This window comes from Emydura macquarii, unplaced genomic scaffold (genome assembly GCF_026122565.2).
Source record: "Emydura macquarii macquarii isolate MOO-44397 ecotype Brisbane River unplaced genomic scaffold, CSIRO-AGI_Emac_v2 contig_2473, whole genome shotgun sequence".
Taxonomy (NCBI): Eukaryota; Metazoa; Chordata; order Testudines; family Chelidae; genus Emydura; species Emydura macquarii.
Genome location: NW_027132610.1, coordinates 16,720,333 through 16,864,511, shown reverse-complemented (window position 1 = coordinate 16,864,511; position 144,179 = coordinate 16,720,333). Strand labels below are relative to the sequence as shown.

At 40.8% G+C, this 144,179-nt stretch overlaps 1 protein-coding gene across 1 annotated transcript; it reads right to left on the bottom strand.

The window, feature by feature from the left end:
* Window positions 1-55,284: 55,284 nt before the first annotated feature.
* Window positions 55,285-142,084, bottom strand: COG6 (component of oligomeric golgi complex 6). The gene is made up of 19 exons (XM_067563048.1): window positions 141,852-142,084; window positions 140,030-140,173; window positions 138,904-138,975; window positions 131,162-131,220; window positions 111,672-111,783; window positions 107,295-107,375; window positions 106,987-107,059; window positions 105,219-105,312; window positions 98,707-98,835; window positions 98,527-98,618; window positions 93,904-93,968; window positions 89,844-89,935; window positions 88,119-88,236; window positions 76,106-76,237; window positions 75,353-75,520; window positions 66,262-66,369; window positions 65,302-65,355; window positions 63,513-63,592; window positions 55,285-59,223 (listed from the first exon to the last, which is right to left on the bottom strand). The coding sequence occupies exons 1-19, from the start codon at window positions 141,996-141,998 to the stop codon at window positions 59,076-59,078; spliced, it is 1,968 nt and encodes a 655-aa protein (XP_067419149.1). The 5' UTR covers window positions 141,999-142,084; the 3' UTR covers window positions 55,285-59,075.
* Window positions 142,085-144,179: the final 2,095 nt, after the last annotated feature.

The window sequence follows — 144,179 nt, the reverse complement described above, 5'->3', positions numbered from 1 at the left end:
GGTGGCACTCACAAGACAAAAACCTTGTAGGGTAAGTGCAGACAAAGGCCTGGTCTACACTGCGAATTTATAATGTATGCATCTCCAGTTCCAGGTCTGTTCCATTGACTTAACTCACTGGAAACACTGACTTAATAAAACCACCTTCATGAGAGGCGTAGTGCTAAAATCGAAGTGGATGGGTTGAATGAGAGGCAGTGTAAGGGGAGCATTGCGTAAATCAACATCATTGGCCCCTGGAAGGTGTCCCACAATGGTGTGCTCAGGGCAATTTTTTCAACTCTGCTGCACCGCAGCAGCGTGCACAGGAAAAAGCCCCTCCCCTGCTCAAGCCCCGGGAAATTTTGAATTCCCATTTCCTGTTTGGTCAGCGTGGAGAGAGTTCACTAGCGCAGCTGATCATGGTGACTGAATGCCCCAAACGCACTCCAGCCTGGAGTAGACCTGAGCTGTTGGATCTCATCGGTCTGTGGGGAAAAGAGGCTGTTCAGGCACAGCTCTGAACCAGAAGAAACCTAGATATCTATGAAAAGATATTGCAGGGCATGTTGGAGAAAGAGCACAACAGGGACACTCTGCAGTGCCATGTTAAAATCAGAGAACTGAGGCAGGCTTATCAAAAGACAAAAGGGTGAACTATCGTTCTGGCTCGTCACCAAAAAAAATGCCGCTTCTACGATGAGCTGCATGCAGTTCTCGGCAGCGACCACACCACTGCCTCCAGACACAGCATTGACACCATGGGGGAATCCAAGTCCAGGACCATTGATGATGAGACTGTGGACAAGGAAGAGGAGGGGGGGGGGCAGGTGAGCAGGGTATCCATTCTCCCTGAGAGCCAGGAGCTGTTTTTAACCCCAGAGCAGCCCAGCCGGATGAAGGACAGCATCTTGGCTGACCGAGATGCTGAGAAAGGCACCGCTGGTGAGTAAGGAATGTCAATCACTGTGTTGGGTTTACATCCCCTAATGTGTTCCATTTAATACAAAAAAATGTTTTTAAGGTATAGTGGGGGATAGGCAGGTGCGCCAACTATGCAGGGGATTGCCCCCAGAAAAGCCTGTTTGTGTGCACAGGCATGGCCTGCGATCCTCCACAGATATCTCCAGGAAACTTTCATGGAGGCACTATGCAATCCTTTGAAGAAGGTTTCCTGGGAGGGCAGACTTATTTCTTCCACCGCGCTATGACATTCTGCCACGCCACTCCATTATTAAATTTTCTGGCATCATCGCGGAGCACAGCATAGGGACCAGGTCTGTACTTAGATGCTTGCAGTAACTGCTCCCTTTCCATCAGTGTCACCCTCAGGAGACTAATAACACATAGGGTCACTAGGGGAGACGGTGCAAGTTTATAATACACGTGCTCATACCAAAAACAACAGCGCATGTGATTTCCCCTTTGGAGCCGGTTTCTGGCTCCCTCAACCACTGGTTCCCTATAATGAAGTTGTTCTGGGTGTCAGGGATCTGGGGTTGTGTGGTAATATGTTTTCTCCTGCCTGATGCCCCCCACACCTGCCTCCTCTAGGGCAACCTCCTTCAAAAACCGAATTTTGGGAGGATAAATGATGTTCCCTGGTCATGTTCCTGAGGGAAGAGGGGAAATGTTCCAAGCACATTCTGTGTCCAGGGATTTCCAAACACTGGATGGACAAGCCTCTTACGCTCCATGGCTGCCACACCACACAGACCCGTGGAAAAGGTAGTGATTGTGATTCTGGGCTACCATTCACTTGAGAATAATAAAGGGAGTGATTTTTACATTGCAACCTTGCATTCCACCCATGGTATGCACTAACAATGGTTGCCTTGTGCTTTGTGTGGCTTGCAGTGGAAAGCCTGGCCTTCAGCGTCTCCTCCACTCCTGCGGAGAGGCTGTCACAGATTAGAAGATGCAAAAAGAGAACTTGGGATGATGTTCAACGAGATAATGAACGCCTCCGGGGCAGCTGACGTGGAACTCAGAGCCTGAAGGATTTCATTGTCCGAAAAACTGGACATGGACATGGAAAGCATCCCAGGAACATGAGCATGCAGCGCAAGATGAGATGCTGCGGATAATGAGGGACCAATCAGATATGTTAAGGCATCTTGTTTAGCTTTGGGAGCAGCAACTGCAGGATAGACTCCCTCTGCATCCCCTGCAGAACTTGCAGCAACAGTCGACCTCTTCCCAAAGCCCCATCCCTAAGTGTTCCAGGAGAAGGTTGGGCAGGGTGCAGTACGTGCTCCACTCGACACCAGAAGGTGGCCCTTCTAAGAACTTTCAATATGCAGGCTTTTGTGCTTGCATAGTCAAGCCATGTTTATTTCCTCCCCCTCCCCCAATTCCAGTAGAAATGGTTGCTAACTGTTACATTATTTTCCTTTTTCTCTGCTGTTATGTGTCTGGAATAGAAGTCAACTTCTTTGTAATTAAGTATTCTTTATTTATTAATTTCATGCGGGTGGTGGGGAAGGGGAGTTGCTGTGACAGTGCAGCAATGGAGGGGATGGTACGGGCAGACAAAGCACAGATAAGTGGTGCTCATTACTGTGGCTCATTACAAAAATGGGTTTTCAAAGCCTCCCGGAGGTGCAGAGATCCTTGCTGGGCTCTCAGTGCTACACTGGTATCTGGCTACTCAAAGTTTGCATCCAGCCAATCTGCCTCCATGACCCAAGCTGGTGGAAACGTCTCTTCCTTTGTCTCGCAGACACTGTGGAGCACACTGCAGGCAGAGATAACTATGGGAATATTACTTTCAGTAAGGTCAAATCTAGCAAGCAAACTGTGCCAGCAAGCCTTTAAACATCCAAATGCACATTCCACCACCATTCTGCACTCGTTCAGCCTATTATCGAATCACTCCTTATCGCTGTCCAGGTGTCCAGTGTACGGCTTCATGAGCCATGGGAGCAAGAGGTAGGCAGGATCTCCCAGGATCACTACTGGCATTTCAACATCATCTATAGTTATTTTTTGGTCTGGGAAAAAAGTCCCCGCCTGCATCTTTCTGAACAGACCTGAGTTCCTAAAGTTGTGCGCATCATGCACCTTTCCAGACTACCCCATGTTGATGTTGGTGAATCCCCCACCCCCATGATCTACCAGTCCTTAGCAACACCATGGAAAAGTATCCCTTCGGTTTATGCACTCTGTGGCAAGGTGGTCTGGTGCTAAGAGAGAGATACTGTGGGATAGCTACCCATGGTGCACTGCTCTGTCCATCAATACAAGTGTGGCTAGTGAGGATGCACTCCCCCGACGCAATGAGCATGATGTGATCACGCCCCACCGACTTTGTTAGTTCGGTGGGTGAATGTCAACTGAAATTAGATCGACTTCACAGTGTAGACATAGCTTAATACTCATTTTACTAATTAGTAAACTGAGGCACAGACAGGCTATACGATTTGCTCAAAATCATGGAGCTAGGAACAGATCCCTGCAGTCCAAGCTCCCAGGTGCCTGCTCTTAACACACTAATTTTAACTTCTACCTCCCCTTAACTCCATCAGTGCTTTAGATACATGAAATGCTCTCTCTCTCTGTAATGGCTGTCTATTTGGACTAAGAGGTTTCCCTGTAACACTTCTACGCTAATAATGAAGGTAGATTCCTGAAGATGCCTATTAACACAGGCCTTCTATACCACGGTGGCAATATTTTCTGTTGTCCATGTACACTACTAAAATGAAGGCTCTGTCTCATCCTATCATTTAAAAATTCATATCACATGTGAAACTAAAGTCTAAATCTCTTCTATTGGAGCAAAGGTTTGCAAACAGTACTAGTTCAAAGAGCAGAGGATTACATATTTACCTACGTCACCTGGCAAATACAGCAGCCAGTTGAGCCAATGGGACAGCTCTTTGAAAGACATCCTGATTATCTGACGTCTTTGAGGGAGAGACACAACAATTTTTGTTTTCTTATAGTTCTTTATAAAAGAGAAACCACTTGTTGAACCATGTCTTTGAAGGCTGCCACTTTGCAGCAATATAGTTTTTCATTCCCTTAACTTTATAAGAATAGGCACAGCATCAACTGTATTGGTAAGAAATTATAAAACAAGGCTACTTAAGATTTTCTGTTGGACAGGTTAGGTGCATTAGAATTAAATGTTGATTTGGAAATATATTGCAAGAGGGAGCTTTGGACCAAACTCATCAATAGAGTTAAACCCACCTACAATGGGTACAGTGAATTTAAACTTCTGTTTATCATGATATAGTTTTTAATGATAAATATGAAGAAGATATGGCCATATTCTCAGTCTGATGTAGATAGGTATAGCTCCAATTACTTCAAACACAGGGACATCTATTTACATCAGTTGAGGATCAAGCCCATGAAAACACTGCTAATACTGGACATGTAGAAAATGCAACCACCAACCTGTCATCTGAGATATTATGGCTGAAAATGAATGTGCTTTTTCTCTTTGATTGGTTGATAGATGTTTGTTCTTTAAATCAATATGCTTCCTATGTTTACTTTCCCTCTTCTTAATGACCAGAATTGGCCACTCTTGAAATTGTAAAAAGCAAGCACCCCTTTCATCATTGTGTCGTCATCGATAGCATTTGCAGTTATGTGTTTATTAAGGCACATCCTCTAATAAAAACATTCAAGGACTCAGCCTTTGTTCCCTGATTATACATTTAGGTATTCCAGATTCATATTGCCCATTTAATTTAATTGAGGCTTATTAGGACTACAATTTTTCTGCTAGAAGGAGAAAAGAAAATAGCAAAAGGTATGTGGGTTTTTTTTCATAAAGAGATCAAAAGTAATTGTGTCACTTGTTTTCAAGGTCAGGTTTGCTATTAAGCTGAAGTCTAAAGTAAGGTACATTGATTTACAGGAAATTGCTCACTTACACACATATTAGGCATTTACAAATACTACTTTAGGAGCCCCTGTATGCTGATAAGCTTTTGTTATTTGAGCCGAATATGTCATCAATAACGTCAGAGTATGTTTATAAACATTTTTTTCCTGATTCTGGTATTCAAAGTTCAGGCAAATATTTGTTTTAGAGTCACTTCAAATGAATGGCCTGAAATTCAGTCACACGCCTCTTTTCAATGGGAAACTCTGTAAGTCTGTTGTACTTCTAGAAGCAAAAGAACCAATTAGAAGGCTAATGTAGTATTCCTGGGAAATAGCACCAGTTCTTTATTTTCTTCTTGAACAGAAAAAGAATCAGTATTTCTTATCATCATCATCCCCTTAATCTTAGGAGTTGCTAAAAAAACCCTTCACAATCTGTACAATTAAGTATAGACTTTTTTTTTGTCAGTTGAGCATTAAAATAAATGAAAGATAGTCATGTGTTTAAGGCATAGAATTAGGATTTTAAAGATCTGAGCTCAATTCTTGACACTCCCACATATCTTCCGGTGTGACCTTGGCTATGTCACTTGGGCCCCAGTTGAGCAAAACACTCAAGCACATGCTTAACTTTAAGCACATGTGCTAAAAATGTACTGCTGAATCATGGACTACATTTCTCTGTATCTCAGTTCCCAATCTGTAACATGGGGATGATAACGTTTTCTCCCATCCTGGCTCTGTCATATCTGTTTCGACTATAAGCTCTTTGGAGCAGGACTGTTTTTTAATATGTTGTTGTACAGAGCTTAGTACAATTGAGTCAGATCTTGGTGCATTTATATGCTCCTGTAATACAAATATTAATCAATAAATAATGGGAGTAGTAGTGTAAATGGGAATACACTGTTGGGTACTATGTGACCAAACTTTCAGCTGGCTTCCCTGGCTGAGGCCTGGTCTACATTAGAGCGTTTTGTGACCACAGTCAGCTTTTGTCGACAAAACATTGCTGGTGTACACACTGCAATCACCCCCCACCCATGCAACTGCCCTATTTTGTCAACAAAATAAAACCACCTCCAGGAGAGATGTAGAGCTTTTATTGACAAACTTTCAATGCCAAAGTGTCTGTGTAGACACCGTGCTTAGTTATGTCACAGGAAATGGACTCCAGGAAGTGTCTCACAATGCCCATCATGACTGCTCTGGCCATCAGTTTGAACTCTGCTGCCCTTCAGCCACCTGGTCCTCCCCCTTTAAGGGCCTGGGATTTTTAATTCCACTTCCTGCTTGGTCAGTGTGGAGAGCTCACATCACATCTTCCTAGCTGACCACGGCAGCTCAATGGACCAAACGCTTTCCAGCTTGGAGCACTCTGGAGCTGCTGGACCTGATCAGCATTTGAGGAGAGTCAGCAGTGCAGTCCCAGCTCCACTCTAGCCATAAGAACCACGATACATACGGCCAGATTTATCGAGCCATGGTGGAGAAGGGCTATGAATGGGACATGCTGCAGTGCCGAGTGAAAATCAAAGAACTGTGGCAGAGTGACCAGAAGGCCAGGGAGGCAAACTATCACTCTGGAGCAGAGCCAAAGAGCTGCTGGAAGGAGCTGGAAGCCATCCTCAGTGATGACCCCATATCCACCCCCCAAGAGCCTGTGGACACCTCCGTGGCCCCGGGGGACACCGGAATCAATCCCGACAAAGAAGTCGTTGACTAGGAGGTGGAGTTGGAAGATGACCCAGAGCCAGGAACCAGTTCGTTTGATGAGGTGGGGAGTCAGGAGCTCTTCTCGACCCCAGAAGGTTGCAGTCAGTACCAGCCCTTCAGCTCTGGCGTGCCGGGTACAGGAGAGGGGTGCTCAGGTAAGTGTTTTTTTGAATCGGATGCTGCTTGTGTACATGAGGTAAAACGGTCCTCTGGTTTTTGGCATTAGGCAGGTGGTTGAAGGGCAAGAAATGCACAACAGTAGATGCATTTGCATGTGCTTCCCATCCCCCTCTTCAGCTCAGCAGTGCAGCGGCAAAGTGTGTTAGTGCACGCTGAGATGTCACGGGAATCGTCCAGAGAGATCTCAAGAAAATGTCCCCGGAGGTCCTCCCAAATCCACTGCCGAAGGTTTCTTGGCAGAATGGCTTTGTTCCTTCCGCCGTTGAAGAAAAATTTGCCATGCCAATTGGCAATCAGTTGTTCAGGGACCAAAGCAGCACACAGGCGAGCAGCATAGAGACCCAGTTTGAAGCGGCTCGCATGGAAGAGATGCACCCCTAGCATCCCGGCTTACTCTGAGGAGTGAGATATCGGCTTCTGTGGCCCTCGGCTGTGAAAAATGGTGGCACAATTTACAATTTTGTCCCTGTCAACCTGCATCGAGACCCCCAAACAACCTTCCACCTGTAACCTCTTCCCCAGGTTTATGGCCTTCTCAAACCTCCCGAGAAAAGCTCCCCACGCCTTGCTTCACCATGGAACTGTGCGCTTGCCAGGGGACAGTGAGAGTCAGGTATATTTAATAATAATGCATCAATGCTGTTATTGCACTCACAATAATGCTACTGTTCATTGATTATTGTGCTTCTACAGATGTGACCTGGGCAGTCAAACATCCAACACCCGCCGAGTGGCTGCAGCTGATAAGAAAAAGACCTTGGAGAAGCAAAGAGAAGATGTTCCAAGAACTCCTCCACTCCTCTGAGGTGCTCCTGTAGGCCTTCATGAACCATGGCAGTAAGGGGCAGTCTGAGTCTCCCAGATCACTATGGGCATTTCAACATCTCCTATGGAATCTTTTGGTCTGGAAAGAAAGTCCCTGCTTGCAGCCTTCTGTACAGGCCAGTGTTCCTGAAAATGCATGTGTCATGCACCTTCCCAGACCAAAGTTGATGTTGGTGAAATGCCCACGGTGATCCACAAATGCCTGCAGTACCATAGAGAAGTACCCCTTTCTATTTATGCACTCCATCACAAGATGGTCTGGGACCAAAATTGGGATATGCGTGCCAGCTATCGCCCCACCATGGTTAGGGAATCCATCGCTGTGAAGCCATCTACTATTTCACGAACATTGCCCTGAGTCACAGTCCTTCACAGCAGAATGTGATTAATAGCCTGGCACACTTGCGATAACACAACTCCAGTGGTGGACTTCCAGACTCCAAACTGATTAGTGACTGACCGGCAGCAGTCTGGCATTGCCAGTTTCCACACGCGATCGCCACCTGCTTCTCCACTGAGAAGGCAGCTCTCATTTTGGTGTCCTTGCACCACAGGGCAGGGGTGAGCTCCGTGAATGCACTGTTCCATGAAGGTGGCTTTGTGCATTTGAAAATTTTGTAGCCACTACTCGTCATCCCAGACCTGCATAACAGTGCGATCCCACCACTCAGGACTTGTCTCACGTGCCCAAAAGCAGCAGTTCACCGTGTGCCATTGCTCCATGAATGCAAATAGTAACGCGGTGCTGTTTGTTTGCATGGCACACCACAGGTCAGGCTCCTCGGATTCTAGTTCCGATTGGGCGATCATGATATACCGCGTGGCCAGCCGCGATGTGTTCAGACCACTGATAGCAACAGTGGAGAGCAGAGCAGGATCCACCTTTCAGATAGAGATGGCGACCGCTCAGGAAATGGGGGCCATTGAAAAATGCTGCGAAATGCAGTTGGAAATCCATGGAGTGATGGGATGGAAATCATTGCATCATGGGATGTAGCGTCCACACCCGTGATGCTCTGCAATCCTTCCTACAACCCCTACAAGCACAAAGTGGCAAGTTGCATAGTGGGATAGCTGCCCACAGTGCACTGCTCTTAATGTTAGTGCTAGAGCACAGAGTGTGGATGTGCTTTGGCACACAGTGAATGCTGTGTGTACAGGCACAAGCGTTGTCATTACAGTGTTTTTGGATCACTGCTGTAAACTGCGTTGACAAATCTTTCTAGTGTAGACAAGGCCTTTGACTGCAGGATTTACAACATGCAACAGGGGCACGTGCAAATCAGACATGCTGACATGTTTTGGAGGCACAAATATGGATGCCAGCTGAAAATTTGACCCTGTTTGTCCAAAAATGCAAATAGAAAAAAATATAAACAGCCACGCTTGTACTCTCACTTAGACCAGTTTTTATATGGCTGTATCTCTACTGACTCCACTGAAGTGACCTCTGCTTAAAGTTACACACATGCTCAAGAGCCTTGATGAACTGAAGCTTCTGGGGAAAAAAAAAAAAGATCAGTGTCAGACCCTGGACCTTTTCTTTATGTACACATGAGGCATCCACCAAAGAAAAGTCAAAGCTTTAAATCTGCCTGTGTTCCAACATAACCATACTAGATGGTATTACATGGGAGAAGCTACAGTTCTCTTTTGCTCTAGACAGGGCACAGAGATAAAAGCACATCTTAAACAAACAAACCATGCTTTAAACCCACAATTACATTTCATTCCCATCCCCTCAGTCCCCCATATCTGTGCAGAATCTGCCTGCCTGCTGTTTTGGTGTTCATTACTATTGGGGTAAAAAAGTAAGAACCCTTGTTCATTTTACCATCAGTGTATGGCAGTGTGATACTGATTGGAGACAGCATGCAGCCCCAAACAAATTGCCTAGTGTCTTTGGCCCCGGCTTTAAATTGATCTCCTATATCCCTGCCAGACCAAATCCTGAAGCAATCCTGAATTCCAGATCTTTTTTGGAATTCTTCTTCTTAGCTCTTTATTTGTATCTCAACCACCCATCCTTCTGGCACTCTGAAGCTAATCACATGTATTCTTATTCACCTCCAGGAACAAAGAAATTGCTGTACTAGATCAGACTAGCAATCCAGCTAATCCAGTACTCTGCCTCTGACAATGTCCATTATCAGATGCCTCAGTGGAACCATGTAATGAATGATTTTGTCATCCATAGAGGAAGTTTCTTGATTATTCTTGGAAGCCTGAGCGCTTATATATCCCTAACTTCCTTTTAGCCTATCTAGTGTAATTGTGGAGGCTCTCATTATCCATATAAATGTCTAATCCCTACAGAGTGACAAGTAATTTCCTTTCCTCTCTGCCCCAGCAGCTGAGCAAGAAGACGACTCTTTGTATATTGGTTCTTAGTTTACTCTTGTGTCAATCAAATAACAACAATCTATTTCAGATTATAACAGAAAATGAATGTATTCAAATATGGCATGGTGGCTGAGATAATGAGCTGCAAGATGAAAATGAAAAAAGGAGAGCAGCTTCCCAAAGGAGAGGAAGAGAAAACTTCAGTGAGGCAATTCCTGCTTCAGTTTCACATGCGTGTCTGGTCACCTAAACTGTGCTCATAGCCTTGTATTCCCCAGCTAAATAATGGAAGGGAGTCACACTGGAGGAAAAGCTTTACAGGAATAATGTATAGATCTCTCTATGTCTCATGAGAGTAAAAGCAATGCTTTTAGCATCATGTACTGCAGGATAAGTCGCGAGGTGTTTGTGATGCTCACAATGATACTGCAGAGCCGAATGGGCTCCATGTCTCTCTGGCAATGGCATGCGCATGGCTGATGCAGGGTCTCGAAAAGTGGTGTGAAAAAATGTTTGCTGCTGACATCAGGAGAAGGAGGAAGGGAGAACATTGCATCATGGGAATCCAAAGACCTTCCCAAAAGCCCCTGCAGCTAGTTGCACTGTGCGATAGCTACCCACAATGCACTGCTCTGTCCATCAATACAAGTGTGGCTTGTGGAGATGCACTCCCCTGACACAATGAGCGTGATATGATCATGCCCCACCGACTTTGTTAGTTCGGTGGGTGAATGTCAACTGAAATTAGATCGACTTCACAGTGTAGACATAGCTTAATACTCATTTAACTAATTAGTAAACTGAGGCACAGACAGGCTATAAGATTTGCTCAAAATCATGGAGCTAGGAACAGATCCCTGCAGTCCGAGCTCCCAGTTGCCTGCTCTAACACATTAGTTTTAACTTCTACCTCCCCATAACTCCGTCAGTGCTTTAGATACGTGAGATGCTCTCTCTCTCTGTAATGACTGTCTATTTGGAAGGGGAATGAGAAAATCTTATCCCCTTATATATTCTCTTCTGCACAGACTAAGAGATTTCCCTGTAATACTTCTACGCTAATAATGATTCCTGAAGTTGACTATTAACACAGGTCTTCTATACCATGGTGGCAATATTTTCTGTTGTCCATGTACACTACTAAAATGAAGGCTCTGTCTCTTCCTGTCATTTAAAAATTCATATCACATGTGAAACTAGAGCCTAGATCTCTTCTATCGGAGCAAAGGTTTGCAAACAGTACTAGTTCAAAGAGCAGAGGATTACATATTTACCTACGTCACCTGGCAAATACAGCAGCCAGTTGAGCCAATGGGACAGCTCTTTGAAAGACATCCTGATTATCTGATGTCTTTGAGGGAGAGACACAACAGTTTTTGTTTTCTTATAGTTCTTTATGAAAGAGAAACCACTTGTTGAACCATGTCTTTGAAGGCTGCCACTTTGCGGCAATACAATTTTTCATTCCCTTAACTTTATAAGAATAGGCACAGCATGAACTGTATTGGTAAGAAATTATAAAACAAGGCTACTTAAGATTTTCTGTTGGATAGGTTAGGTGCATTAGAATTAAATGTTGATTTGGAAATGAATTGCAAGAGGGAGCTTTGGACCAAACTCATCAATAGAGTTAAACCCTGAGGGGTCAGCATTGATTCTGAGGGCTGGGCAGAGTGCTGTGTGGTCAAAGCTCTCAGGAGTGCCAGACAGAAGATCTGCACCCCAAGTGTGTGACCAGATGCCCTAAGACAGCAACAGTGCTGTGTATAGCTGGGGGATGAGGCCAGGTCGAACTCAGATCTTATGTGGCTGTTTGGGGAACAGTAAATGGTGGGACTGTGTGTGCATATTTCACAGAAATCTGTTAGTGCCTGGTTTGTCAACTGATGACAAAAGTTTGGTTATGGGTGTGCGTGTGAAAAAGTGCTTAGCCAAAAGCTGTTTTGCAATACTGTATGTAGAATCATAGAAGATTAGGGTTGGAAGGGACCTGAGGAGGTCATCTAGTCAACCCCCTGCTCAAAGCAGGACCAACCCCAACTAAATCATCCCAGCCAGGGCTTTGTCTGACAGCACACCAGTGCCATGGCACACAGGTTGGGAAACACTGCTCCAAATACTCATTATGTTACATTATTCTTGTAAAACTTTTCCTCCCGTGCATTATTTAGCTGGGAAATGCAAGGCTATGAGCAGTTTAGGTGACCACAAACTCTGTATTTATACAGGAGAAATTAACTTTTTGAGATTACCTTGTTAGACAATATATATATGTGTTAAGCATAGTGTAAACCACATGAACAGGTATTACATGCATGGTATTAATATAATATACATTATATATCCAGGTGTTGGGAAATTAACTGAATGTATTATGCTCTCTACACAATTCTATCCATCCATATCAAGTATCTCACAACACTTTGCAAAGCTGAAGTCAACTTTGGCATCAGAAAATAGAAAGTCTGTCAAAGCCAACATATATGAATGGTGTGTCCTAGTACAGGTTGGGATGTACCTCTATGCCCATAGTTTCGAAGATAGTATCCAAAACAGAGATAAGAAAAGCACAGAACAAAACAACAAGTTAAGGAACTGTTATGAACTGAGGGGATTGGGTTTCAGTGATGTGTAAAGAGTTTTGTAACTTGTGAAATCACCCGATAAATACCGGTAGCTGAAATGCATCTCTTTGAAGCACAAAGCTTCAAAAGCTTTGAAGCTTCTGTGGAAGGTGAAAACACTGTGAGGAAGACGGTAGATATGTCTCCTCCTACCGTTTTGTCTTTAGACAATAAATTTGGCCACATTGGGTTATTTGGTCTCCTGAACGTTTAAGAATGAACCACCAGTATAGTCAAACAATTGGCTACACATTTAAATCAGTAACCTCCACTTTTTAGCAGAGGAGAATAAAATGAGAAGCAAGCTTATTGCTTTCTCAGCCTCACAATAGGGTGATCCAGTTATAAGATTATAGGAGTGAAATAGAGGCTGATGAAATGTGTGTGTAGGTGTTAATGGGGCGAGAACCATTTTTATAACTGCCTTAAAAGCTATTTCATAACATAGCATTGTTGAGAGAGACTTTAAACACGCACGATTAATATCTTAACTGACTGTGCCTCATTTGGTATTATCTTTAAGGACAAATTTATAAGATGATACATACTATTTAGACTTTTCAATATTTATGTCACAGTGCCAGTCAGTGCCCCCGCTTAGCCACTCACCAAATTGCTGTGAGAGGTCCCACTGCTAAATTCCTGGATGTTTTAAGTCCCCAGTGTCTAAATGGAGTCCAAGCTGTTGCTGTCTTAGGGCATCTGAACACACTCTTGGGGTAGAGATCTGCGATCTGGCACACCCCCCCCCCCCGAGAGCTCTCACCACACAGCACCCAGCCTAGTCCTTAGACCCACTGCTGGCCCCTCAGACTCTCCCTGTAGCTTAAACACGCCCTCTCTCAGAACCCTGGTCCTGTGGTGATTTGGGCCCACAGTTTTATTTCTTCAGGGGGCATGTGAGCAGCATAATACTTAAAACAGACAGACCAACTTTGCCCATGGTTCTAAAACATTGCTTTTACTCGCATGAGAAATACAGAGATCTATACAAAAACAATAAAACCTACATGCCTTTCCTTGCCTCAGTTTCCTCACCACTCCAGAACACTTTCTGAGTCAGAGTTATCTGGGGCTAGCCAAGTTCCTTCTGCTGCATGCATGGATGGTGTTATGAAACATGGAGCCTTCTCCCCTAGCCTGCCGCCCCTGATCTTGGCCAGTCTGTTCCTGTCCCCATCACCGCTCCTGCTGAAAAAATTCCTGTGTGTTTCCCTCAATCCCCTCCCTATGAGCCTATCCCCTTTAAGAAAAGCAGGCTCAGTCCTCTTGTGCCTGAGCAGCTGCACTCTTGTCAAACCTGATACGGGGTGCAGAGTACATCTGCAGCTAGTAGATATCCAAGGAGATATAGAGGCTGAGGGACCAGAAGCAGGGAGGCCTGGGTGGTGCTGGCAGAGGCAGGAGGGAGCTGTGAAGGGCAGAGAAGGCAGAGGCAGCAAAGCCTAAGGGCTGGAGGTGGTGACACCCAGAGGCCCATGTATCTGGACTAGAGCTCAGGGACTAGAGGCATGCGTTTGACTAAATTTACACTAATAAAATCAACCCCAAGAAGAGGCACGAAGTTGTTCCTGAGAGATCAAGGGACTTGGCGGACTAAGGCACAACCCCTGTAATTTGGCCAACCCACCTCCAGGATGTGCCTCAGGTGGGACTAGACTATTACAGAGCCCTTTTTAAATGCCTCTTTTGTCACCTCTATGTCTCTTTATCCTGCTCTGGGAATTTTCCACTCTCTCTACTTCCCCCTTCCCTTCAGAGAAGTAGGAGGAAGTATCTTCTCTTAAGCTTCCAGCTAACTTGTCTTTCCACCTGAATAGGTGGCCCCTGAGTTCCAGTGACCCTCCATTGTACCTGGTCTGACAGAGGTATGACACAGCCCTGCAGCCCATGGTGGAGTCCACATTGAAATAGATACATTCAGGCCTTATCCACACTACACATGTTTTGCCATACCATAGCTATGCCAGCAGAACCCCTTAGCTTATATGCAACTTATGTAGGCAGGAGGAGATTTTCTATCAACATGGTAATACCATCTCTCCAAACAACCCAGCTATCTGTTGGAAAAGAAATACGGCAAAACACAAAATTTCTAATAAATTCTTGGAATGTAGTGGGGACAAGTTTTGCTTCAGAAAGTGGAGGAAGTAACCAAGGGGGCAGCCATTTCAGATTTGATTCTGACAAAGAGGGAGGAATTTTTTACAAGTTGGAAGATGGAAGCAATTTAGATGAAAGTGATCACAAAATGATAGATTTCATGATTCTAAAGAAAGGAAAAAGAGCAGCACAATAAGGACAATGGACTTCAAGAAAGCAGACTTCAACAAATTTAGAGAATTTGTCAGTTAGGTCACATGGGAAAAAAATTAAGGGATAAAGGAGTTCAGGAGAGGTGGCAGTTTCTTAAAGAGACAATATTAAATGCATAACTGCCACCTATTCTGATGTAAGGGAAAGATATGAAGAAGAAGAGTAAGAGGCCAATATGTCTCCAACAGGAACTCGCCGATGACCTGAAAATCAAAAAGGAATACTACAAAAAGTGGAATTATGGACAAATTGCTAAGGAGGAGTAACAAAGGAATAACACAAGCATGTAGGGACAAAATCAGAAAGACTAATGCAAAAAATGAGGTACACCTGGCAATGGAGATGAACACTTTAGGAGAAAGACAAAGGAAAGTGTAAGTCCTCTACTTAGTGGGGAAGGACAGCTAATAACTGATGACATCAAGAAGGCTGAGGTGTTTAATGCTTATTTTGCTTCTGTCTTCACTAAAAAAGGTTAATGGTGACCAGATCCTCAATGCAATCAATATTAACAAAAAGGCAGAAGGAACTCAAGCCAAATTAGAGAAAGAATAAATTAATAAATATTTAGATAAATTAGATTATTCAAATTGGCTGTGTCAGATTAAATTAATCCTAGAGTATTTAAGGAACTAGCTGAAGCACTCTCGGAACCATTAGCAATTATCTTCAAGAACTCATGGAGGATGGGTGAGATCCCAGAGATCTGGAGAATGGTAAACATGGTACCTATGTTTAGTCTCATCCCTAGAAAGGGAAACAAAGAGGACCTGGAGAATTATAGAACAGTCAGAACTTAACTTCAATACCTGGAAAGATACTAGAACAAATTATTAAACAATCAATTTCTAAGCATCTGGAGAATAATAGGAACAGACAGAATGGATTTTTCAAGAATAATCATTTTAAACTAACCTAGTTTCCTTCTATCACAGAGTTACTGTTCTAGTGAATGCAGGGGGAAGCTGTAGATGTGATATGTTTTGATTTTAGTAAGGCTTTTGACACAGTTCCACATAACATTCTCATCAGCAATTTAAGGATATGTAGTCAAGACCAGTGGTTCTCAACCAGGGGAACGTGTACCCCTGGGGGTATGCAGAGGTCTTTCAGGGGGTACATCAACTCTGCTAGGTATTTGCCTAGTTTTACAACTGGCTACATAACAAGCACTAGTGAAGTCAGTGCAAACTAAAATTTTGTACAGACAATGACTTTTTATACTGCTTTGTGTACTATACATGGAAATGTAAGTACAATATTTATATTCCAGTCCATTTATTTTATAATTATATGGTAAAAATGAGAAAGTCAGCAATTTTTCAGTACTAGTCTGCTGTGACACTTCTGTATTTTTATGTCTGCTTTTGTAAGCAAGTCATTTTTAAGTGAGATGAAACTTGGGGTACACAAGACAAATCAGACTCCTGAAAGGGGTACAATGGTCTGAATAGGTTGAGAACCACTGGTCTAGACAGAATTACTACACTGAGTGCACAATTAGTTGAAAGACCATACTCAATGAGCTGTCATCAATGATTCACTGTCAAACTGGAAAGGTGAATCTAGTGGAATCCTATAGGGGTCAGTCCTGGTTCTGACTCTATTCAGTACTTTCATTAATGACTTGGATAATGGACGGAGAGTATGCTTATAAAATTCTCAAATTACATCAAGCAGGGAGGGGTTGCAAGCACCTTGGACAGGATGAGAATTCAAAACAACCTTGACAAATTGGAGAATTGGTCAGACATCAACAAAATGAAATTCAATAAAGAAAAGTGCAAAGTACTTCAATTAGGGAGGAAAAATCAAATGCATGACTACAAAATGGGGAATAACTGGCTAGGTAGCAGTACTGCTGGAAGGGATCTGGGGATTTTAGGAGGAGCACAGATTGAATATGTGTCAACAGTGTGATGCAGTTGTGAAAAAGGCTAATATCATTTTGGGCTGTATTAACAAGAGTGTCGTATGTAAAACATGGGAGGTAATTGTTCCTCTCTACTCGGTACTAGTGAAGTCACAGCTGGAGTACTATATCCAATTCTGGGTGCCAGACTTTAGGAAAGATGTGGCCAAATTGGAGTGAGTCCAGAGGAGAGCAACAAAAATGATAAAAGGTTTAGAAAAACTGACCTATGACGAAAGGTTAAAATAACTGGGTATGTTTAGTCTTGAGAAAAAGACAACTGAGGAAGGACCTGATAACGGTCTCCAAATATGTTAAGGGCTGTTATAAAGAGGACTGTGAACAATTGTTCTCCATGTCCACTGAAAGCAGGACAAGAAGTAATGGGCTTAATCTACAGCAAGGCAGATGTTGCATAGATATTAGGAAAACCTATACAAGTAGTTAAGCTCTGGAAGAGGCTTCCAAGACAGATTGTGGAAACTCCATTGTTAGAGGTTTCTAAGAACAGGTTAAACCAATGCTTCCCAAAAGTGGCCCGTGGGGTCTTTCAAAGTGGCCCACCGCTCCCCTCCCACTGGCTGCAGAAGGGATCCGCTGCCTAAGGACCCAGGCGGAGCACGTTGCCATAGGGCTACAAGATCGGTGCAGGCTCCTTGCTACAGCCAAGGGGATGGCAGATCAGCGCTCCCCTCCCCCTGGCTGTAGCAGGGAGCATGGTAAAGCGCTCTGCCTGGGTCCCTAGGCGCTGGGGTCCCTGCTGGAGCCAGAGAGAGGGGAGCACTGATTTCCCATCCCTCTGGCTGCAGAAGGGAGCCACTGCCTAGGGACGCAGGTGGAGCGCACAGGGCTACAGGACGCATGCAGTTTCCCTGCTGCAGCCAGGGGGACGGGAGATCAGGGAGGAGGCAGCCTCCTCGCTGAACTCCTTCTGTCTAGCTGCAGTGCCTTACGGTTTGGCCTGCACTTAGCAGGCCACCCACTGTGACTTAGCTGCCAGGCCATGTGTTTCAGTGTGTAGTGACAGTCACTCGTCTACACTAGTGCTTTGTCTGTGAGTGTGTGACATACTGTGAATAATTTGTAGGCGTAAAGTAGTGAATGTAAAAATGAGCACAGTAGCATCAAAATGTTTACTTTAAACATGTAGTGGTTTGTAGTCCTTAATGGTGTATATATCAATACGTTTTTTATGAGCTGATAGACTGGTGGCCCTTCAGGGTTGTAAAAATGATATTTGTGGCCCTCGAGCCAAAAAGGTTGGGAATCACTGGATTAAACAAACACCGGGCAGGGATGGTCTAGGTTTACTTGGTCCTGTCTCAGCAGTGGGGGCTGGACTTGATGAACTCTTGTGGTCCCTTCCAGGCCTACATTTCTATGATTCTATGACATTAGCTATGCTGATAGAAGTACCCTTGCTGGCATAACTACATTGGCTAGGGGGTGTGGTTATTTCACACCCCTGACCGATATAGCTATGCCCACAAATCTTTGTAGTGTAGACCTGGCCACAGTGATACAGCAAGTTTCATAGGAGCAACTTCATATTAACTTGTAATAGCAATCAGAATTCCAAAGTCATACATACGTTCCCCAAATCATCACAGCATGTATAAAAAATTAGAACATTTTGTACATCTTCAGACACTATGGCAAGTGTGTGTCAACAACTTTAAGTAAGCAAATCAGATTAATAGAAGTGCTGAAGAAGTTGCTATTAAGTTATAAATGCACCGCCAAAATCTATATGATGTATAGTGATATTTTTCAGAAGTTTTAAATATATTTTGAACATCCGTACATGTAATATTAAAATCACAAAACAATACAGCTAAAGGGAACATAGTTAAAACATGGCTCTTTAAATTATCTATATTGTTTTTAATATATATAAATATATCTATATTGACTTCAAATATATTTATATATATATATATATATATTGCTGTTAAATGGAAAATTTACAGATTTTGAAAAAACATGAGATATGGGTTATATAGATTTTTTTTGACATTTTATTTTAAAAAAATCTTAGTAGCCTCACCAGAGAATCTACCAATTTGATTAGTTATCCTCAGACCATCAAAATAAATGTAAATATATGTCTTCTTATATTAAGAACTAAGGCTGACTAAAAGATGTTTCCAATTTTCCAATTTTTTTAAAAATATGCACACTATATAACTGCATATAATCTATGCATATATAGAGAATCTCGTCTTATGCCACTAAATGCAATAAATTCTGAGCTGGAAGGTAGTAGGTATTTAACGTATAAGAAATTTACACAACAGTTTAGAACAGGAAATGAAGAAGAATCATTGAAATTGCAGAGGCAATTTGTATAGGCAGAATGCCATTGCTCACATTGAAATTTGGTGAGTTAACAGCCTTATTCCTGCAGAATGTGTCATTGGATCTTTGATGAGCAAAGGTAGTGAGGAGCTTGGTTTCAGAGCTTTATCTTAAAGATGGCATCTCCAAGAGGACTAGTCTCCCTAACACCATGTCTTGGCATTGGTTCAGTGTTGATTCGGAGTGAAATGTATGACCTACTAACTCACTAACACCACTTCCTGAAGCACCTTACAAGTTCCTGCCCTGTTCCAGTGCTGGCCGGGTCTAAGCCTGCTTACCTTAAGATATCTGACAGGATCACCTCACAGCTTCACGTGGTACAGCTGCAGATAAATTTTAGTCATTTTGTAACCGCGATGGCTGTTGCTAAGTGACTGTACAGCTGAGCTCCAGCAGTAGTATGGAGACTTTTTAAAATGAGAACAGACACAATAAAGGGTGAGTAGAACACTTTGAAGCTATAGTTCAATTCCTGGAAACTGTATATCTGCTTTGTGCAGGATATGAATAGATAGATGTGAACTGTGCTTTCCTCTAACTAAAACAGATAATTTTTCAGTTCCTCACTGGAGATCACTATCAATTATAGCAAGTAATTTATAGTTTTTCAATCTAATATGGGATCAAATAAAGTGTTTCCCATCCTGGACTTTTGTTAATGTGTAATTACAATGACTTCTCACCTAAGGGTCCTCTATACAGTTCAGTGCTGTCTTGTGTGGTTTACCCAGTTTCTCCTTTGAAATTAGAGTGCAGCTGAATATATACATGAATTCTCACATTAAAGATTTTAAACAAAAATCATATAAAATCAAATGTACACTACATTATAAAATCACATTTCTTTGTTTTCACAGGGTACCAGCCCCCCAGAGATAATAAAATAAAACATTTCTGTTAAAGGCAAGCTATCTTCCTCCTCTTACTAATCAATATTGTAATTTAAACTTTATTTTTGTAGTGGCCAATGTGCCAGGCACACAAAAGAAGAGACCATTCCTGGCCAAGGAGCTTAAAAATCTAAACAGAATTTGTATCTGTTTTAGCATCTATCTAACCTTCACAACATATGACAACCCCACTGTCACTAGGCAAGCTCAGTGCTCGAACAAGATCATATGGATGAAGAACAGCTAGTCACAGCAGAGCCTGAGCAAAACAGAGGTTCTGGTGATTAGCACTTCTCTGAGGAGATTGCAGCCACAGTGTGCTCTCCTTTGGCTGAAGATCCTCACGAGCGACAATTGGTAAAGTTAGGCTGCAAGCACATCTGTCATGTCCTCCACTTACCGCGCTGGTTCCTTAGAGAACATCATGTCATAGCCAAGATCTTGATCCTTATCTTCAAAGCACTGAATGGTGGGAGCATAGCCCTCCAAAAAGATCGCCTAGAACTCCAGGATGAGAACCACATTTGACAATTCCTCTCCTCAGGCACGATGGAGTAAAGGTGGGCTATGTAGGAGACAGAATTTTCTCCAGGGTCAGTCCTGGACTGTGGAAGGAATTCCCGCAGGGACTAAGAACCACCACACACACCCAGCCACCTTACACTCCAAGTGCAAGGAGCAATTCTTCGCCCTGGCTTTGCTAATATAAGCATGGAGCACACTGTACATATAATATAGTAAATGTTTTTTAAAATCCCCACATTATTTCTCCCTGGGGAGTGGGAGGAAGAACACACCAATGACACGTGACAGATGTCATTCACATCCCCTAACACACCTCTGGAAGATGCTTGAATACTAGGGTGAGGGCTGTATAAGAACATGAATAGAATAAAAGAAACAGCATATTCGCAAAATATCTCAAGGCACATCTCTTGTTATCTATGCAGTTAACAATTCCTCTGATCCACTCCCTCACTCACTTCTCCCTCAGCTAGCTCCCCCACCACGGCTGTCCTGTGACTTCTGCCTTCTTGGTTGTTTGGCCATTCCACAGAAACAGACTCAGGCACAGGGTGAGGACAGAAATGATAAACACAAACAAAGAATTGCCAGTCTGAGGGGGCCTGTATTACTGAAAATGGCTGCAGGCCTCATGGCAAGTCTATATTCCCCCCCACCCAGTGTTTAATTTGTGCCAGGGCTTGCCAGAGCTGGGCCGTGGCACCTATCGGCTTGGCAGTTCGCACCTCTGGGCTTGCTGCATCAGTTTTTAATGTAAAAATATTGCTTGAGCCCCGGTGTTATGTATTTTGTGTCCTGTCTAGCTTGCCATAGCTAACAGAGCTTGACTATTATGGGATAGCTCAGCCAGTATTGGCTCATCTTAGAATAGGTGAAGAAACCCAGGCAGTGTGTGTTTACATCTCCCTGTGTTCCAGTCTGCTGGTTTCTCTCTGAGTGCAAGTAACTTCCAAGTATCCAAACATAACAAAGCAATGACAAGGACAATGGACCTGTGCCTGTACAGCCACCAGCGACAAGCGAAAGTAAAATGTAGGGAAAACCTTTTGCTGTTCTGGGTGGCTGTGCTGTTCATGCTCATGGCAGAAACTGAAAGTAAAGCAGACAGATTGGGAAGGAGGAGGAAGGAAGCAGTGCTAGTGAAAGGAAATGAGTAGTAATTGTGTGTGAATGACCCCCAACACACATGAATAAAAGACACTCAAAGAAAAGAGAAAATAAAGGCAGCAATGGCTACACTCAGTGGGCCCCTGGAACATTTTGATGAAACTGTGGAGCAATGGAGCTCATATACTGAGCGTTTTGAGTTTTTTGTTGTTGCAAATGGAATTGGAGATAAGAAGGTGGCAACTTTCTTAAGTGTTATGGGAGCTAAAACATTTAGTTTGCTGCGCAGCTTAGTGCAACCTGATAAGCCAGGCACAAAATCTTACAGTGACATTGTGAAAATCCTGGAGGCACATTTTCCCCCAAAGCCACTGGTAATTGCAGAGAGATTTAGCTTCCACAAAGGGAATCAAGAAGAAGGTGAAACAATAGCCCAATTTGTAGCAGTTCTTAAGAAGCTTGATGAGCACTGTGAATTTAAGGATGTGTTAAATGACACCTTGCATGATAGTTTAGTGTGCGTTCTGTGCAGTGAAGCAATACAGAAACACCTATTGACAGAGGCCAAGCTCATCTTGCAGACAGTCATAGAAATTGCGGTTTCCATAGAACTGGTAGCAAAGGAAGCACAACAACTAAGTGCATCAACCAGAGTGCATACGGTGTCAGAAGAACCTACCAAGACAGTGGGGAGCCAGGAATGTTACCGCTGTGAAAGCCAGGTCACCATGCATCAAAATGCTGGTGTAAAGACCTAGTGTGTCGAAAATGTGGCAAAAAGGGACACATTGAGCATGCCTGCAAACATAACAAAGAAGAGTCAAACAGAATAGGCAAACTGAAGAAAAAGAAACCTGCTGTCTGGCGGACCAAAAAGGAAAATCTGCACGAGGTAGAGTAGGCTCAGGATGATCAAAGTGACACCCAGTCTGAAGAAGAAGTGCCACTCCACATCTTGTCCATGGCAGTTCGCTCACATGAATACTGGGTAACCCTGATATTGGAAGGTAAATCTGTATGCATGGAACTGGACACAGGAGCAGCAGTTTTGCTGGTCTCAGACACTGTATAAGGAGAAGCTAAATCATCTTCCGCTTAAGCTGACAAAAACTGTTCTGAAGATGTTCACTGGAGAAGCTGTGCCTATGCTGGATACTACTGATGTTAAAGTGGAGCTCATTGGACGGACTACTCAATTGCCACTGTTTGTGGTGGAAGGCAATTACCCTGTCTTAACTGGAAGGTCATGACTTAAGAAGATCCGGCTGAATTGGGCAGAAGTGCACATGATGGCTAAAGGAGAAACAAGTCTGGCAGCTTTATTAAAGAAACATGCTGCTGTTTTTGAAGAGGACCTGGGAAGTATGAAAGGAATCACAGTGAAATTGAACATTAAGCCAGACAGCCAAACAAAATGTCTGAAAGCCAGCACTGTGCCTTATGTCATCAGGCCAAAAGTTGAAACAGACCTAGAGCACCTGGTCAAAAATGGAGTCCTAGTACCAATTACCCACAGACAATGGGCAACGCCAATCATTCCAGTATTGAAGAACAGTGGCTCTATTCGGATTTGTGGGGATTTTAAGGTTACTGTTAACCCAGCATTGCGTGCAGAGCAATACACTCTTCCAATACACTCGATGACCTTTTTGCTGGCTTGGCTGGTGGACAAAAGTTCAGCAAGATTGATCTGTGTCAGGCATATTTACAGATGCACGTTGATGAGAAGTCCCAAGAGCTGTTGACCATTGTGATGCATAAAGGGCAATTCTGCCGCTTGCCCTTTGGAATAATGTCTGCTCCAGCTTTGTTCCAGAGGGCTATGAACCCTCTTAAGTGGCTTGCGAGCAATCCAGTGCTATCTTGACGACATCCTGGTCACTTGCAAGAACGAGGAGGATCACCTTAAGAACTTGGATGCTGCCCTGCAAAGACTGGAAGAGTATGGCCTATGAGTCTGCAAAGACAAACGTGAATTCTTCCAGTCCTCTGTTGAATATTTGGGATGTGTCATTGATGCTACTGGCCTTTGTAAGGCTCCTGCAAAAGTCAAGTCTATTGTGGATGCTCCATCTCCTTTAAATGTGAGCCAACTTCGCTCTTTTTTAGGGCTATTGAACTATTATGAAAAATTTATTCCATAGTTAACAACACTACTAAAACCACTACGTGAACTCCTCTGCCAAAACAAGGTCTAGAAGTGGACTGAAGCCTGTGATGTTGCATTTAACAAAGCTAAATAGGCATTGCTAAATTAATAGGTTTTGACACATTTTGACCAGTCCTTACTTCTACAGGTGGCCTGCGATGCCTTTCCTTATGGCGTGGGAGTGGTCGTATCACACATTATGCCTTCTGGAGGGGAGAGACCCATTGCTTTTTCATCACGCACCTTAAACAAGGCAGCAACTAACTACGCCCAAATCGACCGTGAAGCACTAGGAATTGTTTCCAGAATTCAGAAATTTCACCAGTATCTGTTTGGATGGAAGTTCACACTTCTCACCAACCATCGACCTCTAACATCAGTTTTTGGTTCTAGTGGCTAGTAGGTTGCAAGAAGAACACAGCATAACATGAACCTTTGTCACATAGACAATGAGGCTCTGATTCTCACCTGCATCTGAGTTCTAATTGTAGTGGGGGGAAATGGGTTTCTATAGGTAAGGTTAAGTTTTTGTCATGGTTATTTTTAGTAAAAGTCACAGATAGGTCACAGGCAATACACATAAATTCATGCAAGCCTGTGACCTGTCCATGACTTTCACTAAAAATAATGGGGAGGGGGCTGACTAGGCTTTATGGAAACCCAAGAGGTGGGGGATGAGAACCCTAGCCCCACTGTGGGAGGGAAAGGGTCCTTTAATCCCACCTGCCCAGCTCCCAGCTCCAAGCCCTCCAAGGCAGCTCAGGGTTCCGGGATCCCTGCACCATGCACAGCGACTGAGGGTTGTGGGGTCCTCCCACTGCTCACAGCAGATCAGGCCTGCGGAGTCCCCCACTGCCTGCAGCAGCTGAGAGCTGTGGGGTCCCCTGCCCCCACGGCAGCTCTGAGCTCTGGTGTCCCCCCACTGCCCATGGTGGCTGGGGGCTCCGGGTTACTGTAGCCGCCTGCCCATGGCAGCTGATGGCTCCAGGGCCCCCACTGCCTGTGAGACAGCTGAGTGGAGAGACCTTCCTCCCCACCACTCCGCCCCACTGACAGCTGCCTACGGGCTGAGGGGAAAAATGTCACGGAGGTCTCTGGAAGTCATGGAATCCATAGGACATAGGAAGCCATAGGACTGCTCTGAATTACATCACTTGTGCAAAGCCCAAACTGGGGAATATCTAGAGGACTATTTTTAGCACCATAGCATGAGCCCTGAAGGCACAATTGTGTGGCCCCGAGCTCTGAGGCTTGCTGCATTTGTTTATTTTTTGCTGTGTAGTTCTATCCTCAGGGACCTTATACCAGTGGAGGATTGGCACAGAAAAATGAGCCCTGTCAGCCTTTTCCCAGTATACCCTGTATGCTGTGGGAGGGTGAGGAGTGGGGGGTAGAGAAGGAGAAGGGATGCAGATGCTGGAGCTGGCTATGTTGGCTTTATGCCATTAGGGAGTTTCTAATCTGTTGGGGAGTTCTCCAATAACTGTTTATAGACAGAATCCATGAGAATCTACTCAGGTGGCACCAAGGGGCCAGAGCACAATGCAAGATCGAGCCCTGTATATTTAGGAGCTTTTTGATTCTTGATTCTTATGCCTCCCCATGATTTTGTTCGCTGCCTAGACACCAAGGTGAGAGACACTTTTAAAATACCAAGTTGGATAAACTAGGTGTATGTTTCAGCTTTTTTGGATCAGAGACCATCTTTTTGATATACGTATGTACAGTGCCTAGCACACCGGAGCCCCAATCCTTACTGGAAGCTCTAGACACTGCCACAATAGCAATAATAGCAACTTACAAAGAATGAGGCTGATCCAGCAAAGTGCTGAACGTCTCCTGGGGTAGGCTGAGCACCTACAGCTCCCACTGAAGTCAATAAGAGTGAAGACACTGTCTGGCCAGGGGGTTTACAGTTCCTCACAAGGTAAGGCCTTCTGCTTTGCAGAATGAGGACGATCACTGCAAAGACAAGAACGGGATCAGATCAATGAAAGTCTGTTAATCACTTGTAGCAGTTTAAAAATAGGGCACAAAATCAAAAGAACCTCCCTCCCCTGGGTTGTAAAATGGAGCCTTTATTTCATCCCATTGCTGCTGGGAATGCAGCTGCTGCCAGTTAGAATAACAAGGTGGGTGAGGAAATATCTTTTATTGGACCAACTTATGTTGGTGAGAGAGACCAAGCACACTTTGTCTTAACTTTGAATCAGAAACATTGCACATCTCCCAAAGGATATTTGCTGTCGTTCAAAGCCATACTGCCATTCAATGCGCACTTTCCCCCTCACAACTGAAACCAAGTGGCCCTATGCTGCCTAATTAATTTGCCCCAGTCTGTACAGCAAAGGGGAGGATCATAAGTCAGTCTCCATCTGACAATTTCCCCCTTCGCTTGCTGAATTTAGAATATTTTTTCTTTTGTTTTGCACTTGCACAGACTGAGCCTAGCCTTGAACTCCATAAGCCTCCTCTTCCTCTACTGACTGTACCACTGTCTCAGTTTGCCCCCTGACTCTGGTCTGAGCCCAGTTGAGATTTCAAACTTATACATAAGAGTCAGGAGTCCTAGCTGATGTTCTCAGCAAGGAAAAAAACCTTTTAAATTAGGTAAGTAGTCAGCAGATTAATGAGCCGGGTGTTTGGGTTAGACACTCTGATAACAAATATCAGACACTGTAGTCTAAAATATTTAATCAGATTTCTTTAAACTGGCACGTAGCCCCTATGAGAGCTGCTTTTAAATGAAAACAATACTCATGACTTTCAAGGATAGCGTATTTGTTGTTTTGCAAGAACTTTCATCTGGAGAACTTCTCTATCTTCTTCATGTTGGTTCCTATTCCCAACCCTTATGATGTTTTTGTTCTTTCCACTGTTTAACGTTTATCTTCCTTTACACAAATAAAAGTTATATGGGAAAGTTTGTTTTGTGGGCATTCCCACAGAGTGTATTTGTATATTTGAACAGTATCTCACTAGCAGAATGTTCTTCAAACAGTCTGGAACCACACAGGCTATGCAGGTAGTAATCAGAAGAATATGCACAACTACAAATTATTATGCCAAGCAAGAATCAACCAAGCACTAACAAAACCCCCTAGCTAAAAGGGCCAAGGTTAGTTGGATAAACCACCACAACAAATATGTTCAGTAATGGCTTATTTACATTTTTGGTTTAAGTGGAATGAAAACCTGTTGGGCATGGTGGTTGTTTCTATCCTTGTTGTCCAATCACAAATTAATTGCAGTTTTATTTTAGAAGATTGTACGGGCCAGCATCTGAGAATGACTTTGTTTGCCAAGGAACCCTTTATCTGAACGTTCTTCAGGAGTTTCAGAAAAGCTTGATCTAATGTGGCAAACTGCAGCACCTCTGGAGGATTCAGTCACCTTGAAACACTTTTTAAAAAACAAAACAAAACACCTGTCATGATGTGAAGAGATGATAGAAATAGTTCCCCATTATCAAATGTAACTGTATCCACTTTCCTCAGTGCTGTGTTCTGACTGTTCACATGAGTGAGGAAACATTTCTTATTATGCCTGTATTGTGAATTGAACTGTATTTAAAAAGAAATGGCCAAATTCAGAGTTGATGGACGTTGGTGCAGCTCCATTAGAAATGTTTGGGACAAATTCAGCTGTGATTTGAAAACCATATGTAAGTAAGCTGGTCAGAAAAAAGGTATAAATGGGAGTCAGTGGTAAAGTAGTGTCACCTGCACCAATCTGGCATTCAGTGGACATGCAAATAAGCATGTGGGAGCAAAGATGTTCATTGGGGGCAGGGGAGCAGATGCTAATATGAGGCTCTGAAGTAAGTACAATTGAGGCTGGCTAATTTGACAGCCTCCTGTTAATTTATTTTTCTCTTTGCCACCTTCTTCTACCTCCACTCAGTTTGTAAGTTACACCAGTATTGCACACTCCCTGATTGTCAAATCAGTCACACTTTATAAACAACTTACACCTGATTTGTGATCTACACCACCATTTAAGTCAGCCCTGAATTTGATCCAAAGTTTTTAACCAGAACTGCCATTTCAGAAATCACTCTTGGTGCCTCTTTCTTACTAAAATCTAGACCTGAGTAAATAATTAAGTAATTAGAGCTAGTTAAAAACAAGAACAAGATTTTGTGAAACATTTGGAAATTTCAAAGTTGTTTTCACTTGGCATGGTACAAAATGGACCCTTTTCTCATTTCTGATAAATTTGACATATTTTTACTGACATTTTAGTTGTTTTTAGAAATCAATTTTTTTAATTACCAAAAATACATTTTCATAGCAAAAAACAGGTTTTGAGTGAACAAAAACATGTTGAAAATATTTCAAAATGATTGATAAAAATATTGGTAAAAGATAGTGTAGGAAAATGTAGAAGTGTAGAAAGCTCATTTTTCAACAAAAAATTTCTCATAAAAAACAAATTGACTAGTTCTATGAGTAATAAATAGAAATACAGGAATGGCCAACCTGGGTCAGACTCAAGATCCATTTAGTCTGGGATCCAGTCTCTGACAGTGGCCAGTATCAGATTTTTCAGAGGAAGATATAATAACCCCGCAATAGGCAGATGTGGGATAATTTGCCCCCTAGTATAGATCTCACCCTGATCTCTAATAGTTAGAGATTGGCTTAAATCCTTAACCATGGGTTTTAATGGCTCTTCCAATTTTTGTTATTAATTATGACAACCCCAGATATTCATCATATCCATATAAACATCCAGTCCCTTATTTAATCTTGTTAAATTGTTGGCCTCAACAACTTCCAGTGGCAGTGAGTTCCACAGTCTAATTACATGATTTGTGAAGTAGTATTTCCTTGCATTGGTTTTGAATTTCCCACCTTTTAATTTCAGTTTATTTATTTATTTATTTTTCACACACCATGAACAGATCACAAACATTTCTCATTTATTTGTTATTTTTGGTAGCATTATAGTAGTATTTAAGATGTTCCAACTGAGATCAGGTTCCTCATTGTGTTAGGTACTGCACAAAAACTGACCCAAAAAGAGTTTACAATCTAAAGAAACAAAACAGAGTGGGAGAAAAGAAGTATTGTTCCCATTTCATAGATGGAGCATTGAGGCAAAAAGAAACTAAATGACTTACCCACAGTCATACAGAAATTCTGCGGCAAACAAAGATCTGCACTTCTCCTGGGTCTAGTCCCTTAACCACATGACCTTCCTTCTTCTCTTGTGGCACGTTTTCTTTCTAATTTATGTATAGTTGATGGTGAATTTTCAAATTTCTCAGTGTTTTCATTAATGATATCATGTGGTATACTTTGTTCTTTTTCTGATACATAATTTACATAATTAACACATCACAAATTACAGCTTGTGAATGTTGAATATTAGCAATCAGATTTACAATTTGAAATTCATTTCTGACAAATATTTCAATATTTGAGTTTAACATTCAGTTTTCACAAGTATACAGAGTATGAAGGATGCTTACCACTTTGTAGGATGAGGCTCCTTGTTTCTCTGTCCAGGGATATTAATTGCTCACTAATTTTTTTGGTCATTTCAAATCTGCATATTTAAATCTTTTGAACCACGGGCTCAGATGATGTCAATCAGATTAGCTTTATTGACTTCATCGAAACTATGCCAATTTACACCAGCTGGGGATCTGGCCTATTATCTTTACACTATTGCTCTAATTTGTCTAATCTGAGTATCATTACCACTCTTTTTTATGATCGCTAGCTGTTAAATTTTCTAGATTTTCACTTGTACTTTCAGGTAACTCACAATGATCTAGCATGGGAAGTACTTCGAACAGACAAAGTAAGGCAGAAGATGGAATTGCTTTGGGTAGGGGAGAGCAGAGGTGGGGAGGAAATATATTCATTTTAACCTTCTAAAATGTCTCTAGGTAAAAGCAAAGAAAAACAAGTAAGAAAAGTGTTGATATTGAATGAAGGAGAAGATTATGATTTAGTGGGTATAACTACAAAGTATAAGTACAAAGTAGTACGATGATTGCCATAACTGGAGAGTTAAATATAGAGAGGTGACTTCTGTACTGAAGAGAAGTGGTGAAGGGATGATGCTATACAACCTATCCTAGCAGATGATCCATCTCTCGCTCAGGCAGTGGGCGGCAGACCCATCCTGGCTTACAGACAGCCCCCCAACCTGAAGCAAATACTCACCAGCAACCATACACACTACAAAAAGTCCAATCCAGGAACCTATCCCTGCAACAAACCCCGTTAACAGCTCTGCCCACACATCGACTCTAGTGACAGCATGACTGGTCCTAACCACATCAATCACACCATAAGGGAATCATTCACCTGCACATCCACTAATGTTACATATGCCATCATGTGCCAGTAATGCCCCTCTACCATGTACATTGGCCAAAGTGGACTATCACTACACAAAAGGATAAATGGACACAAATCACACATAAAATATAACAGCCATAAACCAGTCGGAGAACACTTCGATCTCCCAGGGCACTCTGTCGCTGACCTGAAAGTTGCTGTACTTCTCCAAAAAAAAAACTTCAAAAACAGACTTGAAAGAGAAACTGCTGAGTTAGAAATGATCTGCAAACTTGACACATTCAAACTGGGTTTAAACAGGGATTTGGAATGGCTCTCTCATTACAAGAAGTAATTTGCTCTGATCACCCATTCTCTCCTCCTACTCAATGGTTGTCATTAAGCCTTAAGTACCTGGCTTTACCCACCTATCCCATTGTTATCTATGCCCTTGGATATGCATATGTTACCTCCTATATATGTTTCCTATTTGCTGTATCATTTCTACCAACTGCATCTGAGGAAGTGAGCTGAAGCTCACGAAAGCTTATGCCTGCTGAAATTAAATTTGTTAGTCTTTAAAGTGCTACAGAATTCTCGTTGTTTTTGCTGTATACAACAATAGTGTTTACTATGCTAAGGAGCTGCAAATTGACTACAAAGAATGTGATAAAGAATTTCTTTGGATAGGAATTCAAGGAGTGAAAGCAAAGAAGAAATAGGAATCTGCTGCAGATTAGCAGGATACAGGAGAATTAGAAGGAAAAATTCCAAGACCAACTCTCAAGGAATTGAGAGCCACACAACACTGTGCTTAGGAGGGATTAGAACTGGCAGATAGCAGTTTGTGTAAACAAAATGCAGCCCAACAGTTATTACCAAAAAAGTCCCCGTATTATACATAATACAACTTGATCTACAAAGCAGATACTTCAATGATTGGAAAAGCCATCCTGAATCTACCACGGAATGATAAAGAGAAGCTGATTGAGAATAATAAGGAAGCCTTGAACCAATAACCATAAAGCTACTTGAATTCAGCAGAGTACAGAATGAGATCACAGCATGCAGCACCACAAAGATGTAAGTTTTTGGGAAAGGAAATTTGGGATCTATGAAGAAATCCAGTTAGTAACGAGCAACCGGGAGTAAGAATTAAAATCAGCAAGTGTAGGAGAAGGTTAAAAAGATGCTACTGTAACTATAAGAATCAAGTAAGAACCAAACAATGTGGAATTACAACGTCTCCACAAAGATCTAAGAGTTAAAGAAAAATTATCGGAAATGGAGAATGGGGAATTTACTCCTCAAGAATAATCTGAGAATCAGATAAATCCTACATGCAAGAGACAAGAGCAGCAAGGAGCTAGCCAAAAGGGAATAAGGGCTTTTAAAACATATCAGCATCCATTTTAAAGCTAAACCCTCCAAATTTTTGGTTTAAGTGGAATGATCACTGTCACTACGCAAAAGAATAAATGGACACAAATCAGACATAAAAAATAACATCCATAAACCAATTGGAGAGCACTTCAATCTCTCAGGACACTCTGTAGCTGACATGAAAGTTGCCATACTTCAACAAAAACACTTCAAAAACAGACTTCAAAGAGAAACTGCAGAATTGGAACTCATCTGGAAACTTAACACAATCAAACTGGGACTGAATAGGGACTTGGAATGGTTATCTCATTACAAGAAATAATGGTCACTGTTCACACACTTTCACCTCCTAATCAATGGTTGCGAATAGGTCTCAACTACTCTAACTGAATGGACTTTGCTTATACCCAACTTCCCCATTGTTACTCCTTAACCTTAGATGTATATATATACACCTCCTTTCTGATTTCTATTTCTTACATCTGAAGAAGTGGGTTGCAGCCCACGAAAGCTTATGCCTGCAGAAATTAAATTTGTTAGTCTTTAAAGTGCTACAGGACTCTCGTTGTTTTTGCTGTATACAGACTAAGACGGCTACCCCTCTAAATCAGTACTCCAAATTTACCATTGTACAGTGTTATATGCCAAGTGGGCCAGCAGAGCCTACCATCACAGAGGGCCCACTCTTGATGTAATTTATAAGAGATAACTTTTAAAATATTAGTACAAACTGAGTTTTGCCCTTATAAATAAGCCACCAGGTTCACCTGCCAAGAAAGAAAAAACTAAACATTTTTTAATTAAAAAAAAAAAAATCAACCCCTAAAAGTGGAATAATTTTCCAAGTAGCTTTGTGGGTCCATTTTAGATGGTGTCAATAACTATTTCCCTGCAGGCATCTTTACCATTCTGTGGGATTCATGATCCAAGAATCATGAACATTCCTGGAACACTAATGATTCAGCACTGATCTGGAGTCTATTAAAGCAAGTGACAAGACTCTGAGCCCTAGAACTGAAAACTGAATCAAGCCCTGAATCAAGCTAGGTCCTGAAGCATGGGAGTATTGGTAAATGATATGGTGGGAGAAGTGTAGAAAAGTTCATTTTTCAACAAAAAACGTCTCATGAAAAACCAAATTGCTTAGCTTTATGAGTAATAAATAGAAACACAGGAGTTGCCAGACTGGGTCATACTCAAGGTCCATCTAGTCCGGGATCCTGTCTCTGACAGTGGCCAGCACCAGACGCTTCAGAGGAAAGTATGATAACCCCACAAATGGCAGATGTGGGATCATCTGCCCCCAATATAGGTCTCCTATTCCTATTGACTCCAGTACTTTGCTGTATCAAGTTAAATAGTTTTACAGCTGATGGCAGCAGTTCCATTCAGGCACAGTATCTTCTGGCAGATCTAACATTCACGTAAATAAACTGCAGGAAAGGCAGACTAAAAGAGCAGATAATCTGATTTTGTCTTTTTTTCTGAGTGGGAGTTGTAGGATGTGTGATCAGATGGAGGCAGGGGATTTTCCATGCCTCCCCAGGGCAGGCTGTGGCAAGATAAGGGCACCCAACAGAGCAGAAAGATTCAGACTAGAGATACATCAAGGTATTAAAATACCTACTTATTCAATGCTATAGTGCTGATTGAAAAACATAGTGAATGGGGGCTTTTCCTCACAAACATTAACAATTAGCCTCACAACACCCCTGTGGGGTGGCAGCTATTCTTATCCTTGTTTTACAGCCGAGGAACTGAAATACAGAGATTAAGTGATTTACCCAGAGTCTGTGGCACTCAGGAAGGAACCCAGATTTCCTGCCTCATCGTCCTGTGCCTTAACCACAAAACTATGCTATCCTGGGCTTGCAAAGTGCTCTTTCACCCTTCCCACATCCCTCAAAGAAAATCACCCCTTTATAATCACATCAGTTTGTGAAGTGACAGCACTGAAAGTTTATAGGAAAAGGCTGTGGGAACATCTCGCCAACACTAGGCTCCTCTTGCAGAACTGCAGCCTGGATACTTTTGCTGGGATCTCTGCAGAGTTGCAATATTTAGGCTAGTTTTTTAAAGGATATTTATGCAGATAGGCTTGGAGAGAGGGGGATGGCAGCACCTACAGGGTTGTGTGTACAATTTGGTGGATCTCAGCACTTCTCCGACACCACGAGATAAACATTAACCCCTCCCCCCCTTTGGGGTAAGCAGAAGGTAGAATTATCCCCATTTTTTAAGAGATAAGTATCTTGAGGCTGAAAGGATACATTACTTAACTAAAGCCACAGAAACTGTTATACAGGGATTAAATCTCAGGAGGTCCCTTGTTCTCAGTACTGTGTTTAGTCAAGTAGCCCACTCACCTGCCTCATTCATTACACACTTTACAATTTCTGCAACAAAATGAAACCGGGGTCCTCCAGTCCGCAGCTGTCTTCACTACACAAATCTAATGTATCCACAAAGCAGGTCGATCCTGTGCACTGAGTGAGATGGCTCTACATCCCCACAGCTCCAGAATTCAAATAGGCCCATGAATCGATTGGGGGGGGGGGGAGGGGGGGAGAGGGAGATCCTGTGGAAAACCAGTATGTGGTCATGTAATTAAAGACTGTATCATAATGCATACACACAAGGAGGCTGAATTAAGGTTGCATAGACAGCATTAACTGACATCTTGTAACTGATGAATGCTTGACTTTGTAACTTTAATGTTCTTTTAATGTTGTTTTTTCAAACATACATATATTCAGGCTTCTGCAAAACACTGTATTACCACTACTGGCTCTTGAGTTAGGCAGGCAGGCCAGTCTGAATATCTTTAATTGAAACCTGAAAAGCCTTTATTCTCTCGGGTCATGTTTTATTTTTAAAGTGATGCATGATTCCTCTTTCACAGGTGATCACTATATTCTCTCTTATTTATCCTGTCTGGTTCACTTCCTACAACTACATTCTAAATAAACTGATCTTGTCTGCTGCCCGCACAAGCTGTGTGAACCAAACAGCACTGCACTATCTCCAGAAACACACACCCTCCCTTGCTCATTCCATAACTACCTCTCCTAGTCCATGTCAGGATAATCAAAAGCCTGATGGCTAGTGTTCTAACTGCCTCCTTTATCTGCCTTTAGCATTCCTTCCTCTGTCTTCTTATCCTGCCATCAATGTCTAGAACAGTTTCCTGTAATCTTTTCTGTACTGTTTGTATTTTAACTTTAGTTTCAAATCTCTCTGCTTTTCTAATAAGCACTTTGCACATCATTTCTTTCTTCAGACCATATGTCTTTCCTTGCTCCTGTACCTAAACACTTCCTCCAATCTTGTTGCATGTCTTCTTTGCAGTCTTGTGATTTTAAAATTCCAGTCAGTTTCCTGTTTCCAGGAGTCAAGATATCTTAACTATACTGCTAATGTGTTCACTTTTGACCCATCAGCTGAAATGCTTTGGCCAGATCTCATTGGATTATATTTTTCTTAAAATATACATCACATGCCTCAGTTTTTTCTCTCTCTTTCTTTTGCTCCTTGAATATGAATGGAAGGAAATAGCAATATTCTTCCGTGTATTTATCTTTCCCAAGCTGTTGGCTCCTGAAACTGTTTTGTACCAATTCAGCAAATAAGGACACAAGGACACAATTCCATGCAACAAATATAACCAGCCCAAAGATTAAACAAAAATGTTATTAAGTTTTTCAATATAAAATACATTATACACAAATTATTATACATGATAAACAGAAAACATTTGCTATACACAAAACAAAAATCTGATGCCACCGAATTCGTAGCATCCCAAACAAACATTTTTTGGTATAAAACTGATCATGACATTCAATGAGAATCATACTTACATGTATGAATTGATTGCAGTATTATGTTTAACAGGATAAATTTCCAAAGTTTGTGCCAAAATTGTAACTTTTTTTGTATGTTTACTGCTTCTTTTATTTAGGGATGGACTTCGGCAACCCAAACTCTGTGTTAACACAGATGTTTTATTTTGAAATCTCCCCTTTTGCAATAGGGGTGATATGCAAAAGCAATGAATACATTTTAACTGAGGACAATTTTTTAAAAGTAAATCCTGTCAAACGTGAATGTTTAGGTTGTTTTTCATGAAAGAGATTAAAAATATTTAAATGCCAAATGTATCCATTTCTATCAACCAACTAAGAAAACAATCTGTTCTTGGCCTTCTCGAGGGACAGAACAAAGAAAAGAGATTTTTTTGGAAGAGACCTCTTAACTTTAGTCCACCAGCAGTCCCTATAGAGACAACGGCCTCATAATCATCTTTATTTGCAACTATAAATAACTTAGATAGTACAGTGCAGAAATAGAATGTAATCATAGTCTGCACCTTCAATAAAGTGTTAGAACTGTTGAGAGAGGCAGTTCCAAAGGAAATGCAATATTATATGCTCTTGTTGATGTAACTATTGAACTCCATGAGAGCACATCTGCTCAGGGTATGTCTATGCAGCCATTAAGCACTTGTGGCTGGCCTATGTCCGTTGATTTGGGCTTGCAGGGCTCAGGCTGCAGGGCTGTAAAAAGATAGTTTAGATGTTTTGGCTCAAGCTGAAGCCTGAGCTCTAGGACTCTGTGAGGGGAGAGGGTGCTAGAGACCAGACTTCAGCCTGAGCCTGAACTGCAGTTTTACAGCCCTGCAGCCCAACCCCGAGTCATCTGACATGGGCCTGTTGTGGGTATTTAATTGCTGTGTAGACATGCCCTCAGCGACTCTGCCCTTCAAAGACACATGCTTAATTCTACATAGGTGAGTTCAATGGGGCAACTCATATGGGTAAACTTCAAAAACGTGTAAATCTTTCTTTGCCCAATCAGGGCCTTATTGAAGAAGCTAATTACTGAAAACCCCATCTGATTATACTAGGCAGATTGTACTCACCTCGGACAAAGCTCTGAGTGATCTATTTCTTTGATCTTGACAATATTTTGGCAGCTTTTCTAAACTTACAAAAGTCGTGGCTATAAACTTTGGTAACTTGGGCCAGAGCTAGCCCATTGGAAAACTGAAAAAACTTCCATTTCTAGCCCTGGATACAAGATAAGACTTTAAAGCCATGACATTTTTATGTATAGAAAAGTTATCAGTAGTGCAGGACTGCTCCTCACCCATTCTATGCCTTAGAATGGCAGTTAATTTTGTGGGGGAAATTCTGCATTCGGGGGATGGGGAGGAGGAAAAAGAAAGTATCCATTTGGATACTTTATAAAAGTGGTAGCTATTTGAAGCTGCGGAGAGATTAGGAGCAAGTCCAGAGGGGATGAATTAGAAGGCACAGGTGTGGTAAACTGCACAAGGCCATCATCTCAATGATATATAAGCATGAAGCCTTCGTCCTTGCCTGAGAAAGTGAGTGTCTTAAATGAGAGCTAATTTGAACTCTCTTTTCTATGTCATGCAAGAGATTTAACGAGGGCATTTCAAGCAAACATCACATAGTGCTCCGGTATCTGCACTAGCTGTCCACTGGTCTCTGGTTGCAGTTTAAGGTGCTGGCTATGACTTTAGAAGCCCTAAATATCCTGGGACTGACCTACCTGATGGATCACCTCTCTTTTCATGTCACGCTGCCATAGCTACGATCAGCTATGGTACTCAAACTGGATCCCCCTCATTGTAAAAAGAGGGGGCTGCTGGCAGGGTTCCAAGTTTCTGGAATTTGCTCTCCCCCTACGCCCATAATAGCCCAAATTTGGTGAATTTCAGTGCACATTGCAAAAGACACCTATTTGAGTGGGGTTTGGAGAGGGCTGAGGGTATGCTTCTCACAATGATGCAGGGGCAGGAAGGCATTTTTGCAGATGGCTGAGTTCCTGTTGAATTACTTTACTGCTGCTGAGATTTGATCAGTGCTTAATTTGTAATGAAAGAGGTGCTGGGCTCAAGCAATTAGGTGCCACAGCTCAAGCAATTTTTTTACATTCATAACTGATGCAGAAAACCCAGAGGTGCCAGCCCTGGCACAAATTAATCATTGGATTTGATTGTGGTGTTAATGGTACCTTAAGGCACCTAGAACCTTGGATACATAAATAGGGCCACTCTTGGTTCCAGGTGGAATACGGGCCCAGTTATTTGTTCTTTGAACTGGTTGGGGCTGGCCTAATGAGAGTCATGCGGCTGTCCTGTGTGTCAGTGCTACCAACTCCCAGCTGAAGCAGATCCCAGGGGAGTCAGGACTGCTATGCCTGCGCCACTATTCAAAGAAGAAGAAACAAGTGACGTGGCCTGTGTAGCAGCATGTGTGTTTTGTAAGCTTTGTTAGAATTATGTGTACTGCTTTGTATCATTCCTAGAGCACTCTGCAATGCTCGGAGTACAATTGCAAAGCACTGTTGCTGAAAGAGAGCAAACTCTGTCACCGGGAGAACACTCCCGTACTTTGTGCTTGATACTGCACCATTTAGGGGTACAGCTACACTGCAAAAAAAGACCTGCAGCGCTGAGTCTCAGAGCCTGGGTCAGCGGACTTGGGCTTGCAGTGCAGATGTTGGGGCTGGAGCCCAGGATCTGAGACCCTCCCCCCCCACACTGGGCTTCAGCGTCCAGGCTCCCGCCTGCACCCCAACATCCACACTGCTATTTTTAGCCCAGCAAGCTTGAGTCCGTTGACCTGGCCTCTGAGACTCACCGCCACAGGGTTTTATTTGCTGTGTAGACAAAGCCGACGTCACTAAGAGCTATGACATGGACTTCAATTGGATCTGGCTCAGGGCCCTAGGCCTTGATATATTACAGCCCGTAAGCACATACTTAGGGACATAGGATTGGAAGTGACCCCCTTGGTCACTGAATCCAGCCCCTGCTATCACAGGCAACTCCATTATATAATCCTGCTCATAAAGTTATCAAGCTCCATCTTAAACTAGTTAGGGTGTTTGCCCCTACTATTCCTATTGGGAGGCTGTTCCAGAACCTCACTCCTCTGATTGTCAGAAACCTTCTTCTAATTCCCAGCCTAAATTTAAGTCATTAAAGTCAATGGGACTTCAGCACAAGGTTTTGCGCTTTGCTGAATTAGGGATGGTTTGATGAATGGGCCCTACAGGGTATTCTACACTGCAGCTGGGAATGAGCCTCCCACAGACTGGCGCTAGCTGGGCTTGAGCTGGAGCATTACAAATAGCAGTGTGGACGTAGCAGTTCTCGTGCAGACTTGGGTTAGAGCCACCCAAGCTCGGACCCAGGGGATTGGATGGGCTTAAGAACCTGCGTTGCCACTTGAGCCGCCACGTCCGCACTGCTCGTTTTAGTGCTCTAGCTGGAGCTGAGCTAACGTGAGTCTGTCTACCTAGGCTGAGAGGCACACTGCCATCTGCCGTGTAGACAGAGCCACATAGGCCACATAACAGGGGGCCATGAGCTGGATCAAACTATTGCAAAGAAGCAGATTTGTGGTGGAGGGTCAGAAAGAATCTGTTTAAGTAATAGTCTAGGCAACATCCCCATCTCTAGTCCTTTTTATTCCACAATCTACACCATTGCTTGTAGTTTGAGGCTGGAGGATTTTTTTGAAATTTTCAAACCTTTTGATTTGTGATATTTCTGCTGTTTTGACTCCATAGTGAATCAGAGCCAATATTTAATTTTGTTCCCTTATCCATAGCATATATTGTTGAGGAACCTAATGAACTCTTACTACATGAGAATCAGTTTATTCAATGTTCCAGACTAATTGAGTGTGATTTTCCAAGAAGAAAAAGAAGAACATGTTCCCCATCACAGAAATCCCACCTCTTTACTTTACCCGTGGCATTTCTTGGGTGCAGTTGTGGGTAGGCAAAATACTACATCTCGCTTCTGCTATTTTGCCAATCCAGATTTGTTCCCTTAACTAAGAGCCATGTCATTTGATGTTTAAATACAAATCAGTAAAACCAAATAGCTAATTTTTTCCATAAATTGTACAAGCAAAATTCTGCTCTCCCATTTGCTCTGAAGATTTAATTTCCTACATTTTGATTTCCTAATAAGCAGGTAGTTACACACACAGGAACTGAACCTTTTGCCCTCTGCTTGCACTGATCATAAATGCAGCAGAACATGATTAGCCAGTCTCCACAGTGGAAGAGAGAACCAACGGAAAAGGGCAAAAGGCTGTGAAGGTGAGTAGCCTGCCATCCCAATTTATAATCATGATGGAAACTTCATAAACTATCCTCCCTTAGCAGCCCAGTCTCCACAGAGTCTATAATGAGTAGCACTGGCATTTTGTTTGCGGATTGCCCTGTCCTCAGTGTTTATAGTTGCTATCAACACACTAACTACTGCCTGCCACTCAGCAGGTTCATTGCTGCGAACTCCCCTCTCCCCACTTTATTATTATGCTATTGCCCAGATGCCTTAATTGGGCTCACAGGCCCATTGTGAGGGGCAGTGTATAAAGACAGATAAAATACACAGCTCAGTCTTCAAAGAGTGTAGGAACAAGGACAAGACATAGCAGATGGGTACCTAAAATAAGAAGAGGTTGAGAGTGTGGGACTACCACAGGGGTGATGACAGGAAATAAAGGTCACTCACCTGTACCCAGAGTTCTTTCAGATGGACTCTGCACGTTCACACTCCTGGGATGCATCAGCAGTACAGCTCTGATGGTGGAACATTTTGTAGCAGTGTTCATTGGAGCACTCTCGTGCCCCCTCCTTATCCTTCTTCATCCTCTTCCTGAATGTTCTGAGGATGAGGCTCTAAAGGAAGCGTGGTGCTCTGATTGCCTCCATTCTGAGATTAGAATTAAGATTCAGAATAAACTGATTAAAAAAAAAACCCTTCATGCTTGCGTCCTACACAAAAATCCAGCCTTCAGTGGGGTGACTCTGGACTCTAAAGTTTGCCGAGTCTTCCTTCCACCAGAAAGATTCCTAAAAATTCAGTCAGCTATGCTCAAACTTCAGAAGAACTCCAACCAAACAGTAATGTTCTTCCTCAGACTGATGGACCTCAGCTGCTTGTGTAACCCTCTATAATCGACTCAGACTCAGCAACATTGGATAGCAAAACACCATCTGCAATGTTCAGACAGCATGTTCTTGAAAGTGACTCTCCCAAGAGAAGTGCTTCTATCCCTGCATGGTGGATACACTCTCTAAACATCCTGAAAGAGAGAAGCTTCAACCCCCAAGCTCCGTCAGCACCTCTCGCATCTTAACACTTCCAACTTGGCACAAGGTGCCCGCTTCAGCAACCTCACAATTCATGGTCACTGGAACCACTTGGCAAAGAAGCTACATAAGTAACAGTAGAATTGAGGGCCGCTCTCTGGGATCTCAGATTTTTCCTTCCTCACTTGAAAGGCAAAGTAATCTAAGTAGTTACGGACACTCTACTACCTGAACAAGCCCCTACTATTATAACGGAAGCTGTCAGCACCAAACAATTGGAACTGACATCTGGGACTGGTAGACTTGTTACATTTAGGGGTATGACCTGTGACACTAAAAGCCCCTAGAGGCCAACTGAAAAAGAGTTCATTGTTCTGTCACAGCAACTCCTCACAAACTCACCACACCTAACATTTTGCTCTCATGGTATTTATCTATATAGTATGTTATGGGAGATGTTAAATGAGAGCTAGGATCATGCTGGCCATTAATATCATTATGGAATGAATGCACTGATTATATTTAAAACATTATGTCTCAACTGAAAATATGTCCTTATAGTTTGTATTAAGGTGCAATTCCCCAGCAGAGTTAAAAATGGGTATTGCCAGACAGAAGGATGTATTTTCAGATGCCTGCCTAGATTCATGTGTAGATTAAGCATTGTAAAGCCAACACAATGAAAACCCCATTTATATGTGAAACTCAATAGGAAAAAACAGATTAACAGGGGGATTTGAAAAAAACAGTATGGGAAGACACCTTGGAGCAAGCACCCCAAAAGGGGACCATGCTGGTCATCCTGTCTTTGGGGGAGAAAACAGTGAGTTTGGGGAAATATAAGGAGAAGCAAATAGTCATTTTGTCATCTTTCACTGAGGAAGCAAATTTTTTGCATTAATGAAAGTTGGATCCTGGCCATGTGGGGCAGTGATACTGAGAAGTCACTTTAGGTGAGAAGTTACTTTAGACCAGGATTTAGTCTGCTAAAGTTTAGACTAAGAAGCGTGTTAGATCTTTTGTTTCATATGTAATCTGTTGGTCTTATCTTTGCGCATTATGAAACAGTTACTTACTGGAACTGTGGTTCTTCTAGATGTGATGCAGACCTGTATTCCACTTTGGTGTGCATGCAATCAGAATCAACAGTACAGGCCCCTGAATGTCTTTACACCATACCAGGGAGTGGTTTGAAGGACCTGATCCATCCCGTGGGACAACAGTTGCACAGATTTGATCTGTATTCCTTTTAGCCGAAGAAGAGGAGTCGCCACAAGACCTGTAGTGGTCCTGATTGGTTTTATAAGACCTTTTCCTTGGTGCACTTCAGAAGGGCAAGTGGCTTCTCCATCTCTTGGGAGGGATCAAGCTCCAGAATGCAAAGCAGTGTCACTCACTGAGCCCGAGGGTGACCGCTGATCTGACAAGGGCCTTAGTGCCGAAACAAGCCTCATGGCCTGCTCAAGGAGGTGCTGCTTCAGGTGAAGGTCTCCACCCACCTGAGTCATTGTAGTGAACGATTTACAAATCAAACCCCATTCATTGGCGTGACCCAAACAAAGCTAGCACCTCATGGGGAATCACTGATGGGGACGGACGAGCTAGGCAGCAGTTCTGCAGAAAAGGACCCGGGGGTAACAGTGGATAAAAAGCTGGATATGAGTCAGCAGTGTGCCCTGGTTGCCAAGAAGGCTAATAGCATATTGGGCTGCATTAAGAGGGGCATTGCCAGCAGATCGCGGGAGGTGATTATTCCCCTCTATTCAGCATTGGTGAGGCCACATTTGGAGTATTGTGTCCAGTTTTGGGCCCCCCACTACAAAAAGGATGTGGACAAGTTGGAGAGAGTCCAGCGGAGGGCAACAAAAATGATTAGGGGGCTGGAGCACAAGACTTATGAGGTGAGGCTGAAGGAACTAGGCTTGTTTAGTCTGCAGAAGAGAAGAGTGAGGGGGGATTTGATAGCAGCCTTCAACTACCTGAAAGGGGGTTCCAGGGAGGACGGAGCTAGGCTGTTCTCAATGGTAGTAGATGACAGAACTAGGAGCAATGGTCACCAGTTGCAGTGGGGGAGGTCTAGGTTGGACATTAGGAAAAAGTTTTTCACTAGGAGGGTGGTGAAGCACTGGAATGGGTTACCTAGGGAGGTGGTGGAATCTCCATCTTTAGAGGTTTTTAAGCTGCGGCTTTACAAAACCCTGGCTGGGACGGTTTAGTTGGGGTTGGTCCTGCTTTGAGCAGGGGGGTGACTAGATGACCTCCTGGGGTCCCTTCCAACCCTAATCTTCTATGATTCTATGACTGCTCACTTGCCCTAACCTGCTTGGGGCCTGGGCTAGAGACAGTTGCTTATCTCTGTCCTGCCTATTGGCCCTGAGCCTACAGACTGTGTACTTTGGCCAGGAGCTATAGACTGTGCACTCACCCTGTCCTGACTGACGGCCTGGGCTATAACCTGCATAGCTGCTCTGTCCTGCCCGAAGGCTGGACCTCCCCTAACTGCCTATTGGCTAATTCCCCCCTTGTCAAGAGACGGTGACATAGGGCGGTGGTGTGACCTCCCTCCGAGCCAGATGGGGAGGAATGGCTGACATCTGACTACACTTACTTTTTTTCCCCACTATAAGTAGATTCCAGTTCTGGATTGCTATAATGGATCTGATCCTGAGTTGTACCAGTGAAACTGTGTGTTCATTGTCTCTTTGGGGATAGCTTACCTGGTAATTACGGAGTGTCTAGGGGCTGGATACTACAGGGGGATGCTTCCGAGGAGGTCAGGGACTCAGGGACACTAAGTGTTAACCTGCAATGAAAAGTAGGGACTGGCAGAGCCCTGAGGAGAGTGTTTGAGTGGCTGAAGGGCTGGTGGTGTCAGGGAGCTGACACCCTGCTACCACCGGCAAGACTTCCTCTCACTGGAGGAAGGAGGGTAACACAGTGACGCACAATCCTGGACATCCTGAGAAAGTAGCATGTGACCCTTTAAGGATTTGTCCTGTGCCGTGGACTTTTTTTTAAATCTAGGTTCTAAGTACATTTTCAGAACCAAACGTGAGGGATCCAAGAGGGACCTAGAACACAGCTTGCCCCGGTAACAGAAGCTGTAGCTCATGCCATACTCTTATCCAGAACTGGAGGCATCTGATCCAAAGGGGCACTTTCCACTAGGATTGGCTTTGCTAACAGAGGCATTCACCTGTGGGGTTCCACTGTGTCTGGAAATAGAATCCAATGGCTTAGGATCTCTTGGTACCAAAGGTTTTGTTTTCACTTGCCTTGAGGAGTGGAGGACAATACCTTCTGTAAACCTCCACTTGGAGTTTACCAGCTTCTGGAGTGCCAAACGGAGCCACTAGGACTTCCCACCAAGGGACAACAACTATAATTGGTACCAGCGCCCTCTGACCCCGTTTCCCAACATGGTAGGAGTTAAGGGTGGGGACAGAATTGACTGTTAGAATCTCCTTCAGTGGCCAATAGGAAGGCTTCTGCATGGGATGATATGGACAAACAATTAGCTGGGCCAATGATAAGCTAGGGCTGCTCAGCCCTTCAGTGGGAGGGGACAGCCTGACTCAGAGACAGGAGACTAGTTTTACTCTCAGGATTAAGCTGATAGAGAAGCGGAACACTTTAGGGAGTCGCTGATTAATTCCCCCTCTCCCTCTCAGAGGGAGTCTTAGAAGAAACATGAGAGGAGATCTTAGCCAGAACAGGAACTAAAAATCAAATAAAGACAAAACAGAAGCCATCTTGTGTCCTCTTCTGACTCTCCTGGTCCTACTTCTGACTTCTTTCATCCTCTGATCCCAGCAACTGAGCTCATTTCCTACCTATCCAGCCTGATATGGCCGATTGTAACTCTGCAGAGTCAAGACCCTGTGCAGCTTCATCAGGAGAAGCTGCTCCACTTCCCATTGTGAGCAGGACCCGCTCCGGTTGAGTGCTAAAAATGCTGGCAGCAAAGGACTGCTGTAGGAAGGAAGCACTGAGACTGTGCTGTTTTTCCCCTTTTGCCTTCTCCATGATTTCTGCAATTTGTTTATGTAGGGTGGGAGAAAAAAACCCTCAAATAGCAGCCAGATGCAGTCATGGAAGTCAGCTGTCAGTTTGTTCCTTGCTTAGAGGCAGACTCAACTAGGGAATTGGGGGAGGCCTTATAGAGTGTGAAAATCCTATCACTGAATTGGTTGCCATCCTGCTTTCAGCATAGCTAGGGAGGAGAAACCAGGGACCACCTAGTTGCTGACCAAAACATAGAGAAGATGCAGTTTTAAAACAGTACAGCGAGGAACTAAGGAAATGAAAATAGATTAACTGTCTATATGGTCTAAATTGACACAGGGCTGCATTTAAGTGAGGAAAATGTTTGGAGCTGAATATTGATTTGCAAAGCACAGTGAATATCCTTCACAAACTTTAAACCCCCCATATTTTCCATTCATGAGTACCTTTTATTCTATTCTAAACATCAGAAATAGGCGAATTGGTTTAACAAGTGCAACAAATGGCTTTCTAGCGACAAGAAGAATCCTTTGAAATGCACATTACATTCATAAAGGATTAAATTACACTATTTTACTGAAAATGGATAAAGATTACTTTGATAAATCACGACTCATGTTATCTTTGGCACATAAGAACTTTGTGCATATCTGTGTAGGTTCTATAAATAGCACGTTCAGAATATCTTCTCCCTAAATATAGCCAGTGATCCTGCCTGGCAGGCATTTTCCTCTAATTTGACAATACCACATCTGTGATCTAGCTGCAAGTGAGAACTTTAGTGACTGCACATTAAACACTCAACAGATGAATGCTGTTTTGACTCAACCACTTTACATTAATGACACCTCAGGTCTTCCAACCATATCTTGATCGGTCACTTAAGGTTCCGTTAATACTTGAACGAAGCAGTCAAAAATAAAATCTGAGGGAGTGAGGTTCACCTTTCAAATGCACATCAAATTCCGGTGTGGGGTTTGTATCGTTTTAATGGGTCAGACCCTGAGCTATGGACAAGGAATACTTCCTGCAGCTCCGGGGGGAGGTGTATGCACAAGCATGTGCAAAGGTGCCCTTTGTGTAGCCTACGCTTGGGAGGCTCAGCATCAGTTTGGTCCCATAGTCCTGGAAAACTGCACCACTGCTACTGGCCCCGCACATGCTGTTCTGCTATCTGAGAATCACCAACATATAGGGGAGGCCCTGGCCATACTCATTTCCTCAGCCAAAACTTCTGTGTGAGGGGCCACTAAACTGGCTCTAAGCCACCCAAGGATGGAGTGGCAATCTTCAAGGAGCTGGATAAACCAGCCGAAGGGAAGATTTTCATACTAGAGCTGTACTAAACTGCTGTAGCTAGGCTGAGTATCTGACCCAACATGTTGGTTTAGCACCAGTCTGCTCATGTGTAATAAATGCAGCAGTGAGGTGAAAATGCTAATCATGAAGTGGACATTGAGGCCCAATTCTGTAAAGCATTTAAGCCTGTGTTTCACATTAAAATATATTCTTCAGTTCCATTGACATCAATGGGACTTACTCACATGCTCAAGTGCAATCCTGAACTGGGCCATAAAAGGAGAAATTTGATTGCCACAAAGGATTCAATGCAGCTCTGGTTGGAGAAATTCCAAAACTTCTTTTTCATTGGAATTTGCTTTGATTCATTGAAATCTAAACTTTTTGCAGAGACTGATTTTGATGAAGTACTGATACAACTCAGGCAGGATTTTATTAGGCTAAGTCTACGCTGCAGCTGCTGTCGGCATAACTTACTTGAATAAACCACCCCCCTGAGCTATGTAAGTTACATCGACAGAAGCGCCTGTGTAGATAGATCTATGTCAGCAGGAGACCTTCTCCCACCAACACAGTTACCGCTGCTCACAGAGATGGTTTTATTATGCCAGGGGGAGCACTCTCTCCAGTTGGTAAAGAGTGTTTTCACCAGATGCACTGCAGCTGCACCACTGCAGCACTGTGTGTGTAGACAAGCCCTTAGAAACCTGTCTGGTTTCATCGCAGCTACCTGGTGGACTGCTGGGGAGCCGGAGCATGGATCTGGGGCGGTGTGCCAGGTGAATACTCTGGAGCTGGGGACCCCAGGAATTCCATTCCTTTCCAGGAAGACTATCCACATTTTATTTTCATTCCAAATCTGAATGAAATCAAATTTCAAGATCCTCTGTGAAATAGAATTACTTTTCTCCACACAGCTGTAATCCATCAGGACAAATATCTAGTTCAAATATCCTGATCAAGATTCATTCATTAATTACAAGAAGAAATTTTTTTTAAGTATCTCGAGACAAATGGGTCCCATTGCCAGTTCTGCCACTGACTTACTGCATGATCTGTGTAAGTCATTTTTACCTCTCTGTACTTCACGTTCCCATATACAGAATTGGTATTACCTGCCCTGAAGTTTGTGATATGCTTTCAGGTCACTGGATAACAAGCAATACAGAAGACTAGGAATGTTGTTTTTTGTTTGTTAGTTAACCTATAATAGCAACATTTCAAGACGTACAGTTATACAATACACCTGGACATCCTCATATTAGTTTCTTATACGCTGGACTCTGAAAATCCTTTTGATTAGCTAAACATAATGCATCTGTGATGGTATTCAGCCCATTGTCATCACTAGTTAGAATTACCATACTCCTACAAAACAAATGCTTCTTGGTTAGGTCTTTCCCCCATAATAAGTGGGTGACAGTAACTTTCAAACAGCTCCACACCTATGTCTGCACCATCGATTAGTCATAGAAGTAAGTCTTTTGCCTTCATTTGTTCTAAAAAATGTACACCTTTTTTCTCACTGAAAAATGAATCAGCAAGGAGGTTAAAAAAAGGTGGTAATTTTTAAACTTGAAAAGATGAGTCACCATGAAAGCCTCTTTTCATTTTTTAAAATTAAGTTTCTGAAATAACAATTATGCATTCTTTTGGGAGAAAATGCGGGGATAGAATCACAAATCGCACAAAAGTAGAGCTGGTCAGGAACATTTTAACTAAAGGCTTTTTCATTGGAAAACATCAATTTATCAAAATTGAAGCTTTTCATGGAAAGTATCAGTTTCAACCCAACTCTCTTCAGAAAGAAATTCCAGGATAGAATTTCTGGTCAGAGAGCCTCACTAGCCAGGCCACTCAGCTGCAATGTGGGAGATCCAGGTTCAAGTCCTTGTTCTGCCTGATTCAGACCAGGGGCTTAAAGCTGTGTCTCCTGCAACCCAGCTGAGTGTCCTAACAACTGGGCAACTGTCTGTTCTAGGGTGGATTTCTCTCTCTCTCTGGTTTTGACCCAAAATTCCATCATGGTCCTGAGACAGCTTCTTAACAAAAGTTTAATCAAAACTAATGAAGGGATCATCCACCTGAGTCTGAATCAGGTCGTACTAGGACTTGAACCCAGGGGTCTCAGAGCTCAGGTGAGTTCTCTAGCTACCACAATTAGCTGGTCTGGGGACAAGCTGCGCATGTGCCCACAGACAATATCCACAGCTCTATAGTTTTGGAACTGAAACAAACATCAAAATCTTGAAATTTTTCATGAAATGAAATTTTTGTTTTCTGACCAGCCCTACACAAAACATTTAAAAGAATTAGATACTGCTTGAAAAGTCCACAAAAATGAGCACCATAGATTGGGGAAGTGGGGGGAATAGATTTCTTTTAGTTAGTGATTATAAAAAAAAAGGTGTATTTTACATATTTTTGGCATAATACAAAATAAATCTTAGAAAGATATATTATAGGGAAAAATCCATTACAAGATATAAAAGATGTCAAAGAATCGGAGGCTCAAAGATACATCAGAATGTCAAGCCCTTGAATGTGAAGAACTGATTCAGGTGGTCTACTGCCTGGGACTGCCATAGTAAAACAGGAAAAACACAACTTTAAAAATTGAGGAGGATGGATAGAAGGGGGAGGAGACAACTTCTCTTCTTTCCTTTGAGGGGTGGGGGTTGGGGGGGGGGGGGGGGGGGGAGAGATAGAGGGAGGAATGTGACAACAGCCAGCCAAGGCAGTGCATGATAAAAATTGCCTGAATCTAATCTCTGAAATAAGCACCAAAAGCATGTCTACAGAACTGCCATGGTTTACTCTAGTTTTTTTATCCCTGACTCCAAAGGTGAGGAACGGCTGGTACAGGTGGGTAGAAGGGTGATGGGGGGAGAAATGCTGGGTAGGGATTCTGCAGTTGGGCGTAAATTAAGTTTACATTAAATTTTTGTTGGTGGGGGGGGGTACTGTGATGTGGGAGTAAACAGAGTGAGTCTGCTTATTTGTTGTGTACTTTTAAATTAAATTAAATTAAATAATCTAGGGCTCCCACAGTCTGGGCTGGTTGTGAGTTTGTGGTAGATAAAGAAATAATACTGGAGGGAAATCAGAACGTAAAATCACATTGCTATTTTGCTTTGTTGTCCTGTCTACATAGCACCATATACAGTACCAATCAACATAGTATCTGGGCCAATATATGAAGATAAGATTTTAAGACAAGATTTTCCGTAAATGACTCTACTATTTACCACCTAGTTTAGTACCTCTTCAAGAGGTTCTGGGCCCAATATCACTCATCTTAGACCTTAAAAAAATTACATCCTGATCGTTTTGTTTTCCTTTCCCCCCATAAGCTGTAACATGATTTTAGCAGCAAATCTCAGACTGCTAAAATTCAGGATTAATACTTTATAACATTTGAAAGTTGACATTCCAAGCATGCAGAAAATAAAAAGCAACTGTTTCTACCACACTCACTTAGAGAAAACAACTGCTAAATTCACCTTGCAATTAAAGTGGGGAAAAACTAAGCAAGATGGCAATCCGTAATTATAAAGGTCCAATATCACCTAACTTGCCAGACAAATTCAGATGTGTCACACCACTGAACAGCCGGGATTGTTAGCTTTCTAAGAGCAGAGAGTATTTATTTCTTCCTCAGTTATTTCATGAGTCACTGGCCTGTAAAATTCTTACTAGTCCCCCAATCCAGTGTTATTTTGGCACTGACACAAGACTCAATATAGCATGTCACAAACTTTTTGCCAACATATTTTTCAATCTGCGATTAAGATTAATCTAGAACTAGACAAATAGTAATGCATTATTTTCAAGTATTTGGGATAAGGTTTATATCAGGAAGGCTTGAGCTGGCCTTATCTCAGGTAACAATTTTGCAGTACAGGAGAGCTGGATTCAGAAGCCACTGTGGGCAAAGAGATGGCTAGTTTCTACATTTGCACTTGAGTGGGCCAATTCACAGAGTGATGTATTTGTTTAAGTTCTAAACATGGTGTTTATCCACTCTCTCATAACTGAAGGGGTAAAGGTACAATAGCAGGATTTATTTTCTTGTTGAGAAACTGATGACTCTTCAGTTTAAAGAGATGAAGTATTCTAGACCCCCACGAGGAGGAAGAACAATATCTGGTTTAGTATGGTGCTAATGGCGCCAGGCCCACACTCGGAAGGGGCCCCTAACAGGGAGGGAGACATTGGCTTCAGAGGGACCTGACAGTGTCAGACGCAGTAAGCAGAAAGCAGTTATACGATACTGCAAGTTGTACTTAAAGACCAAATTTCAACATGCACGGATGCCACACTGTGCATGCACAACATCCACAATTATGTATCAGGGTACAGTATATGAAAAACAAGGTTACTCACCAGTAACTCATGTTCTTTGAGATGTGTTGCTCATGTCCATTTCACTGTAAGTGTGCACATGCCTCCATGTACGGTTACCCGGAATTTTTTTCCCCTTAGCAGATCCTGTAGGGCTGGCTCCAGTGCCCCCTGGAGCCCCGCACACATGCCACGATATACAAGTCGCTGCCGGCCCTACACCCCCTCGGTCCCTTCTTTCTGCCAACTCCGGCAGCAGGGACAGGGGTTGGATTGTGGAATGGGCATGAGCAACACATCTCGAAGAACAGCAGTTACTGGTAAGTAACCTTGTTTTCTTCTTCAAGTGCTTGCTCAAGTCCATTCCACTATAGGTGACTAACAAGCAATACCTTTGGAGGTGGGTCGGAGTTACTGGTGAGCTGCCCTCAGCACGGCTCTGCCGAATCCTGCATCCTCTCTCGCCTGCTGGACGATGGCGTAGTGGGACGTCAAGGTATGCACCGACAACCAGGTGGCAGCTTTGTGTAGATGTCCTGCAGGGGCACTCTCTCCAGGAAGGCTGTAGATGAGGCTTGAGCTCTGGTTGAGTGCGCTGTGATGGTTCCCGAAAGCGGCACCATTGCTTGCTTGTAGCAGAACTTGATGCATGATGTAATCCACAAGGAGATGCGCTGGGTGGAGACAGGTGAGCCTTTCATCCGGTCAGCCACTGCGACAAAGAGCTGCGTCGATTTCCGGAACGGCTTTGTATGCTTGATGTAGAAGGCCAGGGCTTGTCTCATGTCCAGGGAATGCCATCTCCTCTCCTCCTCCGAACCGTGAGGTTTGGGAAAAAACATGGGGAGAAAAATGTCTTGATTACAATGAAATTGGGAAACCACTTTGGGTAGGAAGGCCGAATGCGGCCTCAGCTGGACCTTGTCCTTATAGAATACTGTATAAGGGGGCTCCGAGGTCAAGGCCCTAATCTCAGAGACCCTCCCAGCTTAGGTAATGGCCACCAGGAAGGCTCCCTTCCATGAAAGGATGAGCCAATGGCATGAAGCCATGGGTTCAAAGGGGGGCCCTGTAAGTCTCGAGAGGACCAGGTTGAGATCCCAGAAAGGCACCGGGTCATGGACCTGCAGATACAGCCTCTCCACCGCCAAGGAACCTGACCGACATGGGATGGGAGAGCAGCGATCTCCCCTCTAGTGGCTGATGGAAGGCCGAAATGACCACCAGATGAACCTTCAATGAGGCCAGCGCCAGACCCTGAAGCTTCAGCTGCAGCAGGTACTCCAGGATCGTCTGTATAGGCGAGAGGCTGGGCGGAATACCCCGGGACTCTGCCCAACAGGTAAACCGCCTCCACTTAGCCTGATACACAACCTGTGTAGAAGGCTTCCTGCTGCCACGCAGGACTTGCACCGAGCAGGCTCTCTCTCCCTCTTTCAGCCACAGAGCCTCCAGGCCATGAGGTGCAGGGAGTCCAGGTCCGGATCAACAGGCGACCGTGGTCCTGGGATAGAAGGTTGTGTCGCTTCAGGAGCTCCAAGGGTGGGGCAATCGAAAGGTCCAGTAGCATGCTGAACCAGTGCTCTCTTGGCCAGGCCGGAGCGATGAGTATAACATTCATCCTGTCCCTCTTTATTTTCAACAGGACCTTGGGTAGGAGCGGAATAGGTGGAAACGCATACATGAGGGTCCCCGTCCAGTCCACGAGGAACGCGTTGGAAATCAACCCAGTCTCGCAACCCCAGAGTGAGCAGAACCTTGGACACTTTGTGTTCCAGGCTGACGTGAATAGGACCAGTTGGGGAATGCCCCACTACTGGAAGATCATAACCACCACCTCTGGGTGCAATGACCAGTAGTGGCAGGGTAGAAACGACCTGCTGAGGTGATCCGCCTCATCGTTCCTCACTCCTGGGAGATGAGAGGCAGTCAAGTGGAAATCGTGTCTCAAGGCAAAGTCCCACAGACAGATACCTTCCTCGCAGAGGGCTGAGGAGTGTGCTCCCCCCTGCCTGTTTATGTAAAACATGGCTGCGGTGTTGTCCGTCAGCACCTGCACCACTCTGCCTGTTAGAAATAGGAGGAACACTTGCACGCTAGGCGAATGGCTCTCAGCTCCTTAACGCTGATGTGCAGGCACCTCTCCTCTCCTGACCAGAGCCCCTGAGTGCTTAGGTTGGTGCTGATGTGGGCTCCCCATCCTACTCCGAAACGTCGGAAAGCAGGGTGACCGATGGGACCAGTTCCCTGAACGGAACGCCCTTCATCACTGCCCTGGGAGTCTGCCACCAGTTTAGGGAGGCTAAGATGGGTGGGGGAACTATGACCACCCAGTCCAATGGGTGTCTGCTCAGAACATATACCGAAGCCAACCATGCCTGAAGTGCTCTGAGCCTCAGGCGAGCTAATCTCACTATGTACGTGCAGGCCACCATGTGGCCTAACAGCTATAGGCAGTGCCTGGCTGTTGTCGTGGGGGACATCAGTGCAGCTGGGAGATGATAGAGACCATCGCCTCAAAACATTGCTGAGGCAGGAAGGCTCTGGCCTGGGAAGCGTCCAGGGTAGCCCCAATGAACTCTATTTGTTGCACTGGGTTTAGTGTGGACTTCTGCTCGTTTATGAGTAGTCCCAGCCTGCTGCACGTGGAATAAGGGAATAGTAGGTGCCTGTGAAATTGGACCCTTTGCAAGGGCAACACTGCTTCACATTTTCTGATGCCTGTTTGTTACATGATCAACATTGGTACTTCTTTTCCTTAACTTTTACTTTACAAATCTGAAACTGCAAGTAAAAACTCATCTGGGGTCTTTTTTCCTTTCAAAGAATAAGAGGAAAAATCAGGAGTCACCACCAAGGAAGACAATCAGTTATTCTTAAGCTTGTATTGACTAATTTTCTCAACTATGACCTTTTGTTCTTTACCTCTATTGATCAAGCCAAAATTAGTGATTGATTTTTATTTTTAAAGTAACAACTTCATGACTTTTCATTACTAACAAGAAAGGATGAAAGTGTTAGTTGAGGCACATCATGGATAAGTCTCAGCATGGACTCAAGTACAGTAAATAATTTCTCACAAATCTTTTTGCAAGCTACTGACTACTTACTGAAGTTTGTGGTCAGTTTCTGTGATTGGAGAAAATATCTGTCTAGTCTTTCCAAAACTTCAAAGCCAAAAAATTGTTCAGTTTCATGTGATTGGTATCATAAGCCTCTGTTTATTATCTTTTTACTACTTGTTATGCAATCCCCATAATTTAACATGGCAATTAAACAGCAGTATACAGCACATTACACAACTTGAACAAAGTTGTTAACCAATAATGTCACCCTTTTCCATACATATCATAGTAATGTAAAGATCAAACAATTTAAAGTGTCTCACCTGGTACTGAAGAATTGTTTTGCTTGGGAGCTTCTCTACTGAGACACATTTTATGAATTAGGGCTGGGTTCTCCACTTAAAGCTTTTTCCAGGCTTGCTAGATTTCTTGCCTTGCATGATGTTAAGAGTTCAAAATTATACATATTTTTTACTCTTCTTTTAAATTATTTAGTTTAAAGACCCAAAACCTGTAACATTCATGTTTTCAATAGATCAGAATCATTTATTTTAAGAGATCTGAGGATTCTTAAATCTTCTAGTTCTTTTATATTATGCCAATATACCACACACTGGAAAAGGAAGATGATCACTGCCGTGACCTTACCACTGCAGCTGATTCCTAACACAGTTGGATTGGACTATTTTTCTAGAAATTATTAAATTCTGAGGTGCTACTCTTCTCTGCCACTGGTTCTTTTATAGATGTAAATTGGACGGTAGATGTGGGCACTGATTAGCACATAACTTGTATGGAGGTATATTATTTATATAAATCTCTACAGGTGTCTGTCACAGATCTGGTCAGATCTGCCCCATGCAGGCCACCTACTGGACTGCTATGAGAGGAATCCAAGCCTCTGGATGCCTGGATGGGTTAAGCCTCCCTTAGGTCTTAGCAAGCTGTAGCATCGTGTCCTCCCTTGGCCTCTCTGTCTCTCAGTCTACTACTTCTACACAAAGTTTCTCAGCCCACTTGTCCTAGGCCCCCAGGATTAGCACTGACCCCCAAGATACTCTCATTGCTTAAACACACCCTGTCCCAGAATCTCAGGAGAAAACGTGAGTCTTCTGGTTTACAGTTTAATTCTCTCAGGAGGCACATATAATTGTGAAGCATATAACACAAATACTTTGCCCAGAGTCTAACACAAGTACTCTTGTAATTAATCATATCAAGCAGGAGAGAGTATGGATCACTTAGGCTATCTACACACTGATGGCCGCAAATTTGTCACTGTCAGATCGATTTTTCCGGTTCAATTGAGCAGCAGTGAAGACGCACTCAATCGATCCAGAAGTCGAGCTAATAAAACCACCTCCCCAAAAAATGTAGCGCTGCATCGATGGGAACGCATTTCCCGTCGGCGCAGTGCAGTGGAGGGGGTGCGCTAAAGGGAAGTTACAAAGTCGACTGAAGTTACGCAAGCTACTCTGCATAGCTTGTGTAACTCCTGTCAACTGCCGCTGAATTTTGCCAGCAATGTAGACCTACCATTAGAAAACACACATCCTAACTAGCTTACTCTTCGCTTGGGAGGCCATCTGGGCTCAGAAAGGCAGGCAGGGTTTCACTGCCTCGTGTAGGTTGTTGCATGCTGGGTGGCTTCTCCTTCATAGAGGCTTCTTCCTCAGCCTCAGTATCTTCTGTCCACCCCCTTCTGCTCCTGTGTGTTTCCTCATTTAAATCCATCCTGGTCACCTATCTGCTTTCTTTGTTCTGTGTCTGGTAATTTTCCACTGCTCCAAAAACATCCCTCAGAGAAGACTGGTTTTCTTTTAGGATGCAGTCAGTTTTTAGCATAATCTTTGTGTGGTCAAAGCACTATCATTAATTATAAGTATTCCCCATTTTACTCAGTCTGCAGTATGCTTGCAGCACGTCTTGTCAGCAATGGTGGATCCACACACACATACATGTTAATAACACAGTAATGTCATGATACAATTTCATATCATCGAGAATTCGTAATTTCTACAGGGTCCCCAACTTGGTGTCACAATGCACATCCCATACACTAAAATACATAATACAAAATTATATGTGAATGATAGCTCATCCCACCTAAACATGCACCAGCTTATATGAGAACAAAATAAATCCTATAACAACCCTCTGTCCACGTCTCCTACACAAAATCTTGGAAGGAAAAGAAAACATAGAAACTGAGGTCTCCCAAAGGAGGGAGGTTTCCCAACTGTGCCTCCTTCTTCCATGTTATAAAGATCCCTTATAATAACCTCTGATTTTCCAGACAAGATTTCCAGAATGAAGCACTTTCAATTTATTATAATGTTTTCACTGTTTCTTAACAGATCAGCTGGAAATCCAATAAATTTCCTATTAAATATATTTTACTCTCCTTCTGGAAGCATAGACCATCTGCACTACAGTTAACTATATGCAATTAAGCTAGAACCACAACCACAGAAAGAAAAAATTGTTTTTAGGAAAAGTAGGTTACAAATACAAAGATTTTAGATGAAAGTGACATGGCACAAATGTACAGCTTGTGCCTGGCTGCCTCACTGGCATGCAAAGGTTTTGGAAGTCAGAGTTCTAGGGTCACCCCGAGTGTGGGATTGCGTCCCCAACAATCTTGGCTAATAGCTTTTATGGACTTATCCTGCATGAACTTATCCAGTTCTTTTTTGAGTTTTCGTTTTTTTTCAGTTATGCTTTTCCCCAATCACAACACCCACTGGCAGTTTCACCTTTACTAGTTTCTTTATATCCTTTTTGAGATGGATATGCCAAAACTGGACATACCAAAACTGGACACAGTATTGGAGGTGTGAGTGCACCATGGGCTTATACAGTGGCATTAAGACATTTTCTATTCCTTTCCTAATAATTCCTAACATACTGTTAGCCTTTTTGATCGCTGCTGCACATTGAGTGGAAGTTTTCAGAGAACTATCCACTTTGACCCCCAGATCTCTTTCTTACATGGTAATAGCTAATTTAGAACTCATTGTATATGTATAGTTAGGATTTTTTTTTCTAATGTGCATTACTTTGCATTTATCAGTGTTGAATTTCATCTGCAATTTTGTTACCCAGTCACCCAGGTTAGTGAGATCCCTTTGTAATTCCTCACAGTCTGCTATAGACTTAACTATCTTGAATACTTTAATGATGGGGTGGAGAGAGAAGCAAGAACTTTCCCTTGCTCACTCCACTCATTGGCCAGGCACAGCTACAAACCCACCCGGAGAAGCAGTTTGAACTGCTGGCAGTGCGCTGCAGTGTATAACTGTCACAATTGATCCCAATTGTATTTTTAAGAGAACCATTGCAGACATTTTAACCACTAACATCTCTTAGTACATTATTAATTTAACAAATGTGTTATTACTAGAGCAGATGGACTTTTTCTACAATTTAAAAAACGTCTGCAAAGAGCTGATTCACTAATTCCATATGGTTACTGTAGATCACTCCGAACACAACTGTGATTTTCAGTTAATATGCGGATTCATACAGAATAAAGAATTATTTCAAACAAAATTCCTCTTCAGTAAAGCAGAGTTGAGGAAAGAAAAAAATATTAAATTTTGGATTACAAAGTAAAAATCCTACATTGGTCACCAGTAACATATTTACAAATGCAAGTAGTTAATAGCAATTTGTTCAGCAAGAACTCAACTAAATATCAGAAATACCCACAGTGATACCATCTGCTTGCAAAGACAGAATGTATTGGCGTCCACCATACAAAGCAATTCTTCATTCTCCAATGATACCCAAAGCCATTGCTGATGCTCAAGCCGTAAGAGTACAGTTTTCAAGCAAAGATTAAAATTGACTTTTTTTTTCTTTAATTACTTCTATTAAAGAAAAATCATTTAATCTAACACAAATGGCTCATCACCTCCGTTTCCAGAACAAGAGAAAAATGCAGTATGGCCAACTAAATCTATATCCCCAGTAGGCTTTGTGGAATCATGCAAGATGAGATGTGCAGATGTGTGTGTAGACTCTGTGTACCGTGTGGGTGTACAGGAAAAGTGTGTGTAATTGAAACACAGTAGATTAAGCTTAATAGCAACCTAGATATTAACAGCTTCTGGTTAATAGCAACATTTTGCCAGGAGCCAATCACATCTCATTGACTTTAATGTTAATAGGATTTGGATATTGGCAAGGATGTTTTTCAGAAGAAAAGCTCCACCTGCAGGCATGTTTGCAAGGCTGTAGCCAGAGAAGAAAGCGCTGAGACTGGCCTTCCCTGGCTGAAGTCCCAGAAATATGCCTGGAGCCAGTGTCAGACCATCCCAGCACTTCCTTCTGGGGCTGCAGCCCTGGAACCTGCCTGTGCCCAGGGACTGTAGCAGGAGGTAAGGGGCTGCAGTCTGGCAATGGAGGCTGAGAGCAGGGCAATAGCAGGGAAGAGGATTACAGCCCAGATGCTGCAGCAGTTGCATGGTACCTCTTCCTGTGCTCCCTGGGCTGCATCCTGTCGGGGGACTGCATGCGGGGAAGGAAGTGCAGGGATGTGCTGACTCCCCACCTCTAGAGAGTGCAGAGAGAGGTATGGTGCAGCCCCACAGCGCCCTGTAGAAAACCATGGCATCCAGGCTGCAGTCCTCTTCCCCGCTGCTGCCTTGCTTGCAGGCAGGTTTGCAGGGCTGCAGGCAGGGAAGACACATCCCGGCACTTCTTGTCCTGGCTGTTGCCTAGCAAACCTGCCTTATGCTTATTAGCAACTGCCAGATAATAGCAACTATTTGCTGGCACCTGGGTTGCTAATAAGTGGAATCTACTATATTTCCTGTTCTTACTGGAAATAAGTTACAAAATGTTAACTGTCTAATGGTCTGAATTATTTTCCCTGTTAACAATGGAATATAATTCAGTTAAGTTACTAGCTTCTAAATTCTCCTTTACATTTTGCAAGGCAATGATTTGTTCACTGAATTTAGATTTTTTTGGTATGGGCATCACAACCAATAACAAACAAAACTGATTTTTTTTACCTTGTTCCAGAGACTTGAAATCAGTGGGATTTAAAGGATCTTAAAATGCCACAGTGTCATTTTGAAATGACATACAGAATGTAAAAATGATTTACTTCTAGATATTCAGAAGTATATCAGCTGTATCAAAACCATGTAATATTAGTAGGGGAAGTCTTTTGTTCTGTGTTTATAAAGCACTTAGCGCAATGGGATCTTGGTCAATGAGTAGGGCTCTTAGATGCTATGATAATACAAACATCAAGAACAACAAACAACAACAACATGCTTACTTGCAATAGGTTATTGAATAAAGCACCTAATAATAGAATGGAAAAAGCAGCAGGAAACAGGAATTAAAAGAGTATTGGCTAGCTCACTAATGGTGTCAGAAAGTAAGAGTGTTTCAACATCTTATTCAAAGATTAAGTGTAGTAAGTAGCAGACTATTATTTTTCATTTCTGACCAGAAAAGTTGTCATGATCCTTTTCCCTTCCCAGAATAAGTTAAAAATAATTTTTAATCTATATTCTATTTTCTCGTTCTTGTTTATAGCAAGAACTCAACACAAAGTGTATAGAAATGGCCATACTTCTGTTCAACATATTAAACAAAACCCCATCACTGCCCCTCAGGTAACTATGGTTATAATCAAACTTCAAAAATATAAAAACAGACTGCAAATATTGAGGCCTTTAATATTGATGGAATGTAATGTTAAATAACATTACGCTACGTGTTCTGCAAAATTAATTGGAAAATAAGTTTATAAGAGAAGTGTCTGAACTTGATGAGGAGTTCTGTGTAGTATGGTTTCTGGATCCTTATATTCATTGGCTGGATTCATCACAGCTGCATATAAATCACTGTAGGCTCTGCAGACCAGTTCTGTGGACTGTTTTATTATCTGCTCTCTAAAAAACAAAAAAGTTATGTGAACAGAGTGTACAGTAAAGATACGATCAAGATATTAAATCTATAACAGAGAATGTGTGGAAGATTTTCCACTACCCAAGATTATTGGATGCATCACAAGCTCTTTGATTCAATAATGAAAATAACTGGCTTAGCGTTTACAAAAAAAACTTTTTTTGTGTCTGTGTACTGTATACACATAAGACCATGTGATCTTGATAAGCATGGAATAAGCTTCTTTATTTCTGCAACATGAAAAATTGCAAAAATAGAATAAATTGCATTTAATTTGCATACATGATCATCTCACTGGCAATTTGCTGGGACTAATAATAAAATGGTAATTCTACAGCAATCAGTTTTTCCTCAACTGCTATTTTTTTTAAAATAAAAAGAATCTAGTACCACAATGTTTTCCTCCTCTTGTGATATCTGACCTCACAACACAGCTCAAATATGAGCCAGTAAAAAAGTTTCCCAGTTCTGTCCAGTGTCTTGTTATATTTTATTTTGGACCAATAACAGTATTAAGATTGGGTCATCTTATTAATTGTCATGGCTAGAAATGAATGTTAATGGAAGTAGGAGAGACTGGACACTAAAATCATAACATTCTGATTTTCAGAAAATAAGTTAGCATTTTAAATGATGAATTCGTATTTTTTTTCATTCTACCTGTATAGTCTGTTTGCTTTAGTTACCATAACAATTTATCTATAGTTATACATATCTACAGTACATAACCAGATGTAAGTCAATTGCACGGTAATTGTAACTTCCACTATGTAAGTTCACAAACATCAGGTGTTCACTATGATATCAGAATGACCATGGGACATATTCATATCTTGTGTAAAAGGCAGTAACTCTGGAAAAGACACTAGAGCTACACCCACTTAAGACCATAACTCAATTTGGCACCAGATGAGCTGGAGTAGTGGGATTTGAGATGTTAATAGAATCTCAAGAGGTATGTTTGAAAGTTTTCAATTATTTTTCAGCAAAATTTCCTGCTTTTTAAATATTTGAACATTAAGCAACAGAATTTATAGCAAATAGGATTAGCAGTTATAAATTAAACTTTTTTTTTTATACACTGTTAAGAATCAGGCCTTCGGATTTCCTAAATTGCTTGACTATTACAATAAATGAAAATGGATCAGACACACAATAGCAAATCTAGAAGTACTGAAAGTATAGGAATACATTCACATTTTCTAGGTAAATAGTTACTAACTTTCTTCTCAGTACAATCTAAAAATGTTAAACTGCTGGAATGTGAAAATCATTAAGCAAATATTTTATGCAGCAACTCTTCGGGAGCTGGCAAACTGATTTACATAAGATAATATTCAGTTAAAATAAACTGATGGAAAACCAGTTTATTCAAAATATTTTTTTTTATAAAGTACTGAACTGCATCAACAACTGAGCATTTTCAACAACTGCTGTCAGTGGTGTACCTGTCATTAATCAGTGCATTAGAATTTCAGATTTCATAACAACATGATACATTTTTTTATCAATACAAACTAGTGCATTTTCTAAAAATAGAATCTTATTTCAATGCTCTGTTTCTGTTTCTCTACTCAAACTAAAATGGAGTTTTATTATAGCTGTAACTAAAATATTGATATATAGCTTTTAAACAATTAAAAGAATTTCTTAATTTGGAAGCAAGTACAACAGGATACACTAACAAATACGAGAAAAAACTTTGTAAATATTTTTTCTGGTTATAGAGCTTAAATGTTACAAATGAATTATCAGAACAAATCAATGATATAGCTAATATCTTGCTACAAGTTCATGGACTGCTTTATAGAGACATACAATTATCACTCTGCTCCGAACAGTATAGAGCAATTTAAATCAAGCGTGCAGCACACTGGCATGGGGTAGATTTATACTCCAGCTTGCTGTGAGCTTAGTGTTTGCAAAGACACATCCAGAGTCTGGTATACTACCCTGTATTTTGTTGTATTAACATTTTAAAAAAAATATGGGTACCCAATTTTGACATTAGCTTTTCTCTGGACAATCTTCCTGATGTCCTGACATCATCAGGCCTGTCCAGCTATGCTAGCTGTGCTCTACATTCCTTTTTTTTCTCTCTGAGGAGTGCCACATATACTTTTAGGCCTGGTCTATACTTACCTGGAAATTTGGCGACAGCTGACAGGAGTTACACAAGCCATGCACAATAGCTGGTGTAATTCCCGTTGACTTTGTAACTCCCCTTTAGTGGGCTGCCTCCACTGCACTGACGAGAAATGTGTACCTGTTGATGCATCGCTACGCTTTTTGGGGAGGTGATTTTTTAAAATCGACTTCCGGATCTACTGAGCATGTCTTCACTGTTGCTCAATTGATCCGGATAGATCGATCTGACGGCAGCGAATTTGCTGCTGTCAGTGTGTACATACCGTTACTAACTGATGGCTGTTTGGCAACCTACGTGATATCTGTTGGCACCATGTTGACTCCATTATTAATGTTACAGACCCCACAGCTGCTCCAAGCAGCAGGATCCATAAGGCTCCAGATTCCTACTGGGGGAGGTTTTGCTGGTTTCTCTCTGGAAGGCAGCTGCATTCTTGTCTGCCTAGCTCTGCATGAATTGGGATCCCCGAGGCTCTCCCCTAACCCCCTCCGCCATTGCTGCTTGCGCTGCTCCTCTGACTCCTGTCACAGTTCCCATCATGAAATTCCTGCTGTACAAAGGGGCTGTAAGGCACTCTACCCAACATATACAATTTTCCTCCAGGAAGTGAGGTTGAGTGCTCTGGCAGGAGCAACCTTGCTGACACCATAGAGACTAGGAATTCTGTGGATAGAACATCTCACTGCACTTCCTCCAAATCTTGTTTCCTCAGAAGACTTAGCCTTTAATAAAAAGGCCATAGAGACTGAAATACTTTATCACCCTCAAAGGCAATAACTCTGGAAAAAGGAGGCACCTTAACATGGAGAAGGCTTGCAGTGTCACAGCCCAGGTCTCCAAAAAAAAAAAAAAAATCAGGCAGGCAGAACTTCTGCGATACCAAACAAGGAAGAGTCAGCACTAATCAGCAGGCTTCATAAACATTCCTGATAGCAAGAAAGCAGGGGAGGGAAATGCTAATGATTCTTAAACTTTATGGTAGCAAAAATATTTTTTTAGTCATACATACAACCACTTTAGGGATAAGACTCCTGTGTAATGCATACGTACAAATGGACAGTTAATGTTCCTGATATTGCTGACTTCTGTAGTATTAATACAACATTAAATTTATCATTTTAACAATTTTTCATATGATATTATATAATGTTATTTTCACAAAGTGCCAAAAATAGTGGCAAGAGACCTTTTGATCACTGTAGCATATCTAATTTTTTGAATGCAAGTGTTATACAATGTTTTCATGTGCTTCACATTTAATTGGAAAGAAATTCTTGGCATATTCTCTAGCCTTAGGGTTGAGTATGCCCATATTTGTCATATTTTAAAATATATTCATGAAAACAAGAGAGATACATAAGAAAACCCTCACTTTAATACTTCAAAGTAGCAGTCACAAAATTCTGCGAAAAATAATTGTATCGCTATATTAAATGAGACAAGAATATCCATATTCTACAGTACAATGCAACAAAGTTGTAGAATTCTACAAAGTTGATATAGAAATAGGGAAAAAGAATAAACTTCTATAGGGAATTACATATTTCATATAGCTTTGGAAGGCTTATAAAATAGTTCTAAAACAATTTCCAATAGAGATTAAAAACTGAAAATGATACAGGGAACATATTCTTAATAGATTAGTGTGATTCATAGGTTTGCCAAGGCCAGAAGGGACTATTGTGATTATCTAGTCTGCCCTCCAGTATAACAGAGGCCACAGAACTTGCCCAAAATAATTCCTAAAGCATATCTTTTGGAACATCATCCAATCTTGATTTAAATATGGTCAGTGATGGACAATCCATCACAACCCTTGGTAAACTGTCCCAATGGTTAATTACTCACATCGTTAAAAATGTATGCCTTATTTCTAGTCTGAACTTGTCATGTCAGTGTGCCCATGGACTCAGGAATGGTTACTTTGGAAAATTATGAAATTACACCTTACTATTTGCTCAAGAAAGTGTAACCAAAACATATTAAAGTAGAATCTAAAAGCATATCTGAATAGCTTTTACAGTTGAATAATTCCACTTCCAACATAGTCCACTATATTCCACTTAAGTCTGTACTTCTATTAAAAAGGTACAGAACATAGAAATTCAAAGTCAAAACACTTACTTCACTGTAGCACTTAGAAGGAAATTCAGTTGTGGCATTAACAGATTATCAGGAGCAGACAGGTAACGATCAAACTGAACCTAGAAGACATAATGAAAAGTAAGAGTTGGCAACAGATACCACCCCAAAGCACCAAAAACATACTACAGATCTCTATGCACAAATTTCCTCTAACACACAGTTCTCCTCTGAAAAGTGACTAAATTAAAATGGAACCCTGTTGCTCAGCCAATTAGCTGGAAGCTATGAGAACATGAACTGATTTTTTCCCCTCTCTAATTAACCAACATTATTAACTACGGTGCATTTGCGGAAACACTTTTGCAATCCCACTGAACACAACTGGGTTGCAATGGTGTAATTTACAGCATAATCAGAGGAAAAAAGAGCTAATCCAGACATGACTGAGTGCAGTTTGTAGTCTGCAGAATCTTTATTAATAGTGACAATGCATGAGTCAAAAAACACAAGGGGACCTACACAACCGAGTCTGAGTTTTTTAAGGCTAGAACTCAAGAAAAAATTCTTTTTTCATTTATGAACTCAGCAAGATTTATATGGAAATAACTGAATTCAAGAAGCTGTGGAACTCTGAAATGCCATTTGCATATATAGTCTCCGTTTCTGAGAACTGCACTTTAAAGGTTAATCGAGAAGATTGACAGTTAATTTATAGATAGCTGTTGAACTGTGAGATTGCACCTGTGCCACTGAACGTGTATGCATATTGTTTAAGACAAAAAGCATTAACTGATAATTTGTTTTTAAATCTACAGTGTAATGAAACTTAACCTCCACCCCCAAAACAAACAAAAAAATCAACTGTGACATACGCCTAATATCTAACTTTTAAGCTTCACTGAACTACTTGCATAAAATGAAAGCTTTACTTTTCCCTATCATTTATAACTATAATTCCTGTATTTGAAAGCACTGAGGCAAAAGAAATCTCAGCGATTAGAACTAATTAGAGTTAATATTTGCTTTCAGCAAGTCAAAAGGTTTCACGGTGTAACATCCTTGTAAGTAAAATTTTGTAATAAAGGCTTAGAAACTTGATAGTCTTACTACCAGTTCACAAATACGTTTATATTTGTACTATTTCAGCAAGGCAAATTAAATCTAGGTCAAATGCCCACTATTAGAAACAATGAAAATATTCCAAAACACACACTTGAATGGGTTTTTAAATTTCAATATGAGTGTTTCAGAACAGTATGATGGTGTCTATTACATGGTGCAAGGTACCTCAGTGACCTACACTAATGACCTGACCCAACAAAAATTCTTTGAGACATGATTGCTATGGGAAACAGTTGAAAAATGTGAATTCTTAAAGTCTATGAATCAGTTTTGTAATATCAAACGTTACCATCTGTATCAAAGCGCCCCATTTTATTCTTTAATCATTTCTGAATAAGATAAATGCTCATTTTTCTTTTCCAAACAGTATAATTGACTTGTTAAGATCTATAGCTAAATGAAAATATAGCTAAAGGGTCACACGATCATAACCAAATGCACAATTCGGCTTAATTCTATTAGAAGTTCCTTCTGTCATAGTACATACCTACAATTTTAATTCAGTATATTATGCATGGTTTTTGAAATGTGTTTTACCTCAGAAGCTTATGAATGAATTTGAAAAATGTTTATAGAAGAAATTAAGACATTAAGCTCCAAAAACAAAAAGATTTTTAGATAAATTATTTTGGCTTATAACTTTATCAGTACTCCTTTAAAAGTCATAGCAACAACACAGCTTAAAATGAAATTGCAAAAAGCTCACCATTGCAGCCTTCAGTGACACTGAATCCAAGCTAGGCAAGTTTGCCAAGGGACCCTAAAAATAGGTAACCAAATAAGCAGCATTTTAAAAAAGTGGATAAAACGTGAAAATAATCCTATATTAAGATTTTACTGTAATCCACTGCTAGAGTAAACTTTTTGGGGCAGGAACTATGTCTGACTACTTGTTATGACTGTTAACAACTACACCTATAGGTCCAGGAAAACAGGAAAAAATGTTAAGTAATGCATTCACTAAAACAGGCCATTTATCATTTCCCATCACTTCTTCAAATAAAAAATAGCTAAAACTCCCAAACCACCTTGTCCTCCCTTTCCGTTGTCTCAGATAACATCACCATAGTCCCCACCAGTCTTGCTGTCTTATAAATTGTTTAATGGAATCGGTATTATCTAGAACAAAAGTTTGAAAACAGGTTTATAATAGGGGTGGGCCTATGATGACCAGGAAACCAAATTTAGCATCTTAATGGGGATTGCCATGTTTAAAAAAATGTGTGTTTAAAATTATTTCCCCATTAAGTTGGGGCATTCACTCTCATTCTCACTCTCTCGAAACAAGAACCCTAAATCTAGGTATCCACTTCCACAACACAATAAACTACCCTCTCTCCAAACATATGCTTATTTAATCACTTTTAATCATAGGAACCTATTAGGAGAATTTTGTGTTCACTGACGTTAAAAGACAAAGGACAAAATATGGCTGAAGGCAAAAGGAATGTAATAATACCTTTAGTAAAACAAATAAGCTACATAAAAAGATGCGTGAACAGGAGCTATAATTACAGTTTTCAACAGATAGTAAAATCTTTTTTTTTTTTTCGGTCATGCTAGTTCTGTCCTAAAGTTAGAATAACCACAGCAGAGAGCAGATACCATCACACTTTCAACAATTTAAGATAAAACTAAGTACTACATTAAAAAAGTAAATGCTTACCTGCTCTGGTTTGTGCTGCTGCACAGATTTGTATATGCAACTTAGACCAGTTCTAGTTAACACACAGGAAGCTTGTTCATTTATTAGCGTATCCAAGTGTGCTTCAATCTGAAATTTGGAGGGTAAGAAATAGTTAAAGAAATGTTAAATACAAGTTCTTCTTAAGTTATAAAGTGGGAGTTTAGTAACCACCCATAAAATCAACTCGGCATAAAAGGAGAATGAGCACTTAAGAAGTGAAAAATATATTCAGCATATTTGTTTTAAATTTCAAATCACACAGAAAACCAAGAATAAAAAATGACTGTGATTTATATCTTTAAAAGGTTTATTATGCAAAACTGATTTGGATCTGGATTATTTTGCATTATCAGGGAGATCAGTGAAACAAGATGTTTTGCCAAAAGCTGAGGTCCCAATCCTGCAGTGAGCTCCACACAGGCAGACCCTGTGCCCAGATAAAACCCCACTAACTTCAGTGGAGCTTGACTTGGACACATGGGTCTGCCCACAGTGTAATACTATGGCCTAAATTTTCAAATCTGAAAAATCCACAGCCATGAAAGACAGAAATACTAATGCTTTAATGATAACTTCAAAAAGTTATAGTAAAATATCAAAACTAGAATGATATAATTCATTGCAACTACATGACAGAAATAATCAAATTCTTGTTGAAAATACTGAAGAGTGCAAGACATATTTGTGATCAAACCAAAAAAAAAAAAAAACTATTATGATTTCATGAAGAAAATAAAACTGAAACCTAAGCCAGGTTAGGTAATCAGTACTGGATTCAAAAGGCATAATTTAATGTATTTAAAAGAGAGTTAACCACAAGCGCCTATTCAAAAATTAAACAATGAAAAGCTGTATAAGTGTCAGCTCTGCTTTTATCATCTTCAGAAAAAGCTTCCTTATTACCTATAAGACATCAAAAATGCCTTATATTCACAGATTCATTTTACAGTTTTGTACAACTGAAACTTTGCTGGAGATCAAAACAAAGAACCAAAACCAGTCAATTCAACCAAAAGGAGCAGCAAATTTCTTTTTTAGGTTTAAGTGGCCTTAGAAAGATGTGAGAAAACTTTTTTTTTTTTAAATATATAATCCTGAATTTGCTTTATTTCTCTCTTGGTCTACGTAAGAGACAAAAACTTCTATTACAGTACAAAGAGTCAAATTTACATACAGAACCTTTATTAAGTATCCTACAAACCTTTGATATCTCAAGAGAAGGATCATTATTTTCTAAAGAATACATAGAAACTAGAATATAATAAAAATATATCTTTCCCTCCTGATCTCTCAGGAAAGTTTAATATTTGAATATTGAAATCACCAATCACTTTCAAAGGCCTCCATTTTCCTATTCAGAAAATTATTCTTGATGAACACCTCCAATAAATGTTTCTGTTCTACACTAGTCTATCTGAAAATCAGTAAAAAACGGTTACCTATGTTTCATAACGTTTCATATCTTCGAGATATGTTGCTCATGTTGATTCCAAGTAGATGTCTGCATGCTGTGTGCATAGTTGTTGGAAGATTTTTCCCTTAGAAGTACCTGTTGGGTTGATGCAGGCGGCCTGGAGTGGGACCTCCATGGCGCTGTATATAAGGCCCTGCCGACCTACCACCTCTTTGGTTCCTTCTTGCCAGCTGGCTCCGACAGAAGGGAAGGCGGGTGGGTCTTGGAATGGACATGAGCAACACATCTAGAAGAACAACAGTTATGAAAGGTAGATAACCATTTTTTCTTCTTTGAGTGCTTTCTCATGTCGATTTCAAGTAGGTGACTCCCAAGCTGACCCAAGGTGAAGAGGTCGGAGTTCACAATCACTGACTGAAGCACTGATCTGCCGAATGCTGCATTGTCTCCGGCCTGCTGAATAATGGCATAATGCGAGATAAACATGTGGATCAATGACCAGGTTGCGGCCCTGCAGATTTCCTACATAGGGACCTGAGCCATGAAAGCTGCCAAGGAAGCTTGGGGGGAGTGGTAGATACCCTGGAGGGTAGGGATAGGATACAGAGTGACCTAAACAAACTGGAGGATTGGGCCAAAAGAAATCTAATGAGGTTCAACAAGGACAAGTGCAGAGTCCTCCACTTAGGAAGGAAGAATCCCATGCACAGCTATAGACTGGGGACCGACGAGCTGGGCAGCAGCTCTGCAGAAAAGGACCTGGGGGTAACGGTGGATAAAAAGCTGGATATGAGTCAGCAGTGTGCCCTGGTTGTCAAGAAGGCTAATGGCATATTGGGCTGCATTAGGAGGGGCATTGCCAGCAGGTCACGGGAAGTGATTATTCCCCTCTATTCGGCATTGGTGAGGCCGCATTTAGAATACTGTGTCCAGTTTTGGGCCCCCCACTACAAAAAAGATGTGGACAATTTGGAGAGAGTGCAGCGGAGGGCAACCAAAATGATTAGGGGGCTGGAGCACAGGACTTATGAGGAGAGGCTGAGGGAACTGGGCTTGTTTAGTCTGCAAAAGAGAAGAGTGAGGGGGGATTTGATAGCGGCTTTTAACTACCTGAAAGGGGGTTCCAGGGAGGATGGGGCTAGGCTGTTCTCGGTGGTGGCAGATGACAGAACAAGGAACAACGGTCTCAAGTTGCAGGGCGGGAGGTCTAGGTTGGACATTAGGAAAAAGTTTTTTACTAGGAGGGTGGTGAAGCATTGGAATGGGTTACCTAGGGAGGTGGTGGAATCTCCATCCTTAGAGGTTTTTAAGCTGAGGCTTGACAAAGCCCTGGTTGGGATGATATAGCTGAGGTTAGTCCTGCTTTGAGCAGGGGGTTGGACTAGATGACCTCCTGAGGTCCCTTCCAACTCTAATATTCTATGATTCTATAACCTATCTATTTATATAAAACATTGCTGCCATATTGTCCATCACGACTGACATGCATCTTCCTTCTAGATGAGCTAGGAAAGTTTGGCATGCTAAGCGAACCGCTCTCAGTTCCTTGTCGTTGATGTGAAGCAACATCTCTGCCGGAGACCAAAGGCCTCGAGTCCTGCAAGTCCCGAGGTGCACTCTCCATCCCAGCTCGGATGCGTCTGTGATCAGGGACAGAGATCTGCAGTCTGTAAAAGGAGACTCCTGCACTCACCAGTTAAGCGTTGAGCCACCACTGAAAGGAATATATGAATTGAGCAGGAGTGAAACTACTCTGTCCAATTTGTTTCTGCTTGGCTGATAAGCTGAGGCCAGGCAAGCCTGGAGAGATCTAAGGTACAGCCTCATATGCTGAACTATGTATGGGCAGGAGGCCATGTGACCTAGGAGTTTTAAGCAATTTTGCACTGTTGTAGGGGGAAAGAGACTCAAGTCCTTTATGACGGAGCACATAGTCCGGAAGCAGGACTCTGGTAGAGCATCTTAGCCTGAATCAAGTCTAGGACTGCACCTATAAACTCTATTCTCTGGGTAGGAGACAGAGTCGACTTAGGCATGTTTAACTGCAACCCTAGTTTGTTGAAGGTTGTTCTGATCAGGTTGACATGAGCTTCTACTTGCTCCTTGGAGTGACCCTTGACCAGCCAGTCATCTAGGTATGGAAACACCTGTATGTGCTGTCTCCTTAGGAAAGCGGCGACAACAGCCATACTCTTGATAAAAACCTGAGAAGCCGCCAACAGTCCGAAGGACCGTAAACTGGTAATGAGTATGGTTTACCACAAATCTTAGGAACCTCCTGTGAGAAGGGATTCTCTCGATATGGAAATAAACGTCCTTCAAATTGAGGGCGGCATACCAGTCCCCTGGATCCAGTGGGGGAATGATGGCGGCCAAGACGACCATGCAGAATTTCTGTTTCTTCATGAACTTGTTGAGGATTTGCAGGTCAAGGACGGGTCTGAGACACCCCCCTTTGCTTTTGGGATTAGGAAGTAGTGGGAGTAAAATCCCTTCCCCTTGAGCTCCTGAGGTACCTCCTCTATTGCTCCTGCTTGTAGGAGCTCTTGCACCTCCTGTAAAAGGAGTTGCTTGTGAGAGGGGTCCCTGGAGAGGGATGGAGAAGGGGGATGGGAGGTGGGAAGGAGGAAAATTGGAGAGAATATCCTAGTTCTACCGTGCGGGCAGGACCTAAGCGTCCATGCTCGGTAAAGATGGGATGGTCAGTTCAGAAAATGGGGAAAGATCCAGCACTCAGTCTGGTGTGTCGCCCCCTGACCACACCATTAACACACTTGTTTGGAGCTGGAGGGCTGCCTGGCCGAACTACAACCCTGATTAGACAGCGGTTGGGGCGTCCTGCACCTGCTGTTCCTGCCCTTCTTTCTGGAATAATCCTGTTTCTGTTGCACAGGATAGAACCATGAGGCTGGCTGAGGTTTAAAGTGCTTTCTCTTAGTGCTTGGTGTGTGCAGCCCCAAGGATTTCAGGGTAGCCCTGGAAAACTTAAGGCTGTGTAGCTTGGATTCCGTTTGCTCTGAAAACAGCCCCAAACCTTCAAACAGCAAATCTTGGATGGTTTGTTGGACCTTTGGGGGGAGGCCTGACACCAACAGACATGAGCTCCTTCTCATGGCAATTGTTAATGACATTGTCCATATGGCTGAGTCCACCACGTCCAACACAGCCTGTAGTGAAGCCCTTGCGATAGCCATGCCATCCCATACACAGCTACAGACTGGGGACCAATGGGCTAGGCAGCAGTTCTTCAGTAAAGGACCTGGGGGTTACAGTGGATAAGAAGCTGGATATGAGTCAGCAGTGTGGCCTGGTTGCCAAGAAGGCTAATAGCATATTGGGCTGCATTAGTAGGAGCATTGCCAGCAGACTGCGGGAAGTGATTATTCCCCTCTATTCGGCATTGGTGAGGCCACATTTGGAGTACTGTGTCCAGTTTTGGGCACCGCACTACAAAAAGGATGTAGACAAGTTGGAGAGAGTCCAACGGTGGGCAACAAAAATGATTAGGGGGCTGAAGCACAGGACTTATGAGGAGAGGCTGAGGGAACAAGGCTTGTTTAGTCTGCAGAAGAGAAGAATGAGGGGAGATTTGATAGCAGCCTTTAACTACCTGAAAGGGGGTTCCAGGGAGGATGGAGCTAGGCTGTTCTCAATGGTCGCAGATGACGTAACAAGGAGCAATGGTCTCAAATTGCAGTGGGGGAGATCTAGGTTGGACATTAGGAAAAAGTTTTTCACTAGGAAGGCGGTGAAGCACTGGAATGGGTTACCTAGAGAGGTGGTGGAATCTCCATCTTTAGAGGTTTTTAAGCTGCGGCTTGACAAAACCCTCACTGGGATTATTTAGCTGAGGTTAGTCCTGCTTTGAGCAGGGGGTTGGATTAGATGACCTCCTGAGGTCCCTTTCAACTCTATGATTCCTCAACAACTGCCACAAACTCCTGTTTGAGTCAGCCAGGAGCAACTCCTTGAATTCTGACATATGAAGCTGAAGCCCTCCGGTGGAGTAGACCTTCCTACCGAAGAGATCCAGCTTCTTTCAGTTCTTTGACCTAGGTGTCAATCTCTGTTGCCCTTGCCTTTCCTTGTTGTTTGCTGTTGCCACCAACAACCGCGGCTGTGGGTGAGTAAAAAGGCACTCCTGCCCTATAGAGTGGGCAAAGTATTTCCTTTCTAGTCCCTTAGCCGTAGGGGAATAGAGGCTAGTGTTTGCCACAGTGTCTTGGATTGTCTTTTTCAGAGGCTGAACTACTCTGGAAGGGCCCTCGGGAGCCAAGATACCTACCATAGGGTCCTCCGACTCCCACACCTCCTCCACTTGGAGTCCCAGCTTTTTGACCACCCTTCTCAGCAGTTTTTGGTGAGCCATATTGTCCACTGGAGGTGGTCCTGTGGACATCCTCACCACCACTTTGTCCTCCCCTGACAATGACAACATCCTAGGAAGCCCGGGTCTTCTTGACCAACTAGTATGCAGGGTTCTTCCTATACTGGGTCACCAGCCTCAGTGCTGAAGTCCGCCGTGGTGCTGATGTCCACCCCGTTAAGCCCTTGTGCGGCTTGGCGCTGAAATCATCACCCACCTCGGTGCTGCAAGATAAGCAGACTCCTGGTGACCGAGGAGCCCTTGCTTGAGAGGTGACTGAATTGCACTTGGACGAGGACCCTTGGATCTGGTGGTATGCCCACGGAGTCCAAAAGGGCCACTGCGTAGGCATTTGCCACTGCGCTGGTCAAGGTCCCATGAAGGGGACTTGTCCCACCTCCTGCCTATAGCAGCATCCCTGGAACTGGTGCTGGCTCTGCCTGGAAATGTAGGACTCTGCCTCTGAGCTGGAAGAATGAGAGTCAGAGCATGGGCATCACAGTGGTGCCAAGTGGGACGGTGCCAGGGAGCAGTGCTGGGGGGATAGTGACTGATGCTGCATCATGGGAGGCTTCCCTTTAGACTTCTTGGGTCCTGCTCCTCCATTCTGGCTGGGGACTGCTGTGCTGTCATGGCTATCAGGACCCTAGCCATCTCAAAGGTGTCCACGGTGGAAGGAGAGTGTAGTTCTTCCACACTGCTCTCCCTTATGGGTGAGCCCATTGGTACTGGACTTAACGGTGTTCTCTGCAGGACCGAAGTTGACAGAGACAATCCTGGCGGGGAAGGTGCCTGGTGCCCCATTGTAGGACGCACATGTTTATCACCATTCCCTGCAGCCTTTATCATAGGTGAGTGCCCTTTGTCTGTTTTCTTCTTCCTCTTATTAGGCACCGGAGAGTGCAACTGGTGCCAGGTCTTTGGTGCCAGGGAATGCCAGCACCATGGTTCCTTCAGTGCTGAGTCCTTCTTCGACACCGTAGCCTCTCTAAGAGAGGCCGGCGCACGCCGCACCGAGGTACAGGGTGCCAACTTGGATTAGCCCGACTGAGGGCAGAGGGCTGCCTCCATGAGGAGGTGCTTCAGTCTAATGCACCTATCGTTTTTGGTCGGAGGACAAAAGCTTCTACAGATCTTGCACCAGTGTGATTGATGGGTCACCCCCAGGCACTTGAGGCAGGATTTGTGGGGATCGCCTCTGTGCATAGGTTTATGGCAGGGCATAGGTTTATGCGGGCGTGGCTTAAATCCTTGGCCCTGAGGCATGCCCTGGTTTCTGGGATCTAACACTGGTTGGGGGGAGGGGCCCCAAAACAGAAATTTATCTATCTACTAATATTGAATTAACTAACTCTAATCTAATCTACTATTTACAGAATCAACTGCTGTTGCCACTAGAGGAAAGCTTGCCGACATGACAGAAGGCAAGAGCTTCAATGACTGTCACAGGTGGTAAGAAGGAACTGAAGAGGCAGTAGGTCTGCAGGCCCTTTATACAGCACCACAGAGGTGCCAATCCAGGAGGCCCCTGCATCGACCCAATGGGTACCAAAAGGGGAAAAACCTTCTGACAACTGTACATGCGGCGCACACGCACCTACTTGGAATTGACATGAGCAAGCACTCGAAGAACCTTCTTTTGAATGACCTCAAAATATCTCTTCTAATTTAGTTCTAACTGTGAAAAGTTACAGAAAACGAATCTGAGTTAGCATCAAGTGTTTCCCACCTAGTGTCTAGATCTTGAATTGCAGAATAAATGGATTCCAGACTTATGTTAAGAACATATTACTAGTTTGGTTTTAGACAAACTAGATTTTTAAAATTTAGTTAAATGGCCAACTTCAAGCTCCACAGTTTCTAATGCTAATGGCATAGTGCTGATAATGGAGAGAGGTAAGGAATAACCTCCACAACCCTCAGAAATATTACAGGAGAGTCACTCATTAAAAACTTGTCGAAAGAAACCTTTTGTAATTTTGCTTCCTGTTGGAAGACATTTTAAAACACAAATGATGGGAATATAGCCTCTTCAGGACCTGGGATGCAGTACAAAATTGCAAGTATAGGGAACCTATATATCGGAAGATGGGTTGTGCCAAATGTCTCCCAAATTAATAATGTAAAAAGCATATATTTTAATGTCTTAGCAAACTGTGGATAGTGTTAACATTACTTATTAACTTCAAAATATTATAATATGTAAAATATTATTTTGGCATGTTAAGTAAAAACAAGCATTAGGGGAAAAAAGCTAACACCTAATCCTACCATAGATATATCCCCATGTTCAGGGAAACATAATTTGATTACTCTCAGTCATAGTTTAAGGCCAGAAAGGACCACCAGATGGTCTAGTCTGACCTCCTGTATACCACAGGCCACCGGCACCACCCAGCACCCGCAAACTAAACCCAACAATCAAATTTAGACCAAAGTATTACAACCCACAGGAGACCAGACTGTTATGTACCACAGACAGAGAACAGGAGGGACTGATGTGCACCAGTGCCTGAGGCCCCTTCAGTGGGAGAGAAATGGTTAAGTGAGCTATACCCACATAATCCTGGCAAGTGATCCATATCCACATGCTGCAGATGAAGATGAAAAACCCTTAAGTCACTACCAATCTGACCTAAGGGAAAATTCCTTCCTGACCCCACATATGGCAATCAGTTAAATTTTGAGCATGTGAACAAGAACCAGCCAGCTAAGCACCTGAAAGAAAGAATGCCTGGTGACAGATCAGAGCCCTGGCTGTCCCCGTCCAAAGTCCCATCTCCAGCAATGGCCATCCCTCATGCTTCAGAGACAGGAGATAAAAAAAATTCACTGACTGATGACCATACTTTGATCATTAGAGATGTTGTATATTGGTGTTTACACTTCCATTTTCTTTAAGTATCTGAAATCGTTTATTTTAAGAGATTAGAGTGACTGGAATAATAAATACTTTCACTTATATTGGTTTACATTCAGATAAAAACCATAGGACAAAATTTTTAAATCTGGATGCTTGAAATTTGGCTCCTAAAATCAATATTTAGGTGCCTAAATAAAAGAGGTGTAATTTTCAGAGATGCTATGTACTTTCAGCTATCACTGATCTCAGTGAGAGTAGGGTTGCCCAGCACCTATGAAAATAATGCCTCATTTAGGTGCCTACATATGGATTTAAAAACCTAAACTTTAGACACTCACGTTTGAAAATGTTGGTTATGTCTGCTGTTCATAGCTTACCAGATACAGAACAATAGGAGATTAGCTTTCTACTTATTGACAACCCTTACCTGAAATTGTAACATTTCCAGACGTTTGTCAGTGAATTCAAAGAGAGCCAGGGTAGTCTTCATCATATAAAGTGAATTTACCATGTAGGTTGCCATGTCAGCTGTGCCTAAATTACTAGCAGACACAGTACACATCTGTAATAATGGGTCTAGCACACAAGACAGAACCTAAAGAGAAATATGAACAAGAGGGAAAAATGTTTCATGAGACTTAAGACTTGTTGGGTAATGACCATTTTGCCTCTAACATCTATTTATTTCCCAAAGCAGAATAAAAAGAAATGAGTGGTCCCCTATTGAGATCTAGTGGAAAATTGCTCTTGGCCAGTAGGTAATCAGCTACCAGAATGGTGGGTATAAGAACCTGAAAAGAACAGATTTTACCCTAGCTGGAGGAGGAATTGGTGGTTCATAGAATCAAGGGGTCATCTAATCCATCCCACCGCACGGAGGCAGGACCAAGCATACGTGCACAGTATATATGTGCTATTTTGAAAAAAATATATATTTAATACTTAATAAATACTAAACACATTTAATAGGATAATATAATTTGAATACTGCGATATGACATTCCATGCTGTACTATAACTATCCATTTTTGTAAGCCACAATCTTATCAGTGTTAAAATCTGGAGGGCAAGAGGAAGCCCAAAAAAACAGCTGAGGACAAGAAACATTCATGCCTCTTCTGTATTTTGTACATTGAGACTAAATATTTTTCTGTGCTCAAATGAACTGTACAAACTATACCTGTACGAAGTCAGCTTGACGAGCATCCATGGGCACAACAGATGAGTCATGGGAAGCCAGAACCTCACGTAACAATGTGAGTGTTTGATTCAGTGCAGAGCTTGGACCAAGATCAGGTGGTGGGAGTTCAACCTAGACAACAGATTGTTTATTCCTTACTTGTGTTATATTCACAGGAAATAATAAGCAGTATGTATCCATGTTAGTAGATACCAATCAGCTACTGGTAAAGTCATGCACAGTCAAGCAGAGATGGAGTTCAATATTTTGACACTAGACAGATCTATAACTTGTTCCAAAATATACTTGCCTGTGACTCGCAGCATTACAATCCTACTTCTTTCTTACTGACAATAAACAAAATCTTAGCATCTTCCCTCAGCATCTCAAATTATATCTAGCATTAAAGTTAGTATTCAGCAACATGCGTCATGGCTGCTTCAGAAATTGGCAAAATTAAGATCTCTACTGTCTTGTAAGCTAAAACTGAGAGGAAAGGTGATATAAATTTCTTAAGTCATTTTATTGAAGTTTGAAGTGCTGGAAGTGAGTCAATAGCCCATCATGCTATTTATACAGCTCTTGATAATGGACAAATAATTTAGAGATCTTGTACAGTCTCTAGGGGAATAGAAATAGTCAAAGGAATAGAGGCTATCAAGTGGACAAAATCCAGCAATGGGACTGCAACAAATACCTCACCGAGGCTGGGATAACAGAACTTTCTTGAATAAAACCAGTACCAAAAAGGGGTAGTATTCTGGTTAAGAAAGAACAATTTTTCTTTCTTACTGATCTTGCACACAAACTTTCAGAATTTTTACATTTAGGAAATATTTAAGGCACTGTGAATACCCACCAGCTATTGGTAACTGACTGAACAAATAGAAAATTTAAATCCTATTCCTCTTGATAGAGTATAGCCCAAGTGTTCTTCTACTTTAGCATTCCACCTGAAATTATAATGAAATGTATAGGGACTCTAGAAACTTATCAATGGCAACCTAAACAACATTCAGGGGAAACAACCATATTCCAACTTAAACAATCTTGATTTCCTGAGAGCTTTAAATAGAATACTTTTCTTGTGATTAGTGAACAAATCCAGTAATGGTATTCACGTAGATCAGTTCAGACCACATCACAACATTTTTCCACTTAAAAATGCAAGATTTTCTGGTAGATGCTTTGGAAAGACCAGGAGAGGACATGAGCCACCTACTCTGAGATCTCATGCCTAAGGAGCGAAAGCCTGACACTGGGATGGAACAAGTTGCAATGTGTGATCATCCAATGCCAGATTCTAAACTTATCCAAGACAGCTGGGCTCCTCAGAGGTAATGCAGATCACAAAGGCCAGGACTAAATGCAGGAAAGCTGAGGACAAAATGTTTGGGCAAGGTGATACACTTATGGAACAAGCTTTTAGAGCAGCGGTTCTCAACCTGTGTTCCGCAGACCCCTGGTGGTCCACGAGGCTAATACTGGGGATCCGCAGGAAAAAAAACCCAACATCCTCACCAAGGAAATGTACAATTTCAAATAAAACTAGTAGCATGTGGTGGTCTGTGAAATGTTTGGACACTCGAAAAGGTTGGGAACCGCTGTTCTAGAGGAGATTAGGCAAATCTATAGTCTGATTATTTTAGGACACACTGCAATAAAACCTTCCTCTTTGGAAACCTTTCCACCATAGCTAAAATGACAACTTTGACTACATCTACCCAAACATTCCCAACTAAGTAACCAATTAAATACATACATTTTTTTAAAAGCCTGTAACAAACAAGTCAGCCAAACAAAAACTCAACCCCACCTGCCAAAGAATACCCCTGAAAGAGATTTTACTTCCAAAAGGGAGGAGAGCCAGAGGCTCCAGGAAGGTGCTCAGATACTATGATGATAGGTGGCAGTATAAATCCTTAATAGAGATTTGCTTCGGTCATCTGCAGTAGATCTGAGAGTCACACTGATCTGGTGCTAGTAGGAAGTTATTCAATTCACTGAACTTTTGGGTCTTCTTACCTGCTGATGTGGCATATGATGGTCTGGTGGTTGGTTTGAGATCAGGATCATATTTTTGGATACCAGATCTCTGAATGTCCTTAATACATTCAAGACTATTTTTATGCCCACTATCCTAATGTACAGCTGCTGTTTCCTGGGCTTGAAATGCTCAGTGAGGGCTCCCTTTCCCATCTCATGTAAAATACAAATTGAATGGGCAGAGAAAGAAAACCCATCCCAAACTGGGGCTTTGGCTTGATGACTGTACAAGAATGAGGCCCTGAGGTTGTTCGTCAGCCAGCTGCAATAAGCTTCCTGTGATGCAAGGTTTCACTGGGAATCCATAGTTCAGTTAGGATGACAAATGGATGTGTGCCATGGGAACTACAAGACCAGTTGAGATAATGAGATTCAGTATTCACAATTCCATCTCAATGTTGGCAGCTAGCTCTGGAGCTTCCCTCTGTTTGAGTGGAGAGATTTCAATCTCTAATCTGGAAGATAAATTTGGAGATGAGCCATACATACAGAGCTCATATTCCAAATGTTTCTTCTGTAATGTTGGAACGTTAGAGTCATTTATTTGAACTCAGTAATTCCAGGATCCTGATGGCGATGCAATAGAGAGAAGATATACTTTCAGACTATTCATAAACAGATTCTGCAACCTGAAAGCAAAAAGTATAATAATGTTATCTGAAATGTAAGGGGCAATGTATCCTAACAGGAATTCAAGCACGTTTTCACCAATAGGTCGTGGACAGGAGTTCCCAAATATTTGAGTTTCATTACAGTACAAGGCTGAACTGGTCTCCCACATGGCTTGTAGATATGGGAGCAATGAAGAGCCAGAGCACCTTTCATATGCCAACTAGGCCAGAAATATTGATGCTGTCTTGAGACATCAAGAAACATTCCAACTACCTGCAAATGAAATGGTGCTTGACTGGCTTGATGCACCAATTACTGCCCTACAGTGCTGGAGAAGAAAATCTTGGAGCCCAGGTCATACCAAACCAGAACAAAGTCTAACACACACCGATGAAGAAACCTTAGGAAGTGGCAGAACGTTTACTGAAGGCATCAGTATGTCATGCACTACACACCAGAAGACCCCAGTACTAACAAATCCCTGCTGAGATACACCAGGAGGCAAGGATGCTAACTGCACTGAGAGAAGCAGCCTGTGCCTGGACCTAGTAATCTCAGCTCTGTTGAGGGCATGTGAAAGTTATTCACTGAATAAGTTGGTTGATGTAAGTGTCAGAATCTTTGATGGGAATGCCTGTATGAACCAGTGCCACAGAATCTTCGCATTACAGTGGGTCAAGGGAACACACACAGGCAGGTGCAGAGTAGGGGGGAAAGTGTCTAAGTTTATACAGTGCAAAAGCATCACAGTTCTAAGACATCAGGCATTTAAAACCAAACACTGAATGTGCAGGGAGACCATACAAAACCAGCTCAAACTACTAAAGGTGCCCAATTTTTAATGACACCAGTACAAAAAGCCAATAAGGCAATGATATGCCAATACTCCCAAGGAGCTAGTTTACCTCTTTTCAACAGTGCAAATACCACTAGCCACATGATGTTCTATTTGCTGATACCCAGAGGACTCTGAGATGTCCTGTTATTCTGTACGAAACCACAGGAATAGCAGAGGAAGAGTCCAAAATTCCTACACTTTTGATCTGCCAGCACAGAGCCAACAGAGCCATAAGGAGGATACCTAGGGATTGAATAACTCTGACTACGGCTCTAAACTGCTCCACCGGCATTGATACACTGAGTCCAAGAAGGCATGGAGAAGACAGATGCTGGAGGTGCATCATCCTTCAGGAAGTTCCTTCCTATGGAAGTGTAAGAAATGATACCCCAGCAACACACTGTTCTTACAGTGCTAATGCACTGAACCCAGGAGTGCTGGGAAAGTCCTTATTGCTTAGCCAATCTGTTAATTCCAACATACAAAAAGCCAAGGAGGCTTGGGGAAGACTCCCTGGGACTGAGCTCCTGTATAGGCTTTTGTCCTTAGCTGGCACTCTTTGGTATTGAGTGGGGAGGGAGAAACCCACACAACTGATGTGCTGTGAAGAAGACCACTTGCTACCAACCTTTGCCATAAGTGTCAATGCTTCAAGCCAGGTCTGGGGGAACCAAGGCGACTCTGCAGTGTCTGTAATTTCCAAAGGCCAGGATTTACTTATCTTTAGTCACCAAGCTGAGGCTCTACATGTGTTATGGATGTACAGTATTACAGCTCCTGGGGAGCTAAACCAGAAGCCTGAACAGAAGCAGGAAAGAAACAGAAAAAGAATTCCAGCAAGGTCTGGAACTGCGTTGGTTGAATCTGCTGGGAACCTTTATTGGCTGATCACAGCTAGAAAGAACTGGCTGGAATATTCTGGGTGTAACGTAGCTTGCACATCTCTCCCATAAACTTACTTATGTTGCCGTACCGCGGCATCTTCACTGCGCTGAGTTGACAGGAGATGCCTGCCAGTCGACGCAGCCTTACTTCTTTCGGGGAGGTGGATTAAGGGCATCGACCAGATAGCACTTCCTGGATCAATCCCCAAGTCCCCGGCAGTGTAAACATACCCCAGCTGGGAGTTTTCTGGCATAACTTGTACTGAATGCACAAGAACCAAAGAGCGAGATTCCTGAACTGATGATATTTTGAGAAACACACACTTGGGTAGCTCTAGGTACTAGTGACACTTTTTATTTAACAGTACAATGTGGGACACTTCAGTATTCAAGACCAAGCATTGCTCAAATGTGATTCTGTTCTCTCCACAGCCAACTAGACATAGAACGTATATCTGTCAAAGTAGGCAGACACTGCATCTATATTGTGAGACTTGACGTCTGACTTTAATCTAGACAGTCATTCTGCATTATTTCCCACACTACAGCAAAAGTACATTTCTAATTCAGCATTAGAGCTCTACATCAAATTTATAGAGCATAGTCAAATTTATACAGCACTGGTCTAATCATCTGGAATTTGGCATGTGAACAGTAACTAACAAAAACTGAGAGGTCCTTTAAAAAGAAAACAGCTTCAGGAATCAAAACTGTAATTTATTTAAAGTCTCCAGATAAACTGTTTAAAACTTTCAAATTATCCCAAACAAATTAAGTTTTCAAGGGAAATTATCAAAATTATATTATTTAACCAGACCAGATTTATTTCTAGTTCTCATACAAAAACAGTCTAAATAAAAAAAAAAAGGTTAATTTAAATTACAAAAAATAAGTTTAGTAATTGCTTACTGGTAATTCCTAAACAGTTTTTAAAGTGAGTTTAATAATTGCTTTATAAATTAATTTTATTTCATTTATATACAGAATGAATAGTCAATATCCTCTGAAACAGGCTTAACAATCAAGAGACTTAAGATCTTACAGTAGTTCCATTTAACTACATAATTCAAGCAATAATGGAGAAATAAGGGGAATTGTTAAACAATCTAGAAACAATAAGCACATATTACTTTTACAAACAAGTATTCTCAAGTGTGCATGCCAGGTGACGTGCACTGAATCCTTAGCAAAGGCATACTGTAAGCTCAACAGTCTGCTTTCTAGTGCTATAATCTTCCCTGGAAACCATATCTTTTCTAGAAACAGTTTCAGTGTGTTGATACATGCACATAAGCACAATGTAATGAACTGGTGAAAACGTAGGGCTATGACTAGAATAGAAGCCCCCTCCCTTCCACATACACACTGGTTTTGAAGCACATTAATGAAAAACTGGATGATTAAAAACAACCTTGTGATCCCTCCTAATAAAAAAAATGACATTCACCACTAACTTAAAACCAACAAAGGGCTCCAGTATAAATGTTTAGCTGATTGTCTCGTTTTTAAACTTTTACAGAGGTTATGAAAATTAGTTACAACTAAATAAAGCACTTTATTATTTTATGGAAATTAATCAGAGTAGATAGTTATGGCATCAATTTTGCATGTTTTTAATTGATGTACAATTGATTTGAACCACGGGAAATGCTATACCGGATCAGACCAGCGGTCCATTTATGAGATGAGTGTTATATTAATTTAAATGGAATATATGGGCCAAATGTGTTAACATGACCCAGTCATTGCCCAACATTAAACTGTGTTAAACAAGGTCCACGGTTTGGTATAGAGACCTCACTCTCTTAGTACTATGGCAAACACACCATTAAATATCCTTTTAGCCTCGTATTAAAAAATAAAGAAAAGGAAGAAAACAAATTAAACCATTTGAAATGTAAAGCATTATATAAGGCTTCCATTTAACAATATCTCTTATTCTCTTTAGCTAGAGTTTTTAGACAGTCTCAGATTCCCTTGTTTGACAGTCTCAGATGGTAACAAAGATGATAATATCTGTCCTTTTGCGGAAAAAGAGAAGAAGCTAGCTGAGATGGGCTAAAGCCGCTGCTGTTGCTGTGGTTTTTTAAAGACTGATTCCATTTCATTCCAGATGGTGTTTGCCACCTCTACTGGCTCCAGCTGAATTCCAATGTCATTTGGTCGCTCTTTCTGGCCCAGTCTGGTCAGGACATTTCTCAAGATCAGGACGACAAAAGCCCATGGTCCCAGGAGATGGCAGGGGTGACAGCCATGATGGTGAAGCTCTCTCCAGTAGCCAATTTCTCTCCCAAAGTCTCTTTCTTTCAGGACCCATAAAGGGAATAGTGAGAAATATAGCCATCCCCTTATTATTTTGTCCACTAATTAGGCCTAGTTTCTGACACCAATTTTGGTTCACTGATTTCTGGTCCACACTTTCCTTGTTTACCAAACATGGTCTTAACACAGTTCTTGAGTTATTTCAGTAGGTTTTGTTTGGACTACTACAGTGTCTCCCCTTCTCATATCTTTTCCCATAAACATTTGTTATTATAGATTATTGTGACATCTTATGAACTTTAACATACACTTGAGCTCACAATTAGGGTGATAATTGGGCACAGTAATTTACAACAGGAAACAGAACCAGATGCCTCAGAGGGATGTGAAAAACACCCCGTAGAGATAATTATGGAATAACCTGCTAATAAAGGGAATTTTCCTCCTAACCCTGAGCAGTTAGTGGTTGGTTTAATCCGCATTAACCATTTAATCCTTTTAACCCCTTTAACCATTTTAATTGTAATTGATTGTTTTGATATGGAACTCTGAAGAGCCTTTGAGAATGGGGGACATAGAATCACTTTGACCCAGTAGAATATGGTATCCGGTGGATCAACCATCAGTGCTCCCAATTCTCCTACCCTTGTGGTGGAAGTGACGGCGCCAAGAAAGGTGGTCTTCAAAGAGCATCTCCCCATGGGCTCAAAAGGAGGTTTCCTCAAGATACTGAGAACTAAATTAAGATCCCAGGATAGAGCGTGCTCCTCAATGGGAGGAAAAAGGTTAGATAAGCCCTTGAGGAACCTTGCAGTGATGGGATGCACAAAGACAAAATCCTTCAGCTGACAGGTCAACGACTAATGACCACGCAGGTGGGATCTTCAATATAGCTCAAAGACAAACCCAGAGTTTTTAAACTGAACAAATAGTCAGGAGCTTCAGGAAAGTGTAACTCAGATGAGGACAACGACCTCTGGGCTGGACTGGAAATGCTTCTACTTCTGTAAGTCAGTATATTTCTGCTATTAAACCCATTGTACCTCAATAGGACAATCCCAAGAGCCATCGAGGAGCCAGGCCTTGAAGTGTAATGGTGAGAGATTGGGAGGGGGTTATGGTGCCATACTCCTGGGTTAATAGGTCTGTCAACACGGAAAAGTGGAGAGGTGGCTTCAGGAACAGGCAAATCAGGTCTAGAAACCATACCTGCCTCAAAAATGATGGAGCAATGAGGGCAAGTTAATGCTCTTTTCTGTTTCAATTTCAGGACCTCACGGTTGGTGTTGGAGGGCAGGCAAAGGAGTGAAAGGCAACTTCCAGAGAGTTACCACCAAGAACTCCCCTTGAGAAGAATAGTCAGCATTCCATGTTGGACAGTGTTGCAAAAAGATCTCTCTCTGAGATGGCCAGGGAAGACACAGAAGTTTCTAAATAAAGGATCATTCAGCTCCCATGTATGATCTTGACAGAAAAGTCTGCTGAGGGTATCTGCTATACGTTCTCCATACCTGCAAGGTAAGCTGCTGAGATATCTCTTTGGCACAGCATGCACCAATTCCAAAGTTGTACTGACTCTGCACATAAGGACTGGGATTTTACTCCTCTCTGGTGGTTTCTGTAGTACACTGTTGTCCTGTTTTCCATCATAACTTTTATTGTGAGACCCCCCATTCCTGGGTAGGAAATGAAGGCATGTGTACCCAATCACCTGAGTTTTAATAGGTTGATACGAAGGAATGACTTCTCTGAAGTCCATTTGCCTTGTGCCATGAAGATGAGTTCCCTAACCTAACAATGAGGCTTCCGTGGTAATGACTTTTGTGGGGAAAGAGAATGTGTCTCCCGCACAAACTGAGGAATCCCTCAAGGTGTGGAAGGACTTGAGGAGACTCTGAGGGACCAACATTCGCTTGGACAGGCAGTGCTTGTTGGGAGTACAATGGTTCTAAGTCAGCTCTGGAGACATCAAGAATGGAGCCTGGCATTAGATATTATGAATGTGCAGGTGGCCACATAGCTTAGAAATTGAAGGCAAGACTATGGTCTGAGGGCTCTGCTGCACTGAGGAAATGAGGTTGCACAACATGACAAACCTGGTATACCAGGCTGGTTGTCTAATCCAGGGTGGTTCCGATCAAGCTGATATTCTAGCCAGGTGTCACTGTGGATTTTTCTGCATTGAAATGAAGGCTCAGTGCTTGGAAGTGGATTAGGGCCTTGTTAATTGAATCTCTGAAAGGAGCAAATTTTGAGGAGTCAATTGTCCAAGTAGGGGAATATGACTATTCCCCGCTATCAAAGATGGGCTACAACTACTGAGAGGACCTTTTCAAAGACCTTTGGAGTTGTCAAAAGGCTGAAAGGAAGAACTCTGTACTGGTAGTGGTCTTTGCCCACAATGAACTGCAGGAAGTATCTGTGGGACAGATGCACAGCCACATGGAAGCATGCATTCTGGAGGTCAAGGATGATGAACCAGTCCCCCAAACCTAAAGTTGAAATTATTGCTTCGGGGTTTTCCATTCTGAATCACTATACATGAAAAAAATGTGTTCTAAGTCCTGAGATCCAGGATCAGTCTCCATTCTTCTTTTTTCTTGGACCCTAGGAAGCATCTGGAATAGAAACATTTTTGATGAAGTATGGGGGAATACAAGAGATTGTACCCTCCTGTTTTAAGAGACCCTTGAGAGATGAGTTGCTGAAAAGGGACTGGGAGTGTGAGACGGGTGGAATTGAATTGGATAGAATAGTCTGTGGAAACGACTTCTGTAAACCACCTGTCCAAAGTAATGACCTCTCAGAACAGTAGGAATTGGGAGAGGCAGTCCCCATTGTGTAGATGGAAGGTAAGATGGTGCAGTATAAGATCCAAAACAGAGTGATTTATGACTTTACCAATGGGTCAAAATGGCCACTTGGGAGTGGTCATTAGCTGGGAGGCAACAGAGGAAGATGGCCCCTTCTTGTGGATCCTAGCCTCTTTCTGGGAGGTTCAGTCAATCTCTGGGAGGTGAAATACTATACTGGGAGAGACTATTGGGCTTTCTGTGATCTACATTTACTTTTGTAGTAGTAGTAGTGATGTAGATGCCTAGGGATCTCAATGTTGCCCTAGAGAGAGTAGAGAGTTGTCCATGTTGTCACTAAAGAGCATGAGCCCTTCAAAGGAAAGATCCTCCATTATGTTTTGTACTTCCCTAGGGAAACCAGAGGACTACAGCCTTAAAGGCTGATGCATAATTATGCCCACTGCCATACAGCGGGATGCTGTATCAGCTGCCTCAAGAGAGGCTTACAGAGAAGCCTTGGTGGTCACCTGGCACTTCGAGGTGAGGGCTTGTGGTAGATGGTCAATATGATGAAAAAGTTTACTATAGTTCATGTATTTTGACAAGGCATGTCTGAACTGTAGTGCAGCCAAAGATTAATTTATGGCCATGAAGATCCAGGCATTTGAGTCCTTTGTCATGAAGAGCTGATCTGGATCAGCGCAGTCTTTTCCTTTTGTTAACCCCATTAACCATCAGAGAGTTTGGGGTAGGGTGGGAGAAAAGGTACACACAATACTTCTTGTCAGCCCTCTTGTGTGGAGGCATGCGGGTAGCTGGGGTTTGCAAGATTGTACGGGCAGGTAACAAGAGGGCATCATTAATAGGCAGGCCTATCTTGCCTTGAGGAGAAGTATGCAAGATATCTACCAATGACTGTTGGGGTTCCTGTATCTCCTCTAGGGGGATCTGCCAAGTTTCAGCCACTCTCTTGATCTGTTCCTCAAAGACCCTGAAATCATCAATGTAGGATGCAGGAGGAGGCATAACAACCTCATCTGCGGAGGAATAGGATTTCATAGAATCATGGAAGGTCATCTAGTCCAACCTCCTGCTCAAAGCAGGACCAACTTCCACTAAACCATCCCAGCCAGGGATTTATCAAGGGATTTGTTTGAAGGATGTGCCTTTTCCTCTGCCTTTAGCACTTGTTCTTCCAAATGGACTCCTTGAGGAAAAGGGTCCTAAGAACCGGTGCTTGCTCATCTTGATGGTTCCTCTTACATCGCAGCATCCTATAGAACTGGTCACTGTAGGGAGCCCCAGGTTCCAAAAAGCATACTGTGGAGGAGCATACAAAGGGGAAGGCATCCCAAGGTGCTCCTGCAAGGGAGGATGGGTTGGATGATGACCAGTCCTTGGAATCTAATCATCAGGGTACACCACCGAAGGAGGCTGGAATGGGAAGGATTCCATCACCTTGACAGAAATTTCCAAGTCCGAGGAAGCATCATGCCTTTTATCCAAGAGAAGAGCTAGGGATGTAGGAACTAGCAGCTATGTCAGAACTGGAGGACAAGTGGGTACCAGCATCTGCATCAGTACCGGTGGCTGAATTTTTGTGTGAAGGTGCGGAGTTACCGGAGGGTATGTCAGTGCATGAATATCAGTTGGTACTGGCAGAAAATCCCGCTCTGATACTCATAGTAGGCTCTTCCAACATCTGGAGAGACTCATGGAAGAGAAATGTGGTCAGTACTGGGGATCCTGTGCACTACTTCTCAGGATGGGGTGAGTCAAGCGATACCAGAGACTACATGGATGGGTGGCCCATACATTCCTCAGGTCTCAAGGAGTGCTTCGTAACGAGTAGCTTCACTCTGTCCTCCCTCAGCTTTCTGGATCTGCTTTTGAAGACAGAGCAGACCTTACATTTAACAGGATGTGAGCCTCTGCAAGTAAGCTGGAAAATCCCTTGCTGATGGGAAAGGACCTGGGCATAACCTATGAAAAACAGCCAGCAAACAAGAGTGGGGCCAGAGGAGGGGAGGGGTCCTGACCACATATGCAGGGGGAGGGACCCTCATGAAAGCACAAACCTGTGCTGTAAAATAGAGAAGAAAACTACAAACTAAACAAAAAAGGATAAAATACTAAAACGTAAAAAAGAACATAGTCAAGCTAAGGACCTAGCTAGCAGATACTGCAACACTCTATCTCAAGCTATGCAGGTGGCTGAGAAGGAACTGGAGTGGTGGTGGGTTCATCCCTACCTATATACCCTTGATCCGAAGCACGAGGGTGTGTAGTGTGCAGGCACAGACCTGCAGACATTGCTGTGGAAAAATCTCCGATCAGAAGTGCATAGGAGTGCGCACACGTCTACAGTTGGGCAATCCATAAGGACAATAATATGAAGAAGAATTCATTCCTCCCACCATCATTTACTGGGTGTTATGGAGCACATAGCAACATGAAATATCAATTTTAAAATAATTAAACAAAATGTAAACAACCATTTTTATCTATTAGTCTCCTTACATTAAGGAAAAACTGGAGGATTTGTTTTAAAAAATGAAAAGCTTTCTGAAACAAACCTTTTCCATTAGTTTACTTGCATGTAGGCTCAGACTATTGAAGAAAATCTTTTTGCTTAACAAATGCATTTCTTCAATTGTGGTTAACAGGGTGGCTGCGCTGTTTCCTACAATACCACTGAAACCAAAAAGAAAATATTTCGTTAAATCCAAGAAAGAAATATAAGACAGATCCAAATATTTTAGTCAATAGAAAATCAGACCAAGTCTAAAAGTTGAAAATGAACAGGGAACTGACACAGGAAACAGCTTTCCCTATTAATTAATTCTAATGATAATTTGTAAGATAGGATGATTAGTGAGAACAAAAACTACCAGCCAAAATAATAAACAATTGGATATTATCTCAGCTATAACATACACGTAACTTAAATTAAGTAACACATTCAGTAAAAAAAATAATATTGGAATTACAGCTTTGTTAAAAAGGGAACTCCCTAAGCATCCAATTCAGGTTTTGTCTTGGTGATTTTTTATTTGTTTTAAAGTTAAAGCCAACAAAGAGGAGAAAATGCTAAATTTTCAATGATATAGCAAAAAACATAGTACAGAATGAAACTGACATTTCATTTTATCTTTTTCAAGATGGGCTGTCTCTAAATACTCTTAACTTTGGTTTTGCTATACAGAGCAAAATGTAAATGAAAAAGATGTGTTGATAGCATCATTCCACCCCCACTACTTTCCAGGTAAATGTGTATCTTCCTGTACAAAACTGTACATTTTTAAAGTGTTAAAGAACACATGCTTGGCTACTGAAAGTGTAAAAATGGTTTATTAGATTTACCACAACTGTTTGATACCCATTATGCCATAAAACTTTTCTACACACTTCTTGCATATGAGTTTTTCATTTAAACTAAAAGTGATTCCAAGTTACAGACTAGCTTGGCTAAATAACGATCATATCTGAGTGGGGCTAACGTGACATATTTAAAAAAACCAGCAGCTTGGTTTTCAAAGTACCAGTCACCCTAGCAAAGTCACCACCTCTCAAATTAGACAGTTAAGGCTGCCAAACAGTTCTCATTATAAGACTGTTTTCAGTTGCTTGTAACTACTAAACTTTAACTGTTTGGGCTAAAAAAATATTCTGGTTGTCTTCCACATCCACTTTTGCAGAGTTTTAGCAAAAATGGTTCAGCCATTTTGAGAATAAGATTAGGCAAAATTCTGTTTAATGTAGGTTAAAAAAATTCTTACAACTGTTTTACTGAGAAACTGTAGTGCCAGGCTTTAGAGTAAGGACTTGATATTTATGTCAGAGATGTGCCTTTTACCATTCCCATGAAAAGCAACCCACATTTGTCCAAGATATAAACCACTGAAAAAAATCTCACAGAGTACATATTCATAGATTTCTAAAGTGCTTGGCAGCTGAAGCTAAGGTTTGGCACAGGCAGCCTTGAGTCTGGCATTTCCTAACTTCTGAATGTTTGACTCTGCAACCTTAATGTTCTTTTAGTGTATTTGTGTGCAAGTTAATATCTACAGTGCTCCAGAGTGACAAAGTATATCTATCTGTAAATGGGAAAATTTGTCAACAGAGAGACAGATTTCTATTAAAATCACTGATTACTACTTCAGGTCAGGGATGTGTTTTGCTCTTTGTTCCATACACTGCTGAGCACAGTCGGAACTTAAAAGAACAAACAGAGGGAGTGTTTTTAACTCTATTAGAATTGGTGCATGTTCAAACTTAATATGTTTAGTAATTTTATATACCTTATTGTATGGTGATAGAACTTGAGAAGATTAGATATTTTGTATAATAAAACTGCTCCTGGTTCAGCAACAATCACCTGTTCAATTCTGACCTGTGGAACAAAAAAAATAATCAGTTTTAGTTATATGCACATTCTGAAAACCAGTTTCTATGCTTTTACATGCATTAGAGATATTAACAGACAAATAAACTTTGCAAGAAGCATAAAAACATTGTACTGTCCAGTTATATTGCAGGATTCCCCTTAAATGGGGCATTTCTTTGCTGGAAGCTGTAGGGCAGAAAACAAGCAGGTATATGCCACTCCTTAAGAATGGTCCTGTTTCCCATAGAGTTTTGTATGAAATTTGTTGTTGGAAATTGCAATATAATGAGATCATTTTGTGTATTAGCACCAGTACACATTGGAATTCTACCCAGCCCTGAATAGCAAGAACAGCTGCAAAATCCCTAAACTACAACAGATCATTAATGGCAGCACTCAACAGAGACTCAGAATAATCAGAATTGATAGATCAGGGGGTTTATTTATGCTATGTTACCTGATTTAATCTCACCTCCTAGTCATGACCAGTAGCAAGTACTTTCTCTTGAAAAGAGATGCTAATGGTAGGTAAGCAGATAAATTTGAAGTGAATACAATGCATTTATTAACATGCTGACTGGGCCAAGAGATGCTGGATTACAGAGCAAAACAGGCCTGACTTGTTTTGTCTCCATGGCACATGCTGCACACAATCCTAAGAGGTCTGCCCCAGGATCAGTTTTTAGGCATTCATGAAGCAATCATGGTCAGTGACTATTATAGTACTATTCCCCAAGTGCTTACATGTGGCAGGTCTATTTACATGTTGCTATCCAGGCACCATCCTTCCAAATTATTTCACTGCTGCTCAGTGTATCATCCCAGCCAGATTCACAAAGAAAATTAGGCGTGGTGACACTGAACATTGCCACGTCTAAATTTTAGGCTCCTAGAAAGTCACTGGGGTTCACAAAGTGTGAGTTTGGCATGTAGGCTCCCTATACAATGAATGGGTAAAGATTTGTGAATCCCATTCTGATGCACCTAAGCCAGCATGCTAGGCAATGGGAGGTGCAAGCCAAAGGGCATGTGCTAAACTTCACCCTTCTTGGTGATAGGTGGCTCGGATTGGGCTGCAGGCAGACATCTCTCTCTGCTTGGGATTCTCAGCAGCAAAGCTTCTCTTGGCATTAGGCAGCTACACCATTTTGGCAAGAAGCTGAGGGGAGGTCCTCCCTTGTAACTTTAAGTCCAGGGGTTAGGATACTCACCTGGGATGTCAGAGAACTCTGCCAGTTCAAATCACTAGACCAGGGGGACTGGATCATAGGTGTTCCACCTCCCAGGTGAGTGCTCTAGCCACCAGGCTACAGAATCATTCTCATGCTCTCTCCTCTCTGGACCAATGATTCATTCATTGTTTATCCAAAATAGACCAACTTCAACAGGGAAGATTGAGAAAGCCCACATCAGAGTACCCCAGAGGTCTCACCTGACAGGTGGCTGATCCCAGTTCAAATTCCTTCTCTCCCTCAGGTGGAGGGGGACTTAAACTGGGGGGGTCTCCCACATCCAAGATAAGTACACTATCTATCTAAAAGTTAGGCTAAAACTAACTTTGGGTTAAAAGTTACGAGAAAGCCCCTTCTCCTCCCCCTATAGGGAAGTTTGCCAGGCTGACATCTATCACCATCACACTTTCTGATTTTCTTTTTTGTGGTGACGTGTTTAGGGGAGATGGATAGGATGCTATGTACTCTATATTTATTGGTCTTTAGTAGAATATCTAAACCTTTTAATTCAGAAGTAAAAAATATTTTGCTATTTTTAACCAGTCTCCTCTATGATGAAATGGGAGAGTTATTCACTCACTTGGATCAAATTTTTCAACCTTAATACATATCCAAGTGCCCACTAATTTTAGACACCCATGCTTGAAAATGGTGACCTTTAAGATCTACAAGCACAAGTACAGTATCATTAAGAAATGGGGATAAATTCTATTACATATAACCAAACTATTTCTCCAAATGTTAGAAAATTACAAGGAAAGAGACATCCTGATAGGTAAGCCTACAGCATCAAAAAAGCTGTATACTATCCTGTATATGTTCAGATGTAATCAGGGAAGAAAAGTAAGTATCTTAAAATAACTGTTACATTAAGATCTAAGGCCTTGTATACATCCTATAGGTCAACTTACAGCCACCGTAGTAATTACGGCTGTGGCTGATTTCCACACTATCCTCCTTGGGTCAGTGGAGTGCTTCCTCACCAGGAGAACTTCCACCTGTCTAAGAGGGGCAGTATATAGTTCCCTGCTGGGAGGGAGCCCCACAGGCTCCTGGTGGGCTGCCCCTCGCCCAGCCTCAGGCTTCTCCCCTCCCCGTTCCCTCCCAAGAGCCGGGGGACTTCCCACTCCATTCCCAGGAGGAAGCCACCCAGGCCTTCTCACCTCTGGGGAGTGGGGTCTAGCTGTGCCGGCTTCTCCCGCCCCCCACCCCACCCGGGAAGCCAGACAGCCATGTCTATTTCACTGGTGAGCTGTGAAATTGGGGGAGCAGGCGGAGCAGCAGCCCAGGACTTCTCCCCTCCCCACTCCCTGCCAGGAGTCGGGGGAAGCTACCCAGGACTTCTCTGTTCCTACTCTCTACTGGGAACTGGGCAGCCATGTCACGGCTGCGGAGAGTGGGCGGAGAAGCGCCTGGGCTTCTCACCCTACTCCGAGATGCCCAGGCTTCTTGCCCTGCTCCCAGCTGGAAGCAAAGACCAGTCACTCAGGATTCTTGTCTCAGTCCCAGCTGCTCAGCTCTCCAGGTGGCTTTCTTGTCAATTTCACAGTTGAGGTAAGGGACGCAGTGCCAACAATGACATGGTGTCACCCTAACTAAGATGACATAAGCCCTACACCTCTCGTTGAGGTGGTTTTATGGTGTCCCCATAGCAGGTAAGTTACATCGGTGGGAGGAGCATTTTAGTCTGTATGCTCTACTGTTGTATCGACAAAAAAAGCTGACTTTTGTTGACAAATCTCTCTAGTGTAGACCAGCCTAACACTCAAATGATTAGGGAAAGGAGGGTGCTGTGGTGTATCAGGAAAAGAAAGTTTTGAAGTTGTGAAATATAATCATGGTTGCATAATTAATGGTGCTTTCCCCTTTGTCTTTTCTTTTACCCCTCTTGTGATCTCTCTCTCAATTTTTCATTTCTCCAGTCAAGGCCACAGCCTCCCTTTTAATATTTAGATTACCAGACATTTTAAAATACTAAGTCAACTAGTCAGACAGAATAACATTCCTTAAAATATCCTAATTTTTCTCTTTAAAAACACTTTGGTTTCTAGATTACATGAAGTATGCCTTATTAGTACATTTACTAATTTTAAGTTCATTATCCTGAAATTTTTTTGTATTTGTGCTGAGTCTAAATTATAATAAGTATGGCAATGTCATGGATCTGATTTGTAGTTTTTTCATTACACTTAATGAACAGAGTTCATTTCTGTTATATGCAATGAGGTAAAATGATTATTTGAAACGTTATAGAGTACACTAATCTCTCATTTGTTGCACAATTACATGTTTATTAGGAATCTCAATTAAATGTGTTCTTAATCCAGCATTTCACACATAAGTATTCTGCACTAAAAACTACAAGATGCAGTATTGTAAATCAATTTAACTTCAAGTTCAGAAATTTCCTTTCTCTGCCTTTCTAGAAAGAGAAAAGAGTCTTATTACTAGCCCCAAATTCAAATACTGGATCTGAGAACCCTTGAATTTTGGAAGATGTTAGATATAGATCAGAATTTAATGCCTTAGAACCATATATAAATTGGGAAGACGTATTCTTATACCCATGTGTTATAAAAACTTAAATTTAATAAAATCCCTCATATTCAAGTTATGTATAGATCTACTCTTGGTAACACATTGTTACTGTCTTCAGTTAAGATGTATGACAACATGCATTTTGCAATGAAAACACAATACAACTTTAATAAGTGGCATGAACACACAAACAAAATATTCCACCTTCAGAGGTCTGCAGACACCTTCTGTGATGTGCCCAACTACTTCTTGAATATTTTCTTCCACACCTACAATTAACACATACAGAAAGCATTATGCAAATTTACTTCAGTTTCTTTTCTTCCTCACATTTGATAATTTTGTTTTTATTATAGGACAAACCTCTCCACCGAAAGCAATTTATGTGCACTCTACTATTCTATGCTGACTTCAAGACTCACCATTCAAGCAATTCAGAAAGCCAAATATCCTACTTAACAATACACCATTGTGGATGAATACTGTCGTACTCTATACTGAAACAGAATTTTGGAAATGTATTTAGTGCTTGGGAAAACACACTATAGAGCAATTAAAACGAACTAGCAAGAAGTTGTCGTAATGTCACTCCAAATTTCAGAACTTAGTGAGGATAACAGAGAAAAATCAATTCTCTCTCAAAAAGCTCAAAAAATAGTATAATTTACCTTTGTGACAAAGTCAGAATTGGAAAAACTGGAGTTGACACCAACATTAGATACATATGCACTTTGTCTTAGCCACACACTTACTTCCCTGCAATAGCATACCATAATACATACTTGTTCGCTGGGACCTTAATTAGTTCAAGTGAATAATGCAAACACATTCATCACAAAACATACAAAAAATCCTATTGTCCTATCTTTCTGTCATGAAACAGAAATGCACTGCAGCATAGTAAGCAGTACTGGCATAAGTTAATACAACTCGAAATACCTAACCTACAGGTCTCAATTTAATACTGACAAAACATATTATCAGAATCAGTAAATCTCTAATTGTAATTTAAAACCTATCAGCATGAGTTCAACCTCAGACGAGGCCAACTGATAAACTGTAACCAAGCGTGGTTAAGGCATGTGATAAAATCAAGTGACACCAGGCCACGTTACTGATCTATTTCACACCAAAACAGATTATCTTTGAGCCACAAAATGCAGCTAATGAACTGTGAATACAGTAATCCTTGGGAAGCAAGATCAGAAACAAGCCACATTTCACTTTATATTGACATGTAAGAAAGGTTGTTTATGCAGAAGCAACTAAAACAAGGCAGCTACACTGAATTAAGACTTTTAATGTCCTAAATTGGTAAATCAATATTCACTCAGAAAATTAACATGTATAAACATTGACAATAAGGAATATCAACTAACATAATACAGCATGAAGCACCTATTTTGTAATTACTAATATCTAAAAGCAATTCTGCATTATCCCTTTTAATATAGTTTACCTGTAAGGCTATCAGGAGCCCTTGCATTTTAGTGCTTGCCAGTAAATCCTTACCCAAATACGCAACAGTAGATTAAAAAAGGTTAAAAATGAAAAACCTCTATATTAATGCATTAGGATTAAATTTTAAGTTGCAGAAAATCAAAATTCAGGTAGTAATGCTTTACACACTGCAACAATGATTTGTTCATACTGCATGCACATACACGCATTAATATAGATTGTATTTGCATTTAATTTGGTAAATTTTCATTTAATAAAAAGAAACCTGCCAGTTCTGTTAATTGCACAATTACTACAACTATTAGTTTGCCATGCTGACCAAAAAGGTTACAGGATACTTTTTTTTTTTTTTTTGGACAGTCACAGAGCATCAGAAAGCACCGGCACTGTGGCAGAAAACAGATGTGAGGAACAGGCAGGAACAGGCTGAGTATCTTGCTCCCACTCAATTTTGGCTGCTGCTTTCTAGTGGAGTTCCTTTAACTTCACAGGATGGGGAGTCTCTGTTGCGTCTCTAACAGAATTCTTGAGATTCTCCCATCCTGTGGAGCTCAGGAACTATGCAAGTAAGGAAAGTCTCCGCTATTTCTTTCTGCTGAAGCTACTAAGGTCCATAGAAAGAGAGAGAGTCTGCCTCTTTTCTGGCTCTACAATGTGAGGGGTTAAATTTCTTTGCACTTGCTATTAGCCATCTAAAATTTAAAACAGCACAGTTGTTGGGTTAAATTTAAAAAGTTTGAAATTCAAAGCATTTAAATGGTTTTAAAATATTTTTAACCATGTTCTGTGTTTAACTATTTTTATTAAAAAACAAAGGACTTTTTTAAAAAAATGTGAGCTTGAATTTTTCATATTTTTCTTCATATGAATCACTTGAGTATTGAACAGTTTTTCCTCCATCAGCACCAGACCTCCACCCTCTTCACTCCACATCTCCATTTTGTAGGGAGAGCTGGATCTGTGGCCTTGTGTTTGCAGAGTAAAGGAAGTTTTCAGGTGATTCGTACATTTTCCTTTTCTTCATCACTGATGGGTTCATAGTCCCTACAGGGGGCTTAACTCAGAAGTATGAATTTTGGGAGAGAGACATTTAAGTTAACAGCTATTGAACCACAAAAATTATTTATGATAGAATTAAGTTGTGGCATCTTACTGAGTTAATTCAGTATGCAACACCAGTCATCTGAAGGCTACATCAATACAATGATCTTGTATTACCTTAGCTGACATACTCAATTGTGACCAAACAGCAGCTCTCCATATTTATTTCTATGAAGCATACAGCCTACTAGCTCAGAATGTAGCTACTGCTTGTGGCCTGATTCAATTCCCACTGAAACCTTCCTGTTGATTTCAATAGGAGCTGGAATAAGGCCTAAGTGAGTAGTCTCACCTAGCAGGCTTCTGAAATACATCATCTTAAATCATCTGTTCCTAGATGGATGATTTGGAGTCCTTTCCCCAAAAACTGCAGAATCATACAGAGCTAACAGAAAGGAGAATTTTCAAACAGAATATCAGTCTTTAGCATCTCTGTGCACCATGTTCGTGCCAGAATGCTTGGAATTTGGAGAGAATGACAAATGACCTATTTTTGTGGAAAACGAAATCTTACTTTGAGCTTGAATGCTGGGTTTGTCCTTAAGACTTCACTGTTGGAGTGCAGCTTTCCCCAAGATAGTTTTCCCAGTCTCTCCTGGGTTCTCAGTTAGGTGCCTGATTCTCCCAGGAAACTGAACAGGAATTGTGGTCAGACACTCTTCCCATGCACACTCCTAGTCTTCATATTCTCAGATTGTAGCTATAGACTAGGAGCAACCTGACATTAGGAATGTGTGTGGCTACAGTATCTCACCCCCACTTCCTGTCATATGACCTCAGAAGGTAGCATTTGAGCAGAATGTCTTACACTCCCAGTGTAAGGAGGGAGATGATTCAGAGTGGGAAGCGAGGCTGTGGGGAGAGAAGCAGCAGTAAAGCACAGCCTGCAGCAAAAGCAGAGCATGGAAATGGGCTTTATGTGATCCCAACTTTCAGAGTCCTCTTTCTAAGACAGCATTTCCCCCCAAAAGAAGCAGAAGCATAGGGCTCCTGTGGCACATATAAAATTAATGGAACTGACATGTTTTTCCCTCTTACACACTCAGCAGTCTCGGGGCTTCTTGTTCCCCTTTTTTTAGTGGCTGCTGGAGTTTGTAATGGGATAGTCCATCAGATAATGTCAGTAAATAAATATATTAAATCCAGTACAAAAAAATATTCAACTGATTTTTATAGTGTGCCTATAACTGTAGCAGAACAACTGATAATGTGGTGAGAGTTGGACATAGGAGTAGAAAATGTTTAAACATTTTCAAAGAACAAAATATACATAACCACAAAATAGGACAAAATTTCCGCACTTCTCAATCTTTGGCCTTATTGTGGTTTGACTGAAACTGGGAGTCAACACCTTCTTTCTGATGTAATATCTATTAGGCATGCCACTTTCTATTTCCAAAAGTACAGGAAAACAAGGGTGCTTTAAACAAGTCAGGTTAAATTTAAATCCCAGGGCAGAACCCTGTGAACCAGTTAAGGTCCAAGCACCTCTTTATATCCAGTATGACAAGAACTTGGCTTGACTGCTAACTCTCAATACTTGTTATAGGTAAGGCATGTATGCTCAGCTATAACAAGCTCCTGGTTGCAGCTACAGAGGTAGATGATACTGGCATCTTCTACAGGGATTACACCACTGTACTAGTGACAACAGGTCCAAATCTGCCTCCAAAGCTGCAGGCAGGCTGAAGACTCAGTGCAGACTCTGTAGACCAGCTGATGCAGAAGAATTTGAAGATTATGGAGTTGCATAAGGTGTAAACAGGGGCTAATTGAGCATTTGGACCATTTTAATGGCAATATGGTACAAGATGGAAGGAAGCCAGACCCATAGGCTCAGGAGGAACATGCAGTAAAAACTGTTAGAAAAATATTTGTTAACTAGAAAACTAAGTAAATCTGATACCAAAATCCCTAAAATACAAGCAGGATACTCTACAACAGCATTTTTACAAGGTTCCTTTTCAGACCTGCTCTTGAGTTCTGAAGTCTAGTATGAAAAGTTCCTTTCTAAATCTAAAGCTACTGGGAGGGCAGATAAATGCACACATTAGGGAACTTTGAAATATTCTCTTTGCTGAATGGTTTTCTTCATAGCAAACTGAACTATTACATTTTCTGAAGTCATTTACAATACCATGTAACCTCAGTGGAGCAATTGAAGCCCACTCTAGGAGTTTTGTTGTCGTTTTCTAGCACATTGGTCACCACAAACTTCAGTTTCTACAGAGTTGCAAAATATACAATAAAATGTAATAATAATACCTTGAGTAGTTACAAGCTTTAACATAGCTTCCAGATGTTCTTTTTCAGAAGCAGTAGCTTGATGCAGCCATGCCAACATGTCTCCTACATACCTAAATAAAAACAAGAATTGTTACATAAAGGATCTATTGTATGAATGACAAAAAGATTATGTAATGCACAGTTTCACTATTATCGTACCTCAAAGGATCATGGGAGTGCATCTCTATAGGTCGTGGAGTACCACCTGGACCTCCTCTGGTAAGAGCATCTATAAAGCCACGGACTACTGCACTTCTTCTAGCTGTTCCAAACTCATCCAGGGTGTACCTATAATTGGAACATGAAGATCATGAGAAAAAACAGTTTATTTCTCATAATTTACATTAGCCTAATTTAAGAGCATTGTACTAGTACCCATTCATTTTGCTATATTTAAGGTTATGACACTGTTTCCACAATTCAAAGTCCAAATTTTGAGGTTTATGATTTATCTGTAAAAATGTGACTCATGACAACACAACCTCTTCTCTGTATTTTTTTGTTCTTTTTAAAACAACCAAAACCCTCTTCGAGGCTTGGCTCTCCAGCCAGATCACAATGGTTTTCTCCCTTCCAAGACATTAAAATTTCACTGGATTGGCTGACTGGGTATTGTTTCTGGCAGACCTCCAATTCAAGTCTACACCACTTCCCCAGTAGCTAGTAAGGGAACCCTGGCCCACCCACTACTCTGGATTCCAGCCCAGGGATCCTTGAATCAGCAGCCCAGGTCTGCACCATCCCAAACCATACTGCTGTTTTCCTGGGTTTTTCCCTATTCCACCTCTAACAGGCTTCCTTGTCCACCGTCCTGTGTATATCTTTTCTTCAGGGCCAGGATCTCAGGACTTCTATTCTGCCCTCTGTTTCCTTCTTTCCCTCTCTAAACTCAGAGAGTTTCTATAGGCCTTCACATTGCAGTCCTCTTTCTGCTGCATACTTCCGGACTTTATACTATCCCTGCCTGCTCCTGCTCAGCTGGGCTCCATCCACAACCAGTGATTGCTAATCAAGCCTGACTCTTCCTCAGGTATGGCCTATCAGGTCACTTATTTCTTTTGGGGTCACTCTTTTCAGGCTAATGTGGGGGAACACCCCATGACACCCTCCCTTTAAGTTCTTTATTAATAGAGTCCCATATCAATCATTCCATTATTTTGCCCAGGATTGATGTCAGGCTAACTGGTCTATAATTACACATATTATCCCATTTACTCTTTTAAAATATTGGCTCATAATCTTTCGTCCAGTCTTCTGGAACTTCCCCAGTGTTCCAATACTTATTGAAAACTAACATTCATGGTAGAGAGGGCTCCTTGGATGCTAATTATCCAGACCTGATGATTTACAAATGTTTTACTCTAATTTAATAGCTGCTGTTTAACATCCTCCTGAGTTACTGTTGGAAAGTGTTGCATTATCATCATATGGTATCTACATTATCTAGGTTTTCCCCAAATACAGAACACTTCTGCCTTTTCTGCATTATTGACAATTCTACCGTTTCCAACTAGTAACAGACCAATACTACTGTTATAATTCTTTTTGTTACTAATATCCATAAACTCCTGTTTATTGTCCTTAACTATATTGGATATAGATTTTTCTTTGTATTCTTTTGCTTCTCAAATCAATTTTCTACAATTCCTAGATTCTGATCTATATTAATTACTATCCATTTCCTTTTTCTTCAGTTTTTAAAAAAATGTATTTTGTATATCTGCTTTTACTTCCCCTCTAAGCTTGTGAACAATGAAAGAAAAACAAATGCATCTTGAAACTTCATACAAATTCTGGTGATCCTGTCTCAGCAAAGAGGAAAAAGTGATCACATAGTATCAGAATGTTCTAAGTAGGGACAATGGTTACTGCCCCCAGCTTCCAAAGGGAGAGGAAATCTCTACCACATTTTCAAGAAATTTTATGAATGCCTCAAAGGGATCACTGGACAGAACTGTAACCTGCACGCCGGAAGGTAAAGAAGGATTTGTGGCAGTCATGTACTTTTTAATTTTTTTAAATATATGCTGAGATTGTAAAGGTCTTTGCTTTTTAAATAATTTTCTTTTTCCAGAGTTCATTCACAATGTATTGCTGTTTTGCACAAGTGGTAGGTTTACTGGTACCAAGTGCTGAAGGGATCCATAAGAAAAGTTTTATGTATTTTGACTATATATTAGTTAGGTTTTTGCATACAGTAAGCACATTGATAGGTACTTAAATTTCTGCATAATCCATTATATTTTTAGCCCAAAATTAAGTCCGCTTGCCACCCTATGGTAAAAAAATCGTAAACAAAACACATGCTACAGCTTGATGAATCAAGTGAAAGGTGTATTTTTAAATGCATTTTGGTACTTAGGAAAAGTATCTGATTAAAGCACTAGAGAGCTAACACCTACTGCTTACCCACAGAACAGGGACAGCAGTGCTCCTCCTGAATAAAGTAGCACACGACCATAGGTGTTTTGCACAAACCAAATAGATTCTTTTTACCAAACCAGTAACAATATTATAGAGTATCAAAGATATGACAATTGATTAGATGTTGTAATTTTGTTCTCATAGGTTTTGAGAACTGTAAGATAATACTGACAATTATGTTTGCAAGAGGAAATAGAAAGTTATATTTTTCTTTTTACCCTCAAAGGAATACAATATAATTATGACAATTCTGCATTGTAAAAAAATTCAGCAATAACTAATTATTATCTTCACTAGAAAGAGAATATTTACTACAGCTTTATAATAAGTATTCATTATGGAGAAAGAAAACAGTATTTGGATTCTTTCAACTTCTCTTCCAACAATAGGCCAAATTCCCAGTGGAATTTTAATTGCTGATGATGGGGAAGGGAAGAAGGTGGCTTGAGAAATCGGCAAAGAAATGTCCCTTCTTGCTGTGGCTGCTCATGCATCACATCTACAAAACCTCCAGTTTTCAAATTTGTCTTTATTTTAGTTGGGAAAAGGAAGTAAAGACCCAGATGAAGCATTTATTTCAATTGCTCTAGACTGACTGCAGTTCCTATTAAGTTTTGTTAACTAAGGTTAACAAGACAACACCCAAAATATTAAAAGCAAAATTGCAGATTTTTCTACTGTTGCCCCTTCCCCATTTTCCCAACTTTTGCTTATCTGATGAAGAATCTATATTAAATGCAAGGGCAGCTGACTTTCAGTTTGTACCACAGCACTGTTTAAATCTCTGAAAATCTCATCAAGGAAGACAATACCAGGTTTGAACATTTTTGACGTGCTGGTTCCACTGTTGGGTTGCGTGCAAGAGAAGCTGTGGTTTTTTGGTTTTGTTTTTAAATGGAACAAGAGTAAAAAAATAAAATCTCAATTCAAGTCACCACAACACAGTATCACTTTATGTATATTTCCTCCTTTTTTGACATCACTCTGACCTCACAATTAATCAGAATTATAAAACAAGGGCTAAAATGTTTAAGTATATCTCAAATTTAAAATTTACATAAACATCAATGAAAAATGCAGTCTCTAAAATAATGAGAATATTTCCAAAATACATTGATTTTACAAACTAATTTGAACACATTTTTTCATTGCAACCTTTGTGTCATAAAATATTAAGATTATGACAGACATTATTGCCATTCTTGAAACACTTTTAAATAAAAACTATGATTATTTCCTAAACATTCAAAGCACAGTTAGCACAAGTTAGCACACGAGGTAACTGCACTTGAGTTAGCCTAGCTCCAGTGACCATACTTCAAAACCACACTCAAGTTACAAAGCGATTTGATTAGTAGCACAGATGACAGGCTACAGATAAGTTGTGGTATATTGAGCTGTTGCATCTCTACATTACCAGCTTGAGCTCAATACCTCTCCTTTCCCAAATAGTAGCTCAAGCTTAATGCACCACTTAATTTGTGCTATAAACTCATATTTTTTGCCAATGGATGGAAATGGAGCTGAGGAAAAACTTGAGTTACAACTCAACCTGACTGTGGTGTGAAGACTCGCTCTGACTCTTTAAAAAAAATAAACAATTAAAATGTTATTCTTAGATAGGTAGAAACTTAACGGGCAGTAAGTTATATCACAAACTACCATCTCTGTTCTTTTTATGTAAGTCTACTATTGCCTCTTGAAGAGATTTAGAGACCTTTAATTGAAGCAGGCATTAGCATTTAATCTTTGAGAGTTTATAAAGCACCAACAGGGTGTTTACATTAGTGTTTACCTTTTCATTTCTGGGAAACAATTTTATTCCCCACACTCACAGTTTTGCAGCAAAAACAGGTATCTGACCACACAGAAACTTCAAAAGATATCTGCAATATCTTTCCCACAGAGAAGTAACCCTGACATTACCAAAGATCACAAACTTTCTGTAAATGTTAAAAACACATGACTGCCCTTTCCAAGGTTTCTCAGTATCTACTACAGAAATATTGTATTGTATGACTAATAAAATATAGCGAGCTACACTGTAGCCTACCATAAGTTGGTCTGAAAAAGGCACTGGGGTGAGGATGCAAGGAATCTTCATTTCATCTCCAGCTGCATCTTTGTGCTCTAGCCAGCCATAATATAGTTAAAGAGCACAGGCACTATGTGATGGATTGCTGCCAGCAGTAAAAGTTGGGGAGGCACAGGGCAAGGGCATGCCTCCTTTAAATTAACAGCAAAGCTGTCTGGGCATGTGGAGTTGTACATCCTGCACTCCCTGAAAGTACATTTGAGCTCCCCTTGCAGCCTGCATTCTCTCAGAGCCCCAAGAAGATTGAGGTTCACAATGCACCATGCTTCCAACTCTTCCAAACTCAAGGCTGTACCCTAAAGACACAATCTAGCAGTATACATTTAGCCAGAGTGATGTCAGAAAAATTCTAAAACAGTAGAAAAATACAATACAAAAAGTTACTTAAAATCTAATAAAGGCCAAAATGATAAGTATATGGTTGCATCACCATTGCTCAGCATTCAGCAAATACTGCAAAATTGCTGATAGAAATATAGGGAATTAGCATTGTAAAGCATTTGTTAAGCCTTCAAACCATTTTTTGGGGGGTGGGGGGGGGGGAAGCTAGAGAGAGAGGGAAATAATAAATTTTATTTCTATTTAAAATTACTTTCATTTAAAATTACTTGTATAAATAATTACTGAAAATTAACACTGCATTCATGTCACTACTCAATAACACAATGGCTGGAAAAAAGCTAATGGATTTCTGTTGTTATGTCAAGCCTCTGATGTTCAGCGTGATTATTTTCCTGCAGTTCTGGCACACAATATTGCGCATAAAGGCCCCTATTCAGCAACACACAGAAGCCCGTGCCTAACTTTAAGCACTTAAGTGATCATACTGAAATCAAAGTGATTAATCATGTGCTTGAAATTCAATACACTTAAGTATTTTGCTCTATGGAGGCTAAATGGACAGCATGCTAATACACACATCCCAAGCAAAAACAAAGACAGTTCTGACAGTGCCACCTTGTGGTTAATTTGCCTTTATCATCAACAAACAGGATTTAGGTTTAAAAAGTCCTGTTAGAAAATTCTGAACAAGAATTAAGCATTCATTATATAAGATACCTAGTTACCCTTTAGCTTGTTTATTCCACTTTACTGTAGTGCAAGAAATTAATTAACAAATATAAAGTTTTCTTGTTGACAACAGAACAGTTACACAAGAGAATACTACAGTTGCCAACAGAATGTTCTTTCTTTATAAACAAAGGAATTTACATTTAAAAAGTTAAAGTTACGTTATTAAAGTGGAAAGTAAAAGTATTCAAAAGTTAAAATAAGCAATTAACTTTATTCATGTTGGTGGGAAAGGCTAAATATAGACTACTAGGAGAAAGGTTATGGACGAGGTGGAAAACCAGGGAGAACACACAATTCACAGATCCCCCATTAGCACTAGTGGAGAGATGTATTTGTGCATTCTGGATCAAGCCCTGTAAATCCTGACTGAGGCCTTGACTGGAATCCTCCAACAATGCAGTAAGTGAGGCTACCTGTCAGCTGATCTCTGGTTTAAACCACATTATAGTACTTTGCAATTCAACATTATTTTTTTAAGCTGTGCACTCAACTGGAAGACCTAAGATCTTCATGTGTCTTTTTTATATGAAAAGAAAGCATGTAGGGCATATATATATATATATAATACAGTGCTTTTAACAGACTACTATACTTTACCTAATAGGAGATACTCTCAGTATCAGTAGAATTTGGATAAAAATTAATTAGGCTTTAGCAAATTTTTACTTTCCACAAATAAATGAGGTAATTACATGCCTTGCATTCTGACAAAGGAAACCTAGACTAGCCCCACTTAAAAAACAAAACAAAACAAAAAACTTAGAGAGCACATATTCACATTTTAATGGGATGAAAGTATAGCTGGTATAACTTTTTTTTTAAATAAAACTCAAATATATTTGTGGAAGACCAACAGTGAGACTTCTTGTACAATGATTGCACAAAGAAGATACTGAAAGTTTAGGGACACTGAAACATGCCTTTCTTGAATTTTTATGCGAAACTAATCATTATCATATTCGGTATCATTGTTTGTACATATATGTACCTGTGTTACAGACTGGATGAATGGATATATTTGCTAAGAGAAGAAAAGATACCTTGTATGTGTTAGAAATAATCATGAATGCTTACTTACTTATATAGAACAGGTCTATCTTGCAGGGCTTCCATGGCCTGGGTGAGAACTGGAGAAATGTCACATGATTCTTGTGTCAAAGTCCTGCACTCATCTATAAAACAGCAACAAAGTATCAGGTAAACCTATATTATTTAGACAGTAAAGATGGTGTAACAACTCTTATGTCTTGCTATCATGCAGGAGATGAAAAGAGAGTAAGAGTCCCAGAAAGATATTAGGCTACAAGCAGAGTCTCTTCATTTTATAATATAGCTTCACAATTATGTTATAGGTTGGTCACATCTGTATCACTAGGATTCATTTCCCCATGAGCAGCATTTTTCTATATGAGTGACGTGGGTCTCAATTTTTAAAAACTCAGTGTAAGATTTGCATATGCCATCAAGTTCATAATTTTAAATAGGAGGATTACAATACAAATTTATATAAAGGGCATTACATGGTTTTAAAAGACTGCACATTTTACCTCAATTTTAAATAAAGCAGTGCCTAAAAAGAGAGAACCAGACACTCCTAGACTGCAAGACAAAGGGCTAGTGCAAAGTGGAATAAAGCCACCTACAAGCAAAATTCTCATGCTGTTCATTGATTTTGAGTGCCTTAGTTTGTGTGTATCTAACTTGTGAATCTCTGGCCTGATTTTTACAAGTTCTGGGCACCCACAACTGCAAATAAAAAAATCAATGGAACCAGCAAATGCTTAGCAACTCAAAGTTACTAAGTTAGTTTGGTTCTCAAGGAAGTGAAATACAAATGGCTCTCATCAGTTTGTATGTAGGTAAAAGCTGTGCAAGCTTCCAACAAGCAAAACTCTATCAGTTGATAAACTGCAACATTTCATGACAATTATTGGGAATATGGAAAAGGAAAGCAGATTTAGTTTTGATCATCTTTATACATGAGTGATTTTTTTAAGTGATGGATGTGCCTATGGCTCTCGTCTTGTATATTTCACTGAAAAGGCTGATACAATCATGCCAAATTGTATAGTTTGATATTTTATATGGATAAACTTCCATTAAGGAGCAGGGGTTGCAACTATGAACCTCATTTTCCATGTGACCTAAGATGAATATAAATTTAGGTGTCCAGTGATGAAAAGCTAACCCATAAATTCACTAACTGTACCAGGTGCTCTCAGGAATCTCCCTATTAATCTCTTAGAGAAGAGAGAAAAAGAACATTTGCAATTTTACATTGTCAATATGTTTCGGGGAATCTTGAAACCAAAGTATAAAGCATTTATATTATAAATGTATAAAGTATATATATTACCACTGAGACAAAGGGCATCCCAAAACCAAATACTCTTTCTGTAATATCAAATCACTCCTTCATTTTAAACTACAGTTAGTGATTGCCAATTACCACCAATCAGAACTTTCCAGTAACCATCAAAAAGTCAGAACATGATGTCCTGTGTCCCAGTAGTATGACCTGGAATACCAAATTTTATTCATTTAGGATGCTAGAAGATGCATGGAAGAAAGTCACCTAACAAGCAAGAAGTTAGTTTTAACAATAGAGTTCAGATAAGCCCTGTGCTTTAATGGCAGCTCAAAGAGTAGGAACAGAATCTCTGTGTAACTGGCTCTCAGCAGCTAGCCAAGCACACAGATTTCTCTACAATGTAGTGTCTTGGATTTCCTTCTGATTTAATCAAAGAAAGGGTTCTAGCTGAAATTACCCCCATTTAAAAAAAAGACCACCCTAATATTAATAAATCTAAATCTCCTAACAAAAACAAAAACAATTGTAATCCTACTTTGAGCCCATCTGTAAAGTCGCTCATAAGAAGTCTCTTGGAGCAAAGCCATCTGTTCCATAATTTCTAGGCCACAAAATAAAAATATTTTATTAGGTGTTTATAGAAGCATCTAAAATCTAATTTAAAAGTCAGCATTATAAAGAAATGGGAATTTCAAAATGAGATACGTGAGATATATTGTGTGTTCATTCTTCAGATTTGCAGCATCTTGTGTCATCATTTGAGACCACAAATAAGGCATCTCCATAAATTACTGGTTTAACGATTAAATTACTACTTTGCAGTTATTCAGATTAAACTCACCCTGTTCTTTGTTGGTTTGTACGGAGAAGAATCTTGACATCATTATGAATTTGCTTTACTCTTCCTAATGCCTTGAAAAAATCCTTTAAAAATGAATTTCATTATTTAAAGCATATCCAGTTTTTAAACAAAGGGAAATCAACTTAACAGCTGTATTAAAATGCTATACTGGAGGTTGTACTGACAACTGTTTAAGAGTAGGAGTTGGCATTTTTGGATGAAGTGACATACGCAACTGTGCAGAACGTGTCTTCCACTTATGATCTTACGGCATCCTTCTGGCAATCACAGCAACTGCATACATGGAAATGTAATGCTGGAATTACTTTTCTTACAAGTTCTGTAGCACTTTAAAGACTAACAAATTTAATTTCAGCAGGCATAAGCTTTCGTAGGCTTCAGCCCACTTCCTCAGATGCAGTTGGTAGAAATAATACAGCAAATATTGGCAACATATACAGGAGGCAACATATACATATCCAAAGGCATAGACAACAATGAGGTAGGTGGATGAAAGCTGGGTATTTGAGGCCTAATGACAAGGGTCATAGACAACAATGGGGTAGGTGGATGAAAGCCGGGTATTTGAGGCCTAATGACCCTTGTCAAATACCCTCAAATACCCGGCTTTCATCCAGCTTTCATCCGGCTTTCATCCAGTTTATGCCTGCTGAAATTAAATTTGTTAGTCTTTATAAGTGCTACAGAACTCTCATTGTTTTTGCTGTATACAGACTAACATGGCTACCCCTCTGGATCTTTTCTGCAATGAGCACTTTGTACCTTTTGAGACAGAGTAATCACACACTCTGCTTTTAGTCTTCTGTTCGGATTCTCTCCAGTGGTAAAAATGGCAACAGCCAACAGCACATACTAAGTCTGTTTGGAACACCAGCAAGTTTTCCGTGGATCACAATTAGGAAACCACTGCTCTACACACATTCCACTTTGACACTTCTGCCATATCTAGACGTTTCAGCAGACATTCCTTAATCTGCTCTCTGACCTCTCCCACATTAGGTTCAGTTTCATACCTCCAACAGCTTCACTTGCTTCTCCACTTGGAGAACCTGCTGTCATCACAAATCAAATATGATAAAAACTGAACTTATTCCTCCCTAACCCTCTTTTTTCTCAACTGACTACCACCCTCCTTGTAACTCTTGGCATTAACTCAGTTTCTCTCGCTCTTGACAAATCCTGCCACTTCTTCCTCCACAACATCTACAAAGTTTTTTCTTCTGACTTCTCTCAGAAAAAGGGTTGTCCTTGTCTTGCTTAGGTAAGCTGCAAGCTCTTCTTCTCTCACTTCTCTGCACCTAATCTTGCACCCCTCCTCTCATGCTGCTCTGTCATTTCTTTCTTTTAATCCATTCACGCAGAGAGTTCCTCTTGTCTTTAACATCAAGTTCTAACTGCTCATCCTCACTTATAAAGGTCTGGCAAAATTTTCTATTCTTATTTCCTACTCTATCTTCTGTTCTAAGTGCTCTTTTTAAAAATAAATCATTCTCACACCCATCTTTACTCCTTCAATTCTGCCCTATAAACTTAACACTCTGTTTCCTTGTGGGACAACCTCCCTTTCATTATTCAATCCCCTTCTTACAACACAATTCTTCCACAAAGCTTTTCAGTAACAGTCATCCAGAAAAAAGTGTGGGTGTGTACATCTCAAATATATAAAACTATGCCCACAGTTTGTATGTCTGACCTTCACCATTTACATAATTTAGAAAAATTAAAATCCTTGGGGTAGGGATTGTGTCTTCCTCCACATCTTCTGTACTCTAACAATGCTCAAGAAATATAGAACACAAACTAGCACACCACAACGTATGGGCTGAAAGTAATTCTTGTTCAAATTTGTATGGAATAACAACATACTAAGAAAAGTAAGTATTTGCAATGGACAAAAAAAATCCAGAATTTTTTCATGGTAAATCATTCTGCATTTCAAAATAAAAGCCAAAAAAATGTACAATATGCTATCAGAGCTAAAAAGACTCACCAGATAGTAACTTTGCTGCTGTATTTTAATGTTATCATTAAGGATGCTCTGTATTTTCCATGATTGTCCCTGATTTAGAGATTTTTAACTAACATGGTAGAAAAATATAGTTTTCTTTCATTTAAAAAAATTTAAAGGCAAAGTTAATTCTTTAATTTTGACACACAAGGTCTTCCCAGAGAAAATATTTGAAATTTGAAACTTCAGACACATTTGTTATAATTTAAAAATGTCACTGTCTCTAAATCTGAAAAGTACAGAATTATCTGGCATGTGTGTCAACTTTTTATTTCCTAAGACGTTCATAATACTTTGTAGTGCATGCATGTCAGTCTGCACAGTAAACTTTGAACAAAATGAGTTTAGACAACAGATGGAAAATTACAAGTATTTTCTGATTAAAAAGGCTGGTATTTTGAAGTTTTTAATGCATGAGTGAGGGAGTAGGCTTGGAGGACATCTTTACAAATTCACACACTATATAACAGAAATAGTAAAATTCAGACAGAAAACAATAACAGAAAGAAATCAAGGCTCACACACACCATAAATTTTCTGCTAGCATAGCACAACAGTTATCTGGTAGTTTTTTGAATTAACCCTACTGTGCTTACTTACTGGAGGACACTCAGGAGGTCATCATGGTCCACTAGGCATCCACTATACTTTTATACAGGAAAACTAATTTTAAAAAAATTGTTTTGTTTTCATGAAGTAGTCATTGACTATATGATCAGCTGTATGATATTTTGTTATCACCTGTGTTAAAGGTAACAATCAAATAAAACTATCTTCTGATACAGTTTTACCACCTGTTTTTCAACTCTGAAGAATGTAGTCTCAAGTCTAACAATAATATATTTTTTTAAAACACACTAGAATTATCTACAATCCAGTTCCATATTAAATCTGTTGTAGCTGATTGCACATCAAGTCTGCTGCTTCAGCACCCCAACTGCAATTCTACTCCCACTGCTTCTGCATGGTCTTAGATAGTTTAAAAGGATGTTCCCTGCTCTGGCCTGAGCCAAATGTTGAGTAAATTATTCAGTGATGTGGGTGCTCATGTTCCCTATTCCTCTCCATCTCTACCTCATAAAGAGAAGAGAGAAAACATGAAAGAAGTTTCATGGACTCATAGCCCATACTCTTTTTAGACAGGATAGGGAGAAAAGATCTTCTCACCATTGCTGGATGGCTCACCAGGAGGAAAGATACATATTTCCCAGAAGGGTAAGGAGGAAGACAATAGAGAAGTCCCTTTCAAATATGTGGTATAGTCAGAAGGGCAAGGACTTTGTTTTAGTTTAGTTTCTGAACTTAATTTCATTCGGGAATGAGTGAGAATCTTTAAGGATTTCATCTTGTGAGTTACTGCACTCCCTCAATTGCAATTGGATTAGAGAGCATGCAGTACCTCGCAGGATCGCCTCCTACATGCGAGGAGGAGAAGGAGCATCGAATAAAGGTTAGGGCTTATTCCAAAATCCACTGAAGTCAATAAGAAAAATTCAAGGAGTTTTGGATTAGGCCTTTGAGAAGTACACATTTGAGAAAACTGTTTTATGAAAATTTCTTTGTTTTGAACTTACTGTTTTCTATCACAACTCAAATGTTTCTTTCAATGTAACATTTGCTGTGTTATTAAATAGATGGCAATTACTCAAGTGCACGATCATTTAACGTGCTTTCATTTGTGCTTTTGTTAGTACTGTTTATGGCTATCTACTCTATGTCTTTAATAATGCTCTCACTGCTAACAGGATGTCTGTGGAAATGAGATACTGAGTCTCAGCAGGTATTCTGTATTCCAATGAAAGTTTCCATGTAACTAAAATAATAAAAGCTATTAAATATACTTAATTCTCTGGATATTTTAATTGCTTTTACCATAGAACAATGTGCTTTCTTAAGCAAAAACATATAAATATGTTTAAAAACTTAGTTTGGAAGGTGACTAAAAATAAGTGAGTCAGCACCTAATATTTCAAACAACAACAAATGAAACAATGAGGGAAAGTCCTACTTTAACTCAACTCAAACAATTTATACATTGCTATAGCCAAGAAAAATATACACACACACACACAATAGTGGTGCTACATGATAAAGTATTCTGAACTGTTCAGTTTCTGTACTTGGGCAAGACAGAATACTAAACTAAAAATTCAGAATCTGAGGCTTTAAAAAAATCTTTTAACAGTGGAGGAGGAAAACATTAAAAATCAGTTTTTATTGCCCCTCAAAGTCATTAATTAGAACAAAAATTTTTACCGTGATTTTTACTCATTATTGGTTCTATGTATGATGCTGTAACTGTGTTGTTATGTCTTAATCAGTACAAAACCAATAATGTATTATAAGTTACCTCGGTGATTGTGCCATCTCTTGTGCCTCGAAGGAGGTTCATTTCATCTGGAGTCAGTTGGAATTTTTCTATGAAAGCACTTGCAACTTGTGCTTTCATTTCTAGTCTTTGACTGTAATAGAAGTGGCAAGGACATTAAGTTGGAGATAATACAAAAAAACTAGTTTGCATGTACTGATTTTAAAATATTAATATTATTATTTTAACAACCAACGCTCTCAACTTCTAATAGTGCAATCTTCCCTTTGGTTACTTAAGTTGCATCACCATATACCTGATATAATTATTTCCTAAGATAACATATACCTTCATTGATTTTACTCAACAATATAAGCCCATGTGTTTGAAAATAGGAACAAGTTATTAAAATATTCAGTTAGCATTTATATCACAGATTATCTGGCAAGGTATTCACACTTGCATAGTTCAATATATGCCTGTCATTTCCTTTCAAGAATGTGAGAATGAAGTCTACCTGCACCTTTAGCTCATGTTTTCACAGACACAAAAAAGGCTGTACCCACATAACAGAACTGAGCCAACTGGCACATTAATTCACCCACTTTTCTGGAGAACAGACACAATTTCTATTTAATAATACACTGTCAGGAGTCATTTACTAACACCATGCACTCTCAAAAATGTACTAACCAGTGCTCATACCCTGTTGTCCCCCCACTCCTTAAGGTAAATCTCACAGGCAATTAAAAGGAAAAATCATTGAGAGGGCAGTATCTATGTGCTCAATGGGGTAAATCTAGCCATACAGCCACGGAAGGCCCTGAATGTAGCCCAATGAGTGTAGTTACATTGTGTAGAAATGGTCAATTGTGCTAAACTTAAGCAAAGGATCGACATACCTGCATTCTGCAGATATATGCTCTACAGAGGTTCCATTGACCAAGCATACCTGAGGTGTCTGAAGCAAGGTTGGAAAAGGGAATTATGTAGATGCAAAATGCACTGTTTCAGAAGCTAAAGCCTCCATGGGAAGGAAAAGCGTAGCATTCCAGTGGCCTGAAAGAAACATTCCTCAAACTTTTAATTTAGAGTTCTGGGACATTAACATTCCTGGGAAATACAGATTAGGATACTTGGGGAGGAGAAGCTACTTCTTAACTATGTGCTTGTGGAAAGGTTGAAAGGTCAATTGTTTTAAGACAATTTGCAGTTTTTTTGTAATTTTTGTCAGGCACTTAAATATAATAATAATATATGTACAAGACAGGGAGAAATAACCTTTTAATGCTGGATGCCATAACATTTTCCTCCAGGATCTAACCCTAAAAAGGAAGCTCATACATTTTGCTTATTTGCCTAGGAACAGATATGTTTACATCAGCAATCTTAACTAAGGGGTGGAGAAGTTGCACTGTATGTAAGAGAGCACTATGATTGCTCTGAGCTCCAGTATGAAACTGGAGATAAGTCAGTTGAGTGTCTCTGGGTTAAGCTTAGAAGCAAGAACAATAAGGGTGATGTCATGGTGGCTGTCTGTTATAGACCACCAGACCAGGAGGATGAGGTAGATGAGGCTTTCTTTACTCAACTAGGGAAAGTTTCCAGTTCACAGGACCTGATTCTCATGGGGGACTTCAATCACCCTGACATCTGTTGGAAGAGCAATACAGCAGAGCACAAACAATCCAGGAAGTTTTTGGAGAGTGTCGCAGACAATTTCCTGGTGCAAGTGGTGGAGCAACCAACTAGGGGCCGTGCTTCTCTTGACCCGCTGCTCACAAACAGGGAAGATTTGGTAGGGGAAGTAGAAGGCAACCTAGGCAGCAGTGACCATGAGTTGGTCAAGTTCAGGATCCTGACAAAAGGAAGAAAGGAGAACAGCAGGATACGGACCATGGACTTCAGAAAAGCGGACTTTGACTCCCTCAGGGAACTGATGGGCAGGATCCCCTGGGAGGCTAATATGAGGGGGAAAGGAATCCAAGAGAGCTGGCTGTATTTTCAAGAGACCTTATTGAGGGCACAGGAACAAACCATCCCGATGTGCAGAAAGAATAGCAAATATGGTAGGCGTCCAGCCTGGCTTAACAAAGTCTTTGGCGAACTTAAACGCAAAAAAGAAGCTTACAAGAAGTGGAAGCTTGGTCAGATGACTAGGGAGGATTATAAAAAAACACTGCTCGAACATGCAGGAATGAAATCAGGAAGGCCAAAGCACAATTGGAGTTGCAGCTAGCAAGGGACATGAAGGGGAACAAGGGTTTCCACAGGTATGTTGCCAACAAGAGGAAGATTAGGGAAAGTGTGGGCCCCTTAGAGAATGAGGGAGGCAACCTAGTGACAGAGGATGTGGAGAAAGCTGAGGTACTCAATGCCTTTTTTGCCTCTGTCTTCGCAGACAAGGTCAGCTCCCAGATTGCTTCACTGGGTGGCACAGAATGGGAAGGAGGCGAACATCCCGCAGTGCTGAAGGACTAGGTCCAAGACTATTTAGAAGGATTGGACATACACAAGTCCATGGGGACGGATGCAATGCACCCGAGGATGCTGAGGGAATTGGCTGAGGTGATTTCAGAGCCATTGGCTATTATCTTTGAAAGCTCGTGGCAACAGGGGGAGGTCCCTGAGGACTGGAAAAAAGCAAATATAGTGCCCATCTTCAAAAAAGGGAGGAAAGAGGATCCAGGGAACTACAGACCTGTCAGCCTCACTTCAATCTCTGGAAAAATCATGGAGCAGGTCCTCAAAGAATCCATTTTAAGGCACTTGGAAGAGAGGAAGGTGATCAGGAACAGTCAACACGGATTCACCAAGGGAAAGTCATGCCTGACCAACCTGATCGCTTTCTATGATGAGGTGACTGGCTCTGTGGATGTAGGGAAGGCGGTGGATGTGATATACCTTGACTTTAACAAAGCTTTTGGTATTGTCTCTCACAGTATTCTTATCAGCAAGTTAAAGAAGTATGGGTTGGATGAATGGACTATAAAATGGATAGAGAACTAGCTAGAGCATAGGGCTCAACGAGTAGTGATCAATGGCTCTGTGTCTAGCTGGCAACCGGTCACAAGCGGAGTGCCCCAGGGGTCGGTTTTGTTCAACATCTTTATTAATGATCTGGAGGATGGGGTAGATTGCACCCTCAGCAAGTTTGCGGATGACACTAAGCTGGGGGAGTGGGAGATACCCTGGAAAGTAGGGATAGGATACAGAAAGACCTAAACAAACTGAAGGATTGGGCCAAAAGAAATCTAATGAGGTTCAGCAAAGAAAAGTGCAGAGTGCTCCACTTAGGAAGGAAGAATCCCATGCACAGCTATAGACTGGGGACCAACGAGCTAGGCAGCAGCTCTGCAGAAAAGGACCTGGGGGTAACAGTGGATAAAAAGCTGGAGATGAGTCAGCAGTGTGCCCTGGTTGTCAAGAAGGCTAATAGCATATTGGGCTGCATTAGGAGGGGCATTGCCAGCAGGTCATGGGAAGTGATTATTCCCCTCTATTCGGCATTGGTGAGGCTGCATTTAGAATATTGTGTCCAGTTTTGGGCCCCCCACTACAAAAAGGATGTGGACAAGTTGGAGAGAGTCCAGCGGAGGGCAACAAAAATGATTAGGGGGCTGAAGCACAGGACTTATGAGGAGAGGCTGAGGGAACTGGGCTTGTTTAGTCTGCAAAAGAGAAGAATGAGGGGGGATTTGATAGCGGCCTTTAACTACCTGAAAGGGGGTTCCAGGAAGGATGGGGCTAGGCTGTTCTCGGTAGTGGCAGATGACAGAACAAGGAGCAACGGTCTCAAGATACAGGGGGGGAGGACTAGGTTGGACATTAGGAAAAAGTTTTTCACTAGGAGGGTGGTGAAGCACTGGAATGGGTTACCTAGGGAGGTGGTGGAATCTCCATCCTTAGAGGTTTTTAAGCTGAGGCTTGACAAAGCCCTGGCTGGGATGATATAGCTGAGGTTAGTCCTGCTTTGAGCAGGGGTTTGGACTAGATGACCTCCTGAGGTCCCTTCCAACTCTAATATTCTATGATTCTAAGTTGTATTTGGCTGAAAAGTGAACAGAAAACTCTTTAACGGACATCCCTTATCTGAAAATAAGTGAACTGCATGTCCTGCATATCTCAGTCTCTTTAGAAATCAGTTGAAGCATTTTAAAAACTTGTCAGTGCTTCAGCATATTGAGGGTAGGAATAAAACATCAATTGATTTGTATTTCTGAAGCCTTTTAGTATCTTTTAAGTTGGTAACCAGTTTTGACGACAAATAAAACTAACCCTAACTCTTCAGCCACTAGCTAATTCTCTCAAAAAGAAATAACCAACTGTTGTAAGCCCTATGTACAGTGAAGGCAGGCTGGATGGATACAGTATTGAATGAAATATAATCAATCATAAGCTACAGAGAAAGTTGAAGAAAGGAACTTAGTAGCTTGGGCAAGACAGCTGCAGATAGATGAGTAAAAACACAAGAGCAACCACCTAAAGAACAGAGTTGTAAGAATGAACCAACAGGAGGAGGCTACCAAGAATACTTTGCTCCTCTATAGAGTCAAAGGGTCTCAGAGAGCTTTGCAATTATTAATTAAGCCCCAAAATACTGTGTAAGGGAGATAATTGATATACAGAAATAATTCAATCCACTGCTGAAATACAGCCTTCTAGTAGGGTGGGAAAAAAGCAATTTAATAGTACACAGCAACACTATAAAATAATTTAGGGCAGCAAATAAAAATAAAACTGTATCCAAATAAAACTGAAGGTATGCAGAATGCATCTGGAATTTGACCAGGACACTAGTTAATTATCCAACTTATATAGAAAGAGTGTTGGCATCTCCAGTTACAGCAAGTGATATGGGTTTCTGCCTTACATTTCATCCAAAAGATGGCATTTTTAGCAGCCTTGTATCTGTTCCAAATCAATTTGCTGGGGAATTCTATCAATACACATCTACAAAATCTCAGTCAGCAGATTCCTTAGGAATGGTGAGGAGCTTGCTTAAACTAAGGTGTCTTCACTTAGTGGCTGATCCGAGTTCCTCTAGTTCTGAAGAAATTTTTGGTTACTTTCTGGTTAAAAGTTGAACAGATTTATTCTGAACTGTCTATTTGTGGCTATCTTTCACTGAGATTTTTTTAATTATTTTTATAAAATGTTCTTAATAGTACCATTCACTTATAGTGGCTTAAATTTTCATAAATGACCAATGATTCTGGAAACTCAATTTTGAGGTGCTCACCTTATGCGGCCTGATTTACAGAAATACTGAGGTCCACAATCTCAGAAAATGAAGCCCCTTTAAAGTTGTCTCAGGTTGACCACTTAAAAAAAGAGGCACTAAAAATTAAGTCACTTTTGAAATTTTAGGCCAGTATTATTATTATTACAGTCGTAAAGGCTTGGACATTTGAAAGGAACAGTCATAATACAACAAGCATATGTAATTGCTCTAGAACAAATTACCTTTCAAAAGAAAATACAAAAATAACTGTGCGAAAGCAGCCTCCATTAGTTACCAAAGAAATGGAAAGAAGTGGCAGTTCTCTCCTCAAGGTTCACTAACCATATTCATAATCTTTTTATTCATATCCCCCAATACCTCTGCAACCATCCACTCACTCAAACATCACTCCTTCCAAATTTCCTCATTTCAAATTATCCTCTCTCCAGCCTTTCCCATCTCCCCACTGTGGTCACCATGATCAGGAGTGATGCTCCTTCCAAAAAAGTGCGCTTTAAATTCACTTTAGCCTCAATATGTCCTTGGTGACTGTCTGCTAGAACAACCATCTGACTCACTTTGAATTCTCACAATAATAATTTCAGTAAAACACAACCTAATGCAGTAAAACCTGAGGGTTTGGGTTGTCAAATATCAGTGTTGCACAATGCATGCAGCAAAATGTACAAGTCTCTAGGTGGCAGCAATGTTTTATTTATCATCTACAATATACCAATTTGACTAGAAGGAGGAAAATGATTGTAACAAGGATCCTGTAAGTTTTTCATTTTTGTTAAAAACCTGTTGCTTACTCATTATTATGTTAACCAAACTGACATTCAACTGATAACTTGTTTAAAGTAGTTAAAAATTCTTCATTCTACATTACACATCCTTTTCCCAAGTCACAGCAAGGCTTCCATCAAAATATGTTAATAATTTCTTTAAGGGACTGTTGTGTGACAAAGGTCACCTTTCCCTTCCAAGGGATTTAAGTTAGTTACTTAAATCTAGATCCAGAACCAGATTATGCCACTCTTATGTTTAAGGGTGGCAGAATTTGATTTTTACTTTATCATTTCAACAGATAATACTGTTTATTTTAAAACATTTTTTCGCATTTTTATCTAGTTAAATTTTCACAGTTGTATGAAGTTATGGAGAGGTCAGAAAATTATTCAGTGACAGTAGATGTTGAGATTCAAAAAAGATAAAGCTTTATAAACCATTGAAAACAACTTGTCAACATCACATATAAAAATATGCAAAGTAAATATCCTTAAATGAACATATACCTGTTTTTACTATTTATTCCTTAGTCCATTTGTAACAAGCTTACTTCAAAAAGCCTGAATCACTGGATTTTGACTCTAATTAGTTCTGAAGCAGAATTTTTCTTGCTTTGCCTATTTATAAAATTCAGTTATTGATGAAATATTTTTGTTGGGTTGTGGTGTACTGTGAAATAGACATTTACTGACATTTACAGGTAAGTAGGCTTGGAAGGAGTAAATTTTTATGTTGACTAGTACTTTACTATGAAAGTTGCCCACTGACTTCAACATGAGTAAGGGTGACAGAATCTAACTTCTAGACAGCAGGAGACTGGAAAATAAACAAATGTTTTCAACCTGGCAGTGTACAGAATTAATATAAAGCCACTTACAATAGCATGCATGCAAACTTGTAGATAAAATAAATTATGGAATTTAGTATAATAGTTCCAAAAGCCATCACTTCAGCAGAGTACAGCAACCAAGCACAAAGATATTGCATGTGTGTGTGTTAACAGTACACAAAGCAAAAGTACTATGCAATTTACATATATATGACATAATGAAGAGATTTGTCTAGGACCTGGTACAGTATTTCAGGCCCTACTTTTTTAATCTGACAATATGGAGAGGATTTATAAATTGGGTGCAGAGCATGCATACTATAGCAGAGGGAATGCGCTGCAGACACTGTACTGCTATGCAAAAGACAATGGTTCCTTTCAAAAAAGTCAACTCTGCATAAAAGAACAAAATTAACATATCATGGGAACATACCACCAATGCATAAAGGGGATGTACCAAACACTGTTGCACTTTAAACTCTCGGGGGAAATCAATGAAGAACAATTTCTCAGTTAATAGTTACCATGGAAACAGAATACTTCTGCATGAGCACTCAAACTGCTGGGAAAATTATGCACTTCATGTACTTTTCCTTTGAACCAAACACAAAAGTGCTCTGTTTGTTAGGATTATCACCTAGACTCCTCAAAGAATGAAGTGGGGGAGAAACTGCCTTTTCTGAGGTTCAGTTTTTTATTGCTACCAAATACTTCCTGGCAGTCTCTTTCATATGAATAGTCATGGCATCACATTCTGACCCCTTGAGAAATTAATTTCAGTTTAGTGTACTAGGGATTCATTACATTTTAAAGCTTTGAAATTTACAAGTTTCAAGATCAAAGTATTTTAAACAAGAAAAACAAGCATAAAAAGAGACCATAAGAATAATTTTTTAACCCTCCCTTCTTCCCTCCCTCCCCCTCTCCCCAGTTGTTGGAAAAATATCTTTCTATGCTGCTTTTTCAGGCAAAGTATACTGGGAAGGAATATGCACAAAATAAAACATGAGATGACTTCTTCTGGAGACACTAGTAAGTTCAAGGAAACCATTCCCAAACATCAGCTGCGAATAGGAAAATGAGTGTTGTAAAATGCAGAGTGGTAATGCAACATTAATGTTTGTGTTTTATATTTTACCTGTCAAGCACACATTTTAATACAAGAGGTTAGAACATTAGTTGCTGAAGATATTCACCTAATAAGTCATAGGACATAATAAAAGGAAGACTATACAAAGGTAAAAAAAACAAAATAGCTTAAATGCAAGATGAGAGGTGAGATAATATCTTTTATTGGACCAACTTATGCTGGTAGACACCCACTTTTGGAGTTTACACAGAGCTTTGTGTAAATTCAAAAGCTTCTCTCTCTCACTGAAAGAAACTGGTCCAGTAAAAGATGTTACCTCACCCACCTTGTCTCTCTAATATCCTGGGATCATCCCAGCTACCACACTGCATATATTAATACAAGATGATCAGGCCTACCTTACAATATTAAACATTTGCACAAGCACTGGCATGAAGAGACTAACCTTCTACAGTAAAATCTTTTAAGAGGAGATGAAGCAAGCTAAAGCACAAGCAATACTTTAGGTGCCAGATGATATTAACAGCAAATGGTACAAAACTTCCTTTGTGTACTACAGTTAAACTCTAGGATTACTAAATATTATTACTTAAATTATTCATTGCAAAGAAATTCACAAAATTTAATATATTTTTCTGTTCATGAACCAATCTTGATTTCAGTGAGTAAGTTTCCCTTCATAAGCACCCAGATAACTCAACAAACACCATCCTTACTCTAAAGCTAATTTGCATGTGACAAATTTCATTGGTTGATTGAGAGAGATTGCACAAATGGTGGATTACCTGGCCTAAATGACACACCCAGTAACACGAACACACACACACACACACACACACACACACACACACACACACACACACCTCTCCCAGCACAACACAGCAAGCATACACGTTAAATCCAAACACACACACAGCCTCTCAGATAGCAAACGCTCCTCATTCGCCATCCGCACAGGTCCACTGAACTCTCCCAGCACAACACAACCCACCAACAACTCAACACAACCTACAACAACCCCAAACATTACTCTAAAGCCTAGAATGTCTGTTGAATTAATGTGAAGACCGGAAACAACTACAACATGGTTGAGAGCTCTGTTTGTTCAGAATAGGTTCAATCATCGGTGGAATTTGTGGTCTTTTACCATCCAATTTTTATGTTCTAAGCCATTTGCTGATTTTCTATACATGTGAATTTATTAATTACACCCATGCAACAACATAGACTTCAACTACTAAGACTGAATTAATAGCCATGAACCAACCAAAGAGCCATTCCGAATTCAGAAAAAAAGTTCACAAAAAGCAGTTTTTCCGTCTTTCACAGTGTGATCTCCAAAAGAAGGTCATGACAAACGAGAAAATTGTTTTACTTCACATAAGTTTTGTTCCCTGTCAGGATGAACTTCTTTTTGTAGACCACATTATTAAATATAACTTTGGGCCTAATTCTTATTTACACTAAGGCAATGTTCTGGCAGTGTCAAGGGGACTTAAAATGGGCATATATGCTCACTGTAATGCCTTTTTACATTGTTATAGTGATGTAAAATAAGGATCAGGATTGTAGTATTTAATAGATTCATGATTGCTCTTATGATGAAAGGTTAATGTTCCAACCAGCATTAATGTACACTACTTTTCCCACTAAGAATTGACTTGTTCTTCTTTAAGAATCATAAAGCCATTGCAATGTGGGGCTAGAAGTGACCTTGAGAAATATTCTAGTACAGTCCCCCAATGCTGGGGCAGGACCAAGTATACCTAGGCTACCCATCACAGGTGTTTGTATGTATAAACTATTCTTAGAGAATGATTCTTAAAGATTGATTCAGGATTCACCTCAGTTCTAATACAGTATTACACTTAATCAAAAGAAATTTTTCCAAATAGATAATTTTTGATAGATCTATTTCAGACAATGCCAGCAATGGGCTATTTCCTAAGGCAGATGGAGGGCCCAAATTTCTTCTGTTATACCATTTTTTATACTGGCATAACTCCACTGAGATAAAAAATGGTATAACAGAAGAAATTAAATCTCAGAAATTAAACTCAGTGGAGATATTCCTGCTTTATGCACCTTTACTCATGCTTTATATTTTGGTGTAAGCGAGAGAAGATTCAGGCTCCAGATCTTAACTTCCCCCCAAAAATTAATGTATATTGAAGTTTAGGCAATCAGTGCTCTTCCACATGAAATGTTCTCCACAGAAACATGAAATGTAATTCCAGCAAGATTGAAAAGGTCAGGACACAAAGTATATCTCATTAGTGCAAATGACCACTTTCTTTTCTCTGTGGACACTGATGAAAGCATACTTCTCCAACCTGCCACAAATATTGCTGAACTTCCTGAAGTTCTTCTAAATCAATTACTGAAGAAAAAGTAATCTATATAAAAAAAATCCAACATCAATAAGATTCTCAGCTAAGGAATACTGCAGAAGGTGCAAGATTACCATAGCAGAATGCATGCTTATTGAAAACAATTTCCTGTGAAAGGGTTTCAAGCCTGTTTTTCCTGAGATGCTGGGCACCCCTAATGTCCACTGAAATAAATGAGAATGGTGGCTCGCTCTTTCTTCTTTTATAAATAGTGTAAAGACTTGCAATATATTTAAGACAATCATAAAAATTATTTGTAGTTGCTTTTATAAAATATAATTAAGGGGTATTTATTTAATGCTTATTAATGTTTCATCTTGTTCAATATACTTAAGTTTACAGGAAACAAATTCCCCAGAATGAATATAGCTAACACAGCTACATGTTCCAATAACACAAAAGTCATTTTTAGTATTCACTTTTATTAAAACAAAAACAAAATAAAACACACAAATGACAGATTGAGAACAATGTAACTCTCTTTGTAACAATTTATTTATCAAGTTTTAATGGCATGCTCATTCCAGCAGTTTCAGTTTTAAAATTACAAAATGCATGTTAAAAAGAAATGACCCACAGCAAACAACATACACATCTTATAACACAGCATGAAAACCAAAGGGGAGATTTTTAAAAAGTCTAAGGTATTTAGGAGCACAAGTCTCACTGAAGTTCCTAAATCCCTTAGAGAGACAAGATGGGTGAGGTAATATCTTTTAATGGACCAACTTCTGTTGGCCGAAGAGACAAGCTTTCAAGTTACACAGAGCAATTCAGGAAAAGGTACTTAAGGCAAGTCTACACTTAGAACACTGCAGCAGTGCAGCTGCACCAGTGCACCTTCACTGCTGTAGCACTTGAGTGAAAATGCTACTACGCTGACAGGACAGCTTCTCTTGTCAGTGTAGTTAACCCACCTCTGTCAGAGGCAGTAGCTATGTGGATGGGAGAAGCCAGTGTCTTTATTAAGATCATGATTTTTAGTGTCAAGCAAAGTTATGAATTTAAGCTCCCAGATCATCTTTTGAAGGTGTTGTGCAGGTTTCCTTTGAAGACAAGGACTGAGCAGTCAGATATAGATCAGTTGTTTTGTGAAAAGTGTTCACCAACAGGTGATGATGTGGTTTTGGTCTAATTTTCTGTGCGAGTTCATTCGAGTGGTGATTGTCTGGTTTCACCCACATAGTTGCTATTAGGGATTATTACAAAGTGTGATGTACCTCATCCAGCACATCCCCATTAGTTACTCAAGAGTTATGTAACCCTACTCCCTCTTGCATGTGTGTGTGTATATATAACAAGGTGTATATAACCTGTGGCATGTGCGATGATTTTGAGTGGCACTCACTGCTCCCCCCTTCCGGTTCCACCCCTTTCCCACATGGGCCCAGCGGCGCCCTGGCCGGAGTCACCGAATTTCCAGCCCCAAGCAGCGCTGGGCAGCAGCCGCTTCCCCCTTCTGGCCTCGACCCTCTCCCACGTGACGTCATGTGGGCCCAGCGCTGGGAGAGGGATGGGGCTGGGAGGGGGGAAATGGCCGCCATGTGGTGCTGCTTGGAGTCAGGAGCAGCTCCTAGCCAGTGTGCTGGGCCCACTGCACGTGGGAGAGGGGTAAGGGGGAGGAGGGGAAGACATGGCACGCCATGTCCGAAAGGTTGCCTACTGCTGGTGTATAAAATATATAAGTATGTAAAATATTAAATAAAAAACTACATTAAAAGAATGTTAAGGTCACAAAATCAAGCACTGAAAAGTTAAATGCCAGAATTAAGCATGCCTAGGCAACCTACATTTGTCCCCCTTAGGTGCATGCATTATGATATAGTCTTTAAATGACCATCTACTATTTTTCCCACATGGGAAAACAACATATTTTGAACTACTCTTGTTCTTGAAAATTGCAACCTTTTAGCTGAAACTTTACAAAAATAAGCATAAAGCCAACATCTAGCATGAAAAATTTAATCCCCAAATGGTAAAAGGTTGGCAAATTTATAAGCAACTGAAAACTATGTCTTATAATGGGAGGTGTTGAGCAAACTTAATTACAGGTAGTGCTGCCAGCTCCACTTATAATAAACTATGTATAGTTTCATCCAGAGACCACAAGTCAATTTCAGGTCAGTGTTAGACACTGCACATATGCAGACAACTCTTCCCCTCCCGCCCCCCAATTAAATTATGTTCTGAGAAGATAAAATCTAAGAAGATAAGCAATATATTGTGGAAGGGGAGAGAACAGATGGGTAGAAGAACAAAATAAAATGTTCAAGCCACTTCATGACACATACATAATAAATAGTAACATTTTATTGTGTAAAAATTAGTTCTGCTTTTCTGAACCAGCTTGCTTCAAAGTGCAGTAAATACCTATGAAGTATTTTTAGAGTATTCTAAGGAGCACAATATTAAAACACAAAGGAATCAACAGTACCCTTTTTAGCTTCTTACTGGCAGGTTTCAGTTCAGAAGCAACTTTGATTCTGAGCTATTTCTTTAACACATACAAATGTTTTGGTGCCAAGGTTATTGAGAAGCTGTCACCATGTAGATGTCCCTTAGTTGGTTGAGTCTAGCCTGTTTAAGTCTTATCTGTTTTAGTAAATTGGTGGACCTTGCTCATAATTTGTCTATATCACATGATCTCTCTCCGCAGTTCCTTACCCTAATCATGCATTAGCAGTGTATTTCAATAGGTGGAATGAATAAGTTAGTAAAATACCTTCATACGTTATAAATTAAAAAGGAGAGCCTAATTTCACTTTTTTTTGGTAACAATCTGAGTTGCATGTGTATGTCCAAGCAGAATCGTGCTTCAGTTCATTACTGTTATCGAATTTATATATGAAGACTAGTTTTTGGTTTGCTTGATAAGGATCCTATAGAGCTACAGTATGTTTCAGAAAACAGATGGCCAAGCTAAAGATAATTTCCAGTAGCATTACACAGGGTAGTCAAGCTTTTGTATCCTAAGGCAAAGATTAGCACCAATACAGACATGTAATCCCATAAAGTACCAAAACCTGTAGATTACAGGTATATTCTGACATAGCTATTTCCCTAACATAAAACAAAGTGCAATTCAAATTACAATAATAACAAAAGAAACAAGCTCAAGGCAGTTCTTCAGTATTATTATCCTCAATAGTGAGGGCGAAAGGCAGGTTGCAGCAGGTATTTTCGTGTATTCTGAGTGGAAAAGATGACAGAGCAGTAAAATTGTCCTGAAGGTATGGAGAATGGAAGAGAGGGAAACTGTAGTTTCAAGAGTTATGTCACTTCCTGAGAAACACCATATACTGTTTAAATAACTTTTCAGCTACTAGTAGCTCATTTCTTGCTAATTTTTGATTTTGGTGAAAACCAACATGCTACTCTTTTTTTTCACCCTATATATAGTACTTTATAAATATATAAGAGTTAAGTGGCGTGGATATGCTTATCACTCTCAAGATGTCATTTGTCACTCCATCAGCATGATTGGCAGACACATCAGAATCACAAATTCACTGCAATTGAAATCAAGTCAGAAACCACAGCAGAACTAAGCAGGATAAATATATATTTGTCCATCTTCTGCTACATTGCATAGGACTTATTCTGTCCCAAAAAAAAAGATGGCTGTGTATCTTGGATTCTGTTACACTGTTTATAACTAACATACTTATTAGGCAAATCCAGCTGTGGATTAACCTCAAGATTAGATATAGCCGGAATGCATAATAAATCCCAGTATGCATCACAATTGAGACTGGATGGACATAGACAATCTTAAAACAAAAATGAGATGGTTAAAGAACGGGTTGTCCCCACAATGTTCCATCACTGCATCTCAGAATGACCTACGAGCAACCACATCTAGAGGAGGTTAGGTCAGTGTGCAGTAAAAAGGATGGAACAGTCTCCATGACTATGCTTTTTAAGGCCTCTTTCCCAATAAAGATGGCCAACATTCAATTATCACTAATGGAAATTTAAATATCTTTTCAGTAGACTCTCTCTGTCATCAGTTCATTTTTATTTCCAATCACTGCTCTTTTTGTGGTCTCTTTTAAATCATGACTCTCTTGAAAAGTGACTGTAAAACTGGCACTGTGGGATTCCATTTTATCATTTCAATTCCTTCATTATCAAAACAATAGCTAAGCATTGCCATATCAACATGAGGTATCAAAGTCAAGCTAGGTACTTTCAGGTTGCACATTACCATCAGTAATAAGAGAACTTAACCAAGTTAAGTTGCAATTGAAACTTAACCATTTTGTTAATGATACATGGACCAGAAAAGAATCCTGCTCACTCTACCATAGCTGTTATTGGCTTTGCAGTGATAAAAAGAGGGAAAAGCGGTGAAATCTTATTTTAATCACTAAAACAACTGGTTACCAGATTCTTCAGTAATAAGTTGAACATAATTACATTCTATATCCAGGTATGCATGGCTAAGATATGCTTTTTTTTTTTTTTTTTTTTTTTAAATCAACCAAATTGCATGGCTTGTTCATCTTTTATTTGTTGTAAAGTAAAAATCAGATCGGCAAGATTTACAAGATGCACTTATGTGGTAAATATGGCTGCCTTATAGAAACATTTTATATTTGTATTGAGTAGCATATAATTTTAGGATAGTTATTTCAAAATATACGTCCACCTTGATAGTGAAAAGAAATTTACTCTCAAATGGAGTCTGGCCATTCTTAACCAAAAATTAAATGTTCAATGATTCATAACCAATCTGTAGATGGAAATTCTAGAAAAAAGCAACATGAAGCCTGAGACAAGAAAAGACCATTCAGCTCATTGTGCCTCATTACTTTCAATATTCTGTTTCTCCAAAAGAAGCACTCAATTCTTTCCTAACTGACCTCGACCTCAACCTCAACAATCTTGCCCAATATGTATTTCCATATGTATATTACTTTACTTAGCAGAGCTCTTTAATTTTCATTTCCAGTGTAATAAAATGTTTATTTGGACTGACAAAGAATTAAATTTAATATTTAAACACTCATTTTATCCTTTTAAACTATTCTCATAATTACAGCATTACTTTAGTCTTTGGAACACATTCTTTTTCCTTATCTTATTCTTATGATACTCACTAGACACCATAGTCTCTCCACCTTTCCAGTAATTCATTTTGTGGGCTAATATTTTGATACAGAAGAGACCAAAGGCATACCCTCCAAAAAGAAAAAAATCTCAGCACATTTCTTCGGATTCAAACTATGCTACAATGAACACTTAAATGGACAACAAGCCTTTCGTAATACTTTCATAAATACTTAATAAATACTTTGTGTGTGTGGGGGGGATAACATCTGTAGTCCACTTATTTTAAAGTCATTTTAGGATAAGAATAATACACAATGCTGTGTAATATTGCATTGAAAGATACTATGCCACAAAATCATAGTAATTGTTAATGTATTTTATCTGACCAAATTGTGTCTATACAAGAGCGGGCAGAATTGAGCCCAAATATTTTAACTACTGAAATAACCATCTTACATTCTCAGACTCAAAAATGAATTTCTGTTGATTAATAAACAATGTAAGACTTCCAAAGTTAATGTTAACAACCTTCAGATTCATCAAATTTCAGATTTTTACTATTAAAACAAAACAAATACAGAGCCCTTCACTGAAAAAAAGCTATTATATATGTAAAGAAGTGCATGCTATCTACATTAAAATAATGTCCAAAGGCTTCTTAACCATATAAAAAAGTAAGGAATTTCTTTGCTATACTATTTTATTCCTTGCCCACCTGATGTATCTAAGCATTATAACTCATTTTATGTTCACGATTCACCATTGTTCTGAGGATGCCAAGAAAACCATCTGAGTTGCGATTGCTAGAAAATATTTAAACAAAATGAAAAGGATATCTAGCTAAACAAGTACCTGAGGAGAATTACTAGAGTAGCATGTTCAGATAGGTCCATAATAGCAGATCTAGGAAAGCCTCCAAAGAACCCAAGCCCTAGAGGCAGTGCCACGCTGATGTAAGGTGGAAATATGCTCCTGAATCTTCACCATGGTGATCTGACAAAAGGACTTGTCCATACTATGGGCAAGATTTTTGAAAGAGCTCAACACCCTATAGCTCCCATTATCCTCACTGCTATGGTCAAGCTTGTAGTATCAGAAGAAGCCCCTACAGAAAAAGAGCCAACTTCTTTATTTAGGTTTATGTGGTAATCCAGAGGAGGGCCCTTCCTTTACAGACTTCATCAATTTCTCCAAGTTCTCCTCAAAAAGTAAGTTATCAATAAGTGGCATGGGCAAGATTGAGAGCCTTTGAAATTTGTCTGGCTAACCAGGAATCGAGTCAAATGACCTGTGTACAGTATATGAGGTGACTTAATTCAAGCAAAAAGAAAGGATAAACAAAACCTATACAACGTAATTGAATAACTCTGCAGGTTCCCTGTACGGGACCACTATCCTTTGCAGCTACCTCTGAAGAGATCAACAGGAATAATGTGCAAAGATGGAAGCACCAACTGAAGTCTTAGAGGACTCAAAGACTCCTGTTACACTGTGATTTTCTTCTCCATTGGCTGTCCTGGGGAAATTGCCTACCCTTTCTACGATGATGCGGTTCCTGCAAAACCGTATTATAAAAGCAGCTACCTTTAAAGGAGAGTATTAAGACCAGTGATTTGTGTTAGACGAGACAAATTGAGAGTGGTCTTTATGTTTCTGAGGTCATTAAAATGTTGTAAACTAAGAAAAAAAGTCTTTGGCATTATTACAATGCTTCAAACAAGTGTTTTGTTTGTATTTGTGAGACCCAAGTGAAAAAGGTTGCCATCCCATGTTCCAGAGTCTGAGTTTTTTTTTATCTGTTTTAGTTTTAAAGAGAACCCAACTGCCAAACAATTTCTAACTCAATACTAATTACAACACCTGTTAAAATGTTAAGTGAGAGCTGACCAGGCATGAGGTAAGCCAAATTGAGTTTTCACCTCTCATTTCTTGAAAACATTCTTAAGAATGTAATAAAAATACATCTTTGTTTAGAATCAATGCTAATTCATTTAAGAATCTTACAACTTATGTAAGAGGAGGAAAAATTATGTGAAAAAACAACTTGCAACATCTTTTGCATGCACAAGTGATAGTGAGTATACACAAACACTTTTTAGGTGCAGAAGTCCATTATCCTTATTCTGCTGCTCTCACTCCCTTTCCTTAGAATCATGGTATCTATCATTTCATGATCACTTTCACCCAAACTGCCTTCTACCTTCAGATTTGTAATCAATTCCTCATCAGTCAGAAATTCCTGCAGAACTACGTTCAATTACAAGCAGCCATCTGTTATTAAAATATATTTATATATCCACAAAAAAGATAACCCTTCTCAGTTCTAACCATTTCACATATTCATCTTTAAAATTAATGAATTATCGATGAATGAATTCCTTTTACTCAATTACTTATTCAAAGGCTGAAATTTGGATGAAGGTTTTGGCAAAATCAACCACTTCTTTAATTTACCCAACATCCTACCTCTTACTTTAAATCTATGTTTGAATTACACAACAACCCCACACTCACACTGTCGTAAGGCACAATTCAGCGCCTAGTAAAATCCATGATACACTCCCATTGACTTCGTTGGAAGCAAAATCGGGTCCACTTTAGCTCAGAATTTCTGTTCTAAGTAATTATTTCCAGTGATAAATTAATCTCCAGTGATCTACATACATTTTTCAGAGGAAGGCGGCATAAGAGCAAACAGCTTCATTCTCCTTAAAATGACAATAAAGACTAAATCTGTAGCAAAATATGTCCTAATCACAAAACATGTAAAAAGTACATAAATCTGTCATGGCCATGATGAGTCTCACGAGCAAAAGCAATGAAAAGATCAGAATACAAAACTTCCTTTTCCCTGGTGCTGGGTGTGTAATGGAGTTTAAGGGGAAATTACTCATGTTAACTCATATTAAAGAGTAGTTTTGTATTTCAGAACTGACTTTAAAAATGGCAAAATAGACCTGTATTTTACTTCTTTTGTACCAACATACTTCTTCCCCCTCCCCCCTTCTGCAGACTCAACACAGCATAATACTAGCCCACTGAAGGAGTAGTTTTCAACAATAACATATAAACAACCTGTAATGGGAGACTAACCACTGACATCTAGGTGATGTTTGGTTAAGAAGTCACTTGTCTAGGAGTTTGTAAATGGGAACAGATTTTTTTGGAGGGAGGAAGGAGGGGCCTTTTAATAATGGAAAACGAATTTTATAGCCTGGCTCTGTGAGGGACAAGTGCTTTCTGTGAAGATAATGTAAGTTGCAAGTACTTTTGAAAATTTGAGCCTGATTTGCCCAAGGTCACACAATAAGTCAGTGGCAGAGCCAGAATAGAACCCAGATCTCCTGACATTATCCCCCTACTTTATTAATGTTCTAAGATTTTTCTAACTTTACATTTATAAATTTGAGGAATTTGCTTGACACATGCAGATACACTCCTTTTTGAACTTGTGAACCCTCCTTCCCATATATACATCAGCCAAGTATTTCTTTGCAAGGTGGAAAGGTCCCATTTAACAATGGTTGAAGCAGAGTCAAATCATGCCACTTCCTATCAAAACAGTGCAAGAATCCCTGTTATATGGGAACAAGTATAGACAGAACAATAATCAGTCATTAGTATTAAATTAGAGCAGGACCACTCTGAAACATACAAAAGCCTATAAAAAACTGTAAGACACCTACACACAGTGTCAAGTCAAATATCACATATTGAAAGTCAGACATTCTTAGTGATCCCAAATACACAAGTACAATAAATAAGTTAAATGTCAACAGGAATTTAGAAGTTTCGCTCTATTGAACTGATGTACCACGTACTATGTACCATGAATTGATATATAATGCAATATTGTAGTAAACGTTATATACCAGCTAAGCATCAGATAAAGCTCATTATTGTTCATCATATTGTGCCATAGTAAGTTGTTCTTTTCTCCTGGAAACACAGACTTTTGATAACAACAAGCAGCAGTGTGTTAATGAGCCCCATCTTAAGGTAATAATTAGGGCCCAATTCTGCTTTATTCAAGTTGAGTTTCAATTGAGATCACTTGCAAAAAAAAAAAGGTACTTCTTAAAATAAGGATGGCAGAATCCAGTTTAAAAGCAGTCCACAATATTATATAAATTATAAATAAGGTGGTGTACATACTTTTCTGCTTGTAGCTTTGTCGTCTTCACCATCAAATCCTGGGTCTGTTCCTTCGCTGCCTAGAGTATAATTGGAATCATTGTAGCTAAGTGAAGTTAACATAGTACCAAATTAATTCCATTTCTACTGTTTTTTAAATATACTTTTAAAAGCCTTCTAATTACAAGCCAAAGTACTCTTTGAAGGAGAGCTGCCTTGTTATAACAACCATTAATCTATTATTTCCTAGTTTTAAATATTTAGGCAATACAGGCATAAAAAAGGAATCCCGTTTAAAATTCTTGACCTCCGCTACAGAAACATTTCAACACTTATTATAATTAGTTTCAATTATTTTATTTGGTCCTTCAGTTGCGAATATGTGCTACAAATGAGGACATGCTCATGACACGCTCATCTGGATGCAAAAGGGCACAGATGTATTAAAGTAACCATTTTAACAGCATGAAGAAAGAGTTGTGCTTGCCAATTCTATGCAGCACTGTTCTTTGGGCAGCCTTCAGGGCTGTAAGGCCCAAGCATTGTACTCCCAGCACAGGCTCTGGCTGCTGGGCAGTGACAACACAACAGATCCATGAGGGCTACCTGCCCAGGGGACAGCCAACTGCTCCAGAGCTGTGGCTCTACCTAGTGTCAAAATGAAACAGCACAAGGATGTGACTTTGAACCTTGAGGTAATAAGCTCCATTTTATTACTGTTGGTCTATCTGTTCTCCCTCTAGAAACTGTGGATGCCATTCCAGTGTCAGATGAAACCCTAAAGGAAGATTTAGGCTGAATATCAAGAAAAACTTCCTGACAGCAATATATATTCATCTGTGAAACAGTCTCCCAAGAGAAGTAGTGGAAAAAGAACTAGAAAGTTATGCTATAGGACAAGGGTCGGCAACCTGTGGCATGCATGCCAAACGTGGTACACAAGATGATTCTGAGCAGCACGTGTCAGGGTTGCATAATTTTGGTGGTGCTGAGGAGAGGGGCGGGGGAAAGGTGCAGGGCTGGGAGGGGAAGCGGCCACCGCGCAGCGCTGCTTGGGGCCAGGAGCGGCTCCTGGCCGGTGCTGGACCCACGTCATATAGGAGAGGGGTGGGGGGGAAGACTTGGCACGCCACTTCCCAAAGGTTGCCGACCCCTGCTATAGGAAATAACCATATAAATCACAGAATCATTGAAATGTAGGGCTGGAAGGGACCTCAAGAGGTCATCTAGTTCAGCCCCCCATTCTGAGACAGTTGTCTAACCTGTTCTTACAAACATCCAATGTCAGAGATTCCATAAACTTTCCTTGTGGGGAGCCTATTCCAATGGTTAGCTATCCTTATAGTTTAAAATATCCTACATCCTAATATCTAACCTAAATCACCCTTTCAACAAATTAAGCCTTCTTGTTGGACCTTCAGAACAAATGATCTTTCTTCTTCTTAACAGCCCTATGCATATCTGAAGACAGTTATCAGGTTTCCCCCTCAGTCTTCTCTTCTCAACTGCACCACACTGAGATTCACTATAACCCACAGATCCTCTTCAATAGCATTACACCGTAGCCAGTTATTCCCCATTGTGTAGCTGTGCATTTGATTTTTTTTCCTCCTAAGTGCAGTACTTTGCATTTGTCTTTACTGAATTTCATCCTGCTGAATTCAGACCAATTCTCCAATTTGTCAACATCATTTTGATTTGTTACCCATCCCATCTAAAGTGCATGCAATCTCACCTAGGATGGTGTCACCTGCAAATTTTATAAGCGTACTCTCCACTCCATTATTTAACTCATTAATAAAAGAAATTAATAGTACCAGGACAGACCTCTACAGGATTCTACTTGAGATAGTCCCCTGAGTTTGCCAGCAAACTACTAACAACTACTTTTTCAGTATGATCTTTCAACCACCTTTGTACCTACCTTATAATAATTTCATGTAAATAACAATTCCTTAGTTTGTTTAAGAGACTGTCATATGGAACTGTATCAAAACCACTACCAAAATCAAGATATCACATCTACTGTCCCCCTCGATTCACAAGGCCAACAGTGTTAAAGAAAGAAATCAGGTTGATTTGGGATGATTTGTTCTTAACAAGTCCATGTTGGCTATTACTTATAATCTTATTATTCACTGTTTACAAACTGATTGCTTAATAATTTGTTCCAATAACTTCCCAAGTAACCAAGTTAGGATGACTGTTCTATAATTTCCCAGGTCCTCTTTATTTCCTTTTTTAAAGACAGGGACCACGTTTGCCCTTCTCCAGTTTTCTAGGACCTCACCTGTCCTTAATGAGTTGTCAGAGATATTGTTAATGGCTCCAAGATCGTTTCAGTTAGTTCCTTAAATATCCTAGGGAGCATTCCATCAGGCCCTGCCAATTTGAATGCATCTAACTTATTAATATTCTTTAACCCAGGGGTTCTCAAACTTTTTGTACTGGCAACCCCCTTCTCACAGCAAGCCTGAGTATGATTCCCCCCACTTCTAATGTTAAATATAAAAAATGTATTTTTAATTTACTTTAAATGTTAAATTTATAACCCTATTTTTAAAATAAATTTACCTTTTCTCATCACTTTTAAATTATGAAACAAATTTTTATTGAATTATTGTTATAAGCAGAAAAGTTATTTTTTAAAATAGTTATTGTTTAACACTGGGGAGTGTGAAGAAATTTTGTCAATATCACTTTCCACAGCAGACTTAGTGCCCCATTGCTTCTTACTTCTGCTCTGCTGCTGGTAGTGATGTGCCTTCAGAGCTGGGTGGCTCATGACCCCCACACAATAACTTTGCGAACCAGTGAGGGGTCATGACCCCCCCAGTTTGACAATCCCTGCTTTAACCTGTTCTTTCCCTATTTTGGCTTGTGGTCTCTCCTTATTGTTAACATTAACTGTATTAAGCATTTGGTCACAATTAACCTTTTTAGTGAAGACAGAAACAAAATAGTAATTAAATATCTCAGCCTTCTTGATGTCATGCATTATTAACTCTCCTTCGCCCCTTGGTAGGGGACCTACATTTTCCTTAGTCTTTCTCTTGCTCCTAATGTATTTAAAGAACCCCTTCTTATTGCATTTGTATGTCGTTTGCTGGGTTTAACTCATTTCATGCCTTAGTCCTTTATGATTTTGGTTTTTTGTTGCTGCACGCTACTGCAATTCTTTTGTACTCATCCTTACTAATTTGCCCATGTTTCCTCTTTTTGTAGAATTCCTTTTTGGTGTCAGTTCATTGAAGAGCTCCTGATGGAGCCGTAATGGCCTCTTCCTGTCTTTACTCTTCATCAGGCTAGTCTGCTATTGTGCCTTTTTTACCATCTCTGTGAGAAACTGCCAACTCTCCTAAACTCCTTTTATTACTAAGATTTTTCTTCTCATGGGCCCTTACCTATCAGTTCTCTGAGTTTACAGTCTGCCTTTTTGAAGTCCATGGGTCTTACTCAGAAAAGGATCTGAGGATTTGTGACAGAATATGACAGAATTAATAATTATAAAAGAATGTTCACACCCTACACAGTGTTGTAATAATTTCTGTACAACGCACTTCTTGTGAGATATAGTTTCAAAACTCATAATTTGCTGATCAATACTACATGGCAAAATGCATGTAGCAGCATTATATGTGAAGTTATAAATACAAGCTGAAATTATGACTAAAAGTATATTTTCCAGATAAGTCTGAGGAGTGGCCAGAGACACAGGGCAAGCTGACACCATGACCTCAGCCAGCTGTAAACAAGGCTGATGGATGTTACCTCGCTAAGTGACCATTCTTTGGCAGGAAAGAGGACAGGGGTAAAAATCTACAACTTAGCAAAGAAACAGCATGGAGTTTCCTTCCACACAGACTGGAAATGCTTCTCAAAGAGGGGGTAAAGGACTAAAGAGAAGAGGCAGACATCCCAAGACACCACTCTCTCTCCCCCTGCATTCACTGCAGCTGAAGAGACAAAGGAAGCAGTTTGGGTATAAAACCGTTGGAAGCATTTGGTGAGAAAACTTTGCTTTTAATCTAATTTGTTAAGTTAGGCATCAGTAAGTGTTTTATCTTTATTTTTCTTGTAATAACTTCTATGCCTCATTGCTTGTACTCACTTAAAATCTCTCTCTTTGTAATTAATAACCTTGTATTGTTTTTATTTAATCCAATGTGTTCAATCTGAAGTGTCTGGGTAACCCCATTTGGGGTAACAAGTTGTGTGAATATTATTCCCTTAAAAGAATAACAGACAATATATTTCTACTGTCTAGGAGAGGGCTGGGCAGTACAGGACATATGTTTCCAGGGGAAAATATGGGCTTGGGAGTGTGTTGGGGGTCACCCTGTGGTACTGTTTAAGGCTGGTAAAAGCCAAGATGTGGCTGGCTGGCTGGCAGGCACACACAGACAAAGTTGGAAGCGATTTACATGCTGGAAGCTATTTGTGAGCAGTCCAGGTTGGAGGCTACAGCAGCAAAGCATTGTAAAGGGCACCCCATGTTACAGGACAAGGGTGACACAGCTATTCATTAGTATGAATTATACGCTGGTATGTCAGAATTATAGCATATCACAAACCTAATGAGTCCCCTGTTGCCAAAAAAATAAGCAAACCATTCTAGGATGCATTAGCAGGCATGTTGTAAGCAAGACATAAGAAGTGATTCTTCCATTATACTCAACCCTGATAAGGCCTCAACTGGAGTATTGGGCCCAGTTCTGGGCACTATACTTCAGGAAAGATGTGGACAAATTGGACAAAGTCTAAAGGAGAGCAACAAAAATTATTACAGTTCTAAATCACATGACCTATAAAGAAAGATTGAAAAAATTGGGTTTGTTTAGTCTGGAGAAGAGAAGACTGAGAGGGGACATGATAAATGTTCAAGTACATAAAAGGTTGTTAAAAAGAGGACAATACAGTTGTTCTCCTTAACCAATGAGGACAAGACAAGAAGTAATGGGCTTAAACTGCAAAGGAGACTTAGGTTAGACATTAAGAAAAACGTCCTAATTATAAGGGTAGGTAAACACTGAAACAAATAACCTAGGGAGGTTGTGGAATCTCTTTTATTGGATATTTTTAAGAACTGGTTAGACAAACACCTGTCAGAGATGGTCTAGATAATACTTAGTCCTGCCTCAATGAAGGGGACTGGACTATATGACTTACTGAGATTCCTTTCAGTCCTACATTTCTATGAAACACTAGCCTCACTAACAGTTATGCCACAACAATCAAGATCAGCTGAAGAGTTTATGAGAACAGCCCCTAGATTCTACCATCTGTGGTATGGAAGCAGATCAGTGCTCTTTCAGAGTCTCAATATCCATGTGTGTGTCAAAATCAGGACCTATTGATCTTAAAGGGGGGAAGGAAGGGTGACTCTCCAGGGAAGAGGCTTATGGTTTTTTTAAATATAGTTAAAAGTTATTAAGAGCATGTACAAAAACTTTAAACACTACTCTCTCTCTCTCTCTAAAAATAAAGCATAATATTCTTCAGTGGTCTCATTCAACCTCCAAGTAACACAGTTTGGCTACTAACTCCCCATTATTGAAACTGCCTTTGCTTTGCCTATATCTCAATGGGTACTTTTATGGGAGGAGAGTGTGGGGAGGGGAGAAAAGGACAGCGAGGTAAGAAACATCTCAGTTATTGATGAAGTTGCATTGGGATGGGACTTTGGCCTGGCACATTTCATCTTACTGTGTAATTTAAATCTCCTTTCCACTATCCCCAGTTAGATTTTCTTCAATTGTAACTGATTAGTTAATATACTATTAGAATGAGATTTAGCCATTATCAAAAAGGTTATGGAGCATGCACGTTGTGAATTGCACTTCAGAATGACATCCTCCCTAATGTAAAGAAAGTATCTCTAACCTTAAAGCAAAAAAGGTAATAATAAAGCAAAGGAAGCATTTTTAAAACGTGCATGCCATTTTTTTTTTTTCAGATTTTATTCCAAAAAGGTTATTTAAAATGCATTTACCTTTTTCCTGAATTCATTAGTAACTACAAGATTTTAGTATGTTAACAAGAGACATATAAGAGATATGTGGCCAGATTATGAAGTTCAATGCCTTTGGGGCTTTTTAGAACTGAACATTATTACACAAATGTGAAAAATCAATAGATCAATAATAAAGAAATGCAGCTTTTAAAGGTCATTAAAATGAAATTCAGGCACTAAGGCCTTGAGTCTAAACCATTTTTGTGAAGAAGTGCATTGTACCCAGATTTTTTCTCCAAGTTACATATTTTAATTAAAAAACACACACACACAAAGAAGGTATAAGCTTCCTTTAGGAAGAACTCCTCTTTTGGAGAAGTGAAGGTCCTAGTTTCCTTTTAGCACTGAAATACAAATTGCTAAAAGAAATACCAACATCAAGACTGGAAAGAAAGAAGTGAGAAACAGCTTAGTTCAGAGCTGGCTATATATATCTGTAGGAATGTCTTATTTACTTAGCACCCAAAAGTGGGCTAGATGTTGCACACATATCGAGTAAGACAGTATCCTGCCCCTAAGGATTATTATTATTTGTATTACCATAGCACCTAGGAGCCCCAGCATGCTACAGACTAGGACCCCATTGCGCTATGCACTGTATAAACACAGAACAATACTGTCCCTATCTCAAATACCTTATCACGTAAGTATTAGACAAGAGATGGACACAGACCAATGGAGAAGTACAAGGAACAAATGAGACAATATTGGTCAGCATGACAGGTAGTGGTTTCGTACAAGTGGACCAAAAAAAAGAGCTAAAAGAAGGGATTCAAATATGCAAGAAAATGAACAAGTTATTGGTTGTGACTCATTGATCCACGACTGTAGTGCTTTTAGTTCCTCCCATCTTTCCAAACTAATTCAAATTCCCATTTACCTTTCAACCCCTTACTCATTTCCCACTCCTAGGTTTGTCCCATCCCTTTCAATTCAGCTACTAGGAATATCGAATCTCTGCCTCAGATGATGGCAGCAAAGTCAATATCTGAAAAAAGGCCAATCTTCTGGCCAGGGAAAAAAAGGCATTCTGATCACTCCTGTTGTACGATGGCCTAAACAGCTGGCGATCCAACAGTATCCAGTTATTCCCAACTTGAGTAAAAATGGTAGACACATTCAATTAAAAGGAAAAATATATTCCTTGCCATATCTTCTATTTGCACTGCTCACACTATCAGTATCCCTCCCATATTATCCAGCTTGAATTCCAGCTAGCTTGTATCTGTGCCCCATGATCTACTGAACAGTGGGCAAAGCATCTGACAGCACTGGCTATGTTTGATTAAAGAGATCAGAGCTGGAAAAAAACACAGTTGCTCATGAGCTTATTAAACCTCATAATAGTTCCATACAAACATTAAGGAGGAACAAAATAGTTTAATATGCTTTTAGATTCAAAATTAAAGTATAGCATTCTTCATATTATTAGTTTTCCATCATATAAAAAACTAATGGCTACCTTGATATTCTGAAGAAACATACTGCTGTGTACTGAAATGGAAGTAGTAATATGTAACTTTCCCCCTAACAGTTGTTGAATGCCTCCTCTTTAGAGCTAGAAACACAATGGTTACTATACTAAGATAACAGTTAGATAATAGCATTAATATTATACAGATGCCTTAATAGAGATGTTATGGGAAGAAACTTCTTTACTTAACTGCTTTCTGTTAACACAGTAACCAATCTGCCAAGGTGCAGCAGGGAAAAATGGGGAAAGAACAAACAGACATTATTCCTACAGTACCTGCAAACGAATGGTCATGTCCTGACAGCAGTTGCTCATTGCTTGAACATCTTCATTTATACTTTCAAGCTCCTAAGAATAGAATAAGACTGGTAGTTTATTTGTATTGGGGTGTATTTTTTTTAAATGACCATGCTACATCAAATCTATAATTTGAATCTATCTACAGAAGTTTTCAAAATGTTGGCATGCATGATTTATCTATGTTTCAGCAATAGTTGCCTTCTTCCTCTCCCCCCACCCTACCAAAAGTAGAGGCTATCTAGTCCAGTTTTCTTCTTGGGTGTACTTTTCCTAGATTTGCTTAATTTCACTCAATGAGAATACCAGTAAAACTTCTTGGGATTAAACAACAGAAGATAAAATTGCCATTTTATCTGTCAATCAACAGCACACACTCTACCTTATACAGATGCTGAAGCATCATGTAGAGTGTTCAGTACACTGCAATTCCTGTACTCCTCAGCAAAATATGAAGGACCTTTTATTACTACAGAAGAAAACTTGCCGTTGCTTTGGGTCTGTCAGTGCCAGTCTATCATACCAATAAAAACTAAATCTGCATACCACAGAACATTTAGTTGGTTCATCTATAAGGGGAAAAAAAGCTAGCTTTGGAAGTTTAGCATATCTTTGTTTCTTGTTAGTCTGACTCCAACTTGTTCATTACAGCCAAATTTCAAATTATAGTATTGAGACAATTCAGTAAAGAGCATCTGTTTTGCTTGGTTTTAGTGAAATCACTTTATGATCAAATCCAGTTACAGAGGGCTCTATCCAACCACATATTTATACAGACTGAGTGAAGTCATTTCCAAGAAGGCCTTAGCTCCAGTGTATTTATGTTCATAAGTCAAAGTGATGAACACCTTACACATGACAAAAATGGTTGAATTATAGAAGATTTTGAAACAATTCTGCTATGATGGTAAATTTGCTTTGGAAAAGGAAAAATTCTTTGAGGCTTGGTTTTTGTGTAATCAATACTAGAGAGACAAGGTGGGTGAGGAAACATCTTTTATTGAACTAACTTCTGCTGATGAGAAAGATAAGCTTTTAAGCTTACACAGAGCTTTTTCAGATCAATTCTAGACATTTTAAGATGATTTGTTAACAAAAATTTTACCTCCTTAACTTGCTTGAAAATGCAGACAAATTCTTCATTTATGGCTAAGCTACGGCGCTCAATGTCTCCACGTAAGTTTCTTCTGGTGCGCAAACTGTTTTCAACAAAAAAGGTTGAAAGAGCCTTGAGAGCTTCCAGCATTTCCTGTACAATACAAGAAAATGAACTAAAAACTTCTGCTCTGAGATGCAAGACATTGATGTCCAGTATTCTTTAACAATCTAAAGTTAATTCATTATTGTAAAAAGTAAATAAATAAATAAATAAATAAAATAGAACTCCTCAAGTAGTTAGATTATTTTTTGTCAGGTGGTGCACAATGACTTTCACCTATTATAATAACTGATATGGATGTGCTTTGCACCAATCAAAATGTAGATTAAAACAAATAATTAATTTTAAGGTATTCTTCTGTGTGAATTTCCTTGTGGTCAGAAAAGAGTTATACCTGATGTTAATTTAAAAACAAAATACATGCATTTTAATGTCCAAGTAATAAAGTCTTAGAAAAGAAGATTATGACAGAAACACAAAGTAGATAGTATTTATTTGCTATTCAGACTGCAGTTAGGGGATATTATATGTACTTGGTGAATCTTTTTTTTCTTGAAAACTGCTGATCATACTGCAATGTTTCATTAAAACTAAACTGGCCAATACCCCATAACACACTATTCCAAGTAAAAGGGTCAATCCAAAGATATCCGCTGGATATCCGTGGATCATTTTTTTGCAGATGGTGGATCAGATGCAGATCTCAAAGACGGGGAAGCCGCTTTCTGCGGCTGCTTCCCCACCTTTGAGATGTGGGTGGGGGCTGACCACCGATCAGCTGTTCCAAAGAGCAACTAGCAGAGGAGCCCCACAGATCAGCTCTTTGGCAGGACTCTCCTGTTGGCTGCCAATCAATCAGCAGTTCCCTTGGGCTCCCCTGCCTGCCGCTGATCAGCTGTTGGGCAACTGTCTGGAGAGGCTGGCTCCCGAACAGCAGCTGACGGGTGGCAGAGGCTTCAGCAGGGCTGGCCTCCAAACACCTGATCGAGGGCCCCAGAGCTGCAGGTGTGTGCAGGTACAGATGATCTATACTGCGGATAACTGTCCGAGGTAAGCTGATTGGGGCAGATGTGGATCCACATCTGTGTATCTGCGCAGGGCCATATAAATGCATACCTTGAAAAGTTTGCTTCCATAGATAGAGTTTGTTGAAGGTTGGTCAAAAGACTCTTGGAAAGAGATCTAAATGCTTTTATATAGCCTAGTGAACATACTTAGCCATCAACATTGCAGGTTTTACCCCCCAGAGGAGCAGCCGCCTACCCCTGGGTTCTTACACTCCAATGGGAACATGAAGCAGGAGAAAAGAACAGCCTAGATAGATCTATGCTGGGGCAGTCAGCATCACCAATTCATTCCAACATCAAGCCACCCATATCCTCAGGCTTGCTCCGTGACCCTTCAAGCCCCGTGCAACGGGTCAGGGCATGAACAACTGTGAACACCTGTTTTGGGGCTGCAGGAGAGCATCTCAGCGGGCGCTGGAGGTCAGTCAAGAAGGGTTCACCTCTCCCCTGTGAGGTACAGGGGCCACAAGGAGTGGCGCAGAGCATCGCCGCCCCCCTCACAACCTCTCCTGCTCCCCATCCCCCCTAGGGCAGCTCCTCTCTCCCCCTGCTCTACTACTTCCCCCAAGCAGCCCTGCTCCCCATGTTCCCCGGCCTCCGGCCTGGACGCCCGCTGCCCTCATTACCTGCCCCCAGCACCGCTGCCCCCCCAGGCAGTGCCGGCCGCACAGGGACGCCCCGAGCCCGCCCCGCGCTCTCACCTTGTCGTTATCCAGCCGCGTCTCCAGGACCTTGTGGAGCTTACGGGACAGCGGGTTGCTGCTGGGGGGCGCCATGCCGGTGCTGCCGGGGAGCCCCTGAGAGGAACCCGCCGGCGAAGCCGCCACTTCACCCCGGCTCTCCGCCATCTTCCCCGCCCCCAGCGGAGCGGAGCGGAAGGGCCCCGCCCCCCTCTGGCCACCTCACGAGAAGCGGACCCGCCCGCACCTGCTGCAATCCGAGTGGGGAGCGTCTGAAAACAGCCCCCCCCCGCACACCGGCTCCGAGGAATTTTGATTCCGCTGGTTCTAGGCGCATGGGGGACAGTAAGTGCTGTGACACAGGGCGGGGCGCCATGGAGACGCATGGGGGAGAAGGGGATGGGGGCGGGGCTCCATAGCGGCATACGTCTGAAACGGAGGGGGAGGAGCTTGGAGGAGCCCGGCCCCGCCCCGCCCAGGGGACTGGGCACACTTAGGCAGTGGGGCGCTGGCAGGACCAAGAGCGCGCGCCCAACAGCTGCGGGCGAGCGGCGTGCGATGTGCGCGCCCTGGACGCTAGTCCGCGCTCGGGGGCGCTACGGAGAGGGACCCTGGCGTGGCGGGCCACCTTTGCAAACACATTTTGGTGCCCGACGAAGCAGCTAAACCTCTAATGGGAGTTTTCCACCCACCCAGGTGCCCACCTCCCCTAGGGGCTCAACAGGCATTTAGGTGCCTAAACCCCATAGGTAGGTGCCAGAGTCTCAGGTTTAGGTGCCTAAATCCCAATTTTGGTGTCACTGTACAGAGCCGCAAAAATTCCGCTGATCCTGTAGGTGCCTAAATTCACTTGGCACCCTCCTAGGCATCTGTCCGCCTCCAGCGTCAGCCCCGCAGCAACCCAAATCCGGGCACAGAGGCGTTTGGGTGCCTATCTCGCCTGCAGGGCCTGATCTTGTAGGTGGTCTCTGGACACACTTACTGGCTCGAGTCAAAATCTGGTGCACCTGCATCTCTGTGGCACTATATGTGAATACAAACCCGTAGGTGGTCTTTTTGGTCACCTCTTTGATGTTTGGCTTATCTGCAGGTATAGTATATTTAATCAGGGTTAGGGTCTACCTCTAGCCCCTCCTTTGGGTCACTCTCACTTTATCCCTGGTCTGTGGAGTCGCAGCTGTGACAGTCTTCCTCTTGGTTGTTCTGTCCCTGTAGCCAGCAGTTTCTCCTTAGGCCCCACCCCTTGCTGTGGCAGGCTTCCCTCTTTAAATTGCTTCTCTGCAGGCAGAGCAATCCTTACAGTTATGCTGGTTAGTGCTGGCTGAGCCCTGAAGAGCACGTTTGCCTCCTTTCTACTAATGAGAGAGTGAGCCCTCTTGCCAGTAGCATTTCAGAAAAAAGGTTAAAACAACAAAAGATCTTAGCATTTCCCTCAAAGCTTAGGCAGCCAGAGCTTCCCCCTGCTTTGGGGACTGAGGTTCCAGCCTGCTTCCCCACAGCCTCTGTTCTTCAAGGTTCCCCTTTTGATGCCCCTCAAAATTCTTTTGCCTGGCCTAGCTCTTGTAAACCTGGTCAAACTGGTTTATGCAGCACATGTGAAGGACAGATGTTTGTCCACATTGACTATTAAATAGGAATGAGTGAGGTTAACTAAAGCCATTATCTGCCTTGTGGGAAATGAGGTGAGCTCCAGCAAGAATTAACCCTTTGAATCCATGTAGCAGACAGTGAAGTCCCAATCAGATCAAAACAGGTATACATAATATGCATAAAAATAATACAGATCATTCCCATGTTCCTCACAGTAACTTAATATGAAAAATAACAGACAAAAATACTTAGGGCCTGATCATAACCTAAATAAACTGTGCAACTTTTCCACCCTCTGCATGAATCTCTCCCAGAAGGGGCCAATTTTTGTCAGGAGGATAGGGAATGAGCACAGGAAACATCATTCCCTACCCTCCAGCTCTAAGGAAGCCCTTTCCAAATGTATGAAGCTCTTTTGTTGTAGGGTACATGCAGCAAGGCAGAAAGTGGGTCAGGCTCCCTCTCCATGGCTTTCTCTCCCACCAGACATTGGTGTCACGGGAGAGAATAATGCAGAGATTTTTCCATTGTCTTTATCCAGTCCGAACTGCATTTCTGCAGAGATGTGACTGCTACTATTTCCCTTGGAATTTTAGTCTTTAATTGATTAGCAGTCACCAATAGGAGATGTTTCCTGATATGCAGCCAAAATATCTTTCCGTTTCTTATTCAGTTACATTACTGTTAGGTACGTAACCTTGTACAAACAGTTCTTCTTCCTCTTCAGTGTTTAGTACACCTTACAATGCTTATCACCTT

Excerpts from the sequence above, each read along its gene's own strand:
- COG6 (XM_067563048.1), bottom strand. The coding sequence starts at position 141,998 with ATGGCGGAGAGCCGGGGTGAAGTGGCGGCTTCGCCGGCGGGTTCCTCT. Across the intron at positions 93,969-98,526 it reads AAAGCTTGTAACTACTCAAG|GTGTGGAAGAAAATATTCAA; the intron begins GTATTATTATTA and ends TGTTAATTGTAG. Across the intron at positions 65,356-66,261 it reads AGCAGCACAAACCAGAGCAG|GGTCCCTTGGCAAACTTGCC; the intron begins GTAAGCATTTAC and ends ACCTATTTTTAG.